Raw genomic sequence first — 143,471 nt, 5'->3', positions numbered from 1 at the left:
CTCACTACTCCTAACGTAATAACAAGTTCGTTAGCTAATTTATTTTTTAGCGTCGTAGTATGACGTCATATTACGTGCATTTGAGATCCTCTTTTTTGACCCGGCCCGCGACAACATTTTAAGTTTCTCATGTGGCCCGCGGTTAAAAATAATTGCCCACCCCTGACTTAAAGGACGGTTCACAGATTTGGCTTACAAAACAATTTATTTATTTTGGGCATACGACCAAGTTAACTGCTTTCTTTGAAATAATTTGCAATTTTTAGGCGTACAAAGTGCATTAATCCTGTCTTAAGTGCTCAATATATTGGCATATCTAGTAAATGCAAAAAATTTGCTTCGCGCGAATGCTTTTCCTCTTTAAATGTATTTGGACTCGAATTCTTTAGTTGCGAGAACATAATGTTCGTACGGTTACTCGTGTTATTGCATCACGTTGTGACGTAAATTTGAGACGTCACTTTATATATTAAGTTTCTGTGCATTTCTATTTGTGAGGTGTACAAGGTTATTAATATGTTGTTAAAGGTTTATATCTGGAAAAAAACATTGATCTTAGCACAACAACATATATTTTCGGTCGAAGTTTTGTGCAATTGTTTAACTAAAAAGTAGGAAAAACTCATAAGACCTATATAAGAACCACATCAACGTCAGAATAAAACACAATTCGGAATAAGACCAAAATAGGACTATACTATAGTGGTAATAACGTCCAAATCACAATAAGTTCTAAATTCGCTGGAATAAGATCTAAATGGACAGAATCAGGCCTATACAACATTTTACCCAACCCCAAGCCTTACCTTTAATTACAGCACTAACTTAAAAAAAAAAAATTGTAACCCTAACTTAATTTCTAACCCCTATCATTACCCCCAATAACCCAAGCAGTGCCAAAAATAGCGACGTCCTGACGGCATCGGCCTCTGATCGTCCCATACCCTCTACCTGCAGATTCGGGCGTTATTTAGGCCATTTAGGCCTTATTCTGATTAATTTATGACGTATTCCGACAGATTTGGGTCTTGGTTAGGCGATTTAACTCATTATGTATTGAATATTACTATGTCGTTGGATTTAATACTATGGTATTATAGATTATTCTGCTTTAAATATTGTTGTCATGTAGGTATTATTATGTTCCAATATTGTTTGCCATGTAGGTATTATTGTGGTATGTGGAATACATTCAAGGATGCGGTGGTAAAGCGTTCGCGAAAAAGTTAAATTTTTACATAATGCAAAAAATAAAACTACTATGTTATTTGCTACTCTGACTATCTATATACAAAAAAAATCTGCTATTTGCTCGAAATTCTATTAATGTGTTACTATACTTTGTCCGTTTTAAGAAAACCATTCAGCCCAAGACGCATACTTTGGTAATGCGAAGTTTGCCTCAGATTTACAAAGCGCAATTTTTGTTAAATTAGACTTTAAATGATTATTTCGAGCATAATTGGAGAGTTTTTTTAATTTTGGCGTCACGTCTCCTTTTAAATAACTGTTGTGCTAATTTTTTAGCGCATTACGCGATTACACTGGATTAGAGTTGTATTTTGTGCACTGTTCGTTTGAGAACAATAGTTTTTTTGAGATTACTTGTTTTGCAACGTCACGATATGACGTAACTTTTTAACGCAATTCCTATAACTTTTTATGCCCCCAATTTAAAATTCTGGATCCACCCTCTACCCACAATAATATAACACGTTATAAGGATACGGCCTATGTAAAAGCCACATTTAATCCACCGTCGTGCTATAATTAATTGAGTGTAAATAGTAAAATTAATTTCTTTGTCCTAAAACATTTTTTTTTAATTTTGCGTTTTGCCAAAACAGTGTAGAATTTAAAATTATAATATAACTTCGTAAAGCAGTGTTGTGCGCTGTGTCGAGCCTTAGTTTATAATGTCATTACAAATAGGGTAGACGCGATCACCATATTATTGCCTTTAGGGGTGGCCAAAAAGTTAAAGACCAATAGACATATTTTTAACTTGGTTAACCGCAAAGAGTCAAACATTATACATTGACAGAAATAAATATCATGTTTTTTTCGCACTCGGACACATACCTTTGTTCAGCAGACTTACTATAAAAAACTGCACACAAACAATATTGCGTAGGCTACATTTAGACAATTTGTTAGACAAATTAACAATACAGGGCTAAATGCATACGAGAATTGACAGAAAACAACCTAAAAAATGAAATCTAAATGAAAGAGTCGCATGCCACCCGAAAGCTGCGGTTTTACCAACCCTTTATAGCCGATGATTTGAAACAATCATTGGGGAAGTATACTCTTTATTGCCGAGTAAAATCGCGTCTTAAGCGTGTGCAATACTTAAATAGAAACAGCCATTTTTTTCTGTCTTGAAGAAAATGGCGTTTTTATGTTTAAGAGTATTTTATGAGTGCAACGAACAACCGTCCGGCAACCCGCGACCGGAGACGGGGATGAGAAGATTCTTTTTTTAAACTGCCTTCAAAAAAGTGCGCACATTCCTTCAACAATGTGCGCTTATTTTTGACTGCCTTCAAAAATGTGCGCACTTTTTTAACAATTGTGCGCACATTTTGAACTGCTTTCAAATATCGGCGCACTTTTTTAACAATGTGCGCACATTTTTGAAATGCCCTAAAAATGCCTTCAAAATGTGTGCACATTTTAGGTTAGAGTTAATGTTAGTTATGGTTAGACTTAGAGTACAGAGTTTAGCTAACTCTAACTCTAACTCTAACTCTAACTCTAACTCTAACTCTAACTCTAACTCTAACTCTAACTCTAACTCTAACTCTAACTCTAACTCTAACTCTAACTCTAACTCTAACTCTAACTCTAACTCTAACTCTAACTCTAACTCTAACTCTAACTCTAACTCTAACTCTAACTCTAACTCTAACTCTAACTCTAACTCTAACTCTAACTCTAACTCTAACTCTAACTCTAACTCTAACTTACAAATGTGCGCACATTTTGAAGGCAGTTTAAGAGTGGAGTGGCGCTCTAGCTTTCAGTTATAAAGAAAAGTGCAATAGGCATACTTTTTTTATCGTTAATCCACTTTAGGTTGACAAAAATTGTAATTCGAATAGTGCTGTTGAACTTTCGACGTTTTGTTGTAATTGAAAAAACAGAAAACATTCTCGCAAAATACAAAAAAGGTATTTGAAAGTGTCATGGTTTACACGGCCGCCTTTGGCCTAAAAAGTTCCATAAAAAAAAAATTGGTGAACAAATAGACGCAGATAATAATCCCCGCATAGAATATATTTGGTCCAAACCAAATAAATAGCAAAGTTCACATATTGGATCATAAATTGATATTGTTATGTAACAATGGATGATTTGATATCTATAAGTACAATTTTTTTGACATGTATTCGCATTTTATTTGCAAAAATATATTCGAATACAAATTGCTTTGATTTAAAGCAAATTTCAAATATTCAAGAGTTATTTTCTTTCCGAATCTCATTAAAAAAATGCAACGATCCAAGGTAAGCTCTAACAAATGACCATATTACCAATTTTCTTAACATTTTTTGGTTTAAGAACAAAATAGGCTACTAAACAAAAATATCGCTGACATATTTTGATAAATAGAAATAATTACTTTACCTCGATGTTGTTTAACTCTGTATTATAGGTATTTCTTATCGAAAAATAACGATTTAAACCCTGCCCTGAACGGAATAATTTTAATTATAATATAAGAGTTGTTTTATTTTATGACCAATGCATTTTCAGGTGCAAACCGACTCTTCGGAATTAGATGAAGTTATGTTGTATACTTCGCCAGAACAAGTAAGGTTCAATTCATCGCAGAATAGAAGTGAAACGCTATAATATCGTCCCACTTTATGTATTTCTTTTAGTAAACCTCATTAAATGTAACTTTTTGGCAACACTTTTTTTAATATCAGTTATTTTTTTGCACTTTAATGAACGGCCATTGTTACCTCATAGAGCTAAAACATACGTAAATATTACATATATGCAATGCATAGAGCCAAAGAAGACATTTTGATATGGTATATTTGTGTAAAAAGACAAATATGGAACTCATGACTTTTAAATTTACGATTGATTTTATACAAAAATTATTCACATCAATTACTTAACTAGACTTGGTTGGTAAAAAAATGGCTCTACACACGAATGTTGTTAAATTAAAACTACATTCGTCTCTTGATTATCTTTCTGGCTGCACAAGTTATAAATGCCTGCGGAGCTAGGAGCTAGCTAGGTTATATTTCAGTAAAGCAAATATATATGTTAACTATTTTGTTTGATACGCATAAACTGTTTCTGGACAGTAGGACTTGATCCCAACTTAATCTCTATGCCAATATTAGTTATGAAAACCAGTGGCACTCAAACTTTTTTGGCCTTAGAAATTAGAAAAGTTATTTGTGACGGCAAACACCTTAATAACATTAATTCCTTAAAAGTTGTAGGCATCAAGTCTTGCATGCTTTTCTGTATAACCTAAACCGGAGACATCGTTCGATGCAGTTCACAAATATGCAACTAAATTTTTTTAGATGAAATCTTTTAAACAGATCGTTCAGGTTTACTTAACCACTGCACACAAGTTGAATATACTTAAATAATATGAGTCGCGCATTGTTTTTAAATTCTTGATACTTAAATATTCGTATTTGTTATATTGAAGACGGAATACGTCCCAAACTGCTCCAAATGCGACCTAAATAGCCTATAAAACACATCAAACTGCGCCGCTGTTTGTTTGCCCTTGTTAGGCTTAATGCAGTATTGGTTCTTAACCAGGGGCCGTGGCACTTTAGGCCATTTTTAACGCCCAAGAGTGCCACTAGGGCTAGATGTTTCAAATTATTTCGTATTCCAGTTATTGCTCTATTGGTAAGATTTTTGATACAACTTTTTATTTGTGTACGATAAAAGTGCCAAAGATCAGAAACGTTTTTTCAACCATGTTGCACAGTAAAAGTTTGCTATTAATCTCGTTGTTGTAACGTTACAGTTAACCACTTAGTAAAAAAACTAGGAAGGGTGCCGCGAACTATTTATAATTTCTCTAGTGTGCCAAAAAAGGTTGCGAACCACTGGGTTAATTGGTGAAGTTCAAGTTAAATTTGGAGTTGAAATATTTAGGGTTTAAGGTTGTGGGTGGGGCTTGGGGCTAGATAAAAGGTTAGTTAGACCTCATTCTGGTCATTCATGTCTTGTTATAATTTAGATCTTATTTGAATTTCTACACATTAGTCCCATTTTAATGTTATTCCGAAATATGCTTTTTCCTGACGATGATGTTATTCAAATTTATGTCATATAGCTGGAGTCCATTTTACTATTAAAGACATTCGTGTTGTTTTGTTTAAAATCCTAAGCCCGAAATAATGATCTAACAAACTAATTCTTTGTTGTAAATTAAAGTTTAAGCTTGGACTATATATTGGCTCTGTGTATATTTTGCTAACCTTTACATAACTATATATTTTGTTTATTGTAAAGTTTTATTTTTTGAATATTTTTTAGCATGTTTCATAAAATTATAAATGGTATATTGTTTGTTGTGTGATATTTTCCGCGCTTAAAATACTACCATAACAGGTCAAATATAATTATATATATTTTATAACGCCCTTTTGGTAATTGTAAATATAATAATGAAAAATCAATTCAAATTTACACTAAAAAGTATACCCTAATATGTTACAAACAAGATGTAGTACCTACTAATGTTTTGTATTTCTTTCTAGCAACGAGCGCGGTCCCCGTTAACGCTGTCCGCAGCAAACTCGAAGCAGCAGGGGGTAAGTTATTAAGTTAACCATGAAAGCTAATCTCGCCTGCTGATTAAAGCCACTGTTCCGCTACCTACTTATAAAGATAGCATATCTAAAATCGGAATGATAATATCATATTAATAAGATAACAACATAAAGAAGCCAAATGCGCGGTGATGTCTACGGCGTAGTTAGCACGCAGTAAAAATAGTTTTTAACAATGCGATGCACAAATGTTTGTTTCACAACCTATGGGTCGCGACCCACAATTGGGTCACCGTTTGATTTGGTTGGGTCGCCGACTGAAGTAGTTCTATATGATTATAGATTTGATGCGATTAGTTATTAGCAAGATTTTTCCTTATTTGACCAAAATTGAAGCAATACGAAGAAATACGAAGAAAACTTAAGTAATTTAACTGTCGCTTCTTCTTTGTTTACTTTAAGTCTTGCAATCAATATTTCTTGTTATTTTTGTGTCGCCTTCCATTTTTAGAAGCAAGAAGGCTCAACTGCTGATGTAGTGATGTTCTACACCTGGCCAGAACACGTAAGGTTTCATTCGTAACTATAACAGTGCAAAATGTGTATATTAGAATATTGTTTTTACCATATCAATAAGACCACAATATAAAAAAAACAAATACGCAGTGATCCTCGACGTAGCGGCACGCTGTTAGAACAATGTATTCAATCATGGCCTAAACTAAATAATGTGCAATAAAACATAAGATACGATCTGATGTCTAACAACTTTTCAGCACTAGTTTTAATTTGAAATTTCATGGAATTAGTTCCCATGTGCAAAAAATGAGTAAAAAGGGACAGTTTTCCCGTTTCAATAAAACAAGTATATATATAATTAATATTCACTACAAAAACTAAATATTTGTTTTTTATACGGCCAATCCATCCTTAGATGCAAGAAGGTACCTTTGACGTCATTGAGATGGAAACCTTGAATATCTGGCCAGAATACGTAAGGTTTAATTCTTAATCATAACAGTGCAGTTAACGCTACAATATTGAGATATATTTTTCATAATTCTTGCAACAATGAGAATTAACATTTTCGGTCAAATGTATTTAAATTGCTGCTATCCTAATTTTAATATTACCCTATTGAAGTGTTTAGAGCAAATCTGGGCAACATACCGCGAAAGCAATCTAGTCATGAACCTGCGAAATTGGAATTTTAGCCTGTCTTAAATACTAACACGGAAAATGTTTTCGGTCGAAAGTATTCCGTCTTTAAAATATGAATGAAATACCGACTGTTTGTTAACACTGAAAACATTGTAAGGTTTTTTACGAAGTTTTGCGTATTTTAATCGTAACTTTTGAGTCTAGGCGCCCCACAACTTAATAAACGTCAATATATCAAGCAATGTACATTTTTTATCTGTGCTCAGTGCTCAGTACGCCACGTACCCCTCGAAAGCAAAAAGATAGCTTATTTGGTTTGATTAGGCTATCTTGGTAGAACTTTACCGTTGTATTTGGTATGCGTAAATTGCAAACTGTGTCCGACGCATTGTAGTTAATTTTGCTGGAACAAGCATATATTACCTTTTGATTAAAGTTTTATTTTTTCTTTACCTGCAGAGTGTTTACATAACGTTAACAAATTAAGAACAAAACTTTTATAAATATTTGAGTAATACCAAGGGTCCCAACAACTATATGGCGGCTATATGGAAAGCGTCATAAAAATAACGATATTTTGGGGTTTGCTTTTCGTTAACATGTTTTACTGTACGTATACGTAAATGAGATTCACACTTTAAATCATTTATTAACCTAAAGTTAGTAGTTGGATCAACCCCATGCACAAACCAGGGTTAAAAGCCGGAGTTCGACTCTGGACTGGTAAAACGGAACTCGACGGAGTCGGATTATTTTGCTGGAGTCCCGAGTCTTACGCGAGTCCCGAGTCTTACGTGCGCATGCGCCGTGCCGAATTTTGAAACTAATAAGGCCGCAAACTGTTGACTGTAAAGATATAGACTAATTTATGGTCGAATATTTTCAAACCATGAATTTTTTATGAATGAATTATATTATATGAGTGGATTAGACAATATCATTCTTATTTCAGATGCGTAAATGGGTGGAATATGGACTTTAGGGTCGAATCCAGGTTCGGAACTTGATGATAATCGCATATTTTAGCGGGACTCTGGACTCGGGAGTGGACTGCGGGGTTCATTTTTAAACGACTCAACAGCCCTGGCACAAATAAAGTACATTTTTAACACACAGCCATGTCAGATAATGCTAAAAAAAGTTATCAAAACCTGGTTGTAAAAAGTATAGTTCAAACACAACTAACAGCTAATTATAAGCATGGCTTATTTTTCGATGTCAAACCGAGTAAACTATCGGCAAGCCTAACTAATAGTTGCTACCGGCTAGGACGTATACTACATTTCTGTGATGTAAAAGTAACTTTACCATACACAATACTTTTAAAGTGTGAGGCAGGTATAAAAGTAAGCATTGTAACAAGCGAACAGTGTATAGGGCGGAGCTTCTTAAAATTTGATCTGTGAATTCGCAGGTTCAGGGTTTTTTATTGCAAACTGAGAGATTTTTATTGCAAAACACAAATGCTTTTACTGATACCACAGTTTTTAGACAGTTGTGAATTGATAACAGCTAATTTTAACTATGAAAGTCTTATATTTTCTTCTGAATCTAATGTAGCACACAGGTTAAGAGCCACCTTTCTATACACGTGTCCCGCAAAGGTTTAATAAGTGCATTTTTAACAGAATGAGGAAGAATTGGAAGCGGCATGCGACCAGTTGGCCGCCTTCATTGTAGGGGCTACCTTGTGCGAGGCCCGCACAATACAGAGGCCGAGCAGCCCCTATGATGAGGCGGCATCAGTTGCAGCCGCCGACAACTCCGCGGCAGTTGCCGCTTTGGATGAGATAAGGGCGGCGCCGGTCGACGTCGACCACCCCGCGGCCTTTGCCGCTTTGGAAGAAATTGCAGAGGCGCCGGTCGACGTCGACCATTGCGCACCATCATCACAGCACCCGAAGGTATACTCTATACTATAACTCAATTACCCATACTTTTAAAACACCATAAATTATTAGCAATAGTCGTTTATTGTAAAGCTTATGTTACCCTGATATATAGCTGTTAAAATATAAATGTCGTAAAGAACCTCTTATAAAAAACAGTATATATGGGTAAACGAAAGAAATATATTTTTGTCGAAGATTTTTTGAATCATTATTCTAACTTATTTTTAAATGTACTAAAAAACGCAATGTCAAATATTATGTTTTATTATGGTTTGACCCACTTAAACCACCCGGTTTAAAAATATTTATGCGAGAACGTTTAAACGCCTATTTTTCAAAATCTTTATTTCGGTTTGCCTCAAACAATTTCAATTGAAATATAAATTTACACTTAATATTATAAATCAAAAAATTTGTGTAAATTTAAGTGAAGAAAAAAAAAGGATTCCAATTCTTCTTCATCTTATATTTTGGTTATTACATGCCATAAACGTGTGTTAATTGCTATGCTATGTATATTGTACACTTGAATTTACCAAAAAAACAAACAACACCAAAATCTTTATAGAAATATATTTTTACCAATAAAACAACTTTATTAGCAGACTTTATTGTTTGATATAAATAAAATTTAACGATTTTAGTCTTAGTTCATGCAAATTGATCAATTTGGATGACAATGTTTTTATAATCAAATTTTGAATTTTTTCGTTGATTTTATATTTTTCGTACCCAACAAAAACATCTTTAGCTTGTCGCCAATAAAAATACTCTGGCAAAATTCCACAAAGACAGTGAGATGTCTTTGTAACTTATGCGACGCTGTGACTAAAACGACAATTTGATTTTATGTCTCAAAGAAATGCAAACCAGTTTGCGCTACCGGAAACTAAAAAGTAATTACAGAAAATTGATGCTACAAATGTCATTTTGGCCTGTCTAACATAGTGCTATACCTTGTAGCAAACAATCCCGCCCAACAATGAAACGACGGAAGGCTCTGAAGAAGATGAGGCAGTAAGTAACTTGAAAATTTTCTCGAACACTTATTTTTCTATTAATAAATACGCTTTCATATATGCAACCATCAAACAGTAACAAACTTTCTACAACAGTACCTCTCAAACATTTTGGTTTAAAGCTCACTCAAATACCACAGGTCAAAACAATGTTGGGCATAAAGTGTGAAACAGTATGTCTATGTGGTTAAAGTGTGGCTCTTACAAACCTGAGAAGAAAAAAGCGAAAAAAATTAGTGACAGCCTACAAGCTTATAGCCAATTCGAACAAACTAAGTGCTGTTTTAAAGTCAAGGACATTAAACCGTCCTAAAACCACTTTCTGAATATAATGTGACACACAGATTAAGAGCCATCTGCTTCAATTAAGCCATCTCAATTGAAAGATAAAGTTACACTAAATATAATAAAACAGAAAAAAAATTTGTTGAATCATTTTAAGTGAAAGGAGATTTTTTTTAGTTGCTATGCTATGAATGTTGTACACTTCAATTTAACAAAAAATAAACAACCCCACAGTGAAACAAATGAAACCGAAATACAATAGTATTCATAGAAAACTATTTTTACTCATAAAACAACTCCAATAGCAGACTTTATGGTTTGTCATAAATATTTTAATTTAACGATTTAAGTCTTAATTCATGTAAATTGATAACTTAATATGTTGACGATGTTTTTATATTAAAATTTTGAATTTCTTAGTTACTTTTATATTTTTCATACCCAACAAAAATATCTTTGTATTGTGGCCAATAAAAATACTCTGGCAAAATTCCACAAACGATAGATGTATGGATGGCTCACGTGACGCAGTGACTAAAACGACAATCCAATTTTATGTTCAAAGAAATGCAAACCTGGTTGGGCTTCCGGTAACTGAAAAGTAGCAACAGAAATAGATGCTAGAGGAATTCATTTTGTCATTTATAACAAAGTATGGTTCAAACACAACTAACAGCTAACTATAAGCGTGGCTTATTTTTCGATGTCAAACCGAGTAAACTATCGGCAAGCCTAACTAATAGTTGCTACCGGCTAGGACGTTTACTACATTTCTGTGATGTAAAAGTAACTTAACCATACAAATACTTTTAAAGTGTGAGGCAGGTATAAAAGTAAGCATTGCAACACGCGAACAGTGTATAGAGCGGAGCTTCTTAAAATTTGATCTGTGAATTCGCCGGGTCAGGGTTTTTTATTGCAAACTGAGAGTTTTTTATTGCAAAACACAAATGCTTTTACTGATACCACAGTTTTTAGACAGTTGTAAATTGATAACAGCTAATTTTAACTATGAAAATCTTTATATTTTCTTGAATCTAATGTAGCACACAGGTTAAGAGCCACCTGTTCTATACACATGTCCCGCAAAGGTTTAATAAGTGCATTTTTAACAGAATGAGGAAGAATTGGAAGCGGCATGCGACCAGTTGGCCGCCTTCATTGTAGGGGCTACCTTGTGCGAGGCCCGCACAATACAGAGGCCGAGCAGCCCCTATGATGAGGCGGCATCAGTCGCAGCCGCCGACAACTCCGCGGCAGTTGCCGCTTTGGATGAGATGAGGGCGGCGCCGGTCGACGTCGACCACCCCGCGGCCTTTGCCGCTTTGGAAGAAATTGCAGAGGCGCCGGTCGACGTCGACCATTGCGCACCATCATCACAGCACCCGAAGGTATACTCTATACTATAACTTAATTACCCATACTTTTAAAACACCATAAATTATTAGCAATAGTCGTTTATTGTAAAGCTTATGTTACCCTGAGCTGTTAAAATATAAATGTCGTAAAGAACCTCTTATAAAAACAGTAATTATGGGTAAACGAAAGAAATATATTTTTGTCGAAGATTTTTTGAATCATTATTCTAACTTATTTTTAAATGTACTAAAAAAAGCAATGTCAAAATTTACGTTTTATTATGGTTTGACCCACTTAAACCACCCGGTTTAAAAATATTTATGCGAGAACGTTTAAACGCCTATTTTTCAAAATCTTTATTTCGGTTTGCCTCAAACAATTTCAATTGAAATATAAATTTACACTTAATATTATCAATCAAAAAATTTGTGTAAATTTAAGTGAAGAAAAAAAAAAGGATTCCAATTCTTCTTCATCTTATATTTTGGTTATTACATGCCATAAACGTGCGTTAATTGCTATGCTATGTATATTGTACACTTGAATTTACCAAAAAAACAAACAACACCAAAATCTTTATAGAAATATATTTTTACCAATAAAACAACTTTATTAGCAGACTTTATTGTTTGATATAAATAAAATTCAACGATTTTAGTCTTAGTTCATGCAAATTGATCAATTAGGATGACAATGTTTTTATAATCAAACTTTGAATTTTTTCGTTGATTTTATATTTTTCGTACCCAACAAAAATATCTTTAGCTTGTCGCCAATAAAAATACTCTGGCAAAATTCCACAAAGATCGTGAGATGTCTTTGTAACTTATGTGACGCTGTGACTAAAACGACAATTTAATTTTATGTCTCAAAGAAATGCAAACCAGTTTGCGCTACCGGAAACTAAAAAGTAATTACAGAAAATTGACAAATGTCATTTTGTCCTGTCTAACATAGTGCTATACCTTGAAGCAAACAATACCGCCCAACAATGAAACGACAGAAGGCTCTGAAGTAGATGAGGCAGTAAGTAACTTGAAAATTTTCTCGAACACTTATTTTTCTATTAATAAATACGCTTTCATATATGCAACCGTCAAACAGTAACTTACTTTCTACAACAGTACCTCTCAAACATTTTGGTTTAAAGCTCACTCAAATACCACAGGTCAAAACAATGTTGGTTCATAAAAAAGTGTGAAACAGTATGTCTATGTGGTTAAAGTGTGACTCTTACAAACTTGAGAAGAAAAAAGCGAAAAAAATTAGTGACAGCCTACAAGCTTTATAGCCAATTCGAACAAACTAAGTGATGTTTTAAAATCAAGGACATTAAACCGTCCTAAAACCACTTTCTGAATATAATGTGACACACAGATTAAGAGTCATCTACTTCAATTAAGCCATCTCAAGTGAAAGATAAATTTACACTAACTATAATAAAACAAAAAAAAAAAATTTGTATAATTTTAAGTGAAAGGAGTTTTTTGTTAGTTGTTATGCTATGAATGTTGTACACTTCAATTTAACAAAAAATAAACAACCCCACAGTGAAACACATGAAACCGAAATACAACAGTATTCATAGAAAACTATTTTTACTCATAAAACAACTCCAATAGCAGACTTTATGGTTTGACATAAATATTTTAATTTAACGATTTAAGTCTTAATTCATGTAAATTGATAACTTAATATGATGACGATGTTTTTATATTAAAATTTTGAATTTCTTGGTTACTTTTATATTTTTCATACCCAACAAAAATATCTTTGTATTGTGGCCAATAAAAATACTCTGGCAAAATTCTACAAACGATAGATGTATGGATGGCTCACGTGACGCAGTGACTAAAACGACAATCCAATTTTATGTTCAAAGAAATGCAAACCTGAAAAATAGATGCTAGAGGAATTTATTTTGTCCTGTTTAACGTTGTGTTGTACTTTGTAGCAAACAACATCGAGTGGGACGGAAACGCCACTAGGCTCCGAGACAGACGAGGAAGCAGTAAGTAACTTTGAAGTTATCTCGAACATTTCGTTACCTATTAATGGATATGCTTTCATGTCTGCAACCATCGACCTTGAACTACGCTAAAACGACTTTCTAAATCTAATGTAGCATACAGGTTAAGAGACATCTGTTCAACACAGGTATCCCGCTAAGGTTTAACGTGCTTTTTTAACAGTTTGAGGAAGAACTTCAAGATTTGGCTACATTCACCGTAGGGGCTGCTCTACAACAGGCCATAATACCGAGGCCGAGCATCCCCTTCATTAATGCGGCATCAATTCAAGCCGCCAACCATTCAGTGGCCGTTGCCGCTTCAAACGAAGCCAGTGCGGCAACGGTCTACGTCGACAACTCCGCAGCAGCCGATTCCGGCTCACAAAAAAAGCAAAAAGTATACTCTATACTATAACCCACTTACCCATGCATTTATAACACTATAAATTCATTCGCAATAATCCTGTATTTTTACGCTTGTGTTACCGTGATATTCAAATGCCATAAAGACTTTCATATAAAAACAGTAATCAAGGGTAAACGAAGAAACATTTTGTATAGGAGACTAGGGTTTTATGGTATATTGTCAATTTGAGAAAACACTTTCCTCTACCAGAAAGAATAAAGTATGCACATATGAAATCTGTCAAACACTATTTTTGAAAACGTTTTTTAACTATGTTCGTTTTTCGTTGGAAAGGCCTTTATTTCCGTTTTTCAAATTAGATAATTGTAGTCCAACATGGGTCAATTAAAATTTACACCTTACGTTGGCTGTCCAGGCGGGTTATACGAGGTTTAGTTTTTCAAATAAATTTAAGATTTATCATTTTTTCGATTATAGTACCTCTATATACATATAGTTGCATATTTGCACACCAGTTACAAGCGAGCACTTCTTAGCCTACGTATTTCTTGTTTCTATTGATAAATACGCTTTCATATATGCAACTATCAAAATAGATGCTAGACGAATTCATTTTGTCCTGTTTAACGTTGTGTTATACTTTGTAGCAAACAACATCGAGTGGGACGGAAACGCCACAAGGCTCCGAGACAGACGAGGAAGCAGTAAGTAACTTTGAAGTTATCTCGAACATTTCGTTACCTTATTAATGGATATGCTTTTATATCTGCAACCATCGACCTTGAACTACGCTAAAACGACTTTCTAAATCTAATGTAGCATACAGGTTAAGAGACATCTGTTCAACACAGGTATCCCGCTAAGGTTTAACGTGCTTTTTTAACAGTTTGAGGAAGAACTTCAAGATTTGGCTACATTCACCGTAGGGGCTGCTCTACAACAGGCCATAATACCGAGGCCGAGCAGCCCCTTCATTAATGCGGCATCAATTCAAGCCGCCAACCATTCTGTGGCCGTTGCCGCTTCAAACGAAGCCAGTGCGGCAACGGTCTACGTCGACAACTCCACAGCAGCCGATTCCGGCACACAAAAAAAGCAAAAGGTATACTCTATCTATACTATAACCCACTTACCCATACATTTATAACACTAAAAATTCATTCGCAATAATCCTGTATTTTTAAGCTTGTGTTACCGTGATATTCAAATGCCATAAAGACTTTCATATAAAAACAGTAATCATGGGTAAACGAAGAAACATTTTGTATAGGAGAGTAGGGTTTTATGGTATATTTTCAATTTGAGAAAACACTTTCCTCTACCAGAAAGAATAAAGTATGCACATATGAAATCTGTCAAAAACTATTTTTGAAAACGTTCTTTCGTTATGTTCGTTTGAAATCTGTTTAACTCGTATCATATTGATTTATTTATTTGTGTTTTGCCTAATTTCGCCAGGCGTATTTTATTTATTTGGCATTGTTTTGTTATCTCAGGCAGCGATTGTTTGATTGCTTTTATTTCCGTTTTTCAAATTAGATAATTGTAGTTCAACATTGGTCATTTCAAATTTACACCTTACGTTGGCTGTCCAGGCAGAGGTCTAGTTTTTCAAATAAATCTAAGTTTTAACATTTTTTCGATTATAGTACCTCTACATATGTATATAGTTGCATATTTGCACACCAGTTACGAGCGAGCACTTCTTACGTATTCTTGTTTTGGGACTTAACGTTATAAAGCAATTTGTTGGGTCGTAACTGAAAATTGTTAGGGACTTCAATTATTTTTTTAAATTTAATAATTTTAAGTTCTGAGAATTTAGTTATGTTTTATGTTTGAGTTATTTCAAAAATAATTTGCCTTTTATATGAGTAATTTAAAATTTTTTAGTTTGTAATACTTATTTGTTTATAAAAGGTAGGCATCGTTTATTTACTTGTTAACTTTTTTACAGAAAGGACCTATAAGAAGAACGCTTTCATTCTTTCGAAAGATGGTGTGCTGCTTCGGCTGCTGTTCGCCTCGCAGAACTATCTAAATGGTAAAAACTACAAAAAGTATGATAAAGTATTATGTCAGCCAATGCTGTATAGTGTACTGGGTGTATGTCGTTCATTAAACAAACAAGCCAAGGCCAACACAACACAATTGCGGGCGGGCCCCTAAGGCTTGACGGAAGTGTCATATATTGAACAAACAAAAAGTTTCCTCTAGTAACGTATGCACAATTTCACGACTTCAATGCACAATAAAGGTTAACGATTTTGTCGAACATTTTAAATCATTATTCCCAAAAAATGTTTTAGCAAACACGCTAGTAATTCTGACTATGTTTGCAGGCTGTGTCGGGAATAAGAAAGGCAACCCCGACAAGACTTCACTTTTGGCCTGTAATCGGAAGTACACAAAGACAAAGGTGCCTTCTAATGTAACAGTGCTGATAAACAGACTTAATCATTAGAGAAATAGCAGCGTTGCCTTTCGTTCGCAACCTTTCATCCAGCTTCAGGGGATCCAGCCTCAAATGGATTGCTATATCTGTGGGTTCAAGGCGTACTTTAACTTGAGAGATAAGGTAAACTGTGTGCTACTGGGGTTGGCATTCGGGGTTTCCAAAGCTTAGTCCGGAATTATGGGGGGTAACGAAGGGTGTAGGCTCAGTCCAACAAATGTCAAACCTAAATTAAGTCTAAATACATTATAAGGAGAAGGCCCAAAACGTTTGTTTTAATTAAACTCTTTTTAAAATAAAATTGTCCATTTAAAAATTGAACAACCTAAAAAATTGAGTAGGCCTTCTTGGGGCCCTAAAACTAGCCCACGTACCCCAAGGGATCCATGGAAGTGCTCGAAGTGGAGGGACGAGTTAGAAGTACATTTTGATATGGTTTAGTGGTTATGTGGGAACTTTGTTTAGTGTGGGCTGGTATAAGGGTTGAAATATATGGGTTGAATTGGGCATTGGGTTTGCTAATTAACAATAAGCATCCCTATACAAATTGCTAAACCAACCACTAAACCTTGGACTTTAGCTCAGAAATTTATTGTCAATTTTAGAGGTTATATTTGGATTGGGTTTGAAATATTGTGGGGTAAAAATTTGTTAGGGTTTCAAGTTCATAAAAAGTGATTTAAAGTATGTGTTAAAGGTTAGGGTTAAAATTTAGTTAAGCTTTGTGTTAAAGGTTACAAGGTTAAAATTTAGTTAGGGTTTGTGTTAAAGGTTACAAGGTTTAAATTTTGTTAGGGTTTGTGTTGAGGATTAAATTAAATTTAATTAGGGTTTGTGTTTTAAAAATTAAAATTTATTTAGGGTTTGTGTTAAGGGTTAGAGGTAAAATTTAGTTAGGGTTAATGTTAAAGGTTACAAGGTAAACATTTAGTTAGGGGTTTGTGTTATGGGTTAGGTTTTTTTAAGTGTGGGTCAGAAGTTGGGTTGGGGGTTGTAGTGTGGGTTAGGTTTAAATTAAATTGAGTTTGTTTTACGGATTAAAATTTATTTAGGGTTTGTGTTAAGGGTTAAGGTTAAAATATAGTTTGTGTTTGTGTTAAAGATTACGGGTAAAATTAAGTTAGGGATTTGTGTTATGGGTTAGGTTTTATTAATAGTGGGTTAGAAGTTGGGTTAGGGGTTGCAAAATGGGTCAGGTTAAAACTAGGATTAGGGGTAAGATAGAAGTGGGGTTAGGGGTTGTATTACGGGTTCGTTTAGACTAGGATTAATTGTGGGTTAGAAGTTGGGTTAGGGGTTGTAAAATGGGTTAGGTTATAACTAGGATTAGGGGTGGGTTACAAGTGGGGTTAGGAGTTGTATTACGGGTTCGTTCAGACTAGGGTTAAGTGTGGGTTAGAAGTTGGGTTAAGGGTTCTATTATGGGTTAGGTTTAGACTAGGATTATGGGTGGGTTACAAGTGGGGTTAGGGGTTGTATTATGGGTTAGGTTTAGACTAGGATTGGGGGTGGGTTAGAAGTTGGGTTAGGGGTTGTATTATGGGTTAGGTTTAGTCTAGGATTAGGGGTGGGTTACAAGTGGGGTTAGGGGTTGTATTATGGGTTAGGTTTAGACTAGGATTAGGGGTGGGTTACAAGTGGGGTTGGGGGTTCTATTATGGGTTAGGTTTAGACTAGGATTAGGGGTGGGTTAGAAGTTGGTTAGGGGTTGTATTATGGGTTAGGTTTAGACTAGGATTAGGGGTGGGTTACAAGTGGGGTTGGGGGTTCTATTATGGGTTAGGTTTAGACTAGGATTAGGGGTGGGTTACAAGTGGGTTAGGGGTTGTATTATGGGTTAGGTTTAGACTAGGATTAGGGGTGGGTTACAAGTGGGCTTGGGGGTTCTATTATGGGTTAGGTTTAGACTAGGATTAGGGGTGGGTTACAAGTAGGGTTAGGGGTTGTATTATGGGTTAGGTTTAGACTAGGATTAGGGGTGGGTTAAAAGTTGGGTTAGGGGTTGTATTATGGGTTAGGTTTAGACTAGGATTAGGGGTGGGTTAGAGGGAGGGTTAGGGGTTGCACTATGGGTTGGGTGAAGGGTTGGTTAGGGGTGGGTTAGAAGTTTGTTTAGGGGTTGTATTATAGGTTGGGTAAAGGGTTTGGTTAGGGGGTGGGTTAGGGGTGGGTTAGGGGGTGGGTTAGGGGTGGGTTAGGGGGTGGGTTAGGGGTTGGGTTAGGGGTTGGGTTAGGGGTTGGGTTAAAGGTTGGGTTAGGGTTTAGGTTAAGTTAGGTTAGGGGCTTGTTTTAGGGTTAAGTTGGGGATTAGTCTCGGGGTTTGATTAGGGGTTGGTTTAGGGTTAGGGCTTGGGATATGGGGAGGGGGTGTTAGGTTAGGGTCACCCAACCCAGAAACTAGACTTTGTTCATTAAATTGACAGTAATCGTGCGATTAAAGCGGTCATTAACTGGCGAGCAGTCCTAACTTTGCCACGAACCATGGAAGATATTGCGTGGCGTTAGGGCTGCGTTTGTTTTAGATCTGCGGGCACTGGATCTCGAACGTCTGCTTGTCAAGGCACCTTTCCTTTTTTCACAGCATATCGAACGGATAGCTGCTTGTCGTTTGTCATGGTTACAAGGCGATCGGTATTGCATCTTTGGGGGCAAAGCTACATTGGCAAATACAGAAGCAACAAATCCAGTGGGAGCGACTTCACCTGGCGAGCAAAGCAGCAACATGGCGAATGGAACAGAATCTTTAGGATTCGAGTAAAATGTCGAGTAGACTGCTAATTGGCAAACAACATGGTGACATTTCGAATGACACAGTATCTTGACTAATGGAATGACGCCATAGTAAACTAGCATTTTAACATATGATAGCTGCTTGGTAAATTGACTTACAGAATAACATGGAAGTAAATTTTTGTAATGTCGGACAAATTATTTTTACCATATAGGAAAATGGCGAAAGAAAAACAAAATTTTGGATTTTGGCAACGAGCGAAGCAGAATTGAACTTTTTTATCAAATTTACAGAGCGACAAATCAAATGGACAGCGATTTTCTGTGTTAATTCTGATTTTCTTACCACAATAAACTGACAAATTTATATCCCACAATATATTCCTCACCAATTCAATCCTGTCTCATACTATCCAAATTATAATGTAGTGTATATTTCAATATTTGGTTTTCACCCTCCGCCAAAAACCCTACATTTATTCCAAAAATCTTCAAAAACCTGCTCAGGTGTCACATTAAGGATCCATACTCTAATAAATGTCTTTTAAATATTTAAATTATTATTAATATAAATAGCCCGTAAATCCTGCAATAAAATTTCCCAATTTATGTTCTCAAAGATTAAATTATATTTTCCATATTATTTCCTCCCCTAACCCAATCCTATGCTTGCCATGCCACAAAAATGTTCTTTATCTCCAAAAATCATTTTTTTAACAAGTGTTAACAGCCTCTATACCAAATCACCACTAAGCCCTGCAACTTCACCACCAGAAAATTCGCCTAACCTTTCCCCAAAAAATATGTTTGCCAACTATATCAAAAGGCCTACGAGGCCATTATACGTAAATTTTTAATAAAACTAAATGTACGACTTTCCAAAATAAAGACTTAAACCTTGGTCACGATCCCAAACGTAATAATAATACTAAATATTAGGTTTTTCCCCAATTGAAAGATCCAAAAGGCGCAGATCCCTAAACCCCTAAAAATCATCCACATATTACCAAATCAAAAACAATTATTAAAAAAGCATGCACTCCTAAATCACCAAATGACCGAAAACAAATTTCCGGCAATAAATTTGCAGATTCAACATTAAAATAAATATTTTAATTGAATATATATTTTCTTAAAATTGTGCTATAGCTCAACGTTTACACGCAGAAAAATTTGCTTGCCATTTGGTTCGTCTTTCGTGTTTATTTACCTAACTGCGACTTACTTCAAAATTTTATTACATTTCTTTGTGGAATGACAAGGTCATGTTTTATGAAAAAAACTCAAAAAAAAGCGAGTTTTGCAAATACCTTGAGTTTCAGTCGTTTTGAAATTACTTGTTAGAACTTCGCCATTTTTACTGTTTTTTAAAATAGCTTTATCATTTAACAACTTGTCAGGACTGCGGAGTCGAACAAAACAATTCCTGTCCGACTTTATCCAAATTTATCAAATCCATCGGACACCGCGTCCGGCACGTGTCTAAAATAGCGTTACGTGTCTAAAACAGCGTATCTATAATCAACCTACAAAACTTGGTTGAAAAATATTCCAGTATCTTTTTTTTTCACCTGTACAATTACAGTTTGTGGCCTTGGGGCTTGCCATACATAGTTTTACTGGAGTCCCAAGCCCGACTCCGACTCCGTCGCCCTGCAACTTGTTGTCATTTACCTTATAGCTATCATATAACATTTGGCATTTTCCAAAAACAACAAATGCTTAATTTAAATTTGCCATGTCGTGATTCCGTTTTCCAAGTCACTGCACCATTTGGCATTTTGCCATGCTGTTTGCCAGTAAGCTGTTCAACGAGATATTTTGCTTAAACCCTCAAGATTTGTTCCATCGTCTTGCTGCTCTGTTCGCCAGATATGTCGCTTCCGCCGGAAATGTTGCTTCTTTGTTTGCCGAAGAGCTTTGTCAGACTATTTCCCAAAGATGCAATGCCGACGCCTTGTTACCATGCCATTCGTCAGGTAGCTGATCCGTTCGACGTGCTGTGGAATCTGGAGAGGGGCCGGCAAGTGGATGTTTGGGGTTTGGTGCTGCGGCAGGTTTATTACATTCGTAGCTTTAACTGTCACGCAATGTCGACTGTGGTGAGTGGTGGAGTTGGGGCTGTTTGTCAGTAAGTGGCCGTTGCAATTGCATGGTTACTATATCAATTTGGTGAATAAAGTTTAGTTTTAGGACTAGGTTAGGGGCGCTCAGGGGTTTAGTTAGGGTTAGTTTAGGGTTTTCATAAGGGTTAGGTTAGGGGGTTAGGTTAGGGGGTATGTTAGGGGTTTATTATTAGGTTAGGGGTTACGCTCAGGGGTTTAGTTAGGGTTAGTTTAGGGTTTTCATAAGGGTTAGGTTAGGGGGTATGTTAGGGGTTTATTATTAGGTTAGGGGTTACGCTCAGGGGTTTAGTTAGGGTTAGTTTAGGGTTTTCATAAGGGTTAGGTTAGGGGGGTATGTTAGGGGGTTATTATTAGGTTAGGGGTTACGCTCAGGGGTTTAGTTAGGTTTAGTTTAGGGTTTTCGTAAGGATTAGGTAAGGGATTAATTATTAGGTTAGGGGTGTAGGTAAGGGGTTAAGTGTTAAGTTAGGGGTTTCGCTACCGGGTTTATTTAAGGTTAGTTTAGGATTTTTATTATGGTTAGATTAGGGGTTAATTATTAGGTTAGGGGGTTAGTTTAGGGTCTTCATAAGGTTTAGGTTAGGGTTTCGCTATCAGATTTGTTTAAGGGTAGGTTTAGGGTTTTTATAAGGTTAGGTTAGAGGTTGACTATTAGGTTAGGGCTTTTGCTATCGGGTTTAGTTAGGGTTGGTTTAGGGTTTTGCACAAGGGTTAGGTTAGGGCTTTTGCTATCGGGTTTAGTTAGGGTTAGTTTAGGGTTTTGCACAAGGGTTATGTTAGGGCTTTTGCTATCGGGTTTAGTTAGGGTTAGTTTAGGGTTTTGCACAAGGGTTAGGTTAGGGCTTTTGCACAAGGGTTAGGTTAGGGCTTTTGCTATCGGGTTTAGTTAGGGTTAGTTTAGGGTTTTGCACTAGGGTTAGGTTAGGGCTTTTGCTATCGGGTTTATTTAAGGTTAGTTTAGAGTTTTGCTTAAGGGTTAAGATTATGGCATAATTATTAGGTTAAGGGTTTCCTATCTGTTTAGTTAGGGTTTTCCATTAGGGATAAGGTCATGAGTTTATTATCATATTGGGGGTTTCGCTATTGGGTTTAGTTAAGGTTAGTTTAGGGTTTTGCATAAGGGTTAAATTTAAGGATAAATGATTAGATTATTTACTAAATTTAAGTTAGTGTATGATTAGGTTAGGGATTTCGCTATCGGGTTTAGTTAAGGTTAATTGTAAGGCTTACGGTTAGGGTTTAAAAATTAGGTGAGTTGTCAATGCTCAGGTTAGGGATAGGATAAGAAATTAGTTTGTAATTAAGATCAGAATTTATTTAATGATAGAGTAAGGGGTGGGGTGGGATAACAATGGGTGCCGGGTTGAGGTAGGGTTACTTTTAGCCATTTAAGCTATATGGTTAAGATAAGGGTTTGCAATAAGGAATTTGGTTGGGTTTTCGGTTTATTTTTAGGTTAGCTGTTTGTGCTAGGGGGGCAGTTAAATTTCAGGCAATGGTAGGGTTAAAAGTTTGCTGGGGTTTTATAGAGTAATCCAATTAAGGATAGGCTAAATGTTTGATTTAGGAAGTTGCTCGGGTTAACGGTAGATTAAATGGTGAGATAAAGTAGACTATATATTACTGTTTAGGTTGAGAAAATTTATTTTAGAGTAGGTAAAGGAATAGTTCATGCTTTGGTCAGGGTTTTGTCAGTGGCTGGGTTAGGAGTGTTCAGGTTTAGTTATAGATTTAAAATTGATTAAGACTGTGGGCTAAGCTAGAGGTGGTTTGAGGTTTTTCGTTTTTTAATATTATTAGTTCATTTAGGGTTAAAGGTTCGATTAGGGGTTGATTTAGTAATATGCTACAGTTAACGGCATTGGTTGGTTTAGCAGTTTACCTAAGGATGACTTTAGGCTTTAAATCGGGTTGGTCAAAGTCAAATCAAATTGCCCGAGTCAGCCAAGTCATTAAGCAAGGCATCCCCTATAACCACTTATATATCATTATTATAAAACTTTAAACCAATAAAATTGTCGTCTAAATAAGCAATTTTAAACTAAAAATACCAAAAAACCTCATGCAACAATCTAATCGTTTTAAGTCCAAAACTTGAGATAAAAGAGTTCAAATTTATAATAAAATTTTAAATAAAACACATAACTTCAAACTAAGGCATTCGACTCAATACCTTAAAAAAAAGATAAAAATGTATGAGAGTACAAGAGTCATCAATTATTGGGGTGGGAATAATTAAAAATTTTGATTAACCAATGGATTAAGGTTGATATGAGGGTTGGAGCATTCTTGTAGGCTCATTGAACCCACCACGTACTGTAGTACATCCCGAATTTGACGTGGTAATGATTTCAAAGTGGACATTGCAACCACAAAGTTGACCTGTGAGACAAAAAAAGTCTAATGATTTAGATTTGTGAATCAGCGCTGTTACATTCGAGTCCATCTTTGTCTTTTGCCTACCTCCTTTGCAGTTTAAGACGTGATTTCTTGTGGCTTTGGCTTTCTGCTTCCGAAAGGTGCCGACATTATTTTATCACCTTGTATGTGCCATTCTACAGATTGTTTTGCGTCATCTTTAATAAACCATATTGGTATAAATGAGTTTCTTACAGATGTGTCGTTTTTAAGTATAACGTAAAATCTACATCAGCGATTCCTAAGCATTCTGGGTTCGCGCCACCTTGTAGAGACCTTAGCACCCAGGACCCAGGTTACTAATTAACAAAGTTTTAATCTGGCGTATGACCAGGAGAACGGTCGGAAACGACGTTCAAGGCCAATACAACAAAAAGAAGGATCATAAAATAAATTACTGCGCAACACGCAATTAAAATCAATAATTTTGTCTAAAAATATGAATAATTTAAAATCGTAGGCAAGGCGGGAGACATGGCACCAAAACGGCATTTAAATATATCCATACAAACTCGAAATCTGTTTTTCAGTTAAATGTAAAATCATTATAACATTGACAATTTGGCATAATATGAGTTTTGCTGGAAATTACTTTGCCTGGTCGGTTTTCGGACCTTTTTTCAGCCGCGCCTTTTATCAGCCGCGCCTTTTTTGGTAATCTTCCTATGTCTTGCGCCACCCTAAAAAAAGCAGGTCGGCATTTAAATTGAATATCACTGAAACAACTTGGACACATTGAAGTGTATTGTAGGTTGCGCGAAGCGCGAAAACAATTAAAGTTTCGTTTGGTTAAATTTGCTAAACTGTAAATTAGGAGACTTTTTGCATTGGGCTCACAACAAATTGCTCGTGCTCTCCACTTTGATTTTTATCGAGATTATTTTGACACACGTGTTGTGAGAGCATATACTCCACAGTTGTAAGGCTATGATGTCGAGCGCAAATAAAAATGTCAAGCGCAAAAATTAAACATTGTGTTATCGTTTTTCAAAAGATGTGACGACACACAATACAACGGAAATGTTGCAAAGCCATTATAGATTCGCGCAAAAAAGTTCCCCTGTTGCTAGCCTGTTATCATTTATCAAACATGGATAAAAATAGTTCGAAAGTGGGATTACTTTTATCGTTTAACTATAAGTTAGCAAAAATGTAATTAAATCGGGCTGTTATATACACGAAATTTTTTTGCAGTTTTAATGTGAAAGTTGGCAAAAAAACAGAGTTTGTACAGCTGTTGGAGTGGTGCCCAACTGAAATAAACCAAAAAATTACTGAAAAAAGTTAAATAATGTAGTAGAGAACCCCCCCCCCCCCCCTCCCCGCCGGTTAGGAACCGCTGTATTGGGCTATTGCTTGACTTTTATACTAACTTAATTGCAGGCATTAGCTTAATAAATCATGACAAAAAAGATGGTATCAATGTTTGTACTTAACTAAAATAAGTTTTTGTTATTTTAGTTTTTAAAAGTGTAATTCTTTCATTTTGACGGATGAGTGAAAAACTTGGCCAGATTGTAACAATGCATTATACTACGTAATAACAGTTGATTGGGATTGTGTTTTTTCAAGTAGATTGTAGCTTAAAGAAGTTTTATAGTTTGCGCCAGTGCTCTCACTTTTAGGTATTAGTTCCAACTTACAACTTTTGGTCCCTTAGGGGAACTAATCTAGGGGTTTTGATGTTCTAGGGATTATTTGCAATTTCTTGTAAATCGTATTCTATAATTTGTTAACTAGTAAATGTTAAATAAGTTTCAATTTCGAAAAAAACAGGTTTAGAATATGCTAGCCATACTTGTTTCTGTTAATTTGGAAATTTATTTGAAATTTTAAAGAGTAACTGAAACTGCTTAGCCTATTTAAAACGTGTGTTTCTGCAAGAAATTATTGCGTTATTGTACATTATGCACTATACTAATAACTCAGTAAATTAAATTTTCCGAATGTAGTCAGGTAAAAGATATAATTTTATGGTAATATCTACAGCTCGCTTTTAGCATGTAAACCAGGTTAATCCGTTTGTCATTACCCCTACTATCCATCCTTGAGGTAATGTGATAACGTATTAGTATAACGCGCTAGACCAGCGGTTCTTAACCAGTGGGCCATGACTCACTGGTGGCCGGTGGGCCATGGGAACATTTTGAGGTGGGCAACAGATCAATTCAAATAAGCTAGATTTACCGAAGAATTTAGTTTCATTTGTCATTATACTTAATTTTACAGGAATTATTGCTTGGGTTGGGGGGAATTGAGAAGGAATGTAAATTTATTGTTCAGCAATAAGTATCTTACTAATGCACGGTGAAAGAAATAATCTGTTTTGAAACATGATCTGCTGTTTTTTGTTCTAAACCTATTTTGCAGTTTTTTTTTCATAACATTTTTGTGCAACCAAAATGGGCCACTAAAGAAAAAAGGTTGAGAACCACTGCGCTAGACGCTAATTATGATTTAGGGATTTTTCATGCTATCTAGGGATTTTCTGGTTTTCATTTGTGAGAGCCCTGGTTTGCGCTTAGAAATCAAGTAAACTTTTAGCTTGATGTGAGGACTGACATTGTGGATTAAAGGCCCGTTTACACTACAGCTGCACTGAGCTGAGCAAAGCGTAATTTGCATTTAAATTCTATTGTGGCGAGCGTTTCACGCTTTGCTAAACTCAAGCCCCGTGCAGCAGCTGCAGCTAGCTTAAAGTTACGCTTTGCTAAACTCAAGCCCTCAGTGCAGCTATTGAAACACGTTCCGTTTTGGGGCGATTTTTACGCCCAGTGCAGCTCACTGCAGCTGTAGTGAAAACAACTTCACGTCCGCTCAGTGCAGCTGTAGTGTAAACGGGCCTTTAGGCATAGGTTTGACAGTACAGACAAAATATTATTGTGAAAATAGGTAAGCGTAAGTATCTACGTTTTACAGTTTCACCGAGTAAACTTCGACTACTAGGCAGTACTAATCAGTTATGGCAAAAGGGTACTATTTTCAGGACTTTGACACCGTTCAGAAATTTTAGGAAGTGTTTAAAACAAAAAAATCACAAGATAAAGGACTGTAATACGTAAAGTGTTTTGATAAAATTGTAAAAAAAATTTATGACAATTTAATAAGGTTCACCACAGTTTTTATTGCATATATATAGTTTATTTCCTTCACCAAGTGGTAATTAAGCTAATAAACTTGGACATAAAATGTAATAATCGGTCCACGATCGTAAGTCCTATCAAATTATCCGCCCATGAAGGTCAGGAATTACAATTATCTGGCCCTTCGTGAAAAAAAGTTTGGTGTCCCTAGCCCAGCGTTTCTCAACCGGTGCGCCGCGGAAGGCTGCTAGGTGCGCCGCGAGCAAAAGGAAAAAACATGTCGAAATAAATCCAAAATAAATCGGATTAAGACGGACAAAATAACGTTTTTAGTCTCAAAGGTTGGAAGTCCCTAATATATGAAACTATAAAACCCTTCCTGGTGCTTCAGGCGCAGTTGTTGGGTGACCAACGCAATGGACGACATGCTGGAATCCACCTTACGATCATTGGACGATCCCCTGGCGTTTACATTGCGCTCATGGGACGCAGGAGACTTGATTTGCAGAGAATAATAAAAATGCAGGCAATTTAAAAGAAATATCGGTACACCTAAAAAATTTCGCGCTCGCTTCGCCCTTAAGGTGCACCGCCACGTTTTCACACGTCTCTAGGTGCGACCACAAGTAAAAAAGGTTAACAATCACTGCCCTAGCCTAAGGCGCCAAGCCTCCTCATAAATAAAAAGTTTTGATACACATTCTTTTATTTTAGCGGAAGTGGTAAGCAATTAGTATTGGGAAAGTGAGTTGTAGCATATAGTATACGTTATGGTGCTTCGCTGTGCCTGAATAGGCGGCCGCGCAATGGACGTCGGGAAGAGAGGCCACATCATCGAAGGGACTGCTTGGCATTTCTATTTTTCGGTCCTCAGTTAATGCAGCCTCAACAATGAAGGCGGTCAAATCGTCACAGGCCGACAAAAGTTCAGCCGCCTCATCGACGGGACCATCGCGTAATGTACGGCGTTGAGAGGCGCCTCATTGTCGAAAACGGAAAGCGTCGACGTAGGGAGCGGAATGTACGTCGACCGCAAAGTGTACGGCGATGCCAGCTGCGCCATAAACCATGGGATCCGAGGCCACCTCATCGAAGCTCGGCCTTTTTATTATGCTGGCCTCGCATAAAGCAGCCCCTACAATAAAGGCGGCCAAATCGTCACATACCGCAGGCGCCGCATCGAAGGGGTGTTCGGCCTTGGTATTGTGCTGGCCTCGTTTAGAGCAGCCCCTACAATGAAGGCGGCCAAATCGTTGCATGCCTCTTCCAATTCTTCCTCATTCTGTTAAAAATGCACTTATTAAACCTTTGCGGGACACGTGTATTGAACAGATGGCTTTTAACCTGCGTTCGACATTAGATTCAGCCGCAGAATGTACGTCGATGTCGGCCGCGGAATGTCCGGCGTTAACATGCGCCTCATCAAAGCAGCCGCTCTGCATTTTTATTCTGCTGGTCTCGCATAAAGCAGCCCCTACAATAAAGGCGGCCAACTCGTCACATGCCGCCGAAAGTTCAGGCGCCGCTTAGAAGAAGGTGCTCGGCTTTGATATTGTGCTGGCCTCGTGTAGAGCAGCCCCTACAATAAAGGCGGCCAACTCGTCAAGTTCGTCCTCAATCTGTTAAAAATGCACTTGTTAAACCTTTGCGGGTCACGTGTGTTGAACAGATGGTTCTTTGCCTGTGTTCCACATTAGATTCAGAAAGGATAACATTAAAATTATAGTAGTAATTATGGAAGGCCTAAAACGCGCAAACCATACGACATTCAAAATATGGGTCACAGCAGTCCCGCAGACATGACTCAAGAGCCGTTATAAAAGGAATGTTGATACATTTGGCCGGATATGCTAATTCTCATAGTTGCAAGAATACCACAATTTACTTAATACAGCCCCAACAATGAAGGCGGCCAAAGTATCGCAGACCGACAAATATTCAGGCGCCGCGTCGACGTCGGGAGCGGAATGTACGTCGACCGTCTCACAAATATTCAGGCGCCGCGTCGACGTCGGGAGCGGAATGTACGTCGACCGTCTCATTGAAGTGCTACTTGGTATTTCTATCTTTCAGACTTCAGTTAACTTTTATTTTTGGGGCTTCCGTTAATGCAGTCCCATCAATGAAGGCGGCCAAATTGTCGCAGGTCGCATCGACGTCGGGATGTATGGAAAATGAAACGACGGCGTTGATAGGCGCCTCATGGTCGGAAACGGAATGGTCGGCGGCTGGAACGGATGCCGCCTAATCGAAGGGGCTGATCGGCGCATTAAGCAGCCCCTACAATAAAGGCGACCAACTTGTCGCAGGCAAGAGGTGTTTTCTAAAATTGACAATATACAATAAAACCCTATACTCTGTTCTACGAAATATGACAAAAGTTCGGGCGCCTCACCGTCGGAAACTAAAATCGTCTACGTTGGGAAAGGAATGGACGGCAGCCGCCTTATCGAAAGGGCTGATTAACATTCGACTTCTTTAGAGGCGGCAACAGGCGCGGAATGGACGGTGTTGACCGGCGCCGCATCGCCTTTTTTGGAGGCGGCAACGGCATCGACCGGCGCCACTTCGGACGCCGGGAACGTCGGCAACGGCTGCGGAATGGAAGACGTCGACTGGCGCTGCATCGCCTTTTTTGGAGGCGGCAACGGCATCGACCGGCGCCACATCGGACTCCGGGAACGCCGCATCGCCTTTTTCGAAGGCGGCACCGCCTTCTTCCAAATCAGCAACGCCCGCGGAATCGACGGATCGACGTCTTGAAATTCGGCAACGGCCGCAGAATGGTCAGCGTTGAGAGGCGCCACATCGACGTCAGGAACGGAAGTCGCCTCGTCGAAGGGGCTGCTCGACCTTTGTATTTTGCTGGCCTCGCATAAAGCTGCCCCAACCATAAAGCCGGCCAAATCGTTGCATGCCGCCTCAATTTCTTCCTTAATCTGGTAAAAATGCACTGGTTAAACCTTTGCGGGACACGTGTATTGAACAGATAGCTCTTACCCTGTGTGCCACATTAGGTTCAGCCGCAGAGTGTACTGCGATGAGAGGCGCCTCATCGAAGTGGCAGCTCTGCCTTTGAATTATGGCCTCGCGTAGATCAGCCCCTACGATAACGGCGGCCAACTCGTCGACTGCCACCTCAAGTTCTCCCCCAATCTGGTAAACGTCGACCAGCGCTGCACCGCCTTCATCTAAGGTGGCAAAGGCCTCAGAATGGTCGACGTCAACCGGCGCCGCAATGAATTCACTTGGGGCGGCAATGGCCGCGGAGTGGTCGGCAGCTAGGACGGATGCCGCTTCATTGAAGGGGCTACTCGGCCATGGTGTTGTGTAGGCCTCGCTAAGGGCAGCCCCTACAATAAAGGCGGCCAAGTCGTCCAGTCCTTCCTCAGTCTGTTAAAAATGCACTTGTTAAACCTTTGCGGAACACGTGTATTGAACAGGTGGCTCTTAACCTGTGTTCCAATTTAGATTCAGAAAGGGTAATCATTAAATTATGGTATAGTACGAGGCCTAATACGCTAAAACTATACGAAATTTAAAATATGGGTAACAGTCTAGCAGACATGACTGTAAAGTTGTTACAAATTAATTTTAATACATTTCACCGGTAATGGTAATTTTCATAGTTGCAAGAATTCCACAACGCAAAAACAACGAAAAAAACAAACATATATTTAGTATTTTGTAGTGAATATTTATTGTATGCCTTTTTACTTTGTTTTAGCACATAGTAATTTATTCCTTGCTATTTCAAATTAAAACTCGTGCTTACAAAAAATTGTTAGACATCAGATCGTAGCTAATGTTTTATTGCACAATATTTCGTGCATAGCATTATTGAATACATGTTGTTTTTTTGACTACGTAGAAATTATTACTGCCTATTTGGTTTCTTTATGTTGTTGTCTTATTATTATAGTAAAAAAATGTCCAAATATTATAGCGTTAACTGTATTATTAGTTACGAAATAAAACTTACTTGTTCTGGCCAGGCATACGAGATTGTTTCATCATTTAAGTCGTATGAGCCTTCTTGCATCTAAAACTGTATGGACGTATAAAAAACAACAATTGTTTATTTTTTGTAGTGATTCATTATGTGCTTTTTTCTTTGAAATGGGACAATAGTCCATTTCACTCTGTTTTCGCAAATGCTAACTTATTCCTTGATACGTCGAAAATATCCCTTCTTATTTGGATTCTTTATGTTGTTCTCTTGTAAATATAGTATTTTAGATTATTCCGCTATGGAAATGCTTGTTTTATAGGCAGGGCTCCATCTGCTACGACCTAAAAAGTAAGCACGTACGCTATTTAAAAAAAATAAACACGCTACTGGTAACTCGGGAAGGATCAAGTATTTAGGTGGGTGGTAGTTAAACTTTCAGGTATAAAGTGATAAAATAAAAAAATCTGAAAAACACCCATTTATTCTCAGCGCAAAATGCAGCATAATCGAACGAAGCGCAAAAAATGCGTTTATTTGGTTAAAATTAGCAAACCTTTTTATTTATGAGGAGGCGTGACGGCTTAGGCTAGTGACACCAAACTTTTCTCAAGAAGGTACAGATAATATTAGGTCCTAACCATCGGGGCCGGATATTACATTTTTGTCGAATTTTGTTAACTTAATTACCGTTCAGCGAAGGAAAGAAACTATATAGATTAAAAACTGTAGTGTGCCTCAATTAATTGTCATAAGGTTTAAAGTTTTATCTAAATTCAGTTTTGAAGACCATTCGACAACATTTCAATTGTACTGCATCTTTATTGAAAAATATGTTGCGAGCCGGATTATTTGACTCGGCGGGCCGAATCTGGGACGCGTGACGTAGTTTGGTGACCCCTGCCTTGGGCTAGTCATTCTCACACTCTGAGCCACGGCACACTGGTGCGCCCCTTAACATTCTTAAATGTGCTGCGAAACTTTTATAATATTCGACAATATATTTTGTTTTTTTTACATATAAGAAACCAGGCAAAAATGAACACGCTGCTCTGTGATGACGCAGTAGTTTACCACTCTTATTTAATGCAAGTTTTACTAACCTTTTTACGTCAGAGTGCACCTGAAGACCGTTTAAAAATCGCTTTGATGTGTAGTAAAATCGTTATAAAGAAACGATTGCTGATGTTTGGCAAAATGAAACGCTGAAGTTGCCTGAGCTACTGCTGCCTCGTAGTGGTAGTCAAGTTTACTTGGCGAATCTATAAAACGTGCTTATACGTTTACCCATTCTCTCTATATTATGTTGTCTGTATACTGTCAAACGTATGCCTAAAGCCTTTACATCAAGCTGAAAGTTTACTTGATTGCTTAGCGCAAACTAGGCTACCACACTTCTAGGTACTTCTAGGCCTACACTGTTCTTTTACCAAAAAAGTTCAGAACTCGTTGTTATTACGTAATATAATGCATTGTTGTCAAGCCATTTTTTAAATTGTGTATTTAAGTTAAATTATACCAAATTCGTGGTCAACCAATAGCAATCAAGCTTTGCTTTATTGTTGCACTACTGGTACTGACTTTTTTTGTTTGCACGATTGACTTAATTGAAAACGACCAATTATAACCCACACACGACATTCATACAGAGTAAATTTCGGTCATTTTTCAATTTCATACAAAGTATATTAGTTCTAATTAAAAATGCTTTTATAGGGTAATAACTATTGCCACACAATCAAATATTTTAAATTGGGCAAAACCGTTAAAAAATTGCAATTTTCTGCTTCTCTGCCATAAGCGTCTAGTCTAGGGAAACAAGACGGCGTCCATGTCGCTATAACGAAGAGCGACTCTGAGCGAGTTAGCTGCGCAACTTGTAATTTCTATAGAGATTTTTGTGAAAATCAACTTGGTCAACTTTCAGGACAACTAACTGCATGCATCTATCAATCATAACACACTTCTAGGCCTACGTCGACCTCTCAATCAGCTTAAAAGAAACGTGTTGCAGTCAATAATTCGGCAATGAAATTAAAAAAAGTTGAATTAACTTCGAACATATATATTTATGGGCAGAAAGTTGATGCACGACAAAAGTTTAACATTGATATGTTTTCTTTTTCTTTAAGTGTTTACCCTCGTAGCCATTTTATGGTATATAAACAGTGTTCTCTCTATTTGTTTACGTGGATGACAAATGGTAAAACTATCACAGAAGCAGTGTTTTTTTAGGTGTTTTGGGGGACCGAAACGGTCGCCCAAATTTCTCCAGCGCTTTTCCAAAATTTGGACATAGACACAGTGTTCCAAAATTTTGAGATTGCGAATCTGTTTTGTTGCATGAGATAGAACCTGAAAAATTTGTTCTGTGATTGTGCACTGCCAGTAGCCTAATAAATAATTCGTTTAAGCAAATGTGGCTATTTTTTGGTATTTAAATGAAACACTTGCGGTCTCTTAAAACTACTTAGCGGTCACCCAAACCAAACCTTAAGAAAAACCCTGCACAGAAGTATGTTCTACACTAAGGTGCCTAAACAGGTCATTAATGGTACACATGTAGTGACTCTGCAGCTCTTACTAGCGGTACCTAGGTCTGCCAAACTATATATTAATGCTGTATTTCATTAATAAGTGCCCCTTCTTACCTCTTGTATACTTTATTCTTACCGAGAAAGGCCGAATTAGTCTCATAACTTTTTTCCACCCCCGGTCTCCTGACTTAATCCCCATCTACTCTACGACCTTTTGTGATGGAATAAACTAAAGAACATAACGGTACAAACTGTAGTCGGCAATAACCTTAAGATTCCTTACAATAGTTTAAAACGATTGACACCGTTGTTCTGCCATAGTCTCTTGTAACGAAGTTCGGGCGCCACAGTTTAAATTTCACCGATGTTTTCCCAACCCACTGTTTGACCTATTGGGTAACGGTTGGGTTAGTTGGCCCTTGGGTGGGGTTCAGTGTTTCCTTTAATTTTTTACGAAGTGCGCAGGTGCCCAAAATTTTGCGCAAGAGCTGAAAATCAGTGCGCAAAGTGTCCAAACGGGCTCCGCGAAATGACCCTTAGGCTACTTTTTTTTAGTCTGCTAATATCCCCGCGCGCGTAGATTTATTCACTTGAAGCGATGCTACAGACCGCAATATCACTTCTTACTTGCCACTGAACAGAGCTGCTTGCCAACTTAAGTGTACATTCTATAAAACTTGTTACTCTAGCCCAGCGTTTCTCAACCGGTGCGCCATGGAAGGATGCTAGGTGCGCCGCGAGCAATAGTAAAAAACATATCGAACTTTTATGGACAAAATAACGTTTTTACTCTCAAAGGCTGGAAGTCCCTTTAAAGATATGCAACTATAAAACCCATATAATAAAAAATGCAGGCAATTTAAGATAAATATCGGTTAAAAAAAACGATATTAAAAAAAAAAAAAAAACTTTGCGCTCGCTTCGCTCGTAAGGTGCGCCGCCACGTTTTCATACGTCTCTAGGTGCGCCCCCAGTTTAAGAAACGCTGCTCTAGACGGAGTCACTTCACTCAGTTGATATTGCTCGTTGAGTAAATATTCACAAATCTCAGAACACACGATAAAAAAGCACGGCGATTCAAGTCTATACTCTATAGAACAACGCTTTTCACCCTATTTCGGTTTGGTGAAACCGTTGTGGAAGAACTTTTGCACTCTGTTTACTTAAAAGCTAAACTGTGTAAAAAGCGATAAGAAAAATCATTATGCATATCAATATCATCTTGTTAGGTAAACCGAGCGGAGCTGCCGAAGTTTTACACTGTCAGTGAGAGTTCGATTTGGCTGCAGGCTGCTTGCGAGTAAGTGCATGTCACAACACAGCATTCAAACAAACTCGATAAAACAGCAAAGAGACTATTTAATGACTGTTTTGTCATTAAAATGTCAAATAATAATAGTTGATTAAAAGTTTGTGATGCACCCTTGTTTACCTTTTCGTACTGCTGCACACCATGCATATTTTGGTGCACCGGTTCGACTTTTGGTCACGCGTCTAGTGGACACCGGTCACGTGCATAGTGACGTCGACTTAACCAACGCAGAGTCGCAGAGTAATAATAATTAAATGCTTGATAAAGGTTACACGAGTATATGGACACTTCGTTAATTTTAATGCTACTAATTCGATATGGCTTTCTAGACTAGAGCCATTGTTTTTTTTTTAATAAATGGCTTGAAAATGGCTCATTGTCCGGATCACTCTTTTACGCTTGCACCCATATGTGATTATGCATTGATAAAGGGTAGGGTTGGATTTTGAGTTTGGGGGGTCACTGTTGGCAGTATTAAATTTAAATGCCCGGCGCTGGTCTAGAATCCTACAACAATTATTAAATCAACGGATAACATTTGGGTTAGGGTGCGAGTTAACGTTTAGGTATGGGTAGGTCAACTATTATTATATTTATTATTTAATAATAATACTTGACCCTCCCTAACCCGCATCCTTACCCAATTAATGTGTGCTGTGGTAGGACCAGCGCTAAATGCCCCAGTTTTCCATATTTTCCATGCATAATTCCTAAATTGATTTATATTTTACTTGTTAGTCGTGTAAATAGCCTCAGCCTCAGTAAGTGCCTATATGGTTCATACTGCGTACATAAATTTGGCTCCAGGTAAAACATCCAGCGTTAAACCATAAGAAGAACACATAACCCAGGTCTTAAAAAAAACAATAGCTGCAAAATTTGTGAACGAACTTTCTTTTACAAGATCGGTTTTATCGATAGCAAACTGCACGCGCCTGTCAAAACTGGCTCTGCGCTTCGTGTCACAAACTCAATCGCTTGTGAAATTATTTTTTCTTTCGAAAAATTTAGCTAACCTAAAGTCCAACCACTGGCAATGCAGACTTGCTTAGGAAATTTAATTATATATATATATATATATATATATATATATATATATATATATATAAATAACTATTTAGTACCATATTTCCTAAGATTGTACACTGTAGGCCTACAGGGTTATGACTAACCAGCAATCATTTTTCTGATGTTTTAAGGGTTATATATTCTCGAACAAAGAACAAAAACGCCATCTCTGCCACAAAATTGAGATGATTTTGTAGAATGCATTTTATTGAGTTGTTTAATTATTTTTTTTTGGTTTTTTTTAACAACCTTACTTTATTTGCTAAAAACACAACTTTTTCAGGAAATGCTTACAGCCATGCTACTACTGTATCCACATTAGTTGTTTGTATGGTTTACGAACTTCCATACAACTGCATTCCTGTATTTTTTTCTGCCTTTATTTGTATCTGGTTTCGTGCTATGGCAACATCCAATGCCACAACCACTGTTGCAACCCAAAACAATAGTGGATTCAGCTTTGACTGGGGTGGCATCAATCTTTTACTTGTGGTTATTTATGGAGCAATAGTAAGTTGTGTTTCTGTGTTAAAAATAACTCTGTTTGCAATCATACTTTAAATAGATATAACAATACTGTTTATATTACTAGTAATGGCCAATGATATTGGATCTGTGCCTATACTCGATGCCAAATGGTATGACCGTACTCGTCTAAAACTAGGGTGGTATCGCTGCCGATCAAGACATCTAATTAAAATAGTTAGTTTTTAGGTTTTAGACCAGGGTTTGCAAACAAAGAATAGTAACATCTGGAAGTAACTTAACTGCTTAACGCTAAAGCAAATTTTAGCCTAATAACCTGAAAAAAGTTACCTCTAAAGTTTGCACCTAATTTGCTCAATTAAGCATAGTCCAGATTGGAAGCTTTAGATTTTGCGCGGGGGGGGGGGGACGATTTTGCAGCTTAAAATTGCGCGACTGTAATTACATTTCGCCCAAATTTGCGCGGCTGTAATAACTTTATTCGTAAAATTTGCACGGCTGGAAATAGAGTACTATACTGAAAACCTTTAGCGCAACAAAAGAGCGCGTCTGGGTGATTTTTCGCGGCCGGCTGCATTTTATGTTGATTTTACATGAAATGCGCAGATATGACCGCAGGTGAGTGGGAAACTGCACGGGGGATTTATCCATCGCGCAGGCCTTACTTTCCAACCTGGAGCATAGTAATGGCCTTATTGCTTATCTAATTAAATTGTGATAATTTTAATGTTGTGTATCGGCATAAAAAATATCGAACCTCCCTATTTAATACTAAATTATTTAAAATACAAAACCAGAAATATTTTAAAGTAATTTATTCCTATTAATGTTTTTTGTGGGTACATTTTAAACATTTCTTTTGGCCTTTAGCCAACATTTTTGTTTGGCCTTTATCAAACATGAAATGTGCAATTATTGGATGTTTCTTTAATTACCATTTTGTTTAGTTTATTCTGACGGTTGTGGTGTTTGTAAAACGGGCGATTTTGCGAGTAAGCTCATCACAACAGAAACCAGACCCAGGTCGTGGTGCATCAAAGGTAAGTGTAGTATCTACGAAAAACACATATATATATATACTCAATATATTTTTTAATTGTACCTGTAAAATGTCTGTCATTAACAGTACTAGGGATAACTAAAGAATTCATAATACGCACATGTATTTTGTGAAATCTGACTCTTTTGAAGTTGTATAGACAATAATAGCGGAACACCTGTTACTATTTTTATTTTGGTCTTTCGGAAGGCTAATTTATTAATGCAATCATTCCAATCAACCAGTTGTTTTATACCTATATACTTTATGTGCATTTTTATTTCAAGGGCAAAAAGAATGAAATCACAAAGAAGATGGATGAACTGATTCACTTTGCCTATGAGCCCAAGCTGTTGCCAATTACTGGCGACCTGACAGATGGCGATGACAACTTGTGCGATAAATATTTTTATCGAATGAAAGCTGTCGACTCGTTTAGTCAAGTTGGTTAGTTATTTGTTTACAATAACTTTTCTTCTAAGTGGTTTTAGCTTGTTTTTTAGAAATTGTTTAGTACTTTTTATTGGTTGCGAAGCTTAAGCATGTTCTAGCTTCAATGCTTATTAGTTTTAAGCAATAAAGTAATTCTCAGTGGTAGACTAAGGCAGGGGTCCGCAAATACTTTTTGGTGCCACCCAAAATTACTAGTACCGAGGTCTCGCGACCCAAATTATTCGAGTTGGTTTTAATAAAACTGCTTTTCTAAAAAAACAGCAGCTGTTGTGTTTCTATTTATTAAGACAAACCTATGTTATGCGTTTTGTTAATTTTAAAAGAGAAAGGGTTGTGTAACACAACCGAAAAGATGCCTTGAGTTTTACTACTTGTGTCGTCTCATTCGTATGACAAATATGATTTATTAACCAATATTGTGTTTTTGGAAACCCCTTCAACCAGGGCTGGGGAGCCACCGTAAAATAGCATTAGCTCCGGCTCCAGCTCCGGAGCCATCAGGCAATTATTAAATGGCTCCGGCTCCAGCTCCGGAGTAGTAAAACTCATATCCTTTGGCTCCGGCTCCAGCTCCGGAGCCATCAAACACACACCCAATGACTCCGGCTCCAGCTCCGGTGCCACCAGTCACTTATTCAATGGCAAGTTTTAAAAATTGCTTTTGTCTCACTAACGTTGGAGATGGAACAAAATATAATTTTTTAGCTTTAACACCACAAATTGAAAAATGGCTCCAGCTACACAACAATAATAAAAAGGGCTCCAGCTCCACAAAAATAATAAAAATGGCTCCGGCTCCAGCTCCACAAAAATAATAACAATGGCTCCGGCTCCGGCTCCAGAGAAAATGATTAGCTCCGGGCTCCAGCTCCGGCTCCCCAGCCCTGCCTTCAACCCCCTTCCGCTACTTAGCTTAGGGGCCATTCCGTGTCAATTCACACAGTCAAGAAATTCAACCTCTTCGATTTTCCTTAAATTTTGCACACCTTTTCACTATCCTATATAATGAACACCTGCAAAATTTGAGCGTAATTTGTTGAGAAATGCCAGAGTTATGAAGCTTTTAGTTGGGGGGGGTCTGCCGAGGGGGCGCAATTTTTCCATTTTGGACCATGTTTGACGCCTTATTACTGCTAAACTAAATAAGGTAACAACCCAATTTTTTTACAGGTGATAGTACTTCTACCAAATATTTAAAAAAAAAACATAGTTTACATTGTCACTCTAAAAGGTCAAAGGTCATAGACATCCAAAGTTGGCCTTTCCCAGCACTCGGCTAAAATTTTCCCTAATTTTGAAATTTCGTCAAGACCCCATTTTTAATTGCAATGGGCTAAAAATGGGTTGAAATGTTGTTTATAGGATTCTCTCTGAACTGCGAAAATTTCAATACAAAATATTAAAGGGGTTGGGAGATATTTATTGTGAAACATGGGTTGAAATGAAAAAAAGCAAAAAGTGGGGTCCTTTTAATATCCCGGTTACCCATGACCCCAGTGAAAATTTGCACTGAAATTTTGTCCACATATTTACTAAAATATGACAAGTCTACCATGCAAAATTAATTCATGGTTCTCAATGTTTTCTGATAGAAATTCTGTGTTGAATTTGGACAAAAACGTGAAAATTTACAAATAAAAAATAAAATTAAAATGTATTTGTAATTGTGTTTTTAACTATTGTTACCTCACAAAACACAAGTGTTATACTTGATAACTGTAATGTACAAGTGTACAACTTATTAACTGGAATATTTTTCTATTTTTTGCCATATTACTGTATAATTTAAAAAAATTCATGCATTTCTCGCCAGGCACGCTGCCACATTTGTTGTGCTATGTAAAACCTTGTTTTCTGTAATGGCAAAGAATTTACACTAGCAAACTAAAACTCACTTTTATAGCTTGTCAAAATTGTGAAATAATAAACAACTTGATTGTAATATAGATCTGACACAATTATATTGCCATAACTAGAGGCGCAAGAGTTTTGAAAAATTAAGCCAATTGAGGTGCGGCACAAAAAGTTTGAGAACCCCTAAATACAGGTTGTCAAATTTTTAGTTTAAATACAATATATTGTTTAATGTTATCAACAGTTAGATGAAGACATCAGAGTTGTACCTTTCATAATAAGGTGCAAGCAATATGCTCATAGTGATCAAACGAACTTGAGCATCTAAAAAGCCTAAATGACTTTATTGAATCATTGTGTGACACCTTTCTCGCTTCAAGACTCATCACTTGATTAGTTAATCACAATTAAGTTACTTGAAACAAATTAAACATAATTTAGCTGATGATGAAGTGTAATATTACTTGATATTGCTGAGAACTACTTAATGGTTGTCCAAGATGCCGTGTAGGGATCCGATAGCTATCACTCAACAACTCTTCACCCTTTTGTAATATACTACAAAAAATATGGAGCTTTAACCTCAAAAAGCTTGCTTGTAATATCAGATTATTTGGAACATTTAACAAACACAGTGCATGCATTCATTGACCAAATAATTCCAATTATTATCTGATCACTTGGTTCTCCAAAAAAAGATCTTTTTCAATGATGGTGCTGCTTCACAATACAAAACCCACAAAAAAGTATTTTTGCTTGGAACTGAAACTGAGTGGCATTTCTTTGCTAATTCTCATAGCAAAAGCCCATGTAATGGAATTGGTGGAACCGACAAAAGATTAGCTGCATAAGTCTTCAAGCAGCAACCAACAACGAAATTTTACCTATCAGAATGAAATCTGCAAGCCATATATTGGCCTACATTTGTATCATTTTTCGGCAGTTGTAATTGACCTTGTTTCACTTCTACAAGGGAAAATGAAATATCATCTGACAGTCAACGCATTTTTAAAGACTGACATTATTGTGGAATGAAGCTATGATGCGATCTTCTGCCTGTTATTGTTTTACACCATGCATATCACTTTTCCCATTCAAATTTTGTGTTGAGGTCTTTAATTTTACTTGAGGAAAGCCAAATATATTAAATCCCAGAACTGAGATCGTGTGCCCATTGGAAAAGATCTTGTGGTGTAAAAATTTGGTTGTTGGTTGCTGCTTGAAGACTTGCACATGCAAAAAAATATTTCAGTGGTTCCACCAATCCCAACACGTTTAGTGATGTCCAAATGGAACTCCTACATGGCATCATGGACAACTCAGCGAAATCAAGTAATATTACAACTTCACCATCAGCTAAATTCTGTTTATGTTGTTTCAAGTATATTTTTATGAATTGCTAAGGAAGCAATGGGTCTTCAAATCAAGAAAGGGGTCACACACTGATTTAATAAAGTCATCCAGGCTTTCAGATGCTCAGTTAATTTCGTTCTATTAATATGAGCCTATTGCTTAAACTTATTATAAAAGATAAAAAACTGGTGTGTTCATCTAACTGTTTATAACATTTAACAATATATTGTATTTAAACTAAAAAATTGACCACCTCTATTGTAGGGGTTCTCAAACTTTTTGTCCGCACCCCCATTGGCTTAATTTAGCGATACTCTTGCCAAATGTAATTATGTCAGCATCTATAAGTTATTATTTCACAATTTTTAATTGTATAAAATTGAGTTATAGTTTGCTGCTAGGTGTAAATTAATTGCTATTACAGAAAATAAGGTTTTACAGAGCACAACAAATGGGGCAGTGTGCATGGCGAGAAATGACTTTTTTGTAAAGTATACAGTAATCTGGCCAAAAAATAGAAAACTACTCCAGTTATCCAAGTTGTACATTATAGTCACAAGTATACCACTTGCGTTTTGTGAGGTAACAATAGTTAAAAACACAATTACAAATACATTTTAATTTTTTTTTCATTTGTAATTTTTCGCGTTTTTGTCCGAATTTGACACAGCATTTCTATCAGAAAACTTTGAGAACCATGAGTTAATTTTGTATGGTAGACTTGTCATATCTTAGTAAATATGTGGACAAAATTTCAGTGCAAATTTTCACTGGGGTCATGGGTAACCGGGATATTAAAAGGACCCCACTTTTTGCTTTTTTTCATTTCAACCCATGTTTCACAATAAATATCTCCCAACCCCTTTAATATTTTGTATTGAAATTTTCGCAGTTCAGAGAGAATCCTATAAACAACATTTCAACCCATTTTTAGCCAATTGCAATTAAAAATGGGGTCTTGACGAAATTTCAAAATTAGTTTTTTTTTTTTTCGTTTTATTAATAAATTTTAGCCGAGTGCTGGGAAGGCCAACTTTGGATGTCTATGACCTTTGACCTTTTAGAGTGACAATGTAAACTATGTTTTTTTTTAAATATTTGGTAGAAGTACTATCACATGTAAAAATATTGGGTTGTTAGTTTATTTAGTTTAGCAGTATTAGGGCATCAAACATGGTCCAAAATGGAAAAATTGCGCCCCCTCGTCAGACCCCCCCAAACTAAAAGCTTCATAACTCTGGCATTTCTCAACAAATTACGCTCAAATTGTGCAGGTGTTCATTATATAGGATAGTGAAAAGGTGTGTAAAATTTAAGGAAAATCGGAGAGGTTGAATTTCTTGACTGTGTGAATTGACACGGAATGGCCACTAGTGCAATAATTACTTGCAAGGTGTGTAATAATATTTTGGTGCAACTCATCAAAAATGCCCGACGTCTCGCAATCGTTTTAGGAAACTCAACATTATAAGCACAACAAGGCGCGCGGATCTAAATATTTTTCAGGCGATAATATTAATTTTAAGACTGAAATCGGCAACCTTTACCAAGTCGTGCTAAACCAAACTCAGCAAGTTCTCGGCGGGTCGTTTTAAATTTCGACTAATATTTTTGTTATAAAAACGTGTGCCCTTTAAGAACTTTAATATAACAACTCTTATTCAGTGATGAACCTAAATGTTTTGATTGTTGGGTTTAAATTGGCAAACTTTAAATTATAAGGAGACGTGACACATTTGGCACACACAAAATAAAGAATGAACACATTTCTTGTACTCCTTGTTAATGTTTATTATCATAAGAACAATACATCAGCAAATTAATTTAGAGAAAATTGGATTTTAGAAGGTTTCATGCTAGGAAAAAAATCCTACTTAAAGTTGTCATGCGTACGTCAACTTTGGTCTGAGAAGACTCCATCAAAACGCAAATATAGTTCAAAGTCAAAGTTGATACGCGCACTGCGCGAAAATTTTGTGCATTTTTGGATAGTTTAAACCAGGGGTGTCCAACAAACGGCACGTGTGCCAAATGTGGCACTCAACCAAATAAATAATAGCATGCAAGCCCCCCTAAATTAATTAATTTGCTATTCAGCCAAATGTAAAAAAAATACCTAATTTTTATACAGTAAATTGGCATTGTTTATTCACAATATAAAACAATCGCTGCAATCACGACAACTAACAATTACTTATAATACTATAACATTATATTGTAGTGGAGGCTATAGTAATCACATAACTATAAAGTTTGGTGTGAAGAAACAAAAAGCAAAAGTCAGCTCACCGACGCACATTTAGATGCAGTAATGCGCACTGCTAACTACACGTTTTTATTATTTGTAAAAATCGCTTTTAATATTAGAAAGAATTATATTACTAAACTTTGTAACGAGAAGAAGTTATAGGATAAAAAGTGGCACGCTGGCATGTTTGAGCACCCCTGGTTTAAACAGTTAAAAATGTGGGACATGGTCTTGTGTACAGTTTGTAAACGAGTTTGCGGGTCGGATGATTTTCACCCGCGGGCCGTAGGTTGCCGTCCTCTGTATTAAGACATGATGTAACAAAATGCGACATTTTAACACAAAAAGCGTTAAACACCCTGCTTTGTCCAGCCTAACTCATTGCGCCAAACGTAACCAGATTGCCTGCATCCGTTTTCACTTAAAGATGAACGACCCTTGACTACAAAAAAATATATTTTCGCAAACATGTAGATTCACGTAAAGGGTCATTTAATAGATTGTTTATATCGCTAAAGTCCGTGAAAAACTGCATTACCTGGTTAAGTAGTTTATGTTAGCAAAAAATTTAATATTAGTAGAGACAATAATTAGTGCTCATAACGTATCGCGTTTACCAAAATAAATAAAACTGAAGTTTTGCATATTTTAATTTTAGGAGAACAACGTGCTCACAACGCTTTCGTTACGGAAAACGGGCTAAAAAGAGTTTTTAAACACTAACTAGAAATTTCCAAAATAGCGTTGGATTTCAAGCATTCTTTTCCATCACCTAGATCGAACGAAGGTCTCACGATACGGATCTTGGTGTATATATTTCGCGTGACAATTTTAGTCGCACTCAAAGTAAGACGGCTCAATTAAAAAACTTACCAAATATAGGCCGCCTTTAAAATATATCAAGGCTTTCGCGACCCAAACTTAATGGTCCCGCGACACAAATTTGGGTCGCGACCCCGTATTTGCGGACCTCTGGACTAAGGTTTTGTAAGCTGACAACACGAAGTCAAGGTCTATGCCAGACTACATTTCATGGCATTTTTTGCCGAGATCCTAAGCCTAAATTTCCTAAATTAAGTGTGTAGGTGTGCAATAATTTTTTTTAATGTTAACCGAAGGTTCACTATTAGTAAATAAATATCAAATAATGTTATTATAAATTTGACCGTATTTTTGTGTTTCAAATTTAAAGCCCAGTCACAAATTCAGGTTTAAATTTCGTTGTAAACATAGAAGTTGCCTTAACTAGGTCAATTTTTTTAACATTTTAGTCATGTAGATTAAACAAAATAGTTTTCTTATCTGTACCTAGATGCTGCCCTTTTTGATGCAAATTCAGAGCTACGCCGTCCGATGGGCAAAAGCATTCGGCAGCATCTGATTGATGCAAAGTCACACAGCAGCGGATGCTTGAGGTCAATTCGAACAAACCAGTTGAATGCGTTTTCAGACATGTATCTACATGCTCGGTGTAACTATGAGGTAAAACCATGTCTAGATTTGAAACAGGGGCTGTTCGCCTGCCATACAAATGTTGCAGAATTATTATACTATTGTTAGCTATTTAACTACCTTGTGTTGTAACTGCAAATTTTCTTATGAGGATAAGGAAAGATAACACCATTATTTTATTATAATTCTTATTTTTAAACAAATACTGCAGATATTTTAAATTCATAAACTTTGATTACAAGCATGTTTTTTGGTTTAGCAATTTGGGGAGGATGAATACAAGAAATACCTTGACCTTGGTTCTGACATAGTTAACACGTAAGCATGTTTTTTACCTTGCTAGTTAAACTGTGTGAAAACTAAATTTACCACCTAGAGCTGAAAAAAACTCTACTTGTAACATGGACCCATGGTGGACAATTTTCGTTTTACTGTGCAAGTTTTTATTTTATTTTTTGTACTGGCTAAACATAAAGCCAACCTATTAATAAACCAACCATTGTTTTGTATAAAGGTTACGCCACAGAACACACAAAAAAAAGTTGAAGGAAAAACGTAAAGAGCTTCAACGTCAAACAGCGCTCTCTATAGACAGTAGTAATCAAGAAGATGAAACAATTGCTAGCAGACAGCATAGCATTGCTTATGAAACTTCATCTTTAATTGAAAAATCTAATGTAGCTGTGACCGACAGCGATGTTCCCGGGCATAGTTTTTCACCAGCGGTTCCTGATTCAGATGCACACCCATTGTTAGTCACTTCAAATGTGAAAACGTAGTGTTTGTTGTTTTAAGTACCTGTATTATTAAATTTCGGATACTCCAATGGTTAAAAGGTGTTCAAGTTTTCAACCTACAGCATAAAATCATATTGGCATAGCATTCTTTGAATTTTGCAATTGGACGATTCTGTAAGAAAGCCAATTGGACTACTCAGATTTTGCACAAGTTTTTTCACACAATTATTATTTGTATTAATATCAAAATTATTTTGTTATTTTTAGTGTAAAAATTTGTCAAATATTAGGTAATTTTAGTCGCTAATATCGCACACCCCAGTATAATATAAAACAAACAGCTAGCCCATATGTCAATTTAGAATACTGGTTGCAAAATGTATATTTCATGCCGGTTCTTATTTTTTTTAAACATTTTTATATCTATATTTAATGTAATCAAAACCTTACTTTTAATATATTGTTGATCAAATCTAAGTGAAAACCTGCATACCTGGTGTGTGTAATTTCACCTTGATATAATAAATAATTCATATCCTTCAGGCCATTAGTGAACTTTCAGTTTTAACTTCTGCTTTTAGACCCTTTCTTTCTTTTATGGAAGTGTACACTGTTTGTTTGATGGTCCATGTGGTGTCAAGTGATTGTCATCCTAGTTTAATTAGTTCTAAATTGCTGGGATATCATTTAATAGCTATTGTGGCCTAATAGGCTCATGTTTTCTCAGGCTGCACTTATTCACTATTCAATAATTTATTTTATGTATTGCAGAATTTTCCCCTATAATTTTAATAAATAGGTGCGGCTTCTAATTTTTTGCAACAAAAAATAACACTCTAAATGTAACTTAATGTTTTTGCTTTTTGTTTTATTTGTATTGTTATGCTCCGGGACAGCCTATTTTATCTATGCAATATATTAATGTGCTTGAACAAACAATTTTCTTCAAAAGGTTTATACATACCTTCCGATGGTACAGTACAGATGCTGCAATTGTATTACAATAAAACATCCTACAAGAGGATACTAGAAGTTTAGGTTACTCTGTAAACTGTGTTGTTATAATAATGTGACTACTGTCCTTTATCCAGGCCATTGTAATTACTATTATGTTATCTTCAATTTGAAACAATTTAAACCAGGGGTTCTTAACCTTTTTATGGTCATGGCTGTCCTGTTTTAAAAATATTCCGTGACTCACTTCTTAAAGTTGTGCTTTAATTGGTTACATAACTGACATGGGTGAAAAATCAAGAATAACTCAAAAATGTGAAAAAATAAGAATATTTTATAATAACCCACTGGTGAGACGAAGCTTGAGAATCTACTGTAAAATGAACTAAAGAATTAACCTAAAATTTTCACCAAATTTACGATTTTCCAAATGCTCTGTGGCCCACCAGTTAAGAACCCATGATTTAAACAGTATTTTAAATGAACCTGTGTTTTGATTTGTGCTTGCTTTCAAACAAATACTGTTTCAAAAGATTTCCAATCAGAATAATTATATTACCGTATTTACCTTTTTGAAAACTTGCACTTTTTCTTGTTTAGTGTATTGTTATGTTCTATTTAGAAAATGATGCAGTAAACGTGAAAAAAAACGTGTTGACTATATAAAACAAACTTTCAAAATGCAAACAGTCTAGTAACTTTCCAAAGCACAAACATGTTTCTTTAAACAACATAAATATAAGTTAGTGTTATTGTAATTATAAAAACCAAATGTATGAACATAAACTTATGTTAAAGTGATATAAAAATACTGATGGTGATAAATAACTTAAACATAATTTTTTTTATTTCAAAGTTTAATGCAGGGCATTGGAACAATTTGACTTTTCTGGTTCGGGTTAAAGAATTTTTTCAGAATACGGCTTGAGCAATTCACAAGTTAGAGTTCAGCCCGGTTTAATTAACACTTGTTATTTTCATGAAGTTCTGGTTCGGATACAATATAAGTTGCTTAAGATCTAAAAAGGTGGTTCAATAAATGTAGAAAATAATTATTGAATTGTAACTTGTATTAAAAACCAAGCAGCTTATTATTAAAATATCCAAAAAAGTAAACAGCAACATTTTATTTCATAAATATTGATAATGTAAAAAAAAGTTGTGACATCATGCTGGAGTGAACCATTTTTTTTAACAGATTCGGGTTTAGTTAAGGTTGTTTCAATACATTCAATTCAGTTCCGGTTAGGCTCAATAAAATCTTACAAAAAACGGCCCAAAATCAGTTCATAAAGTTCCAGTTTGGTTTGACTTTCTGGTTTAGTGCAGCAGTTAATTTGCACTTAAAAAATGTCATCAAGCAGGTTTTATTTTTACAATACTTTTAATGTTCTGTATATATTTTTGTCAAATGTTAAAGCAGTAGTTACACATTAATAAAAAACACCCCTTTTTTTAGTATAATTACAATTACTCCCTTAAATTATTCAATTACATTACAGTTACAATGAAGTGATGCCTTTCGACATGGCATAGACTACACATTCACACTACAGTCAAACCAACAGCCAAGTGTTTAAAAATTATTTAATAACTACAATTTCTCGTAAACAAAATATTTTATTAATTAATTACAAATTAAACATTTTGGTTGTATTTACGTTTACACTTGCTCAAAAACGGTTGGATTGCTTTTGATGAACATTTGGCTGCAATAAGTTTCGCACCCCAGTAAATTTCTTCTTGGCGTATAAAAGTTACCCGCAATGGAAAAAACTTTTTATGACAAGGCTGATGTTGCTGTTAGTCTTAACTCCCAAATAATCCTTGGCTAAAGAAGCAAGTGTGGGAACTTCTTCTAATTTCTTCCGATACATTAATGAGTCTTCATCAAAATACAAAATCCCTTCCCCCAAATAGCTATCTACATCACTTTCTAAGTTTTCTTTCTATTTTAAACCTTCTGCCATAAAGTTAAACAGCTTTGGCTTTTCTCAAAGGATTTTCTTCCTCTGTGCTGCAACTCTCTTCGTCATTGCTGCCAAGTCTACTTGCCACATGAGTTGTAATGTAATTAAAGCATTTCAGAATAAAAATCCTCAATTACAATCATCCCAACTCTGCTGTACACTAATGTTAAATATGTTTAAAAATAAATTAGAGCAACACTAAAGTAAACCCATATACAAACATTGCAAGTTAATATCACATTTATTGGAACATAAACTTGAAATGTAAAATGCTCAATTCAAAAGCAGTTCTTAAGTGTAAAACCATGAGAGAAAAAACGCCTTATTATTTATTGACAGCAGCACCATAACAATTTGATGCCAAAAAATTTAGAACTCAGATTTCCTTTGTACTCACTAGAACTTTGTAAAATGTGCATCCTGGTAAGTTTGCTTTAATGTAAATTCACACAAAAATTTACGATAAAACTTAAAAGGCAACAAATTTGATGTTAACATTGTATAAGAGAACAAAGTATTTTACTCTGGTTTGGTGTACAGCTGTATTGGGCGATGAAAACCTGAAATAAACAAAACCTGCTATTAAAAGTTCAATACTACTGGTAGTATACTAAAAATTAATTATTATAAAAAGTGACCAAATTAAACAGACCATCTATATAAAATTCAGTTTAAATTAAAATTGAAAATGTTTTGCTTCGTCCAAGAATAAACCAAACTATCAAAAATTATAGATGTTTTTTTAGCCTAAGAATAAGTACCTTTGGCATCTTTAGATGGTACTTCCAAGTAATCAACTTTTTCAAATCCAATCTGCTTTACCAAATATTGTGGAAATGCAGAAGGCTTTAGTTGTATCTTGTTGAAGTTTTGGTAAATGGTTTCCTGTGGAAGAACAAACTTTAGCAATGACTCTTTAAATTCTTTTTTCTCTTTGTTTTTACACACAAATCAACTAATCTTACAGTCAATTTTTTCTTCTTTCTGTATGATGACATATCCTGGGGTTCCAATATCAGTTTTCCACCAGGCCGTAACTGCTTGTAAAAACGCTGAAAGGTCTTTATGAGGCCCTCGTCACCCCAGTTTAGATGTATCCATTTTGTCACACTCATGCAGAGTATAACATCATACTCAGGCTCCTGATATTTCAGAACATCGTCTTTTTCAGGCACATAGTTTCCCTGGTCAATTGCAAACTTGTTATATCATTATGCCAAAGACAAAAAAGCTACCCAAAACGTACTGTATAACATATTTATTCAAAAGTGAAATTCTTATTGAAACCAAGAATGTAAATAACTTATTAACTACTTTAATGTGACTCACCATGAAAAATTTAACATTATTAGGAAAAGACGGCATATCATTCTTTCCAGTTTCCAATGGCGGTCCGTGAATTGGACCATACTGAACAGACATACACTCTGGATACTTTCCATTCTGCTGTGATGGCCTACAAAAATATAAACACGCGCTTAGTGTGAACACCATTTAAGTTCATTTTTTTCTAGCATAACATAAACAAATCACTTTTGTGTATACAACAGATAAAGCTAACAAAGTTATTTTCTTTCTTGTTTAAAAACACATAAGATACTGGAATAGTATAACACAACCAATAATAATGGTCCGAAAATTAATTTTCGGGACATATCTTGTTTTTGCCTTTAAATGTTTCAGACCAATTTTTGTCCGAAGCTATATAGATAAAGTATATATATATTGTAGAAATTTTCAGACATGACATAGAGTGGTATGTAAGTGTGCAAAAGAGATTTATGAGTCTGTACCCCTAGGTACCTTTGATTGAGGGACAAAAAACCTAAAATATTGTGATGTCATCGTTTTAGATCTCTGTAGCTAGCGAATATCGATTCCCGTCTAGTTTTACCTGGTGTTGGCAGTGGAATAATGCCGGATGTTCATCCTAGCCGACTTTATTAGCGACTGGTCAATATCAATGCCAACGATTTTTCTTGGCTGAAAGTCGCGCGCAATCAAAACAGTTAGGTGGCCGACATTACACCCAACATCCAAAACATCTTTATCTGAATACAAAACGTTTGTCGTTAGATTTAATGAGAGATAAAACAGTGTATGTCATCCCGCTTGTGCCTAAAATGCAATTCAGATTCCACATACTATATGACTAGCAACTTGTTTTCTCTTGGGTCATGTGAGGCTTTGAAGCTTGGTAATTCAGAGTTCAATAAAATTAACAACACTGAAAAAAGTCTTATTTTTGTGTGACCTGTCATATCCATCTATATTTAAGGAGTTATTATTATTGCTAGCATGTAGAACCTGTATGACACTTGAACACAGTGTGTCATGTTTCAATATGTATTTCATTTTTGTATTTATGTAACAACTTTAACACTGAAATCTATGAAACATAAAAACATATTAACCTTTAAACCAATCTTTTTTTAGGTAATTCATCCGTTCATCTTTAAACTTCTGAGGGTTTCGGTAACCATAATACTGTGAGTAGTTTCCGAATTGAAACCGGGCAGAGGCTGGCTTTGATTTTGGTTGGTTGTAATTGCCAAAAAACCTTTTGTGTTGCTGTCCATTATCTTTGCTAGAACTAGATTTTGGTAAAAGTTTACCATCGTCATTGCAACTTAAGTTTTTAACAGCAGCAGTTTCATTAGAAGGCATAGATTCTTCTATAGGGGTAGCAAGTGTTAAATCATCATTTTCTTGTGCTGGTTTAACGACGGTCTGAGAAGCCTCTGGAATGTGAAAGGTAAGATGCTTCCCGCTTGTTACAGAGCCCCTCTTTCTGCGAGACTTTGATGCTGACAAACTTGGCTTGAGATCTTGGGGAATAACAGGTGAGACAATGGGATCCACGCTGGCGGCCTGATACAAAATGAGGTTATTGATAAAATTTGCATGAATACAGTTAAAAGGTTTTTTTCAACTTATTCCAATTTTATTATAGAAAACAAACAACTTTTATTACTTAAAGAAAATTAGGCGATGAATATATATTTATTTAATTCAAAAAATTTAAAGATGCAAACCTATTTTTTCAACCCTATAAGGTTATTTATCATTGAACAACATTTAAATATAACATGCACCAATTTTCTAAAAATAATTTTATACAGTAACCAAAACATTTCCAGGGGTCTCCCTGCTCATTAGACGGCATAATAATGTCAGTGACTAAAATGACTAACCTTTGTGCAAAGAGTTTGTTGCACAACGTCAGTTTGTTCAATGGAAAGCGCATTCAGTGGCAATTTTTTGATCCTGTGTGATTTTGATTTATTCATTGTGATATTGTCATCAACTTGACTTGAAACATCTTTGTCAGATTGATCAATTGCTGTATCACTGCTAGCCAACTTTTCATGCTGACTTTTCCTTCGCTTGCGCTTTTTCTTGGCATTCGCCTTAAGTGGTTCATTACCAGCTGATGTTTCTTGTGCTGAATTAGTGTTCTCTGCCTGGTTTGCAGTTCCTTCTGGCGGATTGTTTAAACCCAGTGGGTCTGTCATGTCTGGTGGTATGACAATGTTCACAGTGGAGCTTCTTGGTGGAAGCGGACTGGACTTTGGAGTGACAGCGTTTAAAGCCTTGCTAATATTTTCATCGAGCAGTGAATTGAGATTTAAAGGGTCGCTTATGTTTCCACCAAGAAGAAAGTTGGTCGGCAGGATGATATCACCTGCACTGCCCTTTTTTTGATGAGATGATGCCTGTCTTCTGTGTTTGCGGCTGATAGTATTGTTTCCATCCTCATTTAAACTATGTCTTCGCTTGCGGTGAACTTTCCTGCCCTTTGCATTGTTGGCTTGTAAAAAAGCCTTTCTCGCTTCAAAAGTCGTGACAGGATCGGAGACATTTTCCTCATTTGTATTTAATGCCGGTTCACATTTCACTGTAACAGTCGCCATATATTCAATACCCACCCAAACACACCGGAAAGAAGTATGTAACAGTTAGAGCATGCAGGAGTTTTTCTTAAGTCTAAAAACAAAAATAAGATATATCAGTGAATAATGCTGCAAATCTATAGATATAACTTAAACCAGCACTTCTTAACCGGTTTGCCATAGAATGTTACCAGGGGGGCACTTTCCAGTCTGGAAAGTATGGTACATCTCAACAAGATCTCAGGGGTGCACAACCAAAAATATCTTGGTGACCGGTTGCAACAAAGATCAAAAAATGCACCTCGGGTGCACTTGATGATTTTCCGATGCACTCTGCATTGCACAGATTGCACTGTAAAACTATGCCGCACAAGCATTTCACATATTTGGGGTGCAGTTGAAAATTTCGGCAATTTGAGGCCTATAAAATGCAACTTGAAGCATTTCAAGAAAAACAATGTTCTAACTAAAGTAATTTGAGATTGCTTCACTTGCTAAGTGCGTCGTCCGGTTTTAAGAGGTCTACAGGTATGAAGTGAGGTAAAAAATATATATCACATTAATGAATTGAATATGCCCTGTCTAACTACTACATTAAAAATGCCTTAAATACTTTTGAGAGTTAGTGATCGGGAACATCAAAACACAACAACATGAGATAATTAAATATTACCTTCCTATTTCTTTAAAAAACATGCCAAGAGCACCCGCGTGTTTTTTTTTCCAACCTGCATTCCGGCCAGATTGGAAACTTAGGAATTTGCGCAGGGGAGACGATTTTGCAGCTTGAATTTGCGCGGCTGTAATACCGGTAAAATTTTCACGGATGAAAATGGAGTACCATACTAAAACCCGTTAATGCAACATAAGTATGCGTTTGAGCAATTTTTCACGCTGACCGCATTTTACGTTGATTATACATGAAATGCGCGTCTATGACAGTTGCATAGTGTGACCTTACTTTACAACCTGGCACCCCAATATGTTACAAGTCAGTTTAAATGACTTGTATGTTACAAGTCAGTTTAAATGACTTGTATGTTACAAGTCAGTTTAAATGACTTATATGTTACAAGTCAGTTTAAATGACTTATATGTTACAAGTCAGTTTAAATGAATTTTTTTTACCCGATGAGATCTGCCATACTTTTCAAAGTGGCCTCCCTAAATCAATAAACTAAAACTTTTGGTAACATTTTGGAATTTACAAATACAAGACAATTGTTTTCATATTTACAAAAATAAGGGCATGTTTTCTTGTTTAATGGTTGTTTATTTTTTAATAGAAGCCATGTGACACTGTCTGATTGAAATAATATAAACATCAAACACATTTTCAATATATAAGCCTATTTGTTTCCCTGAAAGTTATCACTAATTAATACATCTTAACCCGAACATTGTCAAGTGTTTTAGTATTTCTATGAAAAAAATGTTTTGCATTGTTTTATAGATTATGGTTTCAAAAAGTGTTTAAATAGCTTGTTTGGCAAAAAAAAACATTTTTTTATTGGCATATGAATGATTAAACGTTTCCTTAACGGCGTCCCACGATGTCAACGTCACGCATCGCTAACGCCAGTTGTGTTTACATCACGTGACAAGATGGCTGACATTGACCACGTGACTAATCACCAGTCAAGCATAACGCAAAAAGAACAAGTTCACAATTTTCAGTATCTTTAAGGTTTAACTTCCTTCTAACAGCACCACCTATTGATTAATTATATTACAGTTAGGGTTTGGGTCAAACAACTCTAGCAATACTACATAACGACAGAATTGTAGCACACACGACCTATTCAATCGACGGCCAGTCTGGCTTTGCAGCTAACATTTTCTTCGTATTCTTGTTGCCTTATTTGTCACGTGACTTGCTCAGAAACCTATGGTAAACGCCTATTTTTTTGTAAAACTTCTAAAGTCAAAATTGATTTACTTATTTTCGCCTTGGAGTACATTAAACCTTGTGCAACTTTTATTAAACTATTAATATCAGTATTGATATGTTTAACGGTGTATAAACTATAGTTTATTTCCTGTACTGTAGAAGTTCGGATTAACGGGTTGATTTTGGCGGGAAAAAGCTTTATTTAGTTTTTCAATTTTATAACGTAGTTTGCTTTTGCAGTTTTATTAAATTAAATCAAAATTGTGGGTTTAACATGAATAGTCCGACGTTTGCTTCACCAGCTACTCAAAAATCAAGCAATGAGACGAGTGATAATCCGAATTACAAACCAGGTAAATTTCAGTATGCATGTAAAATTATTAGTCTTTAAATTTAATTTTTGTTGTGCAGAAGAACCAACGTCTGAAACAGCTTTTACAGATCAAGAAGAAACAGTAAGTTTTTAATGTTGTTAATCTTAATCCTAACACCTTTTTGGCTTTGGATATTTATGTTTTTCCTATACTGTTATACAAGCCATACTACAACAGATTTAATAAATTTGTTTATTGTTTAGTGCTGTCGATTTTTAAACGGACATGTGTGAAGTAAATAGAATGTGTAAAATATTGTTTTTAACTAGCTTTTTGCCAGTGCAGAAAGTTTACCCCCTAAAATGTATCACTAAACCTGCACCCAAAAATTGAATTAACACCAATGTTTTATCATACTTTACAGTGGCAATTTTGACATTAGGTGTGCCCAGTAACACTGTAAGGGCTGTTTGATTTTAACATAACGTTAAATTAAAATATATCTCATTGAAATTATGTCCAGTAAAATTTCTTATAGGACACATTGTTATTGTATAGGGCAAATACAGGTCAATAATATGAAGAGAATTTCCTGGTGAAAAATAATCTATTTATTAACCTGTATTGAAGGGTACAAAGCCAACAATTGGTATAAGTGACGAACAATATGATGACCTGTTTGCTTGTGTCCTTTCTCGGGCTGCATCCGGGAAACTAACGGGTGAGTATTTGTTGCCACTTTTCTTTTTTTTTTCGAAGAAAGGACAACAACTTTACGGTAAAGTGATGTATATATTCCAGATTGTAAACTTTGGATATTGCGCAGGCGTAAGGTTTGGCAGCTTTGAATTGCTCATCTATAATACCTTATTTCTAAAATTTTAATTGCTGGACATTAATATTCTGAAAACCACTCTAACGCAAATGAGTTTCTTCTCATTTAAATAATGTTTTTTGGCTGAGCGCATTCACAAGCATAACTTGCCAACCTTGTATATATTCTATATTTAAATAGAGAGACTTTTATTTAAAGATAAATTAGAAAATATTTCTGCTCTGGTAACTCAACATGTGGAATTTCTACATGCCTTTTCCTTAGTTTATCTAATTGCATATGTTTATTTTAGTTTAGTTGTTGCATTAGAAAAAATACACTTATCAGTTCCCTGATGTTGCAGTTCCACAAAAGCCTGCAAAGGTGTATTGCAATCCATCTGCTGCAGCTGAGGATTTTGTAGACAGGCTGCAAAATGCAACACCAGTCAAGTATAGACAAAGTTTTTAATTTAAGATTGTGTGATTGAAAAACTAAAGTTTTGCTCAGATTGCACATTTTACCAGTTAGCAAGCATAAAATTTTACATTTTTTTACTGTATAGCTTTTAGAATAAATATAAAATTTTGAAAAACAACGGCCGTAATTAAATTTTTAGTGTTCAAGACCAAAATGAAATTACCCCCAAAACAAGCCCCCTTGAGGAAGACCTACTAAAAAAGAACCTACTAAAGCCCATTAAAGAAAAACCAAGAAATTCTATCAATCACATTCATAAGAAGACAAGCCTAGAGTACGATAACCGCACAAACAAAGGTGATGTATTTTTGCTACTGATGTTAACTTGCTTGTTATCTTGTTGGATACAATTTTTTTAAAGATTGAGAGGATATTATGTCATGTTACAATGTTGCACCTTACAAATAGAATACTTAGTTTTTACTAATGGAGTATAAATATGTAGGTGAGAGCAAAAGGAAAAATGAGAAAAAGTTAGAAGATTTTAATAAATCATTGTAATTTTTTTTAGACACATCTCATAAGGAAAAAAAGAGGAAACATCACAAAAAGTCTGTAGTTAATCACGAAACAAAGAATAAGAGAAAATATCTCACCAAAGGTACTTACAAACTGATTGTAGCTTTAGAATGCTTATTATCGAAGTTGTTTTGCTCCTTTTTTTATTTTACAGGTGTTTGGGTACAGTGTTGCGCAAAAAATTGCCTTAAATGGAGATTTCTTGAAAATTGTGTTGACCCAAGTATTTTGCCGGAGTATTGGACATGTGCTTTAAGTACAGACACAGAACAAAATAAGTAAATGTGTATTTGATTAATAACAACAATTAAATATGAAATTTGAGAACTGTGTTTAACTTTTTTAAACAATATTTTTTTGTAAAACTACTGTTCACAAAAAAACTACATAGCACAGACTTTTTATGTTACTCAATTGCAATCATTTTATCTCAAACAAACATTTCTATAGGTGTTCACTTCCTGAAGTGGATTGGAGCTGCCTTTCCAACTCTCAAGATCACTTTGTCTACACTGAGTACAATGCCGGGTCTATAGTTTGGGCCAAGCTACCTGGCTACCCTGCGTAAGCATTACTGTGTTATTTCTTTGTATATTGAGTGGTTAAGGCAACTTTGGAATTGAAATGATATAAATTATTTTGTGAAAACTTTTGTAGAACTTGGAATGCAAAACTAACGAAATATATTTTATTTAGCCGCCTCTGTTTTACACTTATAAAAAAATAAAATAAAATAAATTTTGCGCTTCAGGTGGCCAGCAATGGTTGACAGTGACCCAGATACAAGTTTGTTTTATGAATATGATCACGAGGGAACAGTGGTAAGATGCAAGTGTCAGAATTTAGAAGTACTTGTCAGAATTTAAAAACATGTATGTCATTTTGAAGTCAACAGGGTTTTTTATTTTTTAAACCATGTTCAGCATTTAGTTTACCAGCTATGATTGGAGTAAAGCACATTAAATAAACTTTTTAGTTGGTACAGTCTTGTCAAACAGGATTAAGCTTGCCAGAATAAACTGTCTAGATATAGAGGACATAGTGTAACAGTTTTTTCAGGTATATATTTCGCTAGTCAAATGCAGTGCCCTTTTAATAAGTGCCAGGTCAGATATTAAATATTTCTGAGCACATGTTTTTTTTGCTTTCAGCTTCGTTACCATGTGGTCTTCCTTGATCAAAATGTTAGCAGAGCCTGGGTGGCCCAAAAATATGTTGCTTCTTACACAAAAAATCCCTTCAAAGTGGTAAGTTATTGTTATAATAATGTTATTAAACTTTTTTTTAAGAATTAAGGTTAAACTTATATCACTTTTTCGGATCAATACTGATACCCTATTTTTACTGTTGTTGACTACCGGTACACAAAACCTACATAGACACCTGGACCTGGCATATAGTTAAAATTTGAATTAATTGAAAAGAAAATCCTAAAAATATTTGAGTTCATCTACCTATACTTATTAAACACTTGTTTTTTTGTTATAACTTGACATGATGCTCAACCCTAAAACAATATGAAATTTGTTAAATCTTTCGAAAATACTTAATATTTTTGTAGTAAATATCAGCTAAAATTTTCTGATGCCGATATATCTGCAGAAACAAAAGATTGGCCAATATTATTGGTAAACATAATGAAATTTAAAAAACTGGTGTATGCCTAAGTGTCAAGTGTATTTTTGAGAAGCAGTGAATCATACAAAAAGTACATTTAAATTGTCTCATTTTAATACACAGGCTGGTCAATTGGGTGGAGATTTTAGCTTAGAACTGAAAGCTGCAGTTTCTGAGGCTGAAAAAGCTGCTCAAATGACTGTTGAAGAAAGGTTGAGATTGATAATTTATTTTCTGCGGTATAAGTTTAACTAATTTTTGGCATTATATGAATTGGTTTGTTGGAGTTCTTGTGTTTTTTTTCAAATTTTTTTTTTTTTTTTTTTATTTGCACTTCACATTTTTTTACTCAAGGCACTTAAAAGGAATGGTTTCTGAAAATTGTTATATCTTTTGAAATCGTGTTAAATATACTATTATTTGCTTGACTGTTATTACGAATACTTGTTAGTTGTTACTTACTGTATCACTTATTTAAGGCTACAAAAGTACAACTTTGAAACTCGGTTTGCTCAAGAAAGGTCAAACTCAAAGTGCTGGGCTCCAAAGAGATATAGTAAGTAACACATTAACTCGTTTATCCCTTTTTTATTTTAGTTTTAAAAAATAGATTAGCATTAAAATTAGAGCATTTCAGTTTTTCCAATTTAGATTAGAATTACCGAATTCTTAATACAACGAATTTACTTGAAATTTACAACGTGAATTTCAACTTGATTTACATTGCAATTTTTATACGTTTTAGCATGTCACATGCTTTTTAGAATGTACAATCACAAACGAGTCGTTTCGACCGAAGAGTTCTATTTCGTATTCGTTGTTTTAATTGAGAGACTAAAAAAGCAAAGTTAGCATTTCTGGTGATGTCCGAATTAGATTTCAACTAGAAATAGGGCGGAACACAAGCAATTTACAAATTATACTAGAATTATCGGCATTTTGCTCTAGTTCGTTAAAATAGAAACCTAGAATTATCTAGTTGTCCAAGTCTGATTGTTGTCTTGTGTAAAAACGCAGGAAAGCAATTAAAGTCGGCGAAATCCACTCCGAAGCAGCGAAAGCAAGAGCAGCAAACCAACCTCGCTTCACAGCAGCCAAAAAAGCAAAAAGACCAAGTCGTACCCACCATTCGTCTTCACTATAACGAGGATTCTGACAAAAAAGGTAAACAAATTGTGTGGCGCTTCTGTCGTTTCGCCCTTCATATAAGGTTACTAAATTTTTTGCGGTTATATAATATTTTTGTTAAAAAATGTCTTACTATTATGCTGGCGTTTCAAACGCTCCAAATTTCCGTTTAAATCGCCTTTGGTGTGGGTAGCCTATGCCGCTATACAATCTGTATCAAAATGATCACAATAAATAAAACTTCTCTTAAAAAATCAAAGTATTGTACTTGTCTCCCCAAAAAATATATTTTGGTCCTAAAGCAAGGCGTTTTCAATACCAATTTTAGTTTTCAAAATGTATTCAATTATATATATATATATGTTTTACAGACGATCCCGCAGACGAGAAATACGAATACTGGGATCAAGCCAGCGACAATTTGAACGACTCGTTCGTTTCCAGCAAGTCTGAAACCGACCAAGATGTTTCAATCGACGAAAGCTCCAAAGATCGAGTGGTTGCAACCCGGGACAAAGTCGTTGCCCCGAAAAAAAGCCTTGCTGCTCCGAAAAAAGCAAAAACAAAACAGCAAGAAACCGTTAAATGCAAAGGAGATGGTAAATAAATATTAGGGTATTTTTTTATCCCAATTAATACCAAATTGTGAGTGACCTTCTTTTTTCTGTTGCTTTGTTCTTCGCCATTAACTGTTTGTTTAAGTTGTTTAACTAATTAAACTCTTAGGCAAAAGCAAGAAGACCGCCCCTAACAAAGACGGAACTCTGTCAAAATCCAAGCCAGAAGTCGCAAAAGAAACTTCATCTTCAAAATCCGCAAAAAAACCCTCGTTCATGGCCCCGGCTCGAAAACCCACTTTTAAGCAGCCCAAGAAGAGCACGAAATCCGCTAGCGGCGCTGTTGGCGAAGCTGCGGTCCCTACCAACGACGGGGAAGTACCTTTGTCGAAACCGCTAAAGCTCGATTCAGAAATCTTTACGATGGAAATGGACAGCAGGTTTGCGTCTGATATTGAATATACTTCGTTTTTTTGGCAAAGTGCGATGTTTAGTAAGGTAAATTGTTCTGTCCGCGTTTTTTAAGGAAACCTTAGTCACCACAGGTGGTCAGTAAGTTTACGTCTCAAAAAGGATTTTTTATTCAGTTTTAAGTTCAGTGCAAGGTGATTTGTTGTAAGTTTGAGTTTTAGCTCTATAAAATCTATTTATTTCGGTTTTAAATAAATTATTTAGGGTATCTCCAGGAAGAGCCAGTGCGAAAAATTTCTGCTGATTCAAGAGAAAACTTCATTAAAATGTACATTTAGATAACAGCACCTTCCCCTTCAGTAACTATTTTTTCGCGTTTGCTCATGACATAACGCAGGCCTATTGGCGCCGAAGAAGACTCTGCCGTAAGCAAGTCAGCTGACGTAAATGACGAAGAAGAAAAAAAGACGGAGGAAAAACCAGCAGAAGGTATGTAGGTGCGAATGACAAAAATAAAAATAGGAACATCGCCAAGTTTGGTATACTAACATTATGTTTAGCAAAGCCATTAATTGATTTTATTATTTACATTTTGCAAAGTTTATATTGCTGACGTTTTTTGTAAGATTTCTTGATATTAAATAACGCACTCTTAATTTTCGCTTAGAAATACTGCTACTTTATTTAAAACATTTGAATATAAGGGATCCATTAACACTTTTCCAGGTTCATATTTTATGAAATGTGGAAGTACAGACTAGATTTGTGGCATACGGCACGCGCCTGGCAATTCACTTTTCATTTATAAAGATAACGCTGTTGTTCCGCCATTTTATTTAACCGGAGAGATTATTTCGGCAAATCTGCAATCGGAAGTGTTTGTTAGGCGATAACGAGCCAATTGACCTGAGTCTAAAGAGCCAACCAGACGAGGTTACTTCTCCTAGTCTCAGCAATAAAGGATCGGTGTCGCCGCCCAAAGATTTTTGGGCAGACGCGCAAGAAAAAGGTTGGTAACAAATTTTATTTCCGTGCAAATACCTTACCTTATCCTTTACAGAAAGGTCTTTTGTACCACTTCTACTGGTTTGAAGTTATTCCATCCCACATAAATTTCGGGATGACCTGCGTTCCTCGTATCATTTATTAGGAAGTAGAGAGAAATAAGTTTCTCATATGGTATCATCTGATATTTCCTGGAATTTCTCGCAACTAACTTGCAAAGGCGGGACCTGGAATTTTAATTACCATTTAAATAATTATTTTTTAGAAAATATCCACACATTGGTATTTAAAAACTGAAACTCAGAGCGGCTGTTTCAATTTTAATTTCCTATTTATTTGTTAATATTTCCCTAATGTGTACGTACATCGACCAAAGATTTTCTCAAATATTAACAAAAACTAACTCAAAGTGTTTTATTCTTTTGAAAAATACTTATGTTGAAACAGGTTTCAAGTTCACACGTTTTTAATAACTATAAATAGAGGTGACCTGCCTTTTGTGTAGATAAATCGATCTCGAACTGCATGTGATCCCACAAAGCAACAATTTAATTTTTTAGAGGAATTACTCGGACAATATATGAAATGCGCTTCACCAGTTATAACACCCTTCGGAAGAAAATGCCAGCCTTTCAATTGTTATATTTTTCGTGGACATTTAAGTACAAATTATTGCGACGTTAATAAAAATATCAAATATTTGCGACGTTCGTAAAAATATCAAAGCCCATACAGAAGTATAGCTAGCATTTTAAACAGCAGGTGCAGGCTTGCTATGTTGAAAATAAATAGAGATTTTCGAAATGTTCAAAATGATACCTACTTCTGAATGGTCTTTAATATTTCTACAATGACGAAATTGAAATCAGCAAATATTTATTACCCATAAGGATACTAAAAATAATTCCAGTGGATATTTTGAACTAAATAAGTCAAACACTCGTTTGTTTCTGATGTGTAATACAACCAAAAATTTATCGTATAACTTGACTGAAAATTCGTATTTTGCTTTCAGTTACAGTTGAAGAAATTGAAGACCCCTTCTTGTCGGAAGGATTAGGGCTTGACACCAATATGGAGGAGGACGGTACGGAGGCTATGGAAAAATGGAAGGATTGCAAACTTGAGCAGCTCGATGAATGGATGCCTGTTATATCGGATCAATAACTATTTGCATCTGCCAAGCTGTTTAAGTGCTTGTTTTATTTTCAGATGATGTTATTTATTATTTTTGGGGTTATTTTTACGTCAGTGGAGATTTTTATTTTTATGGAAATTTAGAAGATGTTTATGTTTTTCCGTCGTTTGAAACGACTAAATTTTTATTTATTTTTTCTTAAATTCTGCGTTGTTTTGTACTAAATAAAATTAAAATGGTTTATGTAATAAAACAAACTTATTTGCGATTTTTGAGCCTAAGCAACAGCAATTAACGAATCTCGCCGGCACTCGTCATTCAAAGAAATACTCGGCCGTCACCACGGTACCATTACTACAATACAGAGCTTGTTATTTACGTTGATTGCGGTGCGTTGCGTGCCGTTGAGTCCCCCAAGGCCACTGAGTTAGCTGAATATCGTGGCCACCAACGAACCGAGCAGGTCGCGAGCGTTCTTCGTCACCAGTGATTTGTACAGCCCCGGGCGAAAGCTCACCTTTAGCTATGTTTCGCTTGATCTGTGCTTGCGCCTGTCCTGTAATTAGGGGTTCTTTACAGCAAGTTTCAGGTCTGTATTGAACGGGAAGCGTGCAGCTGGTCGGTTGTGTTAAATTAAACCAAAGCTGTACTTCATTAGACAAGGTGACATGAACATCATAGAGATAGCCGGTAATCACCGGTTTAAGCAAGTGAAAGTCTTGCTTTAGTTTTCTTGTAATGGAGTACAGTTTGAGGTCTAAATTTTGGCTGAAAGTACTATGATTACTGTTTTACATACTGTGAAATTAATTTTATACGCTTCCTACCAATGACTTTTATAAGACTGTGTCCTGTTTTGGCGTTTTCTTGATATTTGTTCGCGATATATAACGATTAGGGCTGCAACAAAGGCAGAGAAATGTCGTCCAAGGAAATGGTAAACGTTTATGCGACAATTGATGGAAGTTCAAAAAGAAATGCAACCCTGTCAAGCTTAGCTACAACAACAGGTGGGACCATATTATTTGCCTCTGTATGTGTAGGCTAAATGGCTTATTAAAAAAATAGGTGTATTAGAAAAGATAAGAATTAATTTGCCTATAGCTTAGCTCTGTCCTGCAGATTTTTCTAAGTTAGCAAGCAAGTTCGTTGATTTCTGAACAATATTTAGTGTAACCTATAATCGTCAACCTGCGCAGTAACTTTAATATCCGTTTTGGGGTTTATCACAATGCTGTTGGAACACGGTAATCGGTAATACACAGGGAATTGTTGCTTTTAAGGTGATTTGCCTGAAAAAAAAAATTTTTTTTTGATCCCAAATACAAATATTTCAAGCAAAGTAACAAAATCGCTTACTAAAAAAAATTGATTTAATTCGCAGGCCGCTCCACCGAATATTCTCAATCCGTGTCTCTCGGGTTGCAGCCCCCTTCTGTCCCGCTGGAACTTCAGTGTCCCTCCTGTCACCAACTATACGACTCTCCGTTGTTCCTTCCTTGCTCTCACACCTTCTGTCGCTTTTGTGCCGCCGATTTGATCGAGGGTGCTGATCCAGCGCTGCAGGTCAGACTTCGACAACTAACTATTTGTAGTTCGTTAATTTGGAAGAATTAAGCAAATGCTAATTTAATTTGAATTTGTGGCTAGCTATCCCTTTAATTTTTACCTAAAAAGTATATTTTTCAACGGCGTTTATTTTTTTCCACGCGACGCCCTTGGAAAGTTTTCTGAAATTAGCGAGACACACAAGGCGATAGGAATTTCACTTGACAATAGTTTTACCACCAAATCAAATATTGGTTTGCTTCAAAAAATCACAAAAGAAGCTGGCAGCTTATGTCGTAATGAAAACTGTCCAATAAAGTGAAAGTTAGGCCTAACGTATCAACGTAAAATAATATAAATCACGCTTATAAGCTCTAAGATTCAAACAGCTTACAAGGTCACACTTTTTCTTGATTGAAAGAAAAACGCGACGATTTGAAACTGACTCTGTGGTAAAGCTTTCTTGTTTTTAAGCAACGAAATCGCTTCCAATGCCCGACCTGCCGGGGAATCATAAAGTACGGGCCTGGAAAGGTTGGAAGCTTACCTAAAAACATCAACATCGAGCAGGTGAAAACTAAATTTGTATGTGTGTCCGCTAATTGGTATACATTTTAATTGTTGAGACCTGAATAGGCATACTGTAGATATGAAACATTTTAGAAAAAATGTTTTTACGGAACTATAGCATCGGTAGTTGGGTACTTTCCTAAAACTTACCTTAAATTAAGTGTAAAAACAGTGATTTCTCGGAATGGCAACTTTTGGTATAAAGCAAATGGTTTGTTTTCTCGTTCATGCAGCACTGTTATTTGTAGCCTAAATATACTTTTACGTTATCAAAAGTCCTTACAATTATGCAGTGGTAATTTTTGCCTATTTTAAGTGAAATACTCCCAAATAAGTACGTAAAAATTGATGTTTTGTTAAAGTTATCTCTTTTATCCTATATCTACAGTAAATCGTGTAGTGTTTATCTCTATATTGTAAGCGTGATCTCTAGATTTATGTTGTTGTCAAAGGCAGCGTGTGCATTTTGGAACGCGCACTTTCTGAATGAGGATAGTTGTGTTTGATTATATGTTTTGCGTTGCCTTTAAAATACAACTAATTTTGCAATCTACAAGAGCATAAGTTGGCAACCTACAAAATGCAAAACAAACATCTCGAACTTTCGAAGGCGGTGAAGCGCTTTAAGCAAGAGAGCAAGGTCCGCTACCCGACGTGCGAGCGCCACCTAGAGTTTCACATGGAGCGTCTGATGTGGTGCGAGACTTGCGAATCTAACCTCTGTCCTCTGTGCGCGCTGGACGACAAGCACAAGCACCACAAGGTATTGTTGTTGTCGTAACACTGAAATAGCACAAGGCGATGGCTTCTATAAGTTTGATTTAAGTTGTGGAGTATTGCTTGTAAATACAATGCGGCCAAAGGCATTTTCCTAATGATAGGCACAGGACAGGCATTACGGAACGACATAACATGTTAAACGTTGAAGAATATGTCATAAAACGTCGACTTTTGGTATAAAACGAATAGCTTGGTTGTCTCGTTCGTGCAACATTGTTAATTTGTAATATACTTTTTACGTTATCAAAAGTTTCTTAGAACTTTGCAGTAATGATTTTACTCTGTTTTAGGTGGAAGTCTCTCAAAACAGTGCGTAAAAATAATTGTTTTGGTAAATTTATCTTTTCTCTTTTATTCTTATATCTATATTGTGTAATACTTATCTATATATATGTAAGAGTTTTTCTAGATTTGTCTTATACACAAAAGCAGCGTATGCATTGTGCCACGAGCACTTTTTTACTTCCTACTTTTGCAGATCGCGCCGATCGCAGTTTTGAAGAAGTTCAAGGTTGTGCGACGTCGCCTACGACGCACAACAGACGTTCTGTCGGGAAAGATTGAAAAAATCGGGAGCAGCATTCTGCAAACCGAAGGCGTCGTTACTTCGATGGAGGACAGGGGCACTGAACTGAAGAAAAAGGCAGGCCTATATATACATTATACACGCATATTTTTTGGGGGGTGCTAACTGGGGATGTCTAAAACCATCGAATCGGGGCCCCGATGCCAAGTGGTGGTTATATAGGATAACAACTTGGCGTAACTATACTCCTTACAGCAACGTAATACCCTGGAAATAACATACTCTTATTTTATCGATTTTGCTTGTTTAGTTATGACGTCATTTGGTGTCGGATCAAATCGCGATAGTTTTTGTCTAAAATCTCGGGTTTCGGTACGGATTATAGTGTCAAGTATCGGTCTACTCTCGCTAGTGCAAATTATTCCCAACATCAGTACAATACGAAAATCAAATATCATTTCAACAAATCCGGCCGCTGGAGCATTTCCATAATACGTTTTTGCTATTTAACCGACTCTAGAAACTCAATCTAATATTTCCATAACACTACGAGTTACAATCCTAACAATTTGGCGATTACACAAGCCAAGATACAAATGCCGAAGCAGTTAAACTCTAAATTACAAATTATTTATAAAATAATTTCGGCCTATATTTAATTCTGCTCCGATGACTTAAATCAGGTCAAGATTTTCAATGGTGACTATAATGCAATTCAAATCTGCTCTTTAGATTACTACATTAATAAGAGCTTGTCGATCACGTTGCTTTCAGGTTGACAAGGAGTGCGACACGATGATTGGTCAGATCGAGAAACGTCGTCAGGCGATGTACTCCGACATTGACGCCATTGTAGAGAAGAAGAAGCGGAAGAGGCAGAAGGAAATATGCGGCCTGACGGCGGAGTTTAAACAGGTGAGCAACGCCTTTTTCTATTGTTATGGCGCACAATGCATTTAATTTAAAACAGTGAAGGACTATAAAACAGGGCTGCGGAGTCGGAGTCAAAGTCGAGACTCTGGACTCGCAACCCGAAAGGGTAGGATACTTTTGCTTAAGTCGGACCCGAGACTCGAGTAAGACTACGAGTCCCGAAGCCGACGTGCATTTTCGCCGAGCCATATTTCGAAACTGATAACTGATAGATCGCAAGCTTTGTAAAGGTGATATGGCAAATATGGTATAATTTTCAACCATGAATTGTGGGTGATGAATTATATGACACCCCTATGAGTGAAGTGCTGAAAATCTACCTTTTTTTGGTCGGAGTCAGACACGGGACTCGGGTTATTTTTAACCGAATCCGCTGCCCCGCTATAAAATGACGTATTGTACCGACTTTTGTAACACAACACAAGTAAAGGAATGTCGTAATCTTTTAAGACTATTGTATAAGGCACGGGAATACGTCAAAAATTCCTACATAGCAATCCATAACGGTTACAATATAGTATTAGATAAAAAATCTTAACACATTTTTGCTAGACCTCAAACAACTCGTTGTTCAGGCCGACTATAGTTGCATTTCCTATTTTTTGTATTTTAATTTCGACATTAGTAGGACCACAGTTACTAGCTGAATTTGTAGGCAGTGCCTTGTGCATTAGTCAAACTTTGAAAAACAATTTAAAACGCGTGACCACAACAATTGTATTAACCTAGCTTTAATGTGAGCTCACGAACCACGTCCAGATCAAATTTCAGGTAATTTGCACTTAAGTGCATACCCACATATTTTGTTTACCAAGAGGTTTGATCTACTCCTAAACTTTTTAAAGTCAGCTGTTGGGCTGCATGTTACTGGATTGGCCTCATATTTAACTGGAACTAAACTAGCTGATTGCTTTTGTGGCACATCAGTACCAGTGGTAAAAAAAAACATTTACAAGTGGTAATAGTCGAATACCTAGCTCAAAAGCCTTCTTTTTGCAAATTATATGATTTTATTTGCAAATATACGATTGTCTTGTTTACCGATTCCTAACCTTCGAACTACCACTTGGTACTAAACCTATTTGGACATTGCTTTACAGGCGCAACAACTGCTTAATCAGATCGAGGATATCTTGGACACGGAGGGCGCCACGGATTTTCTCAAAAAATTGGACGACGTTGGACTTTCTAACAAAGTCGAAGACCTAAACAGAATTCTATCCAAAACGTCAACCAGTTAACAAAATTTAATTCACGGCATATCGCTTTTAGGCTGCTGTACTTAGTTTTAGTTGACCATCGAAAACTATCATTAGATTGGAAATCTACGCCTACTTCTTTGTAAATGTGGTATTTATTTATCGTCTTTATATGCGCTTTTATTAGTAAAATAACATAATCTAAAACAGTTCTTTACATCCTTAGTTGGCCATAACCAATATCAGTAAATACCGGACGCGTAGACTACAGCCAGACACTTATTTGCGATTTGCAATTTTAAGAAGGTCGCACTGCAAGTACAAATTCTTCTATATGTTTTATTCCGGGCTGTTGTAATTGGAGCACAAAAACATACTATATCTTGTTTAAGGTTGGCAAACAGTAAACACCTTATTGATCTGTTTAATTGTAATTAACCTATACATGTCCTCTTACAAAATCTATTATGGGGATCTGCTTCTAATCCGGTTAGCTGTTAAGTGTGCAATCTTGAAAATATATGCCTAAAGATGTACTTTTGTGTCATAGCATTATTTTCTTTAGAGGCCAATGTTTTAAATTAAGAATGTTTAATTGAAAACAGAAATGTATCGAAAGAAGTTATATATTCCAATAATATATTGAAGCTATTTTATACACTCCCAACTATTCCTAATGTTAAAACTTTTGCTATTCGTAACGAAGCCACATTCGGCGTGGCAAATAGCCAATAGCCGTGACCACAGGGTACAGAAAAAACGCCTATTGAACAACATTTACAATGATTTCTGGAATTTCAAGAGTTAGCTCTTCGCGTAGGTGGTTTACCGATTCGTTCTCAACGTCGACACGATTCTCTGCAATTTTCTTTGGACACAGAAACGTTTCTGCAGGTCTTGGGGTTAATCTCCTGTCTTCGTTATTCCGCTCTGCTTCGTCGAAATTCACTTCTGCCGCGGTGCACATCATCGCCAGTACTTCGTCGTCCTTAAACATGTTGATCAGTTTGCCAAACTCGGCGTCCGGGCAACTGGTCGAAGATGAACTGACCATGCTCCACAGCACGCAAAGGTCGTTTACGTATCGGTATGCGCCGATCACGCTCAGGGCGAGCATAATCAGAAGCTGTAGCGAGGTGACGACGGCGTGACACCAGAAGATCGGATAAATAAGGCTGTGCTTGCGATAGGCGCAAACGAAAGCATCCGGAAAGCCGGTAAGGTTACAGTCGAAAGTTGTCTGGATCCGCTGCATTTGCAGCAAGATTACAACGTCGCCGACCAACACGCCGGCGGCCACGACGGTGGACAGAGTGTTGCGCGCCATGTACACGTTCGCCAGGCCCGACGAGTTTCTCCGATCGGCGAAAAAGCAGCGGCTCAGCTGGCCCCAGACCTGCCTGCTGACGCGCCTGTTGCGCGTGTCTAGCTCCGATGTGCGTCTGGTGTTGGGCGTGATCAGGTAGTTGCGGAAGTGTTCGCAGCTTACGCCCATCGCCTTGAAGCTCTCGCAGGCGTCGGCGAAGTGAGCAATCTTCTTACCGACCAGTGGCACGTACAGCCAGAAATCGTGCGCGAAAATCGTCACCCCTAGTGCCAGCAGACTCATCCAGGCCGAGTTGTGCAAGGCGAAGTCGGTCTGTAGGGAGCACAGGCCGTTTACGAAACTAACCTCCGCACAGCCGAGCATGGGCAGCGATAGGCTCCCGTTTTTGGTCACCACGCAGCTGACCAGTCCACTGTCGTTGACCAAGAATATCAGCAGCGTTACGCCAGCAAGCACTGCCACTGTTAAGCCGCGAAGGGTTTCCCACCATGGCTTCACCAGTTTTTTTTGCATAAAATCCTCGTACGGAAAAGAAGTTAACAGCGCCGCCATTTTTCTGCCTATTAAAAGAGTGAATGATTATTTTGCGAGGTCGTAAGGTTTATTGTCCATTTAATTGTTGCGCTTCGATAACCAAACGTCGACAAAATCTTGTTGTCTGATATTATGATGCTTTTGTCGGCGACGTCTCCCCGATAAAACTCTCTTCAGAAAATATTTACCAAATTTAACGGAAAAATTACATTTCCAAAGTACTAATTTTATCTATCGACTAATCCGTTTAAAATATTTACAAGCAGATAAAACCTTATTTGGATTTCTACAATCGAAAATAAAAAAACAGTAGATAAAATTAATTGCTGTCACGTTTTTATTGCGTTGTATGAGCCTACCTCAAGAGATTTCGTCCACTTTCTGTTTTCAATCTATTTGCGATATCAGTAAACAACAAGCTGCGTTCAATACAAGCGAGGCTGTAACTTCGTAGACAAAACTTAGGTCTATATCTTTATTTGACTTACAACGATATAAAGAGAATGTATAAGGTTATATAAGGCCCGCGTAAGTGAGTAATACACGCTAAACATATCCGAGTGAATGACAACTGTCTCCTGTGGGATTCAGAAGCAAGTCGCCTGTACCCGTGCGACCTGTTTAGGATGATTGGTGCTATGGTCGAAAGCTTGACCTTTGTTCTGGAAAACACTTGGATTCTAAATGACTCCTAAAGTAAGAGACAAGGGATTGTTTTTTGAAGGTCCACGTCAAAAAATCGGCCTTACCACTTAACTTTATACAAAAAAAGGGGTGGTACTGATGTTATACTACTCATCACCTCCATACATGGCCAATTCGAAGTGTTTTACCCATAGGTCAATAAAGGGCCGATTAAAGGCGACCAGAGTTCATATATATAATGTGCTCTTTGTTCACTTGGTCGTTATTTTAAAATCCAACACTGCAATGAATATTTACCTTACGTTTTTTTGCTTGAATTTCCCTTGTAGTGATCTTGCCGGTCAACAAAAGTGGCCAGACGAACATTGTTCGTGGTTAAGCCTTACATGAAACGATGAGTTTGCAGAAACACGTCGGTTCAATCTACAAATTATAGGACGTGTGATACAAAGAGCCATACGACGAACGGAAGGTTATAGGAATACAAAAGGTGAATAACAGTAGCCTACGCACTTAACGCACCTTGGTGAGTATAATAAACTACACTATGGCAAAACCAGCTGTATAAACTACAGTATACGCAAACGCAACTGTGTTTACATCTTAAGATATGTTAAATGGTATAATATAGTCGCATCTTTCATTATTCCCATACGTCCAGCCGTAGGCATGTGCAATTGGTTGGCAAAATATGACCATAAAAACATTTAAATTGTGGTGAATCTAGGATCGTAATGACACAAATACGAATATTCATGTTTGCCAACATTCCACAAAAAACGGGAAACATCCAGCATGCGGTAATTTATACGTGATTAACCGGAGTTCAGATAAATCAGCAATAAGTTTTTCTGTTAAATAATATTGTATATAAAAACGAATTAATTATAGCCTACTCGGTGTGCACCACAAATTGAAGATGCGGCCCTTTGTGGTAATTTTATTTCTTGCTTTACTGTATATAAGGTAGGTTATAAACATTCGACGTGGCACAAGAACTTGATACTAGTGATCGGTAATACTCGAAAGTATTTTCTTGTATTGGGATGTCCTGTAGTATAGCATCGAAGCCGACACCCGATGCCAAGTGGTAGTATTTGTACTCGTTCAAAACTGGGGTGGTACCGATCCGTTATCACGTTCATTTAGCAATTTCATGCAATAACAAGCGATTTTACCATGACAGGTGAAGTTATCAAATAATAGTAGGTTAACAACTGAAACTATAAGCTTGTTATCATTAAAGTAAATTTTGAGCTGCAAAAAAATGCTTTGTATGTTTCAATTGCAACTATTTTGCCAATAAGACGTCATTTGGTTTCGGATCGCGATACTTTTTGTAAAATGCATCCCTAGTTAATCTATCTTAAACATTTGCATCTGTTGCTAATCGGCCCAAAAGCAAATTAAATACACGGTATAGTCACATAAATTCCTGTTTGGAATATAGAACTCGGGGAAGCTTGGCTTTCATTCGTAAGAGCCGCGTTATAAAACTGCGAATGTGAAATGGTTTGTTATTGTTTTAGTCATGTGCATAAAAGCGGGTTCTGATAGGCTAAGAAAGTTCGTTATAGGAGAAGTTCTTCCGTATAATCTATAAAAGACGTTATTTTGTTCACAAAGCTTTTGAGAATATATGGATGTTGAAAACATAACTTCCTATTAAGAATATCAAAGCCCATATAGAAGTAGGCAGCATTTTGAACGTTTCGAATATCTCTTTATTTTCAACATATTTTTCAAAACTGACTTAAAAAGGAAATAAAGAGATAATCGAAACGTTCGAAATGATACCTACTTCTGTAGGTGCCTTATTATTCTTATTACAACCTTCAACTAATATGCTTCAAAATAACTTCCTGTGTTTCAAGAAGTAAAACAAAAATAGCAATGAGTTTTGCCGGGCAGAGGCACTTCTAAACCTAATCTGGGTTCTGTACAAAAAGTGAACTGAAACTTATAGTTTATTAAGTACAGCAAATCGTTGTAAGATAGCGCTAACAATGTGTGTGTGACGTAAAATCGATCTCTATAAAAATAAAAATAAACTACCTAATAAAATTATGGAAAATTAACGAAATATAACGCAGCAAAACACCAGTGATTCTTCATAACAGTGCCACAAAAAAGAAGAAAATGGAAAAAGTGGAAATAATCACATGATATGGCTCGTGATGTGCGTGATATACAACAACCCGTGAGAGTGCAAAATAGTAGCTTCGTGAATAATTACAGGTAAAAAAACACAAAAAAATGTTATTCGTAAAATAGCACAGTTTTCATGAACAATTTTTCTAGAGATTGGCCTAGGTATTGGCAAGAAAGTGTCATTCTTACAAGTAAAGAATGCCACCAAATAGAAAAAAGGAATGTGTATGAAGGATACAAAATAACAGAAATCTTGTAGAAAAGCGCTTGGGGTATGTTAAAAAAAGTTGCTTTATGAATTTATGGAGGATTGACCACTATTTTTACCTGTAGCCACCCAGTACATAATGTACCGCGAAAAAAATGTTTGACCAACTATATTCAAGCAGACATACACGCATTTTTCTTTCAAACGGTAATGGCAAGCCGACACCAAAAACTTCAGCATTTTTATAAGAACAAGCATACTTTCCTTAAGTATAGTAGATCTATATAGCGAAGTTCAGGGTTATTTCTTTGTCACTGAATAAAGCAAGGGCTAAGATGACTTGTCTTCATTTTGGTCATAACACCGACGTTTTAAAGAAACGGCGCAAACAGTGTTGATTTATAACATTTTCAAAATTAAGATGGCTGCAACATAACCTTTGATCAGGCGCACAGTGCAAAACGAAGTACGAATTTTACGCAGCATTATTAAAAAAACTATTACAAACTAAATTTGAAATTGGCCTAAAAACGAAAAAAATCGCTACGTTGGATGAAACACGACGTTATTCCATAAAACCGGGTTAAAAACCAAGTTTACCCGAGCGCAACGCGACAGGCGACACAAACGCCGCGTGACAGAACATATTGCAAAACGACGATTGCGGTTTGAAGGATTTGTTAACTGGAACAGGGCGATAGCAATACAAAACAGATAAAATGGAATAAAAATAAAGAAAGGCCTACAATAACAGCCCAGCGAAACATTACCAGTTTGCCGCAGCCTTATCATAGGCCCAATTTGAAAAGAAAAGCAATTTACGAAGCAAAACTACAAGTATTATTTTTAAGGTAGAATACTTTCAAGAAATTAGTGCAGAGATCTTGCAATTTGCGATAGACTTTTAGGTGTCAAAACGTAAATTTATAATGGAAAACAGAAACACTTTAGGACGTTTTGGATTGCCTTTTTACAAAAACAAATTTGGGATTTATTTTTTGAAAAGCAATCCAGACAGGTTTAAAAAATTGTTTGATTTTTGGTTAAAAGTCGACACCTTGATTTTTTTCGTAATAGCAACAAACGACCGCGGAACAAAATAGAGAAATAAGGTAGAGAGCTGGAAACACGTAGCTAGCTTATCACGGCCATAAGGAGGTCGAGCAAGCGTTTGTTTTTTCACAGTAAATTTAGAAAGCATTTTAAAACAGAAGCAGCCCAGACAGATTCAGTCGAGCAGCGCTGATTTGCAGCACGGGATTTAATGGGTATTTTGCTTCTTTAAAATAAATGTCGGACTTTATAAACTTTCCAGCGTACCCGTGTTAAAAACATCTGCCTTAAAGTATTTAAAACCATGGAAACGTAAACGGGCCGCTGGCCCAAGTTCAAATAAACGATATTTTGTGATGCACGCCAGTTAGGTTTTCTGACGTTTAGCACCTTAAGCTGCTTGTAACAGTCGTGAAAACAAAAACGATATAAAAGACTACATAAAACTTCGCAGCAGAAAATGGAAAGTCGATAAAATGTGTAGCAGATAAAAAAGCTTCAATCGATCGGCCGATAAAACACTTTGCAGCGAAAAAATATCGCAGAAACAACAGAAGGAAAACGTGGTTTGACTCTGGTTTAAGTCGCACGATACAGTAGGTCAAAGCGAACAATTGTAGCGAAATGAAAGAAGCAAAACTGAGATAATAAGTTTGCCTCTCAACCGAAAGAAACGAGAAACGTTTTCCGCAGCTAAAGAGATTATTTTTTCACCAAACTTTAAACAATTTTTGCAAAATGAAAAAGAAAATTGAGAAAAGAAGTTTTACTGTAAGTATAAAAAGAGACGCAGCTGAAGAGACCATTTTTTCACCAAACCTTACAGCAAAAGCGAAATTATTAATTTGTGAACGTACGAACGCGAACACATTCTTCGCAATTATTTTCCAACCTTTTTTACCATGGTCAGTGCATCAGCACAGGCTTGTTGTTGCTGCCGGTGAAATAACCGCCGAGCTCGCCGGCAAAGCGGCCGGGGAATACCCCGGGGCCAGAGGGATCGCCGGCGCCCGAATGGTGTCCGCCCGCCGGGCCCACCACGTGGAAATTGGCCGACGACGATGACGTCGACGACGGGGATTCCCCGACTTGCTGCGTGGCGCCACGCTGCGGCGCCTCGGGGTCGTCGAAGGGGGTGTCGGTGCCGAGAAGGCCGTCCCCGGCGCCGCTGGGGGTGAGCGCGCTGGCCGTCTCGTCCCAGAAGGGCCCCTGGTTGAAAAAAAGGTGATAAGAATGTTAAATAGAAGATACACACACAAACGTACACTGTACAGTGTACATCGACAACAACTGTGATCTATCCCTTGTGAAGTCGCTTTTTGAACAACAATTACGGCTTACGTATCATAGTACACCTGAAGCCATCGTAGACTCACCGAATCTGTCGATCATTGATGCAAGCAAGGCAGGTTAGAAAACAACTTGCCTGCAGTGTGGTTAGAACCCACGAACCCCGGTCATACCGGGAGGGTCGCTCTAATAACTGACCAACACAGTCTCAGAGGGGAGCGTGTCGGGAAATCTCACTGAAAACTAAATAAACAACTTGATTGCATCATTGATCGACAGATTTGGTGAGTCCGCAATGACTTGCGGTGTTTACAAATGGGGTGTTTTAGCATGTTTGCCAGGATCGTTAGGGTCGACTTGGACAAAAACAAAACACATTGACAAATTTGCCGCTTGTTTTTATCCAAACTAAATTGTCTTTTGTGAGTTGTATTTGAGGTCACATGGCCGACACCGTTAAGTCCTGGCGGTGCAAGGCAAAACTATTTCAAGCAGATCAATTGTTATGACACCTAATTGTTTTTTGTGCCGTAATGAATAGTTTCCAACGCATTATTATAAAATTCCAAAATACGTTATTTTTAGGTTGTTAAAGACCTTAATCGGCGTGTTTAAATATAGTTCGAAAACCAACCTGTTCAAATGCCAATTGCCAATTTCAACACCATAACAAATAGTTTAAATAGTTGACTTACTTTCGGACACGTAGCGCTAACTCCAATAAAAAAGTGTAAAAAAAATTTAAGGTTTTTTTTATAAAGACTTTCAATATGCAAATCAACTTAAAGACAACAAAAGACAGTTTTGTTAAACCACGTCACGTGTTACGGTGTTACGTCATACCTGCAAGGCGGAAAGGTCGGCAAGACTCGAGTCGAGGTCAAGGTCGTTGAGGTCATGACTGGACAGCGTGTCGGCTAGAGGGCCGAAAAAAGACGCCGAGTTACCCGATGACGTAGACGATGACGAGTTGGGTGACATCAGATGGGGCAGCGCCTTAAAGGGGGTCGCCAGGATACTGGGGAGTTTCCCAGAAGAGGAAGGGGTGCTCGAAATGTCTGGGGCCCCTAAAGAGAAATTGGTTTGTCAAGATATGAAGTGCTGTGAAAAGGGATAATAAAGGGGTTGTAAATGGTATTTCTGTAGTTAACTAACCACTAGACCCACAAAATGTCCCCGTATAGTTAGCACACCATTAACGACAATAATTAACAATAACCAGGATCGACAAAATCGTAAAGGTTGCGAAATTGCGTACAAGGTCGGTTTGTGTCTTGCTCACCACCAAACTCACCTAAATGCAGCCCGTTCGGGTCGGGCGGGAATTGGAAGAGCTGTCTCGGCGGATGAGCGAAGCTCTGGTTTCCGTTGTTTCCGTACGCCGAAGTGCTTCCGCTTCTTTGCACCGGGGTCATCGGATGCCTAAACGACATCCCGCGTAATTCCTAATGAAAATACGCTATACACCAATATTCTGGGTTTCTTTTATGCGAGGGTGATAAGCTGTGTCACTAATATTATAGAAGAGGCGTTGTTATCTTTGGATATAGCAATTGCAAAACATAAATTAGGCGCTGTTTGCGGTTTACGTTAAGTAATAGCACATTAAATATTGAAGGTGTGTGATATATGGATACTCAGTCAGCGAGTTTAAATTGGTATCCATATCGCGGAAAACACTCTGTTCCTATTTTTAACAGCAGTACAGAAACAAAATTATTTGTGTTTTACACTTTTATGTTGCACCAAAGTATCAAGTACCTGTAGGTCTATAACGGTTAAATATAACTCTGAACAGCGTGTCTACTTTTTCGTTCGCCTTCAGAAACAACCATGTTCCGCATAGGTTTATGGCTAACCTTATCGGCTTTTTATTTAAACACTGCTTCACGTGGATTTTTTTTTCTTTTGAATTAAATAAACTAGGTTCTTGTTACCATTACCTGTGATTGTTTGTTAAATAACTGATAAATACTTCAGTAGACATTAGACTTTCATTATCTACACTTCAGCAGTCACCAACCCATACGTCTACCGCACAGTTAACTTTACCCGTACCTGTACAGTCAACTAAATCCGTACCTGTACTGTCCCGCTTGCGGCGAGAGGTGCTGCGGCGTGGTCGGCATGGAAACCGATCCGCTCGGGTGCATATGGGGTCGCGTCGCCTCGTTCATGTGATGAGGGTTGAAGTGAGGATGGTGCGGGTGTGGGTGGTGGTGGAAGGGGTGTGGCGGGGGCGTGGCGAGCGAAAGCCCGTGTGACGTCATACTGATCATTCTCCTCCGAGCCGCCTCCTCGTCTGCGCGCCTCAACTGCTCCATCTCGCGGTCGAATTCGTCTGGGAAATAATAGCAACATTTTAATTTACGTTAAAGTCGTTTATGTGGCTGCATTGTGTACAATTCGAATCCCGTAGGCTGGCTGTACAGTTGGATGTACACATATTGTGTGGGCATTTTTAAAATAAATATTAAAAAGGTTAGCACAAGTTAATTCATATTAAGACAATTTAAAAAAAATAGTTTCTCCAGTAAGTTCCATTTGCCACACTAATGTGTTAAAGACGATTTCCTTTAATCAATTCCAATTTTTTTAAAGCAGATAAAAATTTCATCACTTTATAGCTACAAAATAAAAGAAATGACTTCAGCTCCAGCTCCACAAACGTAATAAAAATAAACAGGATTCAGCAACATTCTTGGGTCTGGACTGGAGCTCAGGGCTCCAGCTCCCAACCAAGGTACGCATTTACAGTATGTCCATATTAAGCAATATAAAAACTCATAGATCAGGCGTAATTTAAAACAAAACAAAACGCACAGTAACTTGAGATCACTGTCCGTCGACAGATACCAGCTACCCAGATAAAGAAAAATACATGTCGACAAAGTAAACTCGTCGAGTTACTCACTGTGATTCGACCGAGTAAACAGGTCAAGTAACTCACCGGGATTCGACATGCTCCTTCGTATTGACTCCGGGTCTTTCCTCTTCCACTTCTGAACCTCTTCCTCCATCTTGGACACTTTGGCAGGATTGAGAGCCCAGAGGCAGCCCTTGCGTTGCGTACCGTTCGGCTTCTCAACCTGACGATCACAATTGATAGATGATAAACTTGGAACTCTTAACTCGACGGCAAAGCGCCGTAGCTATTTAGTGTAGCGAAAAAAAACTTTGAAATGAAGATTTAACTCGCTATCTCAAAACAACGATTTAACTACCCTAAAGACAAAATACCAATAGTTATTTGACGTAGATTAAATCTCAAGTTTGGCGGCGTTTTGAAAGGTTGTAACGGAAAAAGCAAACTACTCAAATTCTGTATCTTTTGCCCTAACATGACCACTGACCAGTGTGATCATTTGATATTTTTTTTTGGTGCTAAGTAATACGCGGAACCGAATTAAGTTTGACAGCCCACAAATTATTTGTATTGCCAAAGACTAGATTTAACTTGAAGTTTGGTAAAAATACCCAGACTTCGTATCGAGTCATTATGCAAATGACTTGACTTGGACTGTTAGTCGTTTTAAAATGATTCGTTGGAGTTTTGCTCAGTGCAGCCAAAGATTTACTGAGAACAGCCAAAAGCTGTCATACCCAGACTTGGACAACTAGATAATTCTAGTTTTATAATTCAATGAATTAGAGCAAAATGTGACTAATTCTAATTTTTATCTAGCTTGTGAATTTCCTGTGTGTTCTACTTCTAGTCATAATCGAAATCGGATTTTACTAATAATCTTACTTTGTCCAACGGCATTTTTAGTATCTGGTCAGTCGCAACATTAAATTTAAACTAACACACTTTGGTCGGGACTACTTGCAGGTGAGTTTTACAGTTTTACAGTCTGAATATGCCATGCTGAAATATATTAAAATTAGCACACAAAACTAAACCATTTACATTCTTATAAGAATAAATTGCGATTAAATTAAACTGATAAATAATTAATGTAATTTTAGTTCAAGTTCTAGTTTAAATTTTGGTTTTAAAGAATTCGGTAATTCTAATTTTAATCTAATTTGGAAAAAACTGAAATGTTCAAACTTTAATTATAATCTAATTTTAAAAAGCTAAAATAAAGTTAGTTGTCCAAGCTTATACCCATTGCCAACATCTCACTAAACCACCAGCTACATACGCTCCTACGCCAAACAGAAGAGTCTGAGCAAACGGCAGAGCAACGAACCTTCTCGAAGCACTTGTTGAGCGACAGGTTGTGCCTGACCGAGTTTTTCCAGCCGTCCGGGGCAGTCTTGAAGTAGGGGAAGTTCTCCATCATGAAGCTGTAGATGTCGGACACCGGCAGACATCCGCTCTTACTCTTCGTCAGCGACATCGCGATCAGGCAACTGCGAGGTTAAACGGCAGGGCTTACATATTAAGATAAATGGAAAGGTGTTTTTACTAATCTCTCACTATTTCCAACGCATAGATCAGGTTGTTGTACGTTCTGTACGAACATTTTAAATGTGTACGCTATGCTTGTTTAGCCATTAAAGTTAAGCGTGATAAATAATCCCCCCATATATGAAATAAATAGATCTTTAGAATTATTTAGAATCCCTTTTTTAAAATCCCTTTTTAGACAATTCGATGGTGCTGTAAAAACTTAAGTCAATGACTTTGTTCGGACAAACTTATTGACTTGAAATCAAGTCAATAAGTCAAACTACTAGGGTTAGTGTTTTGCTTTTTTTTTAGATTTTTATAGCTGGGGGTATTTATCTCAATTTTTGCATATAAAACAAGTAGCTTTCTATATGTTGTTTTTTATTATTTTTGGTTATTTTAAGGCACCTACGCAATTTAAAAATGACTTGTATAGTGAAGATACTGTTATGCCATTTGCCTCTACGCGAAACACGGACTTATACGGTTCTATGAACCAAAATAGCGACACCTTTCATCAGGTAAAAAGTCTCTCAAAAAGAAAACGAAACAAACCTGTGGAGTGTACATCATTTCGCATTAACTATAGTCAAACTGTACTGTTTAAGTTAGTAAGCTGTTCCGTCGAGGACCAAAGTAAGAGTTTTCTTTAGCAATGGATAATTAAAAGTGCCAACTGATTATTGTTATTTAAATACTACGACAAAAACGTTTAGTTTTTTAAACAAACCTGTAAGAGTAGACCGGTTTGGGGTAGACTTTCTGACTTGGTCCCTGACCCCGGCCGTAATGAAACGGGGGCTCGTGGCCGTACCCCGACGAGCCGTAGGGTGGGGGCGGAGGGTAGGGGTGAAAGGAAGTGTGGGCCCCATGATGGGTGAAGCGATGGGGTCCTGGGCGCTCGCTGTGGGGCAGTAGATTGCGGTGACGCATTGCTGCGTGGTGGCCGCCGTGCAGCATGTATCGCTGGTGTGGGACTATAGAAAAACAAAAATTCAGCGTAATAAATGAAAAAAACAAAAAAAAATGTAGAAAAACAAATTGCTTTTGCGATGTTATCTTCTGTGCAAACTTCCGAGCAATATTCGCCTTTAAAAAGAGGAAGTATGGCGATACACAAAAGTAAATGGTCGTTAGCTGCCTGCAAGCTTTTCTATTATAATTTGTTTTCATTGAGCTTTTTTGCCATTTTAGTTATTGATAAAACTAAAAAAGTAAATATTGTAAAACTATGATTAGGTTGCTTTAACGCAGCGGTTCTCAAACTTTTTTGGCAGCGTACCACATTGTGGCTTTATACTGTAGCTGCACATCACCTATATGTGGAAAAAATAGCCCGCGCCCAGCGCTAGCCGCAGATTTGGGTATAATTTATAGGTTTATATTCACAAAACGTCACAAAACCGTAATACAGCTTTTTTTTGGTTGTTAACTTTTGCTAAATCAGTTTATAAAGTGATTTATTAAACTGTGTCACTGTACAGTACAGCAGTGTGCCTCAAGAAGTAATTAAGTGTGGTGAGGAACTTTGTGTAATTTTAGAAAATTAACTTTTAAATCACTGATAATATTGTGGTGTTAACACAACACCTTGCTGTTTAGTAAAGCTTATCGTCATTTTGTTTAGTTCGATTGCTATGTAATAAATTAACGTGTGCCGTGACGCCCTCGATTCCTATATTTTTTTTTGCGCAACAAGCATTTTTTGTAAGTGCGCCGCAAGCAAAAAAGCTAGCGACCACCGGTTCAATCCCTTAATACAGCAAACATACCATTAATTTAATTTCAGCAGTTTCAATGAAATATTTAACCGCTTCGAACAGATGGTGCTAACATTATTTGTTCGCTGCGAGGTGTTTATTTTTTCCGCATAGCAAACATGAAAGAAAGTAAATTTCATTTTGCGAAGTCGACTTTTCAAAACCAACCGAGGGCGCGGAAGAATGGACGCAACAGAGCGGAACCGAAACAGCGAAATATTGCATTGTTACAATTTGATTGGGCTGGCGCGGTTGCCGACTAGTGAGTATTTTATTTTCCACTCGAACGGCTTTTTACTTGTGCCTGGACAAAAACGTTAACAAGCTGCTTCTGCCTTACAGTTCACAGTTGTGTGAAATCCGTTGGAAATTAAAGCTATTCGTCGAAAAGGTACGCTGCCACAAAGGATATCGCGTAATATTTTCTGAAGTCGTAGTTTTTCGATTTCTGCCAGAGATCGTACAACTCTCAGCGTAAACAATCTTGGGTAAGCAATTAACCTTAAGGCTTGGTCGAAGAAATATAGGTGTAGTTATTGGTGCCTAATACACAAGTAAGGCGAAGCGACAATCTTACATTTAATAATCGAAATTTAATAAAAACTGTTTAAGAAGATACTGTTCAGATTTACATATACGGTTTTTAAAATCGATTTCGTTTTTTAAAACAAATTAAATTAGTTTTCCGAATAGGCCGCGGCAATCTCTGACATAAATCTGTTAAATTATATCATTTGTCTTATGATCTTCATATGGACAGCGATTCGCACGAAATTTGTTACTGTGCCGAATACAACCATTTTTCTATCTAAGTTTTGAAACAAACACGTTCAAAAAAATATCAACTCTACTTATTCAAGAATTAATCAGCTTTACTGTCTAAATACTAATAGCTAAAACAACAAGTATAATTTATTTTTTAACGCATAATATACATTTAAGAAGTCCGATTGAAAATTGGAAACACTTTTGTGATGCCTAAGTAATGAAGTTTTTTCTTAAATTTACATAGACTGTACACTCGCAAAGTGTACAGTGTACATGAAATACCTATAGACTATAGTTCGTATTCAGCAAGCTAGTAATATCAGCTTGTTAAAAAAATGTTATTTTATTAAACCGCAAAAAATTACATGCCTTGAACTGTTTCACATCATTGCGAAAAAGGTTGACCAAATCTTAAGTACATCACCCCTCTTTATAATATCTTAACACTTGGTCTACTAACCCTCGGGGTTGGGGTGGGGCTGAATGGGGGTGAACCTCGCTTGGATCCTATTCTCCAGGCTTTCGCCGTTTAGGGGCGCCGGGGTGGGGTGAGCTTGGAATCCGGGGAGTTTTGAAGCAGGAGAAGGGAAGGGTAATGAGCCTCCTGTTAAGTAGTTTTAAAATTTTGATTAAAAAAAGGATAATTTAAATAACCCCAATTCTGCCGTAACGACTATATATTAACACGCCCCATTTTCAGGGTAAGCGAGTTCAATTCAAGTTGATATTTTATTTTAAAAAGTGTTTAAAAACAATTCGGTAAATTTTAGCAATTTGTAGGTTTCAACTTCCGATATATGACGATTATTATTTTTTGACTCATAAAATGACAAATTTATTTTACGAAATTGGAGAATTGCAAATCACCACTGAAAAAATACATAATGTTCAATACATCTGTCCAAATCAAAAATGATAAACTATCTGAAGTCAAAGTGCGCGCTGATCCTATAGTGCTATAAACCAAACTTGTGTGGTGAATTCTGCAGGCTCGCATATACTTTATTTCGCTCCAATAAAGACATACTACAAGTTTTAACAATATTTATACTTAACGATAATTTTGAAAAGCCCACAACAGTTTTGTGTTAATTTTGTAAATTAATTTTGTGCATTTTGTAACCGATTTTGACATGAAATGACTTTGACAAATTTTGACCTAACGCGTAAATTTTGTTTGCCAAGTCAAAGCATAAAAGCCTAAAAGTGATTAGGCCTTCGGTATGCGCAACCACGAATAAATAAATAAATAAACGCTTTTAAGCAAACACGATAAATTAAACAAATATTTGCGCGACCCATTTCAGAGTGGCTATGTGAAACTGCTTTCCTAGTCCTTATAGTCAATCCATACTTGGCAAGCAAAACGTTTACTTTGAATGTATACCTGCACTGGTCTGGGTCTGTTGCATGGATGACACAACTGTGGTAGGGTCGGTGTCTATTTCAGGCAAAACGATCCCACCGTCTCTTTGAAGGGTTTGCTGTGATATAAAAATATATTCGAAATACACTAGCGCGCCGTTTTTTTGGTATATTTTCAAAAGCTAATGTTGCGATTTTGAAGCAATAGGGTGGGCAAATAAAATAAATTCCGACTCGATTAGTGAAAGAAACAAAACGCTAAGGACAAAAGAACCGCGGAAAATAGAAATAGTTACATGTATTCAAATAGCTAGCTGCTCAACTGAAAACACAACGAAGGAAATTGTTTAAAAAACGTAAAACAGGGTTGCCACACATTTCATGAAATTAATTCAAAGACATTCAAAGAAGATTTATACGATTTTAAACTCTTCGTGACTTTCAGTGACTTTTCAATACACAGATTAATTTAAAGATAATTCAAGCACTTTTAAAGATTCAAAGATATTGTGGCAACCCTGCAAAATTGTGCAAGTTTTACTTTTATCCATATATGATCACTAAACACAGTGATAAAAAAATAAAGAAAAAAATTAAAAAAATCATTTACATGTGTATGTTAATATCCCCGACAAGGCATTCAAAAGCCACATTCCAAACTACATGCGGCCTTATTCTGCCCACGCAAGGACAAGTCCAGGATGGTCCGACAACTCCATGAAAAATACACGAATTGTAAATCTTGTACGACACAGTGGCGAAATTAGCTTCGCGTTGTTGCAAGGAGTGGCGGCGCACATATACGGCTCGGGCAGTCATACCTGGACGTCGACGGTTGTGAGCCAGGCAAGATTGGACAGGTCGTTCTGCTCGGACTTCTGCACCAAGCACTCCATTCCTACGCGCTGATGTTGCTGCTGTTCGTCCAACGCCGCCGTGGGAAAGCGCTCGACCGAGAAGTGACCGCTGTGGACGTGACGAAGTTCGGTTATTTTTGTTTCCGTCTTACAACGATGTTTTTAACAGTCGGCGTGCCTGAAGCTGTGTCGTTTTTTTGGCGATTGAAGCCGTGGTTCTCAACCGGGGTGCCATTTTTAATCCTCAAGGGTGCCGCGACATATTTGAGAATCTTTAACAATCTGATTTTTGCTCAACTCTTACACTTTTTGTGTAAGTTTAAAGTGGAATAAATCCAATTATAACTTCCTACAATGTGTACAATTGATGTGTGCTGTTCCAGTTACGTTTATTGTGACATTTTAGTGAATTATACCTACGGAAAAATCTTATAGGGGTGCCAGTGTGCCACAATCTATTTGTTATTTCTGAGGAATGCCGCTAGACACAAAAGGCTAAGAAACACTGAATTAAAGTCTCATCGTGTGAGCATTTAGGCACGATGAGTTTGCCCCAATTGCATACGGGTGACTTCTGGGGTAATCTTTGTTTTCATTCACAATTTTGTAGATTTTTAGCTGCGTTTAACCGCTTGCCATCTATGTGTCAATTTGAAAACATATATAATGATAAGGTATAAATATGCCCACTTGATAAATATAAATAAATCCATTGATAGACATAATGATGATCCATCGCTCTTCTACATAAACAAATCAACATGAACAGGGGAAAGTGCGGTTTGCTATTGTTTCATAATCAATTAAACTTATAGTCAAAGCAGTCTTTATTAGATTGTGCAACATAGGTGTTGTTATTCTACTAAAAGTAAAAGTATTTTAAATGCAACACAAGACTATAAAAAATAGAAAATATGATATATGTCTGGCCAAAATAATGATGAACTTTTGATTTAAGTATGTATTGTTATATATACAGTATATAAATACCTGAAATCTGCTTGAACTTTTTCTGAGTTAGCAGAGGTTGTTGCAGCGGAGTGAATAAATAAAGTGTTGCTTTCACTTGTTTCATGCTTGAGCGAGCTGATATGCACAATTTGAAGATCAGGAATGTCATTGGATTTTGAATCTACTGTTGTTTGTGTGTCAGCAGCATCAGCTTTTAACTGATTTGAACCTAAGTTTAGTAAAGTAGGCATGTTAAAAAAACTATTTAAAATATACAAAACAGCAAAAATTGGTTAAAAACCTCAACATCCTTTTTTTTTATCTTTACTAGATGTATGTTATTATTTTTCCTTCGTTAAACTTGCATGTTGTAAACAAAATGAAAAACAACAACAGACAAAAAGATCAAAATATAAAACACAGTTTTATTTTAAGGTTTGGGTCTTACAATTTGTATGATTGTTTTTTTTCTTTATAGGCATTTTAGTGGTAATAGTAAAAAAATTGAAAGTACATACAAAAGTAGCTATCATTTTGAAAATTTCTAATACCTATTGATTCATTTTTAACTATTTCATAACTTATAAAACATTTGCCTACATTCAAAATGATACCTATTTTTGTATGGACTTTGACATTCTTACTATGTCTTACTACAATCTCCAACCATCATGCTCCAAAGAAAAGGTGCGATTTGGTGGCTCAGTAACTCAAAGCAAAGGGATCAAAGAAAATTTAATTATGTGCTTTTTACGATAAACTTACCATTAAATTGTGAAGTTAGACTTGAGCAGCTATTACTGGGAATGACTTGGGGCATAGAACATGCAGTAAGATGTGACACAGAATTTTCTGGCCTTGACTCATCTAATATTTTGTTCATCTCTGAATGCAGATCATGCTGGATCAAATCTTCCAAATCGGGTTCGTCAAAATTCATCATAATGACCATTCAATTTTTAAGCAATAATTTCAAGCAGCAAAACCTAGCAGTGTTTCATGTTGAAAATTTGAGAAGCTTCTAATGATAGAAATACATCAATGTGGATGCATGTTAAAATTCATAAATTTCCTAATACTTTCAAGTTGTTAATCAAACAACAAAAAAGGTATACCTTGACATAACATTGGCATGTCCATTGGTTATGATGTCTGGTAAAATATTTAAAGCATGGTGAGATATTCTGGCTGATTTCGATGTGAATAGTGTCTGATTTTAAGCTTGTACTTACAAACATTATTATTATACTGTGTCCTGTTTTCCTCTTTTAGTTCAATTGTTGGTATTAATCTTTCCCTTAGTTGTCGTGACCTATTTTATATTACCATAGACGAAAACAGTTTTTTTTTAATAATTAAATTAACTCTTTGAATCCTAAAATTAAGCTGTTATGTATAAGCTTACAAAATTAGTTGTAAGTTTGTAACTTTAAAATATTGCTTCTGTCTGAGCTATTTCAACAAAACTGAATAGAAATAATAATAATGTCAACCTTTGGAACTGGAACAGGTTATCTTTCATATCATCATGAACTGCTTGTTAAATTCTAAATAACTTATCGATAACTGACTATACAGTATACACGGATTCTAAAATATGTCATTCTAAGTAAAACACCTGCTTTCAATTAGAAATAGGGCAATTAGAGTTGTACAAACTGAAACTTGACATTAATTAAGGGTGTAGTGCTGTTTTGCCTTTGTGGTCCTCCAAAATTTTGAAGAAACATACTTATCTTTCGTTCAACAACACTCTGTTTTGAAACGTTTGGATGGCCATTTAAATTTGAACAGCGCGTTTAAAATTTCCGGGCAACCAGCACGTGACTTTTACATCGCGCTATGATTGGTCGGAAATGTACACAGACCAACGAGTATCAAGTATCAATGAGTGGATACGTCATAGGGACATCCCCACACGGCTGAAATTTCTTGATCACAAAAATCAAAAATGGCAAAACATATTGCTTGATGATCTATTTTTTAGGTAGGTTTGTAAATATGTCTTATACATAGCCATAATTTACAACAGTTTTCGCTTATAACCTTCTAGTTGTCGAAAACCAAATTTGTATAAGTTTTCTTCAAATTTATAAAAACAAATATTACACTAGTGACTAACCACCAAAAACCAGCTATTTTAAATATGTTAATTAAAGTCCACTTGCATTTAGTACAAAAATATATATTTTAAGAGACAAATCACAACAGAAATTAAAATATTTCGAAATTTAATCATGCGTTAAGGGAATCGGGAATTTACCGAACGGCTGCACCGAGGCTAAACCTGTCTTTCGGTCTGAAATCGCAACTGAGGAAAGATGGTGCGAAAACTTATTGTTTTTATTGTTATTTTATCGATAATTACCAATTTTTTACTTTAAAATAAATCCCAAAGGATATACCTTTTGAAAATATAAGATCACTTGTTAAAGTTTTGCTCAGTTTTAGCGATTACTTATGATACAAAAAGTAATTAAAAAAAATAAGGTTATTGAAATGTACTTGTTTTCTTAAAGGCTGCCAACAAATCCTTGCGAATTAAGAGGATCCTTGCGAGGAAACAGAAGCAAAACAGACCAATCCCACAATGGGTCAGAATGAAGACAGGAAATAAAATCAGGTTAGTTAGATTTTATTCAAACTTAACATCACATTTGGTCCTGGGTTTTCTGTCCCTTTTTTATACAATTCTAAAACCGTTGCACCTTGTACTATTAGAATTAAATATGAATAGATTGATTTGTATGTGTGCTAAAAATTCCAAAAACACCTGTAAAACTGACTTTTTTATTTTTTTATAGGGAAATTGATCATAAGAAAAATTAAAAACTGAAAAATTAAACCTATCCCAATCAACTCAAGTAAAGTGCATTAGGCCCTAATACGCTACACATTAATGCAAGAATTAAAATATTTTTTCCCCACTTGTGGTTAGGCTTTTTTTCCCATGGTTTAGAAAAAAAAACAATATTTATGGTGGTGTAGATTCGGATTCGGTTGGGTAAAGTATTATTATATTAGGTCTCCCAGTTTGCAGTTTTGCCAATATTCTATCTCTATGCATGTAAGAAGCCTTTTTTATGTAAGTCGGGTTTAAAAGTACTGAGTGGTACAGAACAGTGACTACAATTTCCTCATTACATATATCTAAAATTATTTGTGTATTATTCTTCAGATTTTGAAGTGTGATACCTTTTTCAGAAACAAAATTTGTTTGCTGGATTGAAATTATAATTGTACTGTTTGTAGGAGACTAAACCATTTTGTTATTTGCTATTAAATTTTTGTTGTTTTTTTATTGCTCAACTCAACTCACTGTCCCTATTTTTCAAAACATTTACTTTAAAAAATACTTATGCCTGTGAAAAATATATTCCTTTGATTTATTTAAAAACATTAACCGAAAATATAATTTTTTCAAATAGAGCCAATTTTATTACCTGGAAATTATTTCTTTATACTAACAAACTAATTTATGTGGTAGCAGGAAAATAAACCCAACCTTTATGTTAAGCTTGTAATTTAACAAAATAAATATGCTTGGTCAGGGTCATCTAAATTGGGGCTTCCTAAACTTGGGGTCGCATAACAAGTTTTACGGTTCCCAGTAAGACAACATCAATTCTACACAGAGTGCTTTACCTATTATGTTTTTTTTGGGTTTGCTAATTACCAAGCTATTGCAATGCGTTAGATTTTGACAAATGCTTCAGAAGTAGGCAACAAAACATTTAATTTTTTTAACCCTGTTAAACTAAATCGTTTTTAAGTAAGGTTCAAATAATTAAAAGGGTTGCACACTTAAAAAGTTTAGGAACCCTGGTCTAAATAATTCATCTTAATAAACCATTCTGTGATTTTATACTTCTTTTAGCATAGACCAGTGGTTCTAAACCTTTTTTTCTTCCGTGCCCCATTTACGTTGCAAAAAAAATCCTGTGGCCCAAATAAATTTTTATGATAGAAAAAACTGTGAAATAGGTTTAAAACAAAACACGGCAGAACATATTTTAAAACATTATTTATTCAACCATGCAATAGTGAAACACTTGTGAACAACAAACTTACATTCTTTTTTAATTCCTTCCTAAGCCATTATTCCTGTAAAACTAAATATAGTGACACAAATTAAACTATCTAGCTATTTTGAATTGGTCTGTGGTCCACTGGTTGAGAACCGCTGGCATAGACCATGTAATGTGTATCAGCATATTATACTGTTTTGTTTAATGAAGGGCAGTTAATACATAACCTCAAACATATAAGGTAAACTTAAAAGTCTGCCACCGTTTTGGTTTGTTTTTGATGTTTGACATTTACATCCGTTTGTTTAAACCAAAGCATCAAATGCTTCACTCACCATTGCCATTTATCCGCTCTCCTAACTTTCTTTAAATTTTAATATTCACAAAAGTCTTTGTTCCTCACAGGTACAACGCTAAGCGGCGTCACTGGCGCCGAACCAAGCTCGGCCTGTAAGCTCCTTGTTTTAAACTATCCGATGTCGTCACACACCGCTCGCTACAACTCTCGCGTCGTTCCCGGCTTATTGATAAGCACATATTCATACGCACCCGTCCCACCGCGGCTACTATGACCTGCACCTCTGGCAACCCAACCTGGCCCGAGTGATATTTTGCGCCGATTGTCTATTCGCCAGGGCGGCATGACCTTTCCTGTCAGTGTGTGGTGTGTGATAACATGGCTCGGTTACTGGATATGCTCGCAATTGTGTTTCTTCTTGCTCGCTCTGAATAGTTTTGCTGTAGTCGTGAAGCCTTACACGTGTGGGAAGGAAGTGAGGCGCTGCCTGTCGGAAGAAATCGCCGGAATCCAACCCGTTTAAGCAGCACAATAGTTCGCTCGTGGGTAGGGTACAGGCCTTTTGCCATCCTGCTCCACCCACGCCGGGATTTCAACCGTAGGCCCTTGCCTCTTAAATTTTCGAAACCAGCGTTAGGAGCAGTTTAAAACTTTCTAATACCCAAAACAGGAATAAATTGTTCCGGAGGCGCTTGTAGCGTGCGATTAAGAAATATAGAATGCTAACTACAAAGGAAAACATCACCCATAGAGGTACCAGCATTTTACGAACGTATACTTGCACAGCGCAAACATTTTTGCTAAAAATCTAACCTCCATGATTAACATAGTTGGCTTCCAACTCGTAAGAGTTAATGATTTAGCAACGAAGGTATAGCGCCATTGTTTTGCGTCGACCAGTCCGGGCAAGTTAACTTCCACACATTCCGGCTTCCGCCGAACCGACCACAAGACAATGCCCCTCATTCCGCCGGCATTGTGGCCCGCCTTTTAATTGGATGTTATTCGTTAGCGACAATTGCCATTGTTCGTTGGCTACGTTGATATCGAGTGCTGCGATGACTTGAAACGTTGCTCAGTATCGGCGAACTGAAAGGTGTACATTGAAAACCTTCATCTCCAGAGCAACACCTGCTGTGTTCTCTCATTGTTCTGGATTCCAAGTTACCTGATAACTGCCCCAACCAAGGGTTTTTAAATCGCATTGATTAATTCGATCCCTGGCCAACCGAAGCTATTAATAGTGGCTCCTGCCTTGTTGCCACTGGACATTTAAGACTTACATATACTGTGCTACGTACCAGACTTTTTTGCACCAGCGTTTAGGGTTAATTATTTCCAAGGGGTTTAGTAACATCCTAATTATAGTCACTCCTGTTTTTTTGACTAATTGGCTGGTATTCAAGCTATAAGTTGACCAGGGTTCAATATAATAATGTTATACTCCCGGTAAAAATATTCAGTTTTGCATAAAAGTCAATCAAAATATCAGCGCAGGCAAACGTGACATCCGCTTTTGGAACTCCTACAAACTAAACGTCTAAAGATCGAAATAGATAAGTAACATTGCCAAATTAAATCCGAAGCCCTGTATCTAAAATTTTAAGTTTTGTTAGGGTGACATTCTCTTTGTTGCCTGTTAAAGAGCAGTTGCACCTTAACTGTGGTCGTTTTTTTTACTTTAACTCAGCGTTGCCTTGGAGGACCCACTATTGAGAACGACAATACTCTGTAGGTTTAGTCCACTGTTAAGCTGGAATGTCTTATTGACGTGGCTGCTTGCATGTGGACTCGCTCAAAAACATACCGGTACCTTACAAAAGCTAACTATATTTGCAACGTATTCTATAGTGAACCAAATTGCAATAGGCCTATAGCCTATGTGCGACAGTTAGCAACATAAACTGCAGAATGATGACCCAGTGGGTTCTCAACCGGGTTACCGCGGAACCTTATGGTGTTACGTCTAATGCTTAAGGGTAATGGTTAAGGGTGCGAGAATATGAATATTGTCCTTTTATTAGGCCTCTAAATTCTCTTTGTTTACCGTACGATTAATGCACTAAATCAAACAGTACGTTTGCTGTAGACCAGCGGTTCCCAACCCGGGGTACTCGTACCCCTTGGGGGTACGAACTTCCTTGGGCCGCTGAGCAGTTTTATTTTACCACATTTGGCGATTTTTGTGTGAAATAACCGTTTAACGCAGTGGTCGGCAAACTGTGGGCCGCAGAGCCATTTTTAGTGGACCGCGAGTTACTTTTGAATAGCTTAGTTAGTGTAACTTATAATGTATAGTTGTGGGCCGCGTGATAGTCGTACATTTATTGCGCTTTATTTTAAAAGTTGGTGTGGCATAGAATTATTAAATTGGTTCATCTTGGGAAGGCCGACGTGCCTAATTTGGTCCCGGGAGCTTGTCGAACTATAGTTAATTTTTTCCAACTTAAACTGTATGTTATTCAAAAAATTTTCGCGCTTCGCGCGTATGTTATGGTATGTCTTACATTATGATATGTTTTGGGCACCAAGGATCTGTTTCATATTTCACCTTAAAATACAATATCTTTAATCAATTTTAATAGTGCTTTTACTTAGTGGGCCATCAATAGCTCTGAAAAGAGTACTTGGGGCTGCGACAAAAAAGTTTGCCGACCACTCGTTTAACGTTTAAATGAGCTATAAAAGCATTATATATCTGAAAATTTCCATCAGAATTTTTTGGGGGGTACGAAGAACGAAACGCTCTGACCTGACAAAGGGGTACGAGCAGCACAAAAGGTCGGGAACCCCTGCTGTAGACTATACTAATCAATAATTATTCACCTTTATATATAAATGTTAGCGTAAAGAGCTACAAGCCATAGGTTTTTTATTATTTGCGATTGCAGTAGCACTTTGTAATAAAGTCTTGGTTTTGAGTTGAAGTTAGGGGTTAAGTTTTCACATGGCGGATAAAATTGGGTCGTAACCAGACGCGGATCTAGGAATTTTGTTTGGGGGTCAATGAAAACTTTTAGAGATGACGTCGAAAAGTAACCTCTGAATGTAACGTCACAAAGTTACCTCTAAACGTGACGGAATAAAAAGTAACGTCATGAACACCACACAGTTTGTTCATTCAGTTGAAGTTTTAGATTTGACAGGTGGTACTTTTCACACAAAAGCTATAACGATGTAATCGATTCGCCCAAAGCGCAAGATGCCTTATTTATATCGTTTACGTTGCCTAAACTTTCATTTTTAGGACGTACGGCGTGCGGTAAAACAACTTTATCGAAATAGGCTAAGGCAGTGTTTTTTAACTGGGGGCGTGTAAGGTCAACTAGGGGACGCGAGAAATTGACAAACTCTGTATAAATTATGACTAAATATTAAGGCGGAGTGACATTCCCTGCTACTAATCGTCAAATTCAACATTTGTTATCGAAAAAACAGTGACATTCTTCGCATCAATGCAACTTACCTGGAAATAAATTGCTATTCTGTTTTATGGTTTTTAATGTTGATACAAAGTGGGGCGCGAGTTTTGTTACAATTGTAAAAGAGGGGCGTACGTCTCAAACAGTTTAAGAACCACTGGGTAAGGCATTCTACAAACATAGCCTACTGAAAATACGCGCGGACTGACTTTTTGACAGGGGGGGGGAGGATTTAAACCGCCACCGTACGTAGCAAACGATTGAAGTTTAAATTAAAGTTGTTTTAGACAGCGAAAAGTACCCTGTAATTTATCCACTGTCGTTTTGTAAGCAGGTAGTGCCCGCCGGCATAAACACTGCGTTACGACTAAACATAAACTTCCTCTTCAATGTTGGGATACAGGCGTGTAATACACTGTTACCGGAAGGACTCTGTTTGCAAACTATACTTATGACAAAAGAAAAAAAGCAAGTCAAGGATTTTAGGCAGAGCGATTTTTATTTACAAGAACAAACTGTAAACGTTTTTCACCTTGGCTGTGTTTTGGTTTCATATTCCTAAAAAATGTTAGATATTTATCGAATTTAGAATATTTTGGTAGTGTCAATAAACTACTTCAGATAGTTAGTATAGCTGATTTCGCATTAAAACCACACTACGGTTCGAAAGTGTTGTTGATAAATGCGAAAACACCCATAAATATATAGCCTATCGAAATAAACGCTGAATACCTGGTGCTGTTTATTTGTATAGCATATAATAGACTTTTGAACCTGAAGAGTGCATACATTTGCCGTTAACCGCCATTATGACAGACAGTTGTTTAGCATAGATAGTCAGAATAGCATCCGCCTATTATTCAGTGCAAGTCACTTCTATCGAAGTGGGAATAGCACCGTTTTGTGGCGTACATTGGCTGGACTTCGTGGTATATAGACGGTGCGCAGTATTGGAGCAAATATATTGTTTTTTTTTATTTTGCTGCAATATAGGTGTTATTGTTGTCAGTTTAAATCTGAACAAGGCTTCCTCAGAAAGATTTTCTTGCGGAATTTAGAAGGTGCAACATGATATCTCATTCCGCTCTTCACCTTATGTCTAAACTTTTATTGATAGTTTTAATTATAGATGAGCACTTTGGCCTTTTTAGAACCACAGGTTGAATTCGTCGTTAGACACAGCGAAATAACTCGATTTAAAAATCTGTTTTGTAATAGCACTAACATAGCTTTTTTATTTAGGCTTACAGTATTTTGAAGTATTTTAGCGTATGTAAGGCGGTGGTAATAAATGGACCGAATCGAATGTCACGCTTGCAGTTTTGGCAAAATAATTGAGTTCTTTCTGAAAGTTATACCTAGAAGGGCTTCATTAGTCGTGAGAAGCCTTTAACAACGTTTTAGACCAAGGGTGCACAACCTGCGGCCGTTGGTTATTATACCTTTTGCGGCCATGCAGGTGTTTAGGAAAAAGCAATTGTTGGCGGCCGTACGTTGATACAAGCTTGGCTCCACCTAATAAGGAAATTGAAACTTAGAAGTTAAACGCACACCGGTTGCGGAGCACTGGTCTTGCTATAGTCATTAAATTGGCTGAGAGCATTATATGCAGGAGCGGATTTAGGGGGGTAACCTGGCCATGCCCCCGAAAAATATATTTATGATCAACTTACTTCTGTCTGTCTTTATTGTGTTGTAGTCCTTTTTAATAAGTCTGTTAAGGCGCTATGTTTACTATAGCATGTTGCGCCGGGTTACTAACAAAATGTATAATGGCATTTTTTTTGTTAATTTCGAATATAAATACCGGTGTTCTCAACAATATGCGGCTCTTTTAATTTCGTTTGAATTGGAAGTTTTTCCAAATGTAAACGCAATAAACGCATTTTGTTTGTGCTTCGCGCGATTAGACTACATTTCAGTTCGATATTTTCGTAGAAGTTCGTTAAAGAACAACAAGTCTTGATGACCTCACGTTTTGGCTTAGCCGCAAGGTTGTACACCTCTTGAGTATAGAATTGTTAGAAAACGGGTGTGTATAATTTGTATTAATTGATGTCGGTCTAGGTATATATTCGATTTAAAGTGAGTGGGCCAACTTTTATTTCACGATTGTCGTGTATCAGTGTTTTTCGGAATCAAAACGGACAAAGGTATTTCGCCTAAGTAAAGGAGCATTCGGTTTTAATCAATGGTCGACTGTATTTATGAAATATAAGCTAGTAAGAGTGCTAATGTGGGTTGTTTTTGTACGAAACGATCAGATTCAGCTAATGCGGCGAACAGCCTAAACGACTGAACGTAGTTGTTCTTGCAAAGCGAATGGGTCGAAGAATACCACATCACGTGTAGAGTTTTGTTTTTATTGAGGCAAATATAGAACGCTTTGCTTTGAAAACAGAAATAATGGAGACACTGATGATTTAGGTTTGCAAAATATTTGGTTTGAACCAAAGCAATAAACATAACAGCGTCATTTTCTTGAAAACAACACTAAACATGTTTATGTCTGACAGTTTTCCGCTTTTCGTGCGAATTATGCAAAATGAATCTTAGAGATTGACATCGGTTAAGCAAAGTTGTGGGTGAATCGAGTCGTTTTAGAAATAAAGGTGTAAGCAGCTTGACTGGCTGCATGGGTGTATCTGTGCAGCCTGTTTTTTCCGAGGAGCGCTTTGCATACGTTGTACTTCTGTTTTTATGTTTTTGTGGCCACGGTATGGTTTAACAATGCACTGTCGCTTTATCGCACATTTTTCATGTGTATACGGAAACGAGTCAGTGTAGCAGTGGACATAGCGGACGTGACAGCCAAAGAGGTGTCGCGTCTATCATCTTCAGAGTGTGAATAGGTACAATGTGCTTTAATACGTGGAAACGTCTGGACAGGCCTGACGTATAACAGCCATATCGGTTCTTCCGCCTTTGTTAAGAAAAAGCGAACCTGAGGTTTGCGAGTGTTTTGTTGCACTGGACGGACTGCTTGCATGCCTTCTGTGGTTCTTCAGTCTATTGTGGCGTTCTAATCAACAAATAAATAAACGGATGTTCGCAAAAAACAAAGACTGGATGAGAACATTAGATGTGATTGGCTTTCACGAAGCGTTGAATGTCTGTTTTTAACCACGTTTCGTAATCCACGAATTGACACATTAGAACAGGGTTTCTTAACCAGGGGTGCTCATATCACTTGAGTGCGAGAACTGTTCCAAGGGGGAATGCTGAATCAGACACAGAAAATGTATAACTGTAATTTATTTGTCTGCTCGGTTAACTGTAAAACTAACTCACATTTTAGTATTGTGTTTACGCGTTATCTGTTACTTGCATAAAATTAAAATTACAACGGTTTTGTAAGCAATTCTAGAAGGGGATGCGAGAACTGGTTGGTGATGCAGCACGGAAAAGGTTAAGAACCACTGCACTAAAAATACCCAACCCTAGGCAACTCAAATATACACTACATGGAAATATAGTTTATTCAACTGCATCGTTGGCTCAAGTCCTGAAAGATCAAAGAGTCCACGAATTTTGTTCGACCCATAAACTGACCTTAAATTTTATTGTTGACTTTGAGTCCGCTCTTTTAAACAACATTCTATGGAACAGGCCCTGCTCCTTCCCTTTCCAAGCGATGTTTGTACTAAAGGAGTGGCGCGTCGGCAGTACGTGGAAATAATCACTTTTATTTTTAAGGATCATTTTAGTTCACTGGCAAGTCAATTTTCATGAAAATGGTGAACAAATGCCAACTTCTGTATTGGGCATTTGTGTTATTGACACACGTGCTCTATATGCGAAGTGTTGTATAATGTGATATAGCAGGGCCTTTTTATGTCGGCTTTTAGTTGGCTTTCAGGACCTGTTGTATGGCGCAAATATCGGCATACCACATATTTCCAGACTCACAATTGGGTTTTTGGTATTGAGAAAATGTGGTATAGGCATGCACTAAACGAAAAAGTCTTGCCAAAGTTATCTCGCCACTTAAAAGTTTAAACAAGGTTTAACTTAAATTTTTTTAATCTGTGATCAATTTACGTATTCGACAACCTACGCCACGAAATTAACATATCCGTTTGATTAGATTCAAATAAAAAAATGCAGTCCTCGACAAAATTAAGATGTTAGGTTTTTGTTTCTGTTTCTAAAACCATTTTATGCGACTGCGGCCTCTAGACACATATTAAATTAAATAAGATGTTACGCGACTGCGCCCTAATGACACATAGTAAATTAAATAAGATGTAGGCTATAAACTATTTTGTTTTAGATATTTATAACAAATTATACTATCTTTTGCAACGTGTCTAAGAGCCGTTTTGTTTCTAATTGCAATAAACGCTAATTGCTGCCTATAATGTTCCAACGCAGCCAGCAATAGGTATTGTACGCTGCTGTGTAATTACCGGTTTTGATTTTGACAAACTCCACCGGCGATGTTTTGCAACGCGGAAACTTAAATTAACGGTTTTGGCGAACTATAATTTTGTGTAGTGCAACACTCGAAACACCGAAATGAAAATAAGCACATTTCAGGCGGCGAGAGATTTCAGAAATAATTCAAGTTTATGTTATCAATACCTATGAAATACGATTCGTGCGTTAATTAAATCAGATTTACCCTGTGTGTATAAGTAGGGCCGGCTCAGATCATTGTGGTTTTATAACTTTTGCTGGTGGTTGAGTTTGTTTTTAATAATGAAGAAGCTTAAGAAGAATAAAAGGCAACAAAACATGAACATGGGCTGAGCTAAAACTTTCCGTGGCGTGCTCAGCTCAGCAAAACAAAATGTACTGTTTTCTATACAAACTGCTGTTTGCCAGTGTTCAATCTCGTTGCAAAAGGAAGGGTCGCGAAAAAAGTTGGTAGCTAACGTCTTAAGGGCTAATTACCGTACCCAGTAAAAAATACAGCAGTTTTATCGCTTTTTAAAATGCTTGGAGAAAACTCTATCGTCCTTAACGATGATGCATTGTCTTTTGCTGTTGCGTGAAACATATGTTGGCTTTGTGCCAGTCTGTCGCGGCAAAGATCATCCCAACGACAAACAGAATATGTCAAACCCCCGGTGGCCCACAGTCTTTTGTCACGTTCGCTCGACCCAAGGCCTGTGCAACCCAGCCAAGTAGACAAGCGCGCCTGTTCAATTATCCGTGGCAGATTTTTACTTTTAAATACAACCTTCGCCTGCGGTGATTTATTGACAAATACCGATAGTCGGGCGTTTCTTTTGACTTGTGTTTTAAGTGTTTCAAGAAGCATGTAGTTAAGTTCAAGTTCGTTTTTTTCGACGTGTGTTGTAGACAGCTGTTGTTCAAGTTCGTTTTGGACTATTTTTTAAGTGGTTGATATAAATTTAGGTTTAACAGCCGGTTTTGCGATAAACTTTACCTACCTAACAAAAACAGGTGCTTTGTCGCTATCAATTCGTTGCACTAACGGAGTAGATGGCTGCAGTCCGTCGCTCTTATGGAATGTGTCTACAGGTCGCCCAGCGTAGATTTCTCTTGGTTCGGCGTTAGGCTACGTTTCTGTTACAGGAATAGACCCACAACGAATCTATAGTAGAAAACTATTTACAGTACGCCATGCGCGTCCAACCCAACAACCCATAGACAGTAAGGCGAAAAGAATATCTACCAGAGCGTTATAGTAGCTCTCTAGCATAGTGGAAAGTTATGTAGGCCCATACTATTGACTAACTAGAAGCATAGAAAAAAGCAAACGCCCTGTCCTTATCCTGATTTGAAACTAGTTTGTACTGTATAGTTCACCCTCATGCTTCAATTGTTTATTTGTGTGCAGTGTAAGTAGATATGTTAGCGGTGAAGGTAAGATGTAGCTATTGGAATAACAATTAATAATGTGGGTAACCTAAAAACGATTCGATTTGACATCTGTCTGAAACGCGCAAAAAATATTTAGATTATTGTAAATTTTATGCAATCTATAGTTAAGCAACTTCCACAGATTACCATTGTCCGCTTAAAGAACAAAACACCAGATTTGTTTTATGGAACTGAAGGCTAAAGCATTGAAATAACCAAAAAGTAATTTATATTGTAGGTCTATCCCTAAGTTTGTACCTAAAAATAATTTTAGGCTAAACTTATTTCGTTGTGTACCACTATAGCATCTTGTTCTTAAATTAGTGGGCATTCCAACGTAGGTTTAGTCAGACTTGGATACGCATCACGTACGGCGTTGAACTATACAATCTGTTTGCTTAGGTCTAAATTTTAGCGAACGTATGATTCCAGCCGATTCAGTCTGCCAGAATTTTCTTGCAACTACAAAGTAAAACGCTTCTCTGTCGATCATGGGAAAATCAAATTCGAAGCATTCCGATGGCCAAACAACCTACAACGTTTCTGTTAAGGTAAATTGTACATTTTGCTATAAAATATTTGCGATGAAGTGTAACCGCTCTATCAGCATACCAAAATGTTAAACAATTTACAAAGTTAATACTGTGAAAAATAACTTTATGAGGAAAATATGTCCTTTAAATTGTTTGCTACAGTGGATCTCTAAACTCACTATGAATCGAATTTTTTTCACCTAAACCAGATTTTGTTCTGCATGATTATATTTTGCTCGATTTATTATTATTATTCATTGAAAAAAGGACAGTTTTGTACAAGCAAGCGATGTTTTAAGGCGTTCGTAACAAGCATTTTAAGGCAAATAGTCAGCTATACCAACTTGGTATTGTTATAAGACAGACTTGTCGCTTCGTAGCATATTCCACCGCTGGAAAGTTATGTATTGGAAACATGCGTCAGTGCCAGTATGCTTGAGAACAGTAAGTTGTGCATTGAAGCGTAGTAGAGAAGTTTACACAGCCACAAAACCACTTTCCAAAAGTAAGAGGCATATTATATCTAAGCTGAGTTCAACGGTTACGTTAAGTAAAGCGTGCAAAAGATATGAAAAACGCCAATGAAAATAATTTCAGCTTTGTATGACTCTTTTTTTCTGATAATGTCATACTGTGATGATAATATTTTTAAATGGATTACACACTTCTTGACGTAAGATTTAAATTTACCTCCCAATTCGTTTGTCAAAAGTTATACAAATAAAATTAGCCCACTAAATTAAGACACATTTTGACGAACTTTAAACAAATCTGTATGCGTTCCTTGTTTAAAGGTAATTTTACTTCTTATCGAACTGTAAAATTTGGCTCTCCTCAGCCGAGCAAACTTACTTTTATTGCCTGATTAACAAGCGCCAGTAGAAAGCCGCGATTGTTTTAAGCCATATACTAGTTGACGCGGCTCTTTACCAAGTTTTATGCTGCCCTTAGGGTCATTTTGCCCCTTTTTTATGATTTGTGTTCGAGTCATTTGGGTAAGTTATTGGATTATTGTTGGTTTCGGCTCAGACTGTTTGCCTGAGGCCATTGTATTTTTAGTAACACTTTTCAAAACGAAATAAACGCAAAAAATATGCGCAAATAATATTGATATACGACATTATATCGAGAAATGTGTATTTTTCATTCGATGCGTCGCGTCTCCTTCTAAATTGAAATTTTGTCTATTTAGAAAAAAAGGAAACATTTTTCGCGCTTCGCGCGATCGCTTTGTGGAGTGAGTAATGCTATGTTTTGCTTGAAGGCTAAAACAGTGCTTTTCATACTGTGTTTGCAACAGGGTGTAACTTTTTGTTCTATTAGAAAAACGCATATATCTAACCATGCGAGATTTAAATTACACTGCATGTTGGAAAAGTGTTAGTGAAACATTTACCTAATGCGTTGCCTGTATAAAGGGCGATTATCAAGTTTAGCTTTAGTATTATCATATAATAAAATGTCTCTGTTATGACACATGTAGCAAAAAATTCGCCATCTTGTCGTATGCCAGTGTTTCTCAACCTTTCTGCGTAGCGACCCAAATACTAAGCTTAACTAAAACAGTGAAGCGTTGGCGACCCATTTTTCACTGAACGTTTTGTGAGCGAACCAAAAAATATACGACATTAGCAAAAATGGAATTTTGCAAAAACCTTACTTAGAATAAATCTCAACAAACCTTACCATTTAAACTATGTTTTGTAGACCTGTGACGCGTACGCGGAGGGCGGGACTGACTCGACCGTACAGTTCGAGTTCGTGGGTGAGAGTGGCAACTCGACTGGCTGGCTGACCCTGGACAACTTCATGGTGGACGACTTCGAGCGCGCCCAGGTCAACCAGTTCAAACTGCGCGCGCCAAACGTCGGTCTTCCAATGCTGTTGCGGATTCGTGAGTTACCTTAAACCAGGGGTGGCCAACATGAGGCACGCGTGCCAAATGTGGCACTCGACCTAATAAAAAAATGGCACGCAAGCCCCCTAAGAAATACAGCTAATTGTCGTTAAGCTAAATTTGATATACAGTCAAAGTCATTGTGTATTCACAATACAAAACAGTCCCAGCAATTATGACAACAAACAATTACTTCTGTTATTATAACATAATAACCTTTTTTATTTTTTGTATAAAAGCGCTTTAATATTTGAAAAAATAAATAGTTGCTAAACTTTAAGGAGTTATAAGAAAAAATTTGGAAGGCCGACATATTTAAGTTGGACACACCTGCCTTAAACAGTTGCCGATTATTGTACACGCGCTTTGCCTGGTTCCAAAGAAATCGCCGTTTTTTTCAGGCTTTTTTTGAGAACTTAACCCTTTTGTTTATTACCACTCATTTACAACTCTACCATTATTTATACGCTTATAGTTGCTTACCAATACTACTACATTTTGTCTTGAGTACTAGTTTTACTGCCAAGTACTAGGAGTGGTGGGAACTGGGGAGTAATATTTTTTTTTTACTTTTTACCATACCTTTTTTAATTGCCTTTTCTAACTTTGTGATAAGAATTATTTTAAGGCCTATACAATGTAGTACTGGTATGACGGCAAAATAATTAGCACAACACTCAGATACAGTCTAATCCTAATGCGAAACCCATTCATGTTCAACACCAACAAGGCATTTGCTATACAAGGACTAACGAAAAACTAATTCCTACTAAATTACACAACAAAATAAAATTCAAAGTTGGAACAGAACTATGCTCAACTGGTGGGCCGCGGTCCGTATCGGCCTTTGAAACGTTGAGTGTTTGGCTTTTACAAATGCTCAATCATTTTTTATTTATTTTACGTTTAAGTAGGTTTATTTTATGTTTAAGTAGGTTCATCAAAATAGGAATTTGAGACACCAGGTAGAGTGGTGGCAACAAAATACTACGGAATTAGCCGCGAAATAGACCACTGTACTACACGAAAGGTTTCGAAACTTTCCGGCAATGCTGTTTATTTTCACAGAGCTTCAGCACTCGGGCGATACGGACGAGTGGCTGTGCGACCGAATCGTTGTCAAGCACAATGGCGAGCGGGTTGAGTTTCCCATCTACGACTGGATTGAAGACAAAATAGAAGCGGTGCCGGGAAAAGGTGAAACGAACTTTCGACGCTTCGTTAAAAAAACTCCATTTAAACTCCATTTCCATTAAAGAACTCCATTATTTTTCGTCTTGTTGACATTTGCTTAAGAGGCGTAACGGGTAATGCCCGTGAGATTTGGACTAGATGCTTTATAAAATTATAAAATAATTTTTTATGTTAAATTTTTTTTTTATTTCTAAACAAAGTCTGTACAGCTGTGGGTCAAAGCTTTGGTACACATATACTCCTAATCAGACTCGAACAATTAGATATTTGTTAGATTTTTAAAATTAAATTAGAAATAACATTAGAGCACCTCAGTTTTTCTACATTAGGTTAGAATTAGATCATTTTGTTTTCTCAAATCGCGTCTTTCGACACTTCGTCAATCCATTAAAAAACTGCATTATTTTTCAATTTGTTGACATTGGCTTAAGAGGCGTAACGGGTAATGCCCGTTGGATTTGGACTCTATGCTATACAACATAATATTGCGTTTCGCATTTTAGGTACTTTAGGCCTATAAAGACGCATTATAATGTTTTAATTACCCAAGCGATTCCCAACTGAGTGTTGCGAAACACAGTCTGCCTCAATAGATTTTTAAGTATATGCCGCGAAACTTTTTGCTTTTTTACTTGTATTACAAATAGGATATATACATGTACGCAAAGCATGGGACACTTGAACACAGATATCTTTTAAAAAAACGGGTGAAACTTGAAAACACACTATCGTTTAAAAACGAATGATACTAAGCCTAGGGCATTTACCTGATGCCCTATACATCTGATAAGGTGTGGAATTGTTGTTTTGCGCAAAGGCCGCGGAATATGTTGCCGCGAATATTTTTTGATGTTTTACTGTGACTTAAAAAGTTTAAGAACCACTAATTTACGCACTAAATAACGCAATAATTGTGTTAAAAGTTATCTCTAATAGGACTATATCGAAGTTCATTTAGAAGTGAGATAAGAAAAGAATACGTTCTTAAAACCCAAACATTCTTGTTCCAACGATTAACACGTTATATATCTTTAAGCAAAATAAAAATTGGTGACCTAAAAGTCAAAATTATAAGTAAACTCTGAATACTATGTACTTTGAAAACGCTTCGGTTGAGGTAAATGATAAGCACAACCTAGCGCTTACAAATTAAAAGACAGATTTGAAATAAAAATAAAATCTAACGACAACACTTATATAAATAGTCTTTGCAACAAAATACACGGGTTTTACTAGTAATTTTTATAAAATGACAAAGCCACAGCATTCGACAAAATTGAAACTTTTCTGTTTTTAGAAACTGATGATGCCATGAGCTATTGCTTAAACGTTTGTAAACAACGACACAACTCGATTTGATCGAATGTTATGGCTTTGTTAATTTTATTATTTTTTTTTTTTTTTAAGAATTTAACGACATATAGCCTACATTTAAGAAGGTTTTCATTAAACGAAAAACGTTGCAAAACGTGCCCAGGGCTTTCAACGTAAAATCTTGTAATTGAATAAAGTTTACAAAATTATACAAATTTGTCCGCAGCAACGCTGCCGCAGAAGACCACAAACAAGTTCCTGCAGGGCCAGCGGCGCCAGGAGATCATCCAGCAGCGTTCGGCCTTCGCTTGGGCCCCGCGCTCGGGTAAGAACCAGCTGGGTTGGGGACTTCCCCGCTTTCTGAACGCCTTCACCCCCGAGGACCTGCCCAAGATCTTCAATCTGGACGAGATCAGGCAGGACACGCGTAACGACAACCGCTTTGGCGCCAAGGTCAACGCCCTGGTTCAGACTTTCAAAGGTATAGGTCATGTTCATTCTTATGTTTAAGCACCAGTTCAAATTGCAAACCTTTAAAGTGTTTTTTTTTAACTAGCGTAAATTCAACTTGGACTGTGTAAAGTGTTTTATATTATATAACCGCTTTGGCTTGAAGTTTAACGCCCTGGTTCAGACTTTTAAAGGTATATGTCATTTTCCTTCTCCTGTTTAAGCACCTTAAATTCCCCATTTATTTTTGTTATAAAAAACAGCAAGCATAAATTTTAAAAATGTAAAAAGGATGTTGTGTCTAATTCATAGAATAGAAGAAAAAATGTTAGTCAGAAAAAAGGGGGCTTAAAGTTTGTTCTTTCAAACATATGGATCTACATGAAACATATTTAAAAAAACAAAAAAACAAAGAGGATACCCAGCGAAGTCTAATCCATGCTAATCGTGAACTCATAGACACCAACTATAGAAATTTGTTGAGATTTATCATTAATTTGTGGCGATATGTCTATTTTGTAATCACATCTTTAAGGATACTCTATATGCAGTACTATTTTCTATAAACCTAATTCAGGTGGTTAAATTGTGTGGAAACGATAACTGTTTAAATTCTACGATTATGTTTTTCTGCAAATAATATTAACACCCATTAACTAATGTGTCCATGTATGCCAGTGTTTTTTTAAGGTGTTTTGGGAAATTTCTCCAGCGGTTTCCCAAATTTTGGACTTGCAACTTTTTGGTATTTAAATGAAACACTTGCGGTCTCTTAAAACTACTTATCGGTCACCCAAACTAAACCTTTAAAAAAAACCTGCATGTACCTATTTTAAAATATTGATCGAAATATATTTAATACATAACTGTATGAAGTGGGATGAAAATGTTAACAACAAATCGCAAAGTAAGCGCCAACCAAAGAGATAGAAATTTGCTTTACCGCGTAGCAAGCGGTCAACCTACCTCTTACAAGCGTGCTAGACTTAGCGCGGTCTAGCGCGATAAAAACCAGTCAAGCGAGGCGACGTCGCCCTGCGTCATTTAAGTGTGCCAGACAAGTTCGTTAGCTCGCTTAATTTGCTCATGACGATATAGAGCCGTGTAACTTATATTTGGTAATTTATTACTTTTAGCCTATTTGAGTCCGATCGACGAACTCTCCGACTACCATCGACTCTATAAGAAGCTTGACACGCAAAAAGCCAGCGATGCAAACCCACTGGATGGGTAAGAGGCATCTGTTCTGTTCAAAGTATTTCACGAAAGCGTCCGGAAGCAACATAGCGTTTCATATTTTAATACTTCTGCGAATAGAATTGGCCTAAATATTTCTTTAAAGATTGCCCCAGCAATTAAATTTTATATAAACGTTTCGTTCGTTACGGCCGAATTTACTAGAAGTTAATGCTATAATTGAATAATAAAGCCTAATACACTATACAACAAAATAAAATAGCGTTAGTCAAAATGTCCATATGACTTTTCCAGATCTTACTACTAAACTATTTTACACAAATCAGCAATTCGTTTAAAGTCGTGTGTGCCAACAATCTTAGCTTACATTTCTTAAATGTCTGCCTTTTAGACGTTTTAAGGTTTGGAAAGCTTTATTAGAAATCCTCAAACTACATTATGTTCAGCTTAAAAAAAAACGCCTAAAAGAATGCAATACACATTGGGTACTGAATTGCTAATAAAATTATAACTTTCTATGTTTTTAAAAACACTTTTAAGTTGGGACACCGATGAGGGAATGGGTCGAATCACCCTTAACGGAATCGCACCCATCTCATTCCAGAGATGTCAAGGCATCCCGGAGGGCTTTAACGTCACCAGTGATGACGTAGCCCAGTTTTTGCGCAAGGGTCAAACGCTCGAGGACGAAATAAAGGTACGAGCCACTAAATGCTTGCAGAAGTGTTTTGATTAGAAATGTACGATACTTGACAATTCAATTCGATTCCAATGCCCGTTATTTTGGTCAAAAATAGCACGATCTGATCTGATATCAAATGACGTCATTACTATGCTGAAACAAGCAAAATCTTTAAAAATAAAATGTTCGAAGGTATTTATTTTTAGTTTATTAGACCAAAATTTGCCTTATCGTTATGAAGTTTAGTTAGGTCATTTTTTTAAACAATATTATTTTTCATCGTGTATACCTTAAAAGCAGTGTTTCCCAACCTTTTTTACACTAGTGCCCCCTTGGGCTCAATATTATTTCATATCGCCCCCTAATCTTGCGTTACAGTAAAGTATTATACTAGTCGTAGTCTAACATCATATGGTTTTCACTTTCGTTTCGATAAGCTGTCATTTTAGGTTGTCTAACATACATTCACTATGGGAATGTATACATACATTATTTCACCAGGTTATGTCATTACCAGGAAAAATTTATATCATTCTGCACCAAGACTTAAAAATCCTTTTCTAGTCGCGGCCACCAACCAAACTCATAAAGGTCTCTGTGGACCGCACAAGATGTTAACAAAGAAAAATGTTAGAACAACTGTGAATCAGGCGGGTCTCGGATTTTTTTCATCCATACTGCTAATGAAAAGTGTAATAGTGTTTGTTAATCTTTTGAAATCCGGGCACACCTGGCGAGCGAAGCGAGGGCGGTTTTTAAAAAAAATAAAAAATGTTAAAAAATATATGTTTAATATTTTTTAATACGTTTTCCGTTTGTCCCCGAAACACTCGGCAGCCTTCCACGTCCCAACAGTAAAGAAGCGCTGATCTAGTCCAAAGACAGCATCAAAACGTAAACAAACTGGACGTAGAAAGATCATTCGCGCAAATTGACTCGTGTCTAGTTGTTAAAGAGGCGGCGGGTCAAGGGCCGTAGATTGGCGACCCCTGCTTTAAATATACAGACATTTTGCCGCGTATAAAACGGTGAAACGCAACAGCAACCAATAGCTTTACATAAGAAAGCAAATTATTACGTAACAATGGTCGGAAAACTACTACAAGTTCGCAGTACGGAAGTTGTCATTTAAGGTTAAAAGTTACCTACGTCGTACAGTGCTGCTTGTTACTATTTTTATGTGAACTTTTTACAAATTTTGATATAAGTACTTTCATGTAACGCCCCCTTATGTGCGTTCAGCGCCCCCCAAATCACGAAAAGACTCAAAACGCCCCCTTGTGACTCGCCAACGCCCACAAGAGGGTGGTACCGCCCACGTTGGGAACCTCTGCTTTAAAGTATAGAAATAACTGCGCTGAGTCATAAATCAAAGCTAAATTTCCAATGTTAATTTGATCTCGGATCGACACCCGAGTATTATCGGTTGGGGATCGATACTACCACCTACAATCGGGTATCGGTTAGGATCCAATATTATCGTACATACCTAGGTTTCATATATTTACTTAAATTTTAGAACATCCATCGCCTAAAAGGATTGAAGTATAAAGAACAATGTATTTACGTTAATTATGAATTGAAGAATACTTGGTATTAGAATGTTCTGTAGGTTTGTTTGTTTTGTGCGTATAGCTTAATAACCCATTCGACAACGAGACAAAATATTTTGTTTTAATAAGTAAAAAAATTCGTTTCTTATTTAGTATTGAAACAAGATTTTAATCAGTAATAAAATCAAGCTGTAAAAAGGAGTTAGTGTTGGATTGTTTAGTCGACCTCCGAAAAAATAGTGTTGGATTTTTATCGCGACCTCCGACTTTTCCGCAATTTGGTAATGGACGTGTCAAATGGGAAATCAATCACTTTATTTAAACCATTTTTGCCAGGCTGGAAAAGTCTACATAAGCGACACCAGGCCAGCTCTGGAGGGGGTTTCCAGGAATAAAACCGATACCGGGGAGCAGATCTACTGTCCGACTTCGCTGTGCCTCTTTTACGTGAAGCCCAACGGCAAATTCGTGCCCATCGCCATACAGCTGGTGCCCGGAGATAGGGATTACCTATTCACCCCTGCAGCAAGCGCAGAGGATTGGCTGCTCGCCAAGATGTACTACCGCTGCGCGATCGAGAACATCCACCAGGTTCGAGTCTTCAAATGTGTTTGGCATACTTGGCAAGTTGTAAATAGACCAATATATCGATTTACCGACAATATCGGTATCGGTAAATTTTGGCTGCTATTGTGGCCGATATTTACTACGAAAATATGATATAGTTTTTTTCCTGGAAATTTTCCTATTTTTTGGCCCCAATTTTTTTTGTCTGGCATCGTGCCAAGTTTATATGCAAAATAAGAGAATAATAAATATAGGCAGATAAACGAAATGCTATTTGGTTTTCTTTCTAATTAATTCGAATTTTGAGTTTATTCCAGGCATATAAAAAAATCGGTATCGGTTGACACAAACCTTGAAAAGTCAGGTAGCATCGGTCGGAAAAAGCGATATGGGTTAATCTCTAGTTAAAATCGCGATTTAAACACGTGAATTAAAGTTCGAAGCTTAAATTTTTTGTTTCTAAAAAATATGTCTGCACGAAGGGTACACAAGTTGTATTCTGTACGCATTATAAAAGATTTTAACCGTGGGTTGTTACAACCAAAACAAGGTAATATTTTTGGCGATTTATATCGACAAAAAAGGGTTTATTCATTTAGTCCTAAAATCATATGGGCCTTAATAAGTAAAAACAACTTAATTGCTAAAAAACCTGGAACAGCGAAGCAGTTAGGTATATCGGTACCGCTTTGTAGTCAACAATCAACCGGCTGCATTTTCGCTTGTTATTGATAAAAAAAAAACTTTTTCGAATCTTCTGTACCATTCACACTGTACTTTGCCGCAGTGGATCTACCATTTCCTGTACACGCACGGCGTCATGGAGACCATCGGCATCGCAGTGTTCCGGGACTTACCCCGGTGCCACCCCGTGTACAAGTTGCTGCGCACTCATCTCAGGAACGTGGCCGCTATCAACACCGACGCCCGTAAGGTCCTTCTGGCCCCGGACGGCGCCGCCAACAAGGCCCTGGCCGTTTGTAAGTTCGTTTGTAAAAAAAAAGGTATTTTTTTCTACAAAACTGTCGATTTTCTACCGAATACCAATATAAAACACAAAAAGACTGTTTTAACAGATTTTGACTATTTTATTTTCAAACGGTACTAGGCAGTGCACAGACCACGTACTTTGCGGCGACCGTTTAAATTCTATATTTTTCGCCAGGTTAATCATGTCACAATTACTGTTTTGGGTGTTTGAGACTATATTTTGAGTATTAGGACCTACCTTAAACTGACCAAGAAAAAACTTTTATAGACCGCTATAACGCATTTGTTATGTACCGTACTAAAATAACGTTTTTTTCCTATCTGCAGCTGCCTCGGAATGCGCCAGAAAGATTTACAAGGACTTCGATATTCACGATTTGTGCATCCCTAAGTGCCTCAGAAAGCTTGGTAAGTATTCTTTGCCTAGAAGTAGACAATTTCTGTCTTATGATCGACACCGATCTTTGAAACCGCGACTTTTACTAGGGCTAGTTGTATAGGTAAGGTCACCAAACGTTTCCCATAATGGCCGAATAATTGTAGACCTGGCCATCGCGGGATGGATAAACAAAAACTGCTGAACTTTATTAACTTAATTATTGCTATACGAAGAAAGTATAACTAAATATGCAACAACAAATGTAGTGGGCTATAATAAATTGTCGTAGAGTTAAAAATTTCATCAAAATTCAGCTTTAAATCGCATTCGACAACAGTTCAACTGTAGGCTACTTCATCTTCATTAACAAAATATGTCGCGAGCCGATTAATTGACCGGATATGGCGATTTGGTTGCCCCTGGTCTATACCAATATACCTGTCTGTTTTTGTTGTATATTATACACTTTTCAGGGCATTATCAGCAATATATCTAGATATATCTTTTTAACAATTCGTTTTTTACAATTTTTCAGCATTGCCACTGATCTTTAATTTGATAAAGTAATGTTACGACGGGCGAACGTAATTTCATGGTTGTGTTTTTTAGATTATAACGAGCATCCTTACGAAAATAAATTTAAAGTTCTCTATCCTCAAATATGTCAGATGTTTTTACCAAAACAAAATTTGTTTTCACAGGTTTAGTTGACAGGGACCTATTGCCCAATTATTACTACCGGGACGACGCGTTGGAACTCTGGGATATTATGGAAAAGTATGTGGCAGGCGTGATCAACCACTACTATACAAACAACGAAGTATGTGTATTTACAAATTAAGTAACCATTTTTCAACAATTTTTCGGGTATGTCCTTTGTTCTTAACGATTATAAGTGATGTTAATGTTTTGCAATATAGTTTCTCATTCAAGTAACACAATTTTCGCCAAGTCTTTTGTATGTCGATTCGACATTGTAAAAACTGCATAACACAAACAAAGTACAACTTACAAAAAACAGTATAGTTCAAAAATAAACGCTGCTTTAATGTTTTTTTCCTCCCGGTGCTTCGTCGATCTCTGTGCTTTCAATATTTTTTGTAATTGGCATTTACGACTCACAAAACTACGGATTAGGCCTCCTTTGCCACGAAGCCTTTGTAATTTGAAGAGCCCAAAATATAAATTCTATACAAAAAACGGACATCTTTATCTCCGCTTAGTATCATTGAATACCTTTTACCTTTATATTAAAACTAATTTTTTAATAATATTACGGCATCTCTTTAGGAAAACCATCTACTTTTCAACATGCAGCAATTTTTCGTTAGTCTAGTGTTACTGTAAGACACAATAAACAAGACAAGTCAAAACGTTTGTAATTTTATCACATTTGACAGACGTGCGGCCAGGTTGATTGCATGTTGTGCTCGAAAGAAACCGGATATAGTTTCGCACTATTATTGTTGTACTTAAATCCCAGCCGTGCTATGAAATTAATCCACGTTTTATTTTAGGATATCGTCGAAGATTTCGAGTTGCAAGGCTGGATGGAGGACGTTGTGAAAAACGGATATGGTTGGCAAGATGGTAACGGGAAAGGAGTCCCCGAAAAGATAATCAGCAGAGAGCATCTGGTAAGCAGGACCTCGTTTTTCTTTACCAAGTTGCCCGAATGGAATTGAACTTGCCATAGAGAGGTAGTTTTCCGTAACGCTCTGCAAATCACACCGCGGCGGTCTAATTTGGTTGCAGGAAGGTCACAAGCGACCTGTCAATTTATAAATACTGTAAGCAGATTAGCTGCAAAATTATTTTGGCGCTTTGTTGCTAAAGAAATGTGTCAGGATAGCATCCAAAAAACGGCTACCAAAACAGGCTTGTCCGATAATAGGGGAACGCAGTCGTTACCTAAAGACTAGTAATAGTATCGATAAATTGGAGCGAAACAAATAGCAAGCATACATTTTTTGGTCTGAAAGTCAAGGTACCGTATATTACACAATTTTCACGAGTTGTTTTCAGTTAAAACACTTAAGATTAATGTAAGTCATTTGCCTAAATGACTCATGTCCAAGTTGAATAATTTTGCCAAAAACACTTCAGTCAAGTCAGGTCATTTGCAACAGTGACTTGAGCGCACTTACGTCAAGTCAGTCATTGAAGTAAGGCATCGCAACACTGCATTTCAGCTATATGGTTTGTAATCGAACTCAGGGGTTTATTGTACCTTGAACGGCAGATTTATAAGAACATACTAAGTTAGTCACCAAAGGTACTTAAGCTTCTCAACGACAAAGCAAACCTTGGCTAAAATACCTTCGAACGTTTCAATTTTCATAAATTTCGCCTATTAGATCATATGAATAGGGTAATTTGGTAATGGGTCGCACGCCTGTACTTTTAGCCCCAAATGGCGAGTATCTATCTCGGAATTAATTAGGTATTGGACACCGATACTCTAAGGTCTAAACGAAGGCGCTTGATGGTCTAAAAATACTTTTCGAAGTGGAATTACCGGCCTGTTTTGTTCGCTCCGTGTAGATCGAGATTTGCACGACGATCATCTTCACAAGCACAGCGCAACACGCCGCCGTCAATTTCGGCCAGTTCGAAACCTACAAGTTCATCCCAAGCTCGCCGGGAGGAATGCGAATGCCGGCTCATAAGCTGGGCGAGGTGAGTTTGACACTTGATGACGAGGCGTGTTGGGCGTCTACAGAATTTAAAAAATGGAAATATTACTGGCTAGGGCGGCGCAATCGGTTTGTTCTGCTGGAGTCGCACTCGGTGCTAGCTTATTTTAAGTTTAAGTAAGATACAAAGGAATACCCGAGTCCCGTATCCCGTGTCCGACGTACGCATGCGCACTGCGCAGTACCAAATTTCGAAACTGATAAGGCCGCAAACTGTAAATTGTAAAAATGGGATGGCATGTGGTAGAATATTTGCTAACCATGTATTGTGAGTGAATGAGTTACATGACACCCCTATGAGTGTCTTGCTGAATATCCACGTTATTTTGGTTACGTAAATCGGTTAAATACCGGCTGTAGAGTTGGATCCTGACTCGATATCGGCAAAATTGGTCGGAGTCGGGATCAGGACTCGACAATCGGACTCGTGTTAATTTTTTTGGCCAGAAACGGACTCGGGAGTCGAAACCGGGTTGTTCTAACCGACTCTACAGACCTGTTACCGGCCTCTTTATAGTTTTTGTGTGGTTTTGTAAAACGGTGTACTATTGGTCCAAGTGGGTTCGTTTTTCATTGGGTTTCAAATAAGACCAATTAGGTTTATTCATGGTGTTGTTTGGACTTAGTGGGATGCTGGTCCTGAGTTTACTGGTAAAATGGGGTCGCTTGGAATTGCCTTTGTAATCCGGGTAAGGGCCAGGATTTTGATTTCAGGGGCAAAAATCGTCACTAACCTCGTATGATATAATGTATTGAAGGGGATAAGAAGGGATTATTTTATTTATTTGTAAAACTAATGGATTTCGACGAAATTGTACCAACTTAAAATACAAGGTATGTATATTACAAATGACATCAATAAACAATGTAAACCAAATTTGCGGTTTAATGTTGTACAGGCGACATCACAGCGCATACTGGACTCTCTCCCCGACAACAAACTGAGCCAAGCCTACATCGTGTTCAGCTACGTACTTTCCGCCTATTCGCCCAACGACGTTAGTATGTTTGATATTTGACAATATTGGCATTTGAAGCAGAAACATTGTATAACTTGTGCTAGGTTTAAAAAGGTGAACAGGACCTTTGAATTTTTGCGTTTGTTTTATCCAGCAAAACCTTAATAGACTGGATTTCGGCACAAACTAAACAAGCTTCAACCTGGATTGAACCAATAAATTTAGCAAGTTACATAGTTTGAAATATAGGCCTATTAAATTAGTTCACCAGTAATCCGTCCGCTGTTCAAGAAGTGTTGAAAATCCTTAACGCACAAACGCACTTGCCTTCCAAGCAAGTTTTACGAGAATATAGCACTAAAAATAAAAAACACAGTTCAGTATCTCGCTTTCGCCGTTGTCCTATTTAGGCATGGTGAGCTGTCTAGAGCCGTCGGGTATGGTAAGCTTGTCTAAAGTCCCCATAACCCCCTTCTACTTCGTTATGAACAATGGAAATGCGCACAGACTCACTCTAAAACCTCGGCAGTTATGCAGATTTAGGCTGCGTGACAGCTTAGTCGGGCACTATATCAAATGCGCACATCAGTATGCTTATACTTTTTATTGAGTAGCCAACTGCAGAACTTTACATGGTTATTTTTAGTATCGAATACGTTTGAATGGCCACTGCGTCTTATTTCGTAGATTATGCTGGCTCATAAGCCTTTTTTATAATTTGTTTCCCTGTGTGGATAAATATTTGTTAGATTGAAAACATTTCTCGAAAGCACAAGGCGATATTGTTGTGCTGGCCTACTTGTGCGAGTATATATCTCTTTTTCATGGTTTTTAAATGTCACTTAATTGCCCGCAAAGTAGTTTAATCTTTTTTCAGTTGACTGGACATTTCTTAAAAGCTACAATTAAAACTTTTATGGTCCAGATAATAACCGCCAGTTGACTAGCCCTGACAGTCTGCTACTTATTTTACGCCATGTTGTTGAAACTGTTCACAATCAAGCTGAAAACACCTTAACGTTTTCAACCCCCAGGTTTTTATTGGTAACTTCCCGGAGCGTCAGTTCACCGAAGAGGCAATCATCAAAGTGCAGGCGACATTTAAGGCTGACTTGGCCGCCTTTGGCGAGCGGATCAAGGCCAGAAATGAGACCCTGGACTTCCCCTACACCTACCTGCTGCCGGACAGGATTCCAAACTACATCGCAATTTAGATCTTTGTTGTCAATGGCTAGCGCTGAGTGTCGCCCTTAATGACTTGCAAATTCGTGCTACTGACTTTATTTCTTGGTTTCTTATAACTTTCTTTACAGGGAAAAAGTTTTGGTTCGCGTGAACCAGCATGGACAGGATTTTTTTTTCAGAGATGACTTCACAAAATAAGTAGAGCAGTTTACAGTCAAGCTCTTGTGCAAGTATGAGACTGAAATTGAGCTTAATATCATTCAAGAAGATAGCAAAATTTAAGAAAAATCACCTAATTTTAAAATATATATAAGTCTAATAGGGCTTTAACATACTATCCAAACACTAACACTAGTCGGCGTCCACGGACCCAAATTTGAGAACCTCTGCGTATATAAATAGCCTAGGGGAAGCTAATGAGTTGAATCGGTCGAAATTGTTCTTGAACTGTTGTAATACTTACAAACGTGTGCAGTTGGCATGTCGCCTATTTATCTGAACGTTATGCAGTCTTCCTAATTGCTGGAGCGATGTAACAAAGACACATGATAAGACCAAAGCACTGGAAGGTTTTATTTAGTGTATTTTGATTCTTTTTTTTGGTTACGCTACGAAAAAGCTCACTGTTAAATTTTGTCTGTCCTGAGTGTAGGCTAGTGTTGTTTATTCAAATTCAATACACTTGAATAGCCCTATTTTATTGTAAGAAAAAATACGGTACTATTAATTTAAAAAACGGTAAAAACAAACACCTTCCAGCCTAAAATAATAGGTCAAATAAATATGCATCATCCTCATAAAGGAAGTTCGACCTGTTTGATTTGGACATTCGTTTTTAAGCGTACCTATTTCGTTCTCAGTGTACCTATACCCAACTTTTAGCTCACTTTAATAAGTTTTGTACAGTCAACATAATTATGCAAAAACTCAATCTAAACTATAGAGTTCTGCGTGGTCTAAATTTTATATATTGCGTTAATAAAATGTGTGGTCACTGAAATCTGTTACTGCGTCTTACGCTGTAAATATTTCGAATTCTTTGGTTGTGCATAATGTTTGTTTTAAGAGATACTGTATTTACTTATATTGACATACCTATTATTAAAAAACATTTATTGCAATTAAAAACCCGAATGCCCAAAGATAAGTTTGCTTGTGGCGTCCTTTATTTCTAGTGGTATAACTACAGTATAAGAAATGAGTTAATTGCAATTTACGCCTTGAAGCTATTACGTTCTCTTAGTGGGAAGAACAGTACCGAAATAATGTCCGTTATAGGCCTATAGTTAATTCGATAGGTAAGTTTTAATCGTATAAAATAAAGCAACTCCTCTGTAAAACTTTTTTTTTTTACTGAACAACCGGAGGGTCTAGTCTGGTAAGTCTACTCCAGCGATACACAACCTTTGTTGACGGCCGACTTGGCAATCTTTCTTTTTCTCACGGCCGCCTATAGATTTTTATTCAAAATGACGTCAGAACGTTTAGTCAAACGTGACGTCATAAAACAAATTTTCTTAAAAGTAAATGTGGTCTCTAACGATTTCGTGCGAATATATGGAACCGAAATATGGTCTAATAAAAAAATGCGTTTATTAGGTTTAAATTGGCAAAACTTTCAAATAGGCTTAGGCCTTTGTTAAAAAAACGCATTTTGTTAAAAATCCTGCCATTTATGTTCTAATTTCAACAAAAGCTTCTTATGTGTTGTATTGATACCCTACTTTTCACCAAAAAAAGTTCTACTGTAGTATCTTTTTCAGTCGTTATCAAAAAGGCGCGCATTTTTTTACTTACTAAAAACAGCGCAGTATGAAAAAATTAATCCAAGTAAATTCTATCCAAAAATTACTGAACGTTAGAGAAAACTATTCAAATGTTATAATTAAACCAAGTAGACTTGGCCCAAGGTTAGGGAATCAAGGTACTGTGACTAAGTGGTAAACAATAATATAGATTAGACTTAAAAAAAAACCTGAACAAACACGCCCAATACAATACAAACAGGTTTAAAGCTTCAACATGTATTGTGTGTTAAGCCTACAGCAAGACCACCAAAATAGAACAGCAAGAAAGTAAAGTAACATATCACTTGTACGTGCAGTTTGCCGACATATACACTATACAGGGGTTATATAGAACTTTTCACATTATCGCAAACGCTCCGTCTACATGAAACTTCTTTACAAAGGAATATAAGCGCAGAGTAATCTCGTGTTTTAAAGGTTCGTCATGTTGGATATTACAACGAGCCATGGCATTGCTATTCACACTCGAAACTGTAGAAGTTTCTAATTTTATATAAGTGAATAAGTTCAGTGTACTTTATGTGTGTCATTACGTTGTTGAATCGCAAGAACCAAACCACGGTTTTAATGCATTTAACTTAATATTATAACCAACATTAGGAAACTTAGTAAAAAGGCATAAGTCATTCCAAAACGCGCATATAAACACAATCATACGTATTGTACAGTAAAATGGGGCAGTATAGGTTATCACTTTTGGTACGTACCATGTAAGCAAAATCACTTTACATAAATAAAAAAATTCTGTCTGGAACGTCTGGCACAAATAAGTTTCGGAACAGGTTTAAACGTATATGTCCGCGTCGGCTTAGCCTGGGCTGTGCACTAATCGGCTACAAATGCTACTAAGTACGGAACACAAGCCGGATTGGAATTTACCGACCGTCCAGTTTTGACTTATCTTTAATATTGCGTATAGGAAACGAAACGCAAAGAATAAGTATATTAAAGGGCAGGAAAAAACAAAGTCAGTGCAGAATGCGCTGGAGCCAAGACAATACGATGAATACAACTAGCATGTAATGTATGGTAGCTTTTTTACAAGCAGCATAGCAAATGGTGATAGTTGTTGAAACCCAGTTGGCCTTTTCCATGGCTATTTGAAACGAGTCAGAAGTTATTTTTCTAGTTTTCGTTCTTGCAATTGTAGCACCCTGATTCATTATGACAGAGATACATTTTACCTCACGGAATAGGAAAACACCCGAAACGGTAAAGAAAAGAAGCTATGAAAGGCTCCCAGTGGTTATAAAATGGTACAAGAACAGGGGGAAGGAAATGTAAATAAGCTACTTTTAAAGTAATCGTGTAATTCGATTTTTACGGATTTCTGCTGGCACTTTAACTTTTAGTTAAAACCCATAAGGACTCGTAGCAAAAATAAATTCGGCGAGAGAAAAGGGGTGAAACACAGTTGATGGGTTCAAAGGTCGCGCCGACTAGCTTGTGCTGGCATCCGCACTTAACATGTCGTCGATTTCCTTCTCCCACATTTCGTCCTTGTCACCACCGCCAACGACCTCGTAATCCTGAACGGCAGGGTATACAAGGTTAGAAACTTTGTTCCCAAACAATGTTACGCGTTTAAATGAAAAAAATAACGTCACGCGTTTAGATAAAAGGATAGCGTAATGCGTTAACGTCACAGAATTAATATCACATGAACCACGCAATATTACCTCGCTTAGATCAGTGGTTCTCAAACTTTTATGACTTACAATACCCCCAAAAAATAATACATTGCATTGCGGCAGCTTTACTAGCATTATCGTGGAGTGGTTTAATACAGCGCTTCCCAACCAGTGGGCCGCGAAGCTATTTCTAAATGTTACAGTTTTCTATTCGATCGGGAAATTATTGCATTACCATTACCTAACATTTTTTATGCAATAATATCTCAATTACGTAACAATTAGATGTGTTGTCTTGTGTGGCATGAACTATTTCAGTACGTACATCAGTAGTAAAGATGCAGGTTTTATGTAATTTTTTTTTGTTTGGCCACATCTCATTGTGGGTCGCACAATAAAACTTGCATTAAAAGTGGGTCCCGGACTGAAAAAGGTTGGGAAGCACTGGTTTAATGCAATGTCAAGCTAAACAAAACTGGAACAACAAACCAACTGTATACAATGTAGGAAAATACAATCTTATTTGTTATAATCTATAATCGTAAACAAAAAGTGGTAAAAGGGGCTTACAAAAAAAACTCGGTTTGTTAAAGAAACTAAAATATCTCTCCGACCCCTTCAGCATTACTAATGGAACACCGGTTGGAAACCATTGGCTTGGATCATAGAATAATGCCGTTAATTAATCAATTTCCATTCTTAGTGCAATTTATTTTAAGAGATTTACATTCGCCCAACGGCCTAAACCGCTTTAAAAGAGGTCTTGGAAAATAAATTAATAAAACGTTGTTTTTAAACTTTTTAAAACTGTTTTCACCACAAGTCCTGATATGCCAATTCAATAACATTCTGGTATAAAACCAACATAAAAAAATAAACTAAAATTTCTTAAACATTCAAATTTTGTATTGATTTGAACGAAAGTCTTAAACATAGGATTTAAGGTGTTTGCGCCTTTCTTTTCTTCCAACAAAGTCACATTATCTTTTCTATACACCCTCAAATACAGTGTTTTTTTAACCTTTTATGGCTTGCGGTACCCCTCAGAAATAATAAATAGATTGCGGCATCCCTAAAATTTTTCCGTAGGTAATTCACTAGAATGTCACAATACGCGGAACTGGAACAACACACATCAACTCTACAAAACGTAGGAAGTTATAATTGGATTTATTCCACTCTAATCTTACACAATAAGTTGTAGGAGTTAGGCAAAAATCAGATTCTTAAAGATTCCCAAATATGTCGCGGCACTCTCGGGTAATAGAAATTGCACCCCAGGGCGCTGCGGCACCCAGGGTAAGAACGACTGCCATAATAACAATACTTGGCTGAAAAATAATTTGATATTATTTTTAAATAAAACGGACCTGGAGTTCCTTTTGCAGTTCTTCCTCCCACTCGGGGATTCCCCCAGTCTCGCCGTCCATCCCAAGTTCGCGCATTTCACGTTCAAGGTCGTCCGGGTTCAAGGTCGACGGGTCAAAGGCGTCCGACACAAATTCGGCGGCCGGGAGGTCCTGGGCACACATAGCAGGCAACAAATGACGTCATTGTGGTGCTGTACATGACGTCATAGCCACTTTGGCACTTTTTCGCTCGTATTAAATTATGTTTTGGATGCATAAGGGCGGCTGGACGCAGACATGTTTATGTTTGAAAAAGAGACTGTTACATTACAATAAGGCCTGGTTTTGTTTGTAAACAACTCTAATAAAAGTGAATTTTGAGTTTGTAACAATATGGATTTGACTTGGGTCATAAATATCAGTAAATCTGTTTAAGGTGCAAGAAAGTCACTTTTTTTTAGTAACTGATTAAATCGCGTGGTGTCTTTGAAATCAGAGAAACTACACCCATTTGAAAACACAGTAGTCGTTTTCCTTTTTTGAAAAACAAGTTGTCCCTTTTTTTGTATATTAAAGATCTTGGGAAGAGCGCCGATATAGTGAATAAATTTCGCTTGAAGGTAGCCTACCTGTTATTGTTGTTTTAAAATATATACAATAACTTGTTCAGTAAGACAAGTGTGAGTGTGGACGATGTGATATTAATTTCAACAATAGTGCATCATGTGGCTCTTTAAGGTAAACACAGGAAGTTTGAGTATGGGAAATGAGACTGGTCTCAATGATTCGACAAACCCTGGCCGAGGGTTGTTTTCGCTGTGTTTAAAGATCAAGCTAATACCAATTCAACCGCGTAACGTTAGCTTTAAAAGCGCTCCAACTAAACCGAAATCAAGCATCTCCGCTAAACTGCCAGGCGCAAGAAAACGAAATGAACAAACCATATCCTTTCTCACCTCTGTTTGATTAATGTCGGCAGCTCCGCCGTTGGCTTCCGCGGCGCCAGAGCCGGCATCGGACCTGCAAAGTAGAACAACGAGCGGTGATCGATCGATACGACTGCGACTTGTATCGAATTAAGCGCGTTGACGGATGCACACTTTAATGATAATAGACGCTGCTATATGGTTTGCACTTCGTAACGCTGCGACGGGTATCACGCCATGTCTTGTTGTACAATGCTTCTATCTCTGATTTCTACACAACTGATCTTCAGATTTCAAGTTCAGATTTCAAGTTTTCTACTTGGTTTGATCTTGGCATTTTTTCGGAGCCTTTTTTTAAAGGTGTTATATAGCGGGAAATTGTCCGTTTACTTTTACCTGTTAATTAACCATACAACAGTGTTTCTCAATCTATAAGTCGCTACTTAAAATAAGGTTGCAGTTTGATTTAATTTGGGTAAGACAATTTAATCGCCAACGCTTTGCAGTTATACGTGCGATTAATACTTGGTTTGCGGCGAAACAAACACTGCTAAGTCGAATTAGCTCGTAACACATAAACCAGGTGTAAACAACCTACCACTAGCGAAAATCATCCAGCCCAACACCCTTTTTTACAATCTATGCACGCGCCATTTCTTATATTGTTTATACTCTTTCAACTACGCAAATTTAAAAAAAAACAACACCTGACATAAACGCTCACTTGTTGAGGGACTTTGAGCTGCTCGATCTGCTGATGGTTCCCGTCGCTGTGCTTCCCACCATCACCATGGAGGAAGTAGAAGATCCGGAGGAGGCCCCCTCGGATGCAGCAGAGGAGGATGCTGGCTTCTGCATCTCGGCGAGGGTGGAGAGCTGGGCGGACTGCTTGATGAGCGACACGCGGTAGAAGTAGTTGCGCCAGAACACCTCCTCTTTTACCCTGCGAACAACCGTATATTTAAGGCACATGAGGTCGACAACACACCTGCACTAAAACATACTGTATAAGCGTATGTTGCCATCTGGTTGGGTGTGGTTAATCTGGACATTCAGAATGAACTAAAGCCAGTTTGTATTGATCATAAGCTAAGTTTGCCAGCCAACGTAGGTTGGCCGTCAAACTTTTTCCAAAGTTCCTATGGGTCGGATGTTGAAGGAGAGAGACAGTAACCAAGTTGGTCTAGATTTGCGCCCGAGTTCATAACTCGGTAGAGAGTGATAAATACTTTCATTTTATTTAACAGTTTACCCCATGAAAAATAAGTAATTTTGAAACTTTGTCTAATATGCCAAAAATCATCTTAACAGATAATTGATTTTTACATACTTTATGTAATATTTGCAGGATCTTAAATTTCTTAATAAACACGAAAGCTAAAAAAAAAAAAAATAAAAACAAAGCAACCTATGCAGTTATATAATGGCTATAAATATATAATTGGTATAAATGCAAACTATAATGGCTATAAATACCCACTAACCAAGTGTTTCTTAACGCTGTATCAATTCAACAGCTATATATACGGACATTACAAAGTAGAAACGTGTGTATGTAAGAAATTTTAATCCTACATGGCTATTATGTGGTTAGGAACCTAACTAACAGTGATTCGGAATAGATTTTCAGCATTTTTTTTAAATTACTTTGGTTGTGTAATTAAAAAAAAAAACGTTGAAACCACAGTACAAGATAACTGTTGCACAAGTCATGTCCCAGACAAGTCATTGCCATTGCAGGTCCAAATATTTCCTATGACAGCTGAATTAACTATTAAAATCAGTAAACTTATTCCATTCTTAAATATTTTTAAAAAGGAATGACGAAAACCAAATATAAAGAAGGAAAACATATTTACAAATTAAAAAAAAAGAAAAGTGATAAACGTTGTCCAAAAATTATTAAATAAATACACTAAATTTATTTAGCCAAATAAGAAAGTCCTAAAAAAACAATGATTTAGGCCCTTAGCACGGTGTAGACTTATACTTTTGTACTGCTTGAAAACAACAATAAGTACAGTACCCCCTCACAAACAGACTTGGACAACTAGATTTATTTTAGCTTTTCAAAATTAGATTAGAATTAAAATTAGAGCATTTTAGTTTTTCTAGATTAGATTAGAACTAGAATTAGATTGTTATAAGTTTTTTCAAATTAGGTTAGAATTGGAATTACCGAATTCCTAAAAAAACAAATTTCAACTAGAATTTGAACTAGAATCACATACAACCAATTTAATTTAATCGCAAAGTAGTCTTATAAGAATGTGAATGGTAAATATGTGTGTGCTAATTTTTAAGCCTTTTTATGCTTTTTAGACTGTAAAAATTACATACAAGTCAATCCAACCAAAGAGTTTTAATTGAAATTCTGTGTTTTAACTGAGTCACTAAAAATTCCGTTGGACAAAGTAGCAGTTTTGGAAAAATCCGAATTAGATTAGAACTAGAATTAGAGCACACAGGCAATTCATAAATTAGATTAGAATTAGAATTAGTCGCATTTTGCTCTTTATTCAATGAATTAGAAAACTAGAATTATCTAGTTGTCCAAGTCTGCTCAAAAAAGCCTACAAGTGACAAACTCTGACTTCACTGCAGCATGCAGGAAATGACAGAATTTCATGACACCTCATTTGCTGTCAAAACACACCTGGACGAACAAAACACTGTGACATCATCGCAGGGGTGAAGCAGTGAGACACATTTATAAACATTAGGCGATAAATCACAAACACAGTTCGTAACAAAACAGTCACTGAATATATTTAAACAAAACAACTATTTAAAAACAAAATCACAAATTAACATGAGATAAAAAAACAAAGTCACCAATTGAAAGAAATTTTTTTTGTGTAAAATAGCAAATTGTACTTACTTTGTGGGAACAAGGGTGAATCTCATTTTGTTAAGGTTTTCATCTTCCTTGAGCGTTGCCTTGGCGATGGGGAACATCGTTTCAAAGTCGAAGTTAAATTGGACTCCTGACGGGGGGCTTCGGAGAAAATTCCTTGTATCCTGAAGCATAGAGCATTTGTAAGAGTGATATAATGCAGGGAAAATAAACACAACAAAATACCTTCTATAAAAAAATTTAATAATTAGTACTTTTTCAATAAAGGAGATTTTTTGAAAAGCTCATGCCATAAAGTTGTAGAAATAGTGTGAAGATTTTTTGTTTATTAGGTTAAGTGCAATTAAATCACAAATTGTAAAGTAAGTTATATTGTAATCCAGCTGTTTGTTACTAAACATCTGTTTTGTGTAGCTCCTATGTGATTAGGTTCACAATGCACTGATGTGCAATGTAACTTGATAATACAAGTGCACATTACGCCTAAGATGCTTTTAATTTCCTCAGCTTATTTTGCTTTGGCATTTATTATTAGGCTTCTTTGTGATTGGAGTCTAAATCAAGTTTAAATCTCTTGATGTACCGTGGACAAAGCGAGAATTTGTTTTTTCATTGTTTCTTCCTCCTGATAACCACACCATGGTGGAACCGCCCCATCGCCTGAAAAAAAGAAACAAAAAAATAACAGGATTTAACACAATAGCAATATCAAGGTACTAAATTTTAAAATACAATGTTTTTATAATATTTGACATCTTAGCGATCCAGGTCATTTAGTTGGTTTGAAAATCACTAGAATTGAAATTTATTGAAATGCAGGTTACAGGGAAATAAATAGGATATTATGCATTCAATCTTACAATTTATCTACCACAGTTATTCTTAAATTTAGCTACACTCGATGTGACAAAACAAAATGTAACAATCTTTCTGACACAGTTAGAAGAAAAATTTGTTTATATTTGTCTCTCTTACCCTGTTTTTCCCTTTTTTGACGAATAAATTCCTTTTGTTCACGATTTAAGTCTCCCAAAATCGTCTGCCACAAAGAGATACAATTATGATTTACTTTAAATGAGTGATTAAAACAAACCTCACTACTAAGATTACCGTTGTTTCCACAGTTTTCTTTAGATTTTGGGCAGTCTCGTTCACGGTAACAGAAACCTTCTTTGATGCCTCAGTTGCAACTCCAAACAGGTAACCTGACAATTAGAGATATTAAGCCAATATTGTAGAAAAGACAACTTGGAGACACTTAAAGCAGTGAAAGTCGAGTAGTTTTTCATTTGTCTTGAGATCCTTGTTAGTAAAACACACAAAATGAATTATATAATCATTTAGGAGCAACGGTTCTAGGCTGCAGTAAGACATATCTGCAATTGATGTTGAAAATGAAAAAAGAGATATTCGGAATTTCAAAATGATACCTACTTCTGTGTATCCTTACTACGTCATATAAAATCACTTTAATTTATTTAAATAAAATACATGTAATATTTTAGTTAATTAACGATGGCATACTTCCAAACATCTTGGCAGATGAAACCATCTTTTGAGTTTCTTCTGTGAGTTTCTTTTGCATCTGTTCTGTGTCAAGGTCAAGGACATTTGTGCCAGCTTGATCTGCAATAGTCAAACAGTTCTAGTTCTAGTTGTTGTAACACTATCATGAAATCAAGAAAAAATAACAGTTTCTTTTTGAAAAATAATGGGTGTCAAACTTTAAAGACCTTTTTCTGGTAATGTTTAATAAATTATTTCAATAATCGATTTTAACATTGCACTATACGTGTTTAAAAAACAACATGTTTTTGATTTTAATGTTCTTGACGTAAGACATTAGTCTTGACGTCTTTCTAAATATTACAAAAATATATAAATGTTAATAAATAAAAAATGTCGGCATTTCATTTTCCACATTTAGTTTGACTTTAAGAACGATTTGTTTTAATGCTCAGCAGTACAGGTGTATTTTTTACTGATACTATTTTTACCTTCTGATTCTTCCACATCCTTTTCTTTTACAGCATCATCTTGTTTGTTTTCACTATTTTGTTCTTGCTCGACTTGTTGACTTTCAGCCTAAAATAAATATGGCAGTTTATTCATTTACAGAGTATTGTTGGATTCAAGTGTGGTTACCCTATAGTTATTACATTTTTTTATGCCACATCAAATCAACTATAAGGGTAAAAGAAGACTCATTTGTTCCAAACTAACCTAAATTAGGTAGAAGACTTTCAAGATCATTTATCCTAACAAAATCAGTATAATACATGGAATAAGATATTATCATAAATTCTTGCATAAAAAATTCCCAGACATTCAGAGTGCTTAACAACAACTAAACATACTAATAAGCAAATAAAGTCTACTTATATGTAGTCCGACAACCTTATCCCTAGTACTTTTGAATAACCAGAAATAATCAATTTGGTTGTTTAATTTAAAACAACTAATAGGAAATGATAGGAAAAATAAAGCAAATAGATGTAAATCTTCATTACTTGCACAATGCAATCAACAAAACATTTTACCTGTTTTTCAGTGGGGCCATCATTATCTTTCTTATCTGGATTCTCAGCTGTTAGTTCTTCATCAGGATTTGCTTGAAATGTATTGGAAAACCAACCAGATATACTTGAAGTCAGGTTATTATTGAACATAGCCATACTTTAAATCTAGATTGTGGTATTACTGAAAATATTAAATAACAGTACAGTTTACATTATGTTTGAGAACATTGTTACCACAATTGTTAATTGAGAGAACCTAATGCTTTGTAACATAAACATACATAAAGGTAGACATTTCTTAGACTGGCGTCGACAGATTTTTATTAAATATGAACAGCTAAGACATAATTAATTAATCAATAATGAAACATCAATATGTTATAGGAAGGATAACATGGCATATCTGAAACTGTGCAACAATAATATTTCTGAACATTTTTTTTAGGAAACACCTGAACAGCAGGTGTATGTACTGTGCATAGTTTTGATTGTTAAAAGAAATCAACCCAAATGTAAAACACTTTCGCTTTTCACATATGTCAAATGTAGCACAAATTCACAAAACATTTCATGCAACTGTGTAATCATTCTTTAGTCCGGTCACAGTGAATCAGTGGCCAGTCTGCATTCTATGACAGGTACACACCTGATATGTTTTCCAAAGAAATTTGTGTGCACATCTCAATTAGTATATTATTACACTACACACTTAATTACACACTTAAATTTTAGAAAAAACTTTTTTTTTAATTGTGTATGGATTTTCAACCTCAAAGTGTGACATGAAAAAACATAAAAAAAATTTAGAACTGCACACCCAAGATCTCGATGTGAAATTCCATGAAATGCAGACTGGATCAGTGGTCAGGACTGCATTCCAGTCCATTTCAACTAAAGATCTTTAAAATGGAACACTTGTCCAAATCATGCCAGTGACATCACTAAGAATGAAATATTGCAGCCTAGTAAATTGAAATTAATAATTTACCTTACTGGCACCTGTTTGGCAGATTTTACGACAAAAAAATCATGGCGTGAACCCTCAGGTGGTTCGAAATTATGGAATGCAGTCAGGTTGGTGGTGTTGCAATAAAAAACGAATTTTGTGATTTTACTTTTTACTGGAAGCCATGGCTATAGCAGCAAGAGCAGCAGCTCCTACGCCAAGAACTAAACCAGCACCACCGACTACGGCCATGCCAAACAGTCCTTCTTTCCGCATTTTGCTCTGAATGTAGGCCTTGAGTTGTTTGGCTTGGTGGTTGGCAGGTTGAACTCGCAAAATGGCTTCACAATATTTAAGTGCCTCTTCGTAGTGTTTCAGTTTGTACTTGGCAATGGCCATGTAATAGACATAGTCTCTTTTTGCCAAATCATCGCCTTTCTCATAAATTTGTTTTAAAAGGTCAAAGCCGGTTTGCCAGTCATCGGAATAGGGGCTGCGTACAAGACACCAGGCATACTCAAATTGTGTTTCAGGGGTAACACAACCCATTGCTTCTTCCTTTTTAAATTTTTCTTCAAACTTCATAATCACATCAGGGTTTATCACGTCTTTTAGTATAACATCCATTTTTCTTTCAAATATTATGTTTTTTTAAACGGATATTCTTCAACAAAATCAATAAAATTGACGGTAAAACCAAGATGAAAATAATAGTATTTAGCTGCAACAATATTATGTTCTTTGAAGAAAGAAAAGCTTTTAGGAGCCTTATTTTTAAATTAAATTGGCACACAAATTGCCACAAGCTATGTAATTTTAAATTAAGAAAAACCTTAAGACCTTACGGTTAGACAGTACAATTCGCTTTACCTCTTGAAAATGACTTAACTTAAGCACGTATATAAAATCAATTTTACTTTATGATTGTTATGTTGTTTTTCTGAAGAGAATAGTCAGCTGATCTTACGTCATTCAAGTATGACGGACCAGCAAAACGTACCTTATCATGACGCAAAACGCAAGCTTTTATCTAACTATAGGTTTCAGCATTTAACTTTCTTTAGTGTAGAATGCTTTATTTATTCCTTTTTTATTTAAAAATGTCATGGTACTTCTCTATTAAAATGCATTGCTGGTGTTCTATCAAAGGCACTTCAGTGAGTGTGATAAATGAGTACAACTAATTATTTTTTTTAATTTAAATTGATTAAAAATTGTCTTAAAAATTATTTTTGATCGAATTGAATTGAATTTAAAGCCGTTTTAATTTATATTTTTGCTCGATGCGTTCAATATTTTTTTTTATTTTTAAGTTTCTATGAAAATTGTACACATGGGGTCGGGAGCAAAATTCGGGAATCCTTTTTTGCCCTATCAAGATGGTGAGTGGGGAGAGTTTGAAAATCAATGGCAATCCTAAGTTTTTAGAAGTTTATCAAATAAACTTTGATCGTTTTAGTTTTATTGGTAATGGACAACTTTAGTACCGCAGTTATATTACACAATTACTTGCTCAGATCAGAATGTAAAGTTGTTAAATGTGCAATTATTAGAGAGTCGTAAAACCAGAAAAATGTACGGTTGGATTTGTATTTTTATTTGTAGGCGCGCGGACCGAAGAAGCATCTGAAGCGGCTAAACGCCCCTAAGCATTGGATGCTTGATAAGCTTACTGGTGTATTTGTAAGTATATATTTTTTAATAAAATATTTGGTATAAACTTGGGCGCTGTTGGTCTAGAGTCCTGCCACTGTGTTTTTACAGTAAGCGTTGTTAAAATCGAAATTGCGAGCGATAAATAAATATGGAAGAATTAATATAATAATATTACTTTACCAACCCTAAACATAACTCTTCCTCGCACTTTATAACCCAAACCATTTCCGTTGAAAAATTGAGTTGTAGGATTCTAGACCAGCGCCTATAAATTTGTTAGTTGACAAACTAAATTAAGATGGTAAATAACTGACAGTGTAGGCTATGAAACTTCAATTGATTGTTGCAAGACAAAACTGTTAGTGATTAAATACTAGTTTGCAAACCAGTACCAACCATGTTAACGTTGTTGCCCGAGTTGTTTTATTTGCGCTAACCAGCGGAAAAACCTAATTCCATTTATTCTAACAACAAAATGCATCATGCATGCACAAATAAGGGTCCTGACTCGTATTTATTAGAGAAGGTCTGGCGCTCCTTCAGTTATGAACGTATAAATTAATAAAAAAAAAAACGGTCTTTAAATACCGCTTACCACAACGCAAATTATTTGGGTTAGAATGCGGGTTAGCGTTTGGGTGAGGGTGGGTCAAGGGTTATTATTAATAATAAACATAATAATACTTGACTCACCCAAACGCTAACTCGCACCTTAACCCAAACAATATGCGTGGTAAGCGGTATTTCTTTCTTTTGCATAACTTTCCATGTACATAAGTGAAAGAACGCCCATAAATGAGCTTAATTAAATGTTTGGAGCTAAAATAAAAAAAATACAAACCTCAAAATGACGTAATTTTATGTATAATTTTTTCGTCGGGATTCCCGCGAAGTTTCATTTATCAATCCCGTTTCCCCGGAGTGAAAAAATCCCGGAAAAAGAGGAACCCTAATACTGGCTAAAATTAACCCAGTTAAACTGTTTGATATTGACAATTATGGCATGTCAAAACTTCCAATATAAACTTCTTTTCGTAATTTGAATTCTTATAAATGATAACATAAAAACTTTTGAGAAGCGAAACTGGATTTGATATGATGAGCTTACACTTCTGGTCCGTGTTTTTGATTTACCATGACAACCAAAGAAGTTCTGATCAAATCTAATAAAAGATTACAATACAGCGCTTTAGTTTGGAAAGTAAGCTGGATCTCCAATCTTTTGGCATTAGTCTTTTAAAAGTGTTTGCTAAACCCCGACTACATTCCATAATTTGTAGCCACCAAAGATTCGCACCAAAAGTTTTTGGGCCAAAGTAGTATGCTAAAATCATATGACATATATATACGCCAAAATGTGCATTTTTAATTATAATAAATTTACTAGACCAGTGATATTTTATGCCATGGCCCATATGACTGGCTAATTAGGGGCAAGCTTGCCACGGAAAGTCACTGGAATGCAATCATGTCCCACACTTTCTAATGAATCTTTCTTCAACGGACAATTTAACACAAACATAGCGCAACTTTTGTTTTATTTCTATTATTCTAGGCACCCAGACCATCAACTGGCCCCCACAAGTTACGAGAGTGCTTGCCATTGTGCGTTTTCCTGAGGAATCGTCTGCACTATGCCCTTACTCTCAATGAGGTGAAGCGCATTCTCATGCAGCGACTTGTCAAAGTCGATGGCAAAGTGAGGACTGACACCACCTACCCGGCTGGTTTCATGGGTGAGTGGATTTTATTTTGCTTATATAAGGACATGAAATTATGTAAGGAAACCCTTAATGCACAGCGAAATTTTGCTATATTTATGTTATTTTTCCCAAACCGAGCTTTACTTTTAAAACTGTCCATCCTTTTCTACTAAAATTGGTTTAAAAGCGTTGTTCTAAAACGTACTACTGCAAATTTGTACCAGTTTGAAAAATGATGAGCTTTTACTTCTGGTCCGTGTTTTTGACTTACCATGACAACCAAAGAAGTTCTGATTATATTAACCTGATCACCGAGTTACAAGTAATTATATTTAGTAGTTTTATGGTAAAACTTTGTTATTGGTGACTTTAAGATGTGATCACTATTGAGAAGACCGGAGAGCACTTCCGTCTGATCTTTGACGTCAAAGGACGTTTTGCTGTTCACAGAATCACTGCTGAAGAGGCAAAGGTGATCATATAATTTTTCTGTTTAACCTGTTTGGAATTTGCTGAACCAAAATAAGTCATAGCTTTAAAAAAATTAAAAACCTAAATTTAATAATCATTGTATGGCTTTTAAACAATTTTACCACTATATTGAGCTTCCTTTAAAAGTGTCACAAAGTTTGTTTAAGTTTTTTTACTCTTGATTTTTAGTACAAGCTCTGCAAGGTCAAGAAGGTATCAACTGGACCCAAGGGAATCCCTTATCTTACTACCCATGATGCTAGAACCATCCGGTACCCCACCCCTGATGCCAAGGTCAATGACACCGTTGTGGTTGACATCGCCACTGGAAAAATCACATCTTCTGTTCGATTCGATAGTGGTAAGCCATATTTGTTTATATGGTTTGCACAAAGTTTATACTATTTTATACAGGGTTTTTATTTGTAGGACTGATTTATTGAAACTTAGCATGTCTTTTAGATTCGTCTATGTGGTGCTAATAGTACAATGTGTGTTATATTTATTCTGACATTGCATAATTGAGATATTATTGTGTAGAAACTTAGAACCCCTAACTCTATGCACAACCCTGTATGGGGGGTCTGGTATAACAATATTTAATTCTTCCTGGTTTATAAGAACAGTTTTCATGTTGAATCTTATACAAATAAATATCAGTAATTTAAACCTATATTTAGGGTTAATTATTGTAAAACCAAACAATACACTGACTTTTTACCTTAACATTGTATATCAAAGTTATTTTTCTAGAAATTAATAATTGTTTTTTTTTTTTTGCTAAATTTAAGAATGCCAGGAGTAAATATTGAAGGCTTACCATTTGGATTTGAAATGATGAGCTTACACTTCTGGTCCGTGTTTTTGATTTACCATGACAACCAAGGAAGTTCTGATCAAATCAATTTAATCCTTATATTTAAGCAATTTAGTCTGGATAAAAATATGCATAAATTCTTGAGATATTTTGGCCGGTTTCCATGCTACACACAAATGACTGTCTTATCATTTTCTTTGATAAATTTGAACAAGTAAGACATTTGTTATTTTAAAGCTGTCCTAAATCTCCCTCTTGCAATAAAGTTTTATTCGTCAGATCATGGGTACCGAAACGGGTGTTGTCGTAACTCATGGGGGTCCAGGGGTACGAAGATCCTTGGGCAACAGGGCAGCTTTTTAAACAGATTTCACAGTACAGTTTTATTTTAGAATTGTAAATGATCAACCTCCTTGATCATTGTCTTATAACAATGCTTATTTTTAACTGCAGATGATTTATGTATAATCAGGTTTTGCATGCTTGCCGCAATGGCTATTAGAATCACAGTTCTGATTAAATTAACTTTAAAAATATTTTTTTTCTGAAAATAAGTATTTTATTCCATATTTCTTTCTTATCGCAGGCCAAATGTGCATGATCACTGGAGGCCATAACTTGGGAAGAGTCGGAACAGTTCAGCATCGTGAACGTCACCCTGGTTCATTCGACATTGTGCACATTAAGGACGCTCAAGGTCATACCTTTGCCACAAGACTTTCTAACGTGTTCATCATCGGACAGGTACCAAATATACTCTTATTTTTCGATGATTCCTTTTTATTTATCAGTTGGTGCAACACAACTTGGTATGATGAGAATTCTACTTCGGTCCGTGTTTTTGAAGTTTTTCATGATAACCCAGAAGTTCTGACCAAGTGTTCGTTGCATGCATTTGAATGTTGTTTTTTGGTTTTACCAATGTTTTTTAGTTCAGAACTAAGTGTTTATTTTAATTTTAGTTGTTATCTCATTTTTTTATTATTGCCCCTAAACGTTTTGCTAAACTAATAGGCAAATATTCTCTTTGCAGGCCAACAAGGCAATGGTTTCTCTGCCGCATGGCAAGGGAATCAAATTGAGCATTGCTGAAGAAAGAGACAAACGTCTGGCTGCCAAGTAAAGGGAAAGCACTGGTCGCTGTCGTTGTTGCGCTCCTGCTAATAAAAATCCCTAATGGAAAATAAAATGCTTAGGTTGAAATTCTGCAAGAGAAATCCAGAATTCGACCAGTTTCTTAGGTATTGTGTGTTACTCTACGGCAGTCTATACCTTACAATAAGCCATGTGGAAGTTTCGGTCCTCGTACCAGTCGACCGGTCACCTTTTTACAATTTATTGTTCTTAGCACCATTTTCTTGTGCATTTCTTATATTAACATACCACTTGATTAAAATTACACCAACTAGATTTAACTAATACAGGGATGGTGAACCACCATTTGGTTGAAATTACACCACCAAATAGATTTAACTTGTACAGCAGGGGTGGCCAACCAATCAGATACCAAGAGATGCATTCGTTACTTGGTTAATCGTAAAGAGCCACACCTTACAGTCTTACACACTTCAAATATCGAACGAAAAAAATAGCCTATCACTCCACGAAGCGGCCTTTATTTTCGTAATAGACTAAATTTCTATTAAAAGTAGACGCGACGCATTGGATGAAAAAATACACATTTCTCGATATAATGTCGTATATCAATATTATTTGCGCATATTTTTTGCGTTTATTTCGTTTTGAAAAGTGTTACTAAAAATACAATGGCCTCAGGCAAACAGTCTGAGTCGAAACCAACAATAATCCAATAACTTGCCCAAATGACTCGAAAATAAATCATAAAAAAGGGGCAAAATGACCGTAAGGGCCGCATAAAACTGCGTATAGAGCCGCGTCAACTAGTATGTCTTAAAACATTTGCGGCTTTCTACTGGCGCTTTTCAATCAGGCATTAAAAGAAAGTTTGCTTGGCTGTGACAAATTTTATAGTTCGATACGAAATTATAATCTTATTTATCAATCCTATTTGCGCATAGTTTGTTTATCTTGTTTAAACGTGCTCCTAAAAATACAATGGCCTTAAGGCAAACAGTCTTGTCGCAACTGGCAATTATTCATAGCTTAACCAAACGTAATCGAAATATTTAACAAAATCATAAGTGCACCAGGAACGTAAGAGCCAAAATATAACTATTTCGGGAAAGAAGAAACCTTTCTCCAAATCCAAGTATAAGCCGTTAGTTTTTAATCCGGGGATCCCCAAACTGGGGTCGTGCAAAGTGTTTCAGGAAGAACCCAGTAGCCATATCAAAAAGAGCATACAGAAAAGGCCTAGAACATTGTGCTTGTCTTTGTCGCACGTAAAGGGTTGCGCTAAGTTAATACATTTGAAGGTGTCGTAGACTGAAAAGTGGTGATCAAAACACGCTGAGGATTTTTTTATGCTAATTTCGTTTGATCAAATAAAAAGCATTTTTACTGTAGCTTTATTAAATTACATGTTCTTAAAATTCGTGCGAATCTAAGTAAAACTTGGATGTCCTACCAAAGCAATAATATTTGCGAAGGAGACTTAGCAGAAAAGTTTTGAATCATTTAACTTGTAATTTGATGTATGACACACCTTTATGTCTTGTAGGATTGATGTATCATTCGTATCCCGCGCAATTATATTTCGCTATCCCTAAACTATTACATTTATCGCGTTTTTCCTAAACTATGGTGTTGTAGCCTGTATCCCTTTTCATTGAGATCCCGGGTAATGCCATGTGGACTCAAATTGTGTGCCAAACCTAACGCGATTTTTTTCGATCGCTTTACCGCCGAATCTTAGATCTGCCCCTGAGTTACAGTTTTTAAAAATCTACATCTAACAAACTTGATAGTTAAAACAAGTTACGGCCCACGGGGGCATTTTGAGTTTGACTGTGGCCCGTGACTAAAAAGAGGTTGCCGACCCCTGATTCACAAGGTTCGCAGAAAGCAAAGAAATAATATATTTGTTTGTCAAGTGATTATAATGTTAAGTTACAGGACACAAACAATTACGGAGTTACGTGTAACCAAGGTTAGTAAATCGTCATTGACACAATGACCTATTTTCGATGTTGTAATGACTTGTCTTGAGCAATTGACGACTTGGTCTGGGGCTTCAAACATAGGTGTTACAGAATTAGGCTGGATGCAATTATGATGCATAAGAGTGTCGTGTTATGCTTTGTGCTTCTCTTCTAAAAATACTCCTTTGCAAACAAACATACTTTAACGACCTAAAATATTCATAAAAAAGAGATTAAAATTTTAAATTAACAAACAAATAGGTATGAATGAGGCATGGTCCCCTAAACCTGCCCTTTTAAAGGATAAAATTACTTTTTTCTTTAAAATAACCTATTAACAGCGGCTGAGTTTTAAACTGGTTCAATAATGTTGTTAAAAACTGTAAAACCGGACAATATCAATCTCGCGCATGAACTAGTGTAAACTCATCAGCTGTCGACCCACTCTGAAACTTACATATCATCAAACACAGTTTTGTCCTTCTTTACAAATATAACAACGTCCAACAAATACTAATTCGCAATAAATATAAACAATTTTCCCAGTAAGGCACACCAAGACGTTACATCTTAATAACAAATCAGAAGAGGAAAGTTATACTACAACACATAACTAACTCAGCTGATAGAATGCGGTTGAGATATGATATTATCCAATTCGATACGTACTTTTGGTAATCCACAAAAATGTAGTGTTCGTAAGTCGTAACTTATGTCAATAATATAATAAGAAACACAGAAAATCCAAAGATGTGGTACTGCGATGACAACATAGCAATAAAAACGCGCAAACCATTAACACAAAGCTCGTTGGCAATAGAAAATAAAAAACGGACAATTATATTACAATTCCAAATAGTCAAAAAAGTTAACAAGCTAGAAAGATCGAAAATCAAAAGCATAAATAAATATAATTTTATCATATAAATCATTTTTAAGTAAAAACGACAAATACATTTTTTTTGTAATTTACCTAATACGAAATAGGATAAGCAAAATGACGGATTAAAAAATGATTTTAGGAACGTTACTTTTAAATGTGGTTATTCTTTGTACGCATATAGTTATATATACTCAACATGTATTGCACGAAGCATACTCTGTCGTTTCATTAAACTTGCGACGTACAATAAACGCTTAAAATCAACTAAAAAGGACCCGCTCCATCTTAACACACAAACATAAACGTTTCGGTAGAAACTGATAGGTGAGAAAAATTCCTAAAAACAACAAAAATCCGAACAGAACGCTGATTTACTTGAACGTACGTGCGGCATATCACGAGTAAAATTAACATCGCAATTCTCCCTTAACACGCCTGTACACAACAGCATAATTGGCAGCAATTAGCGGTAGTAATGTTCGATATTTTTTCCGTACACAGTATTTTAAGCAAACGTGCCGATCCGACCACCAAATAAAAGCGTTGCTATGGTCAAATACTATGGTCAAGTAAATGGATAAATTTGAAACGAGCAAATGTAATGTTTTAAGGTTTGTTATGAAAAAATGCTTCAGTGCGAGGAAATTTAACTCTTTTAGTTTGTCTGTTTGTCGCCGGATCGGCACTGATACCACACCCTAGTATCGGACGAGTAGCGATACTACCACTAGGCACCTGCTATCGGCTTCGACCCGATATTATTGTTCATCCTTAATTAACAGACACACAAAAGCACAACATTTTACTTGAACATCATTGGCGCGCGGCAAAGGGGACAGGTCGACTGGTTGCTGGTGTCGAACCACTTGTAAAGGCACTCGGCGTGGTAGCGCTTATGGCAGGTCTTGCACTCAAGCTTGGGCAACGACTGAGCATTGCCGCCGTGTACTACAGAGAAGCAGATCATACACTCTTCGACGCCGTCCAGTCGCTTGTCCACCTTCTGTTTCCAGAGCAGCAGGGCGTCGATTATGCTGCCGTTCTGGTGCTGGAGGAGCATGGTCATCTGCAAGATCCAGTAGCGCCACTGAGCCGCCTGAACGCCGACTCGTTTCAGCGTGTTGACTTGGACTGGGGATAGAGGATGGTTGGGCGCTAGTTGGACGGAAATCTCGAATTCGGCCTCGGCCACCTCGTACCTGTGTTGACGAGACGTAACTAGGTTAATGCGTGATTGATAAAACATATTTTGTGTTTACGTTTGCTAGATATGACAGCCAAGTGGTGGTATTGGAATATGGTGAGCTTCCTCTCTAAGTTAATTTATGTAAAAAATCCTAAAGCTATGGAGACAACTAGGGAAGCCCTAAAATATTCGATTGCAGCTGTGGCCAAAACCAAGTAGAAGAAATGAATTCAGGACACACAGTAGTACAACTAATACAAGGATGATATTGGTGACGAATTAATATGGGCATTTCAACCGTTATTTGCTTTCACTATCCTGATAAACATTTCAAACGCCTGTACCGCTTTTACCGGTATCGGAATGAAACTAAAAGTTTTAGACATAATATGGTTGGCGTTTCTTTAAAATTGTGTAATCGTTTTAATGTTGAAACACTAGATTATATAAATGCTTTGTTATACCTTTATAAATCACTCCTTAGGGCAAACAAAATTCGCACTCATACAATATCACATTGGTAAAGCATTACTTTGATGAAAAAAGGGAATGCTTGTTACAGGTTAGTTCAGTGTTAAGTTAACATTAATTGTACAGAAATGCCCTTATTGGCTATAATAGGGATTTTAGAATGTTCCTTCTACATACCTGGCTATCACCTCCCTGGTAGCAAATCGCGCTCTGACCAGCAGATCCTGCTGCTGCTGTGGTGTGTTGAGAGACTTCAGCTCCGAGTGACAGATGATTGGGCTGACGTTTCGTGTCGTATACCCGTCCACCTGTGCCCGCTCCAGCTTACCAAGGCCGTTGAACCAGGTACGCATGTGCACTGGCATAGCCATGAGCATGTCCTTGTAAAGCAGGCAAGACAGGCATTCAACAAGGCGAGAGTCCTTTGCTATGGCTACCAAGTCCGGTTCGCTTTCGTACATCATTTTGTTTACGCATAGCGGTAAAATGTGCCACAGGTTTGCGAGAAGTTGATCGAGGTTGGTGGTGGAGTCTTTCGTCAGTGAGCTGATGTAGTTCGACCTCTCTACAGGTGGAATGTAATTTGTTCCCTGAATAATCAACCGCCACACCATCAGATACACCACTACAGAGTGCTCTTCATTAATAACCAAAATCTGGTATTCATTTTTACTTGGCTTTTGTACATCGGATAAATATTCGTTTTGCGAATTGGTATCTGAATCTTCTTCATCTGATTGATATTCTTCCAATTCTCTTTGACTTACAACTTGGTTAGCATCTTGAAGTGATTCACATGCTAAAGTGACTTTCCTGTCAACAGACCGAAGCACTTCGATAAAACATTCAGGGACTTTCACTTCATTAACAACTGTACCATCTTCGTTGTAGTTTAGAATTGCGGCGAGCTTGTGCAGCATATCGTAGCACAGGATGAGTACATGTTGTGGAATAGTGCTGTCCGTAAATGACGTACTAAGATAGTGCAACACAGTTTGAAGAGAGTCCGTTAGATTTGAATCTGGGTACAAGTAAGTTTTAAGTCTTGTTGCTGATGATGTGATGGCATCTGGGGAGATATTAAGCAAACATTTACTTATGCTTTGTACCAGGCATTCTTGTCTGGAAACCTTGGAGCTTAGCGATAGGATGAATATTGCAGACAAATTGACATGGACTGTGGGCTGAAAGTACTCTTTCCATTCTTCAGTTAAGGAGCTTGGCAGAGTTGGGTCCTCAACCGCTTCCTGAGATGTCAGAAAGTTTTGCAAAGAAGAAATAAGCTTGCAAGATGCACAGAGAAGCGCGAGGACATTTAACTTTGGCTCCTTGCATTTCTCAAAGGTCAGGGCCACACTCTCAGGCCACGAGACTGCTGTGCAAAGCAGGAAGTCCCAATGGTCTCGCTCAACAAGTGACAAATGTTGTTCAACTACTAATTCAAGAAACGCTGCAACGGCTGAGTTGTGGAGTAGCAGAGAATCCGCCACACCATTCAGCTCACAATCGTACAAGAAAAATCCAGAGCTACGCAACTGCAGAACGTTTTCCAGTATGAGCGCAATGATTTCCCCATATCCAGCTGTGTTTTGCTCCTTCAGTTCTTTTATCCTTAGCAGCACTGCCACTAAACATTGAATTGAAAAAGCGAAATTGTTGTTTTCAGGTGCCTTGCCTTCCTTCAATAGCAGTGGCTTTGTTGCAAATTTATTTGCTAACCACTCAACCAGTCTGTGTAGGTACATCGGTTCTGAACAGGCTTGAGTAAAGGCCAAAATTGTGTTGGCTATTTCAAAAGTCATTTCCGGGATTTCTTGAGTTATGAGAAGGATTTGCACCTGAGAACCGATCCTCTCTTGTCCGTTGACAGACATTATCATTACTTTGTTGAGGCAGTTGAACCAGCCTCCACCCAGAGCTAAACAATTCTGCACAATTTTGTTGCAAAGTTCATTGGCAAAGTCTTCGATTTGCAAAAAATGCCAGAAACCTGTTTCGCCACTCAATGGCTCATTTTCACTTGCAAACAAACTGTAGAGAAAAAGATCTTGAAATATTTCTGCACATGTCAATTTTATCACCAATTCTTCACTAGGAAACTTCTGAGCTGCGGTGCCTATCACATGCAGGAGGTAAGACAAATTTCTTGTATAGGCAGCTGAACTACTTGCTGTGACATCACTTTGAATCGAGGGGCAGACTCTTTTGCCACCAACAGCCAATGCAATATCCAAGTCTTCTTTTTCGATAGGGGGAAACTTAGATAGCACATCTATATGTGGCAGAAGTGCTAGAGCCCACTTGAAAATAAGTTCTGTCTCCATTTCCATGTTTATGTATGTGTTAAAATAAGACTGCACAAGCAGGCCGATTACACTAGAGTCCTCTGGTTTTGCACAAAACGTAGTTCCAATTTCCTTGGCAGAAAAAGATAGGTACTCCGTGACAATGTCCTGCAAAAATGCCTGATCCTTTGAAGATTTCAGAAAGGTTTCAATGCTTGATGCAAACTGGTTGATCATGTCTTCTGGTCCTTGCATGGTTTCACTGATGCAGTGCAATATCATATGAGTTACCTTCAATAAAAATGTAGTACAGTTACTTACTTCTTTTACTCTGCAGTTCTTTTGTATGGTATCTATAACAAGTTCATTGCACAATAGCAAGTTTTCAAAATCAAAATTTCTCTCAGACATTGTTTTTATCAATGTGTTAAAAAGCAGTTTGATTTCTTTTAAATTCAGAACAGAAAACTTCGGTTTGGCAATTGAAGAACTAATAAGTTGCCATTCTTGACTTACAGACAAATCCACATTGCACAGATGCTCTAAAACGCCATGCAAAAATGATACAAAAGAACAATGGTCCTGTTTAAACCAATCAATGTATGGCATGTCTGAATAAAGTGGATTCTCGACCAACAGTAAACCCAAGCTGACACATACATTACCTTGCTTTGGCTGACCATAAAAGTTCTGCAGAAAACCTAAGATATTGCGGTCTGCGTTTTTAACACAGGTAAAAATTGCTGTGGCCAGCATTTGAGCTGTTGTTTTTGAAATATTGTCATCATAATTTTCCAGACAAGGCATCATTAAGTCTGTTAAAACCTTATGGGGTGAATTTTTACTCTGTTGTTTATCTTTTGGGGGTGGAAATGAAGAGTCGTTTACAAGACAATCATACAGGGATAATGATCCAAATATACACAGAACTTCACTTAGGAGAAATAGCTTTGATTCTGGACACAATGTTAAGGACATTGAATGCAGTAAGAATGTTTTAATACAAGTATTTAACTGCTCAAAAAGTATCAAGTTAGAAACTGAACTGTCATCAGATACAGCTGTTTTCATAGAGCTTGTATCAGTATTAAACTTAACTTTTTGTTTAGGTTTATTAAAGGATGAACTTCTTCCATAACAAGCCTCTTTTATTTTCGCCAAAAAAGCAACGTAGGACTTCAACTGGTATCGGTTTGTCTTATCATCTGATACTATGGCTTCAGATACATCCATTCCAATCTGCACAATGTGGCCCCAAATAGTTGAACATACTTTTTCCAAGTTTTTAGGACTAGAAGAAAGCTCAATCTTCATTGAAAGGGAAGCCAACATTAGCGATATAAGTTGGTGCAGTGGTTCCTTTAAAAAGTTATGAAAACCCTTGTCTTTAATGGAATTCTCTAGAGTTGGCAGCAATTGTGCTTTCAGCACCAGGTCTGCAGACTCCCAATCTGGATTTTCACAGGTCTCAACAGATTTGCGCAAAATGTACTGCATACATTCAACAACCGCGGTGATAACAGCTTTTGTCTCGCTGCAACTATTAACCACTGTGCTGCAAGTTATAGCCGAGTCAAGGCAGGAGAAGAGTTCCTGATAAACTGGCATAACTGCAAGGCTGTGTGGAAACCTGCTGACAAGAGGTAACAAAAAGGGGCAAATGTATCGAGCATTTCCATAAAATCCAGCCTTTATCATGCCCCAAAGCTGTGGAAGAAATCCTTTTCGAATATCAATGTGCTCATGCCAGTCTTCAAAAGCGGAGGTCAATTTGTCAGCAGAGTCCCAAATAAATTTACTGACCAAGGGGTTAGAATCGTTCAGTCGACATAGTGAAGATTTTAAAGCAATGTCTTTCTTTGCTTCCAAAATGGATGGCATTGTTTCACTTATGGCTGACAAGGTACAGTAGAAAGCAGACCGGACATTTGGAGATTTGTGCTTGACGAACTTCCAATACCTTGGGTTGTCCACAAGGTCGACAAGAGAGTTAGAGTCCACCTCTCCGCTGCTGATTGCTTTGATGTAAGAAGCAAGAGCTCCAAGACTGGAGGCAATTATTCTTTCGCTGTCCTTTTCAACATCGTCTGACGACTTGGAAACCTGAAACATGCAAGAAAATAAAGTTTCAAAGATTTGTTCTTGGCAAAACAGGAGGGCTTTTCTCCGCTTTTCTTCAGTGGGAAATGCGCCTTGAATTGCCCTGTTAGCAGCTGAAGCCGCCGGGGCAAAAGAGTCACATGTTGACATCCACCAGGCTCCCATAATGTTTTTCAAATGAGGGGCGATTGATCTTCCGACTGTTGCCACCAGGGCTTGCAGAGCATTGCTGACACCCTCACGCACCCTACGATCCCCGTCAATAACTAATCTGTTGTAGATTCTGGGCCAATAGGGCAGCACAGATGTCGCTGCATCTGCATTTTCCGGAGTGCACAGATCAGAAAACTCCAATAGTGCTTTGAGTTTTGTTGTAATGTCCCGTTTTGACAGCTTGCAAAGAGCAACCTTAAAATGGGGGTCAATTGAACAGTCTTCATCATCTTCAAGTGATTTTAAAACAGGGATGTATCCGAGATCACCAGACATCACCTCAAAGCCAACCAACGCATTTGTTTCTGTTAAAAAGCTGGCCGCTCTGCCGCTGCTTGATGGGCGAACATTCCCCTTGCTTCTTTGACTTTTGCCTTTTTGTTTACCCATCTTAAAAAAAAATAAATATTTAGCTTACACAATATAAAGCTTAACCTGAAAATAGAGGGTAAATCTGAAGTTTAAAAATTTGACATACAAACTTTATATTGGCAATAAACACATTACATCAGGGCCAGAAGGGAAATATAAATGGTTATTAACAGTACTACAAGAACTTGAGGGTGCACGGTTGAAAAAATAGCAGTGACTGGGTGTAAATGGCCTTCAGTAGCACACTTAGTTGCACTTTTTGGTCTAGAATCCTACCACTTTTTATTCCAGTGACGAAACAAAGTGTCAAAATTAAAATCGCATGGAAGAAATAAATATAAGAGAGTAAATTTAATAATAATACTTGACCCATCCAATTACTAACTAGTTTACCCCAAAACAAATAATGTTAGCAATATAAACACCCAGGTGAGTTTGCAATTTTAGGTTGCCTAAACATCTCACCACACATAATATCCAAAGTTTCCAATCTGGCGCAGCGCACCACAAATTGTCAAATGTTGAATATAGTATAAACTTTGCAGGATCAAAATATACCCAATTACCATTTTTACGTCATATGGGTTAAGCAATATTATTAAAAATCAATATATTAATAACACTTAGGCGCTGGTCTAGAATCCTACCACAACGAAACACCATTTGGGTTAGGGTACAGGTTAGCGTTTGGGTTAAGGTAGGTCAAGTATTATTATTAAATTTGGAATATAATAATACTTGACCCACCCACACCCAAACGCTAACCCGCATGCTAACTCAAATTTTGTGCGTTGATTTTAGAACTGTGGTAGGATTCTAGACCAGCGCCAACACTTAACCCACCCTCACCCAAACACTAACCGACACCCTAACCCAAATAATATTCGCTGTATTGGGATTCTACTTTTCCGCCGATAATTGTTTAAACACTGTGGTATTAGTAGCCAAATAACCATATATTTTCGACTGTTGATGCTATCTTCATAAAGGTGCAATAGCGCCGGTAAAAGAACCTTATCAGAAGTAAATTATGCTTGGATTGTTTACAGAAGATATTTACATTTTTTTTAATCAAAATTCACCCTAGTTGTATACATAAATTTAAACAGAATTTCATTTTTAACTTAACATCAAAAAACCTTTCCTTGCGCAATGTCTTGAAAGTTGTTTCACTTTGGGGTGTTCACCCTTTTTAATTTTTTCCTGAAAACAGAATTTATTCCATTACAAGAAAATATTTCGGTGATATTTTCTATTGTCAGCTATAATATTTCCTAATCCAAATGGGATAAAAATTACAATCTTTTTTTTTTTTTTCTTTTTTAGTTACCCAGTTAAAAATGTTGCTACATATAGTTAGATGCCAACACGTCCATAAAAAACATAAATTAAAAAATAGGCTATTTCCGCACTAAATTACTATCAAGACAAAGTAAAAAGTTACAGTTACTGGTTTCAAACCTGGGCGCTGGTCTACAATCCTACCACATTTTCGTCAGAGGGTTTTTATTGCTAACATTATTTGGGTTAGGGTGCAATTAGCGTTTGGGGTCAGGAGGGTCAAGTATTATTAATATTATCATATTTATGCTCGCATATTTCTTTCTTCCTTGCAATTTTATTTTTCGTTATTGACAACTCGTTTCGTTATTGGTAAAAAAGTGGTAGGAATCTAGACCTGCTCCCTTAAATTTGTGTGTCACTAGATGGCGAAGTGTTATAGTGCAATTTGTAAAATCAGGTTTAGTGCGTGTTAATGATTGATTAAACCAAATCGTGTCAAACGTCGACATTAGTTTATATATTCGTTTTCATCGTTTGCAAACTGAACCTAGCCCTGAACAAAATGGATATTTATCTCAGTGTAATCTAACTTATGTTGGTTGTTCTTTGTTGCTCAAATAAACTAAATAAATGGATTTATTATTGTGTTGTTTAATGTTAGCAATAGCTATGTGTTGGTCAACATACAAAAAAATGCACAATCAACTACAACTTTATAATGCATCTCTTTTTAATTACTAGAAAAGCCGACGCTGGTCTAGAATCCTATAACACATTTTATCCGGGGGTTTATATTGCGAATAATATTTGGGTTAAGGTGAGAGTTAGCGTTTGGGTTTTGGGTGGGTCAAGTATTATTATTATGTTTATTCTTGTTTATGCCTACCTTGCAATTTCAACTTTGACAACATGTTTTATAGGTGAAAATAAATGTGGTAGGATTTCAAATCAATATTACTATATTTATTCATCCATATTTATTTATTTCTTGCATTTTTAATTTTGTCAACTCGTTAAGCTTCCATAAAAAAAGTTT

General features: G+C 36.7%; 10 protein-coding genes and 4 non-coding genes across 14 annotated transcripts; 9 read left to right on the top strand and 5 right to left on the bottom strand.

Annotated features, from left to right (window-relative positions):
• Positions 1 to 35,889: 35,889 nt before the first annotated feature.
• On the top strand, positions 35,890 to 46,672 carry LOC146138614 (lipid transport auxiliary protein 1-like). The gene is made up of 6 exons (XM_083394107.1): positions 35,890 to 36,053; positions 36,977 to 37,069; positions 37,356 to 37,515; positions 44,289 to 44,458; positions 44,688 to 44,746; positions 44,943 to 46,672. Exons 1-6 carry the CDS (start codon positions 35,946 to 35,948, stop codon positions 45,205 to 45,207), a joined length of 855 nt encoding a protein of 284 aa, XP_083250233.1. The 5' UTR covers positions 35,890 to 35,945; the 3' UTR covers positions 45,208 to 46,672.
• A 1,651-nt stretch (positions 46,673 to 48,323) lies between these two features.
• Positions 48,324 to 52,069, bottom strand: LOC146138613 (7SK snRNA methylphosphate capping enzyme-like). Its single transcript, XM_083393657.1, has 7 exons — positions 51,284 to 52,069; positions 50,504 to 50,960; positions 49,984 to 50,140; positions 49,419 to 49,545; positions 49,055 to 49,273; positions 48,851 to 48,974; positions 48,324 to 48,649 (listed from the first exon to the last, which is right to left on the bottom strand). Exons 1-7 carry the CDS (start codon positions 52,001 to 52,003, stop codon positions 48,609 to 48,611), a joined length of 1,845 nt encoding a protein of 614 aa, XP_083249783.1. The 5' UTR covers positions 52,004 to 52,069; the 3' UTR covers positions 48,324 to 48,608.
• A 10,464-nt stretch (positions 52,070 to 62,533) lies between these two features.
• On the top strand, positions 62,534 to 67,932 carry LOC146138612 (tripartite motif-containing 55-like). Its single transcript, XM_083394074.1, has 7 exons — positions 62,534 to 62,866; positions 63,241 to 63,422; positions 63,879 to 63,974; positions 64,585 to 64,737; positions 65,233 to 65,397; positions 66,055 to 66,195; positions 67,314 to 67,932. Exons 1-7 carry the CDS (start codon positions 62,776 to 62,778, stop codon positions 67,452 to 67,454), a joined length of 969 nt encoding a protein of 322 aa, XP_083250200.1. The 5' UTR covers positions 62,534 to 62,775; the 3' UTR covers positions 67,455 to 67,932.
• A 6,304-nt stretch (positions 67,933 to 74,236) lies between these two features.
• On the bottom strand, positions 74,237 to 85,663 carry LOC146138611 (uncharacterized). Its single transcript, XM_083394617.1, has 12 exons — positions 85,486 to 85,663; positions 84,760 to 84,949; positions 83,734 to 83,878; positions 82,935 to 83,031; positions 82,008 to 82,151; positions 79,750 to 79,996; positions 78,817 to 78,979; positions 77,571 to 77,709; positions 76,703 to 76,961; positions 75,915 to 76,042; positions 75,464 to 75,687; positions 74,237 to 74,539 (listed from the first exon to the last, which is right to left on the bottom strand). Exons 1-12 carry the CDS (start codon positions 85,661 to 85,663, stop codon positions 74,237 to 74,239), a joined length of 2,217 nt encoding a protein of 738 aa, XP_083250743.1.
• Positions 85,664 to 86,983: 1,320 nt separating this feature from the next.
• LOC146138610 (large ribosomal subunit protein eL39) lies at positions 86,984 to 89,441 on the top strand. Its single transcript, XM_083393878.1, has 3 exons — positions 86,984 to 87,044; positions 87,240 to 87,343; positions 89,154 to 89,441. Exons 1-3 carry the CDS (start codon positions 87,042 to 87,044, stop codon positions 89,200 to 89,202), a joined length of 156 nt encoding a protein of 51 aa, XP_083250004.1. The 5' UTR covers positions 86,984 to 87,041; the 3' UTR covers positions 89,203 to 89,441.
• An 8,880-nt stretch (positions 89,442 to 98,321) lies between these two features.
• Positions 98,322 to 115,029, top strand: LOC146138609 (polyunsaturated fatty acid 5-lipoxygenase-like). Its single transcript, XM_083393645.1, has 14 exons — positions 98,322 to 98,851; positions 100,541 to 100,727; positions 101,799 to 101,927; positions 103,465 to 103,719; positions 104,825 to 104,918; positions 105,426 to 105,582; positions 107,457 to 107,711; positions 108,475 to 108,667; positions 109,005 to 109,085; positions 109,758 to 109,876; positions 110,574 to 110,693; positions 111,601 to 111,735; positions 112,652 to 112,750; positions 113,746 to 115,029. The coding sequence occupies exons 1-14, from the start codon at positions 98,792 to 98,794 to the stop codon at positions 113,923 to 113,925; spliced, it is 2,064 nt and encodes a 687-aa protein (XP_083249771.1). The 5' UTR covers positions 98,322 to 98,791; the 3' UTR covers positions 113,926 to 115,029.
• Positions 115,030 to 116,589: 1,560 nt separating this feature from the next.
• LOC146138608 (synapse-associated protein 1-like) lies at positions 116,590 to 125,169 on the bottom strand. The gene is made up of 11 exons (XM_083393411.1): positions 125,008 to 125,169; positions 124,465 to 124,552; positions 123,992 to 124,093; positions 123,578 to 123,672; positions 123,443 to 123,506; positions 123,051 to 123,127; positions 122,492 to 122,631; positions 120,335 to 120,553; positions 119,641 to 119,704; positions 118,706 to 118,855; positions 116,590 to 117,233 (listed from the first exon to the last, which is right to left on the bottom strand). Exons 1-11 carry the CDS (start codon positions 125,140 to 125,142, stop codon positions 117,144 to 117,146), a joined length of 1,224 nt encoding a protein of 407 aa, XP_083249537.1. The 5' UTR covers positions 125,143 to 125,169; the 3' UTR covers positions 116,590 to 117,143.
• On the bottom strand, positions 125,169 to 126,817 carry LOC146138607 (mitochondrial fission 1 protein-like). Its single transcript, XM_083393412.1, has one exon. It carries the CDS (start codon positions 126,557 to 126,559, stop codon positions 126,098 to 126,100), a length of 462 nt encoding a protein of 153 aa, XP_083249538.1. The 5' UTR covers positions 126,560 to 126,817; the 3' UTR covers positions 125,169 to 126,097.
• A 447-nt stretch (positions 126,818 to 127,264) lies between these two features.
• On the top strand, positions 127,265 to 131,772 carry LOC146138602 (small ribosomal subunit protein eS4-like). The gene is made up of 7 exons (XM_083393185.1): positions 127,265 to 127,314; positions 127,538 to 127,615; positions 129,144 to 129,324; positions 129,666 to 129,763; positions 129,952 to 130,123; positions 131,166 to 131,323; positions 131,613 to 131,772. Exons 1-7 carry the CDS (start codon positions 127,312 to 127,314, stop codon positions 131,700 to 131,702), a joined length of 780 nt encoding a protein of 259 aa, XP_083249311.1. The 5' UTR covers positions 127,265 to 127,311; the 3' UTR covers positions 131,703 to 131,772.
• On the top strand, positions 128,679 to 128,749 carry LOC146138606 (small nucleolar RNA SNORD18). Its single transcript, XR_014501530.1, has one exon. It is a non-coding gene; the product is annotated as a small nucleolar RNA SNORD18 (small nucleolar RNA).
• LOC146138605 (small nucleolar RNA SNORD18) lies at positions 129,519 to 129,589 on the top strand. The gene has a single exon (XR_014501531.1). It is a non-coding gene; the product is annotated as a small nucleolar RNA SNORD18 (small nucleolar RNA).
• On the top strand, positions 130,592 to 130,662 carry LOC146138604 (small nucleolar RNA SNORD18). Its single transcript, XR_014501529.1, has one exon. It is a non-coding gene; the product is annotated as a small nucleolar RNA SNORD18 (small nucleolar RNA).
• Positions 131,386 to 131,457, top strand: LOC146138603 (small nucleolar RNA SNORD18). Its single transcript, XR_014501532.1, has one exon. It is a non-coding gene; the product is annotated as a small nucleolar RNA SNORD18 (small nucleolar RNA).
• A 2,371-nt stretch (positions 131,773 to 134,143) lies between the features above and the next one.
• Positions 134,144 to 141,201, bottom strand: LOC146138601 (E3 ubiquitin-protein ligase listerin-like). The gene is made up of 2 exons (XM_083393395.1): positions 136,359 to 141,201; positions 134,144 to 135,723 (listed from the first exon to the last, which is right to left on the bottom strand). Exons 1-2 carry the CDS (start codon positions 141,167 to 141,169, stop codon positions 135,327 to 135,329), a joined length of 5,208 nt encoding a protein of 1,735 aa, XP_083249521.1. The 5' UTR covers positions 141,170 to 141,201; the 3' UTR covers positions 134,144 to 135,326.
• Between the last annotated feature and the right edge of the window lie 2,270 nt (positions 141,202 to 143,471).

The sequence above is a fragment of the Ascidiella aspersa genome, chromosome 7 (assembly GCF_963924565.1).
Source record: "Ascidiella aspersa chromosome 7, kaAscAspe10.2, whole genome shotgun sequence".
Classification (NCBI taxonomy): Eukaryota; Metazoa; Chordata; class Ascidiacea; order Phlebobranchia; family Ascidiidae; genus Ascidiella; species Ascidiella aspersa.
The sequence above is the reverse complement of the archived record's forward strand: the minus strand, read 5'-3'. Positions and strand labels throughout refer to the sequence as shown.

What these genes read in the sequence shown, in the direction of transcription:
- LOC146138614 (XM_083394107.1), top strand. Translation starts at nt 35,946, where the DNA reads ATGGCAACATCCAATGCCACAACCACTGTTGCAACCCAAAACAATAGT. An exon ending in CGACTCGTTTAGTCAAGTTG is followed by an intron (nt 37,516 to 44,288) that starts GTTAGTTATTTG and finishes ATCTGTACCTAG; the next exon opens with ATGCTGCCCTTTTTGATGCA. An exon ending in ATGCTCGGTGTAACTATGAG is followed by an intron (nt 44,459 to 44,687) that starts GTAAAACCATGT and finishes TTTTTGGTTTAG; the next exon opens with CAATTTGGGGAGGATGAATA.
- LOC146138613 (XM_083393657.1), bottom strand. Translation starts at nt 52,003, where the DNA reads ATGGCGACTGTTACAGTGAAATGTGAACCGGCATTAAATACAAATGAG. An exon ending in AAAAAAAGATTGGTTTAAAG is followed by an intron (nt 50,141 to 50,503) that starts GTTAATATGTTT and finishes TTTTGTATTCAG; the next exon opens with ATAAAGATGTTTTGGATGTT. An exon ending in GAAAGAAGAAAAAATTGACT is followed by an intron (nt 48,975 to 49,054) that starts GTAAGATTAGTT and finishes GTTCTTCCACAG; the next exon opens with GAAACCATTTACCAAAACTT.
- LOC146138612 (XM_083394074.1), top strand. Translation starts at nt 62,776, where the DNA reads ATGTCGTCCAAGGAAATGGTAAACGTTTATGCGACAATTGATGGAAGT. An exon ending in GTGCTGATCCAGCGCTGCAG is followed by an intron (nt 63,423 to 63,878) that starts GTCAGACTTCGA and finishes CTTGTTTTTAAG; the next exon opens with CAACGAAATCGCTTCCAATG. An exon ending in AAAACATCAACATCGAGCAG is followed by an intron (nt 63,975 to 64,584) that starts GTGAAAACTAAA and finishes GAACTTTCGAAG; the next exon opens with GCGGTGAAGCGCTTTAAGCA.
- LOC146138611 (XM_083394617.1), bottom strand. Translation starts at nt 85,663, where the DNA reads ATGATGAATTTTGACGAACCCGATTTGGAAGATTTGATCCAGCATGAT. An exon ending in TCACAACCGTCGACGTCCAG is followed by an intron (nt 83,032 to 83,733) that starts GTATGACTGCCC and finishes TTTATATCACAG; the next exon opens with CAAACCCTTCAAAGAGACGG. An exon ending in AAACCGGTCTACTCTTACAG is followed by an intron (nt 78,980 to 79,749) that starts GTTTGTTTAAAA and finishes TTAACCTCGCAG; the next exon opens with TTGCCTGATCGCGATGTCGC.
- LOC146138610 (XM_083393878.1), top strand. An exon ending in AAGACAGGAAATAAAATCAG is followed by an intron (nt 87,344 to 89,153) that starts GTTAGTTAGATT and finishes TGTTCCTCACAG; the next exon opens with GTACAACGCTAAGCGGCGTC.
- LOC146138609 (XM_083393645.1), top strand. Translation starts at nt 98,792, where the DNA reads ATGGGAAAATCAAATTCGAAGCATTCCGATGGCCAAACAACCTACAAC. An exon ending in CAACAAGGCCCTGGCCGTTT is followed by an intron (nt 108,668 to 109,004) that starts GTAAGTTCGTTT and finishes TCCTATCTGCAG; the next exon opens with CTGCCTCGGAATGCGCCAGA. An exon ending in CCGCCTATTCGCCCAACGAC is followed by an intron (nt 112,751 to 113,745) that starts GTTAGTATGTTT and finishes TTCAACCCCCAG; the next exon opens with GTTTTTATTGGTAACTTCCC.
- LOC146138608 (XM_083393411.1), bottom strand. Translation starts at nt 125,142, where the DNA reads ATGGCTATGTTCAATAATAACCTGACTTCAAGTATATCTGGTTGGTTT. An exon ending in AGCTCAAAGTCCCTCAACAA is followed by an intron (nt 119,705 to 120,334) that starts GTGAGCGTTTAT and finishes TCTACTTTGCAG; the next exon opens with GTCCGATGCCGGCTCTGGCG. An exon ending in AACTGCAAAAGGAACTCCAG is followed by an intron (nt 117,234 to 118,705) that starts GTCCGTTTTATT and finishes CCTGCCGTTCAG; the next exon opens with GATTACGAGGTCGTTGGCGG.
- LOC146138607 (XM_083393412.1), bottom strand. Translation starts at nt 126,559, where the DNA reads ATGGATGTTATACTAAAAGACGTGATAAACCCTGATGTGATTATGAAG.
- LOC146138602 (XM_083393185.1), top strand. An exon ending in ATAAGCTTACTGGTGTATTT is followed by an intron (nt 127,616 to 129,143) that starts GTAAGTATATAT and finishes CTATTATTCTAG; the next exon opens with GCACCCAGACCATCAACTGG. An exon ending in TTCTGTTCGATTCGATAGTG is followed by an intron (nt 130,124 to 131,165) that starts GTAAGCCATATT and finishes TTCTTATCGCAG; the next exon opens with GCCAAATGTGCATGATCACT.
- LOC146138601 (XM_083393395.1), bottom strand. Translation starts at nt 141,169, where the DNA reads ATGGGTAAACAAAAAGGCAAAAGTCAAAGAAGCAAGGGGAATGTTCGC. An exon ending in ACCAGGGAGGTGATAGCCAG is followed by an intron (nt 135,724 to 136,358) that starts GTATGTAGAAGG and finishes TCGTCAACACAG; the next exon opens with GTACGAGGTGGCCGAGGCCG.